General features: G+C 47.9%; 7 protein-coding genes across 9 annotated transcripts in view; 4 read left to right on the forward strand and 3 right to left on the reverse strand.

Moving 5' to 3' along the window:
* MATN4 (matrilin 4) overlaps positions 1 to 7135 on the forward strand; it is a 7478-nt gene extending 343 nt beyond the window's left edge. The window contains exons 2-11 of the mRNA XM_058814830.1: positions 1010 to 1152; positions 2218 to 2644; positions 3286 to 3408; positions 4125 to 4247; positions 4347 to 4469; positions 4605 to 4727; positions 5164 to 5577; positions 5913 to 6065; positions 6824 to 6928; positions 7077 to 7135. Coding sequence (XP_058670813.1) covers positions 1010 to 1152; positions 2218 to 2644; positions 3286 to 3408; positions 4125 to 4247; positions 4347 to 4469; positions 4605 to 4727; positions 5164 to 5577; positions 5913 to 6065; positions 6824 to 6928; positions 7077 to 7135 — 1793 coding nt within the window. The remainder of the gene's footprint in view (positions 1 to 1009; positions 1153 to 2217; positions 2645 to 3285; positions 3409 to 4124; positions 4248 to 4346; positions 4470 to 4604; positions 4728 to 5163; positions 5578 to 5912; positions 6066 to 6823; positions 6929 to 7076) is intronic.
* A 6384-nt stretch (positions 7136 to 13519) lies between these two features.
* On the forward strand, positions 13520 to 14325 carry LOC131564500 (caltrin-like protein 2). The gene is made up of 3 exons (XM_058814956.1): positions 13520 to 13673; positions 13836 to 13997; positions 14159 to 14325. The coding sequence occupies exons 1-3, from the start codon at positions 13610 to 13612 to the stop codon at positions 14161 to 14163; spliced, it is 231 nt and encodes a 76-aa protein (XP_058670939.1). The 5' UTR covers positions 13520 to 13609; the 3' UTR covers positions 14164 to 14325.
* Positions 14326 to 30983: 16658 nt separating this feature from the next.
* Positions 30984 to 37242, forward strand: KCNS1 (potassium voltage-gated channel modifier subfamily S member 1). Its single transcript, XM_058814858.1, has 2 exons — positions 30984 to 31949; positions 36805 to 37242. Exons 1-2 carry the CDS (start codon positions 30984 to 30986, stop codon positions 37240 to 37242), a joined length of 1404 nt encoding a protein of 467 aa, XP_058670841.1.
* A 5493-nt stretch (positions 37243 to 42735) lies between these two features.
* On the reverse strand, positions 42736 to 91271 carry STK4 (serine/threonine kinase 4). Of its 2 annotated transcripts, XM_058814453.1 has the most exons (12): positions 91202 to 91271; positions 88376 to 88456; positions 87414 to 87542; positions 85129 to 85243; positions 84462 to 84626; positions 83892 to 84059; positions 83189 to 83326; positions 82387 to 82515; positions 81909 to 81962; positions 79947 to 80133; positions 67660 to 67817; positions 42736 to 45773 (listed from the first exon to the last, which is right to left on the reverse strand). In XM_058814453.1, exons 1-12 carry the CDS (start codon positions 91231 to 91233, stop codon positions 45615 to 45617), a joined length of 1515 nt encoding a protein of 504 aa, XP_058670436.1. In that variant the 5' UTR covers positions 91234 to 91271; the 3' UTR covers positions 42736 to 45614. The 2 variants fall into 2 exon arrangements, with proteins under 2 accessions (XP_058670436.1, XP_058670437.1); XM_058814454.1 differs by lacking the exon at positions 81909 to 81962.
* A 92-nt stretch (positions 91272 to 91363) lies between these two features.
* On the forward strand, positions 91364 to 96131 carry TOMM34 (translocase of outer mitochondrial membrane 34). Its single transcript, XM_058814833.1, has 7 exons — positions 91364 to 91506; positions 91587 to 91686; positions 91816 to 91968; positions 92518 to 92678; positions 92945 to 93089; positions 93709 to 93835; positions 95079 to 96131. Exons 1-7 carry the CDS (start codon positions 91383 to 91385, stop codon positions 95175 to 95177), a joined length of 909 nt encoding a protein of 302 aa, XP_058670816.1. The 5' UTR covers positions 91364 to 91382; the 3' UTR covers positions 95178 to 96131.
* Positions 96132 to 98888: 2757 nt separating this feature from the next.
* On the reverse strand, positions 98889 to 110094 carry PABPC1L (poly(A) binding protein cytoplasmic 1 like). Of its 2 annotated transcripts, none has more exons than XM_058814704.1 (15): positions 109902 to 110094; positions 109003 to 109196; positions 108352 to 108467; positions 107492 to 107631; positions 106622 to 106716; positions 106257 to 106394; positions 105698 to 105793; positions 104594 to 104860; positions 103664 to 103754; positions 103247 to 103372; positions 102145 to 102284; positions 101771 to 101864; positions 100501 to 100631; positions 99622 to 99711; positions 98889 to 99057 (listed from the first exon to the last, which is right to left on the reverse strand). In XM_058814704.1, exons 1-14 carry the CDS (start codon positions 110092 to 110094, stop codon positions 99628 to 99630), a joined length of 1905 nt encoding a protein of 634 aa, XP_058670687.1. In that variant the 3' UTR covers positions 98889 to 99057; positions 99622 to 99627. The 2 variants fall into 2 exon arrangements, with proteins under 2 accessions (XP_058670687.1, XP_058670686.1); XM_058814703.1 differs by having other exon boundaries at positions 103247 to 103375.
* Positions 110095 to 113262: 3168 nt separating this feature from the next.
* On the reverse strand, positions 113263 to 127100 carry YWHAB (tyrosine 3-monooxygenase/tryptophan 5-monooxygenase activation protein beta). The gene is made up of 6 exons (XM_058814964.1): positions 126993 to 127100; positions 119301 to 119601; positions 118157 to 118280; positions 117044 to 117207; positions 115608 to 115703; positions 113263 to 115146 (listed from the first exon to the last, which is right to left on the reverse strand). The coding sequence occupies exons 2-6, from the start codon at positions 119592 to 119594 to the stop codon at positions 115090 to 115092; spliced, it is 735 nt and encodes a 244-aa protein (XP_058670947.1). The 5' UTR covers positions 119595 to 119601; positions 126993 to 127100; the 3' UTR covers positions 113263 to 115089.
* Positions 127101 to 141109: the final 14009 nt, after the last annotated feature.

Consider the following 141109-nt stretch of genomic DNA (forward strand, 5'->3'; position numbering starts at 1 on the left):
AGGAGACACAGCTGTAAGGGAAAGTCTCCTCCTTGCTTGACTCTCCAGGTGCAGGAGACAAAGCAAACCCAGAGGTTCCAGCCTCTCTCCTCCCAGGACAGAGAGATCTAAATCAATTTTAGCTTAAAAACAGTGAAGGCACCAAATGGAGAAAGGAGCAGGTATGTCTCAGAGACCTCTAGAGCAGCTGAGATTGGCATCATCCCAAAGGCACTGAAAGCATTTCCTTTATGATTAAGGCCCAATTCTACCAGCAGTAATGTCCACTGGCATTTCACTTGCTGAACATTCCCTCGGTTTGCTCTGGGGGTAGCATCCTTTTGCTCAAGAGATGCTTTTTGGCTCAATCTCCGCGAGCTTTGTTTTTCATGTCTCATTCCCTGCCCTTAAGAAACCACAGCCACAAGAACCCACAGCCAGGAGATGTCTCCCCAGCCTGTTGACCCTGCTTCCCTCTCTTCCACCACCTTCTGTGGTGGTGTTTGCAGGGGTCCCAGGATGAGGGAAGAGACGAGAATGTTGACTCCATGTTTCAGAAGGCTTGATTTATTATTTTATGATATATATTATATTAAAACTATACTAAAAGAATAGAAGAAAGAATTTCATCAGAAGGCTAGCTAAGAATAGAAAAAGAAAGAATGATAACAAAGGCTTGTGACTGACCAGACAGTCTGAGCCAGATGGACTGTGATTGGCCATTAATTAGAAACAACTGCATGGGCCAATCACAGATGCACCTGTTGCATTCCACAGCAGCAGATAATCATTGTTTACATTTAATTTCTGAGGCCTCTCAGCTTCTCAGGAGAAAAGGATCCTAACAAAAGGATTTTTCATAAAACATGTCTGTGACAACCTTCTGTGGATTCACTGGGCAGTGGAAGGTGCCGGTCTGTGGGGGCTGCTCTCTCCATCCCCCATGAGCAACCCCCAGCCAGCAGGCAGAGCTCTCTGTGCTCCCTGCAGACAGCCACAGGGTTGAGCCTTCTCCTTGCCTTCTCCTCAGCCCTGAAGTGCAGGACGGGTCCCCTGGACATCGTGTTTGTGATCGACAGCTCGCGCAGCGTGCGCCCCTTCGAGTTTGAGACCATGCGGCGCTTCATGATGGACATCATCAGCAACCTGGACGTGGGCCCCAACGCCACACGGGTGGGTGAGCTGTTCTTCTGGGGGATCCCTGGGGGCCCCCTAAGCTGTGTGTTCGCTGCTAGCAGCAGGCAGGCAAGGAGACTCCACACAGCTTCTGAGGGTGCTCATTGGATGAGGGTTTATTGGGGGTCCCACCCTGGGAGCAGCATGGATTCTGAGTGTGAAAAACGCCAGTCACTTGTTTTTAAAATTTTAAAAGTTTAATAGTGATAAAATGGTTATAAAAATAGTAATACAATTAGAGTAATAATAATTTGGACAATTTGAATTAGGACAATATGAGATAATAGAAACAAAGAGTTATGGGTGTCTGGGTACCTTTTTCTGGGCAGCACAAGCCCGAAAAAGGACCCACATTAACGGAGGATTAACCCTTACAAACAACCGCCTGTTGCATATTCATACACCTCAATACATGATGCATAAATTCCATTCAAATACAGGATTCTGTCTGGTCATCGTCAACTTCTTTCTCATAATCCTGCCCGAGCAAGGTGGGAAGAAGTTCGTTTCTCCTGATAATGCAGAAGTTCGTTTCTCCTGATAATCTTTCTCTGAAAGATTTAGGTGTCCTGTGGCTGCTATCTCAGTGCGAGTCCTTTCTTTAGAAAAAAAATATCCCACATAGCATAGTTTCTATTTCAACATTTTATTATAACCTAAAACTATATTTAACACACTACTTAAGAGAATTAATACAACATCACTTTCTAACACAACACATATAATATTCATTTTAATATTTGCGAAAAGCCAATCATAAAATACACATTTTCACATGAGGGAGAAGGGGGGAAGGGAAAGAGAGGGGGAGAGAGGGAGAACCTAGGGAGCAAAGGAGCCAGGAGAGAGCAGGGCCAAGAGAGAGGAAAGGGCTAAGAGGCTTCTTGTGCCTGTCGCACAGCTTGACAGGGAGATTCAAGGTGGGTGCTGAATAAGACTTGGGCCACTGGGATTATAGATCTGTGATACTTCAGGGGAGGATCACAGGCTTGGAATAAACGCTACATTTTCGAGGGTTGAGACAGAACATGTCATTTAGTTAAATGTAACACCACACAACAGGTGGGGGTGATCCAGTACTCCAGCCAGGTGCAGAACATCTTCTCCCTCAAGACGTTCTTCACGCGGGCGGACATGGAGAGGGCCATCAACAGCATCGTGCCGCTGGCCCAGGGCACCATGACGGGGCTGGCCATCCAGTACGCCATGAACGTGGCCTTCAGCACGCAGGAGGGCGCGCGGCCCCCGCACAAGGGCATCCCCCGCATCGCCATCATCGTCACCGACGGGCGGCCCCAGGACCGCGTCACCGAGGTGGCCACGCAGGCCCGCAACGCCGGCATCGAGATCTACGCCGTGGGCATCCAGCGGGCAGACATGAACTCCCTGAGGGCCATGGCCTCCCCGCCGCTGGAGGAGCACGTCTTCCTGGTGGAGTCCTTCGAGCTCATCCAGCAGTTCGCCAAGCAGTTCCAGGACAAGCTTTGTGGTGGGTGAGGGCTGCTGCTGGTGCTGAGTGGCAAGGGAGGTACTGGTGTCTGCTCCTCACCCAAGTCTTTTGTCCTTGGGCTGTGGCAGCCATCTTGACGTCTTCAGTGTCATGCTTTTTATAAGCTACAAGAACATAAAGTTTGGTGGGTGCTTAGTCGATGATTTATCATCATGGTTTGTATTTTTGTTTGGTTTTTGGGATGGGGCCAATTTTGGGGTTAGTTCTCTGTTTGTGTGGGGATGGTTGTGGAGTGATGATGATGGTTGATTGTTATTTTTGGTAGTAGGAAATATAGAGGAAGGTTAATTGAAAGTGTATTGACGACAAGTGGTTTGGATAATGTAGGGATATATGGTTAAATTATTTGACAAAAAAAAAAAGGCCAGACCTTCAGAGGGGTGTTTGGGGTGGCTGCCCCTGCCAGAAGCAGTGTGGATGGGGAAGCAACCTCCCCAGTGAGGTGCAAGGACAGGGCACTGCACAGTGTCTGTGTGCTGGAAATCAGTGGCTGAGCACTGGGGCTGTGTGGGGCTGTGTCACACTGGTTTCTGCTGCAGGGACAGGGCATATGCCAGAGCCAGGGTGCCCATGTGTCTGGCATGCCTGTGGGCTACTCTGATGCCCGTTCTGTCTTGCAGGGGTGGACATGTGCATGGAGAGGGAGCACGGCTGCCAGCACAGCTGCATCAGCACCCCTGGCTCCTTCTACTGCGAGTGCAACCCAGGCTACAGGCTCAATGGGGATGGAAAGACCTGTTCCCGTAAAAACCCTTTTTGTTTTCTGAACTTTCATGGGGAGCTTGTAGTTATGGGTCCCACGGAGGGAAGCTGGCACACAGCAGAGGATTCAGGGAGGCCAGCAGCAGTCTGGGTGCTCTGTTCACTGGGCCCACTACCTCCCGGGTCTGTAATGCCTGCAGACACTCAGCATTGCTAAATCCTGCCCACCTAAGATGGGACACTCATGACTTATTGGGGGCACAACCTGTCAGCTGAGGGGGTCCAGGCAGTGAGTTCCAGAGGATTCACACCCTGAGTGCACAGTGCTTTTCGCCTGGATTTTAGTGCAAAGCTGTGTTAGTTGGTCTGACCACCACATCAGGACATTTCCTTCTTTCACGGTGCTGGGAGCTGCTTCGAAGCCCTGGAGCAGTCGTGCCCTGCTGCCCCAAGGAGACTGGGAGAGGAGGGTGATGGGTGTCCCATGGAGGCTGGCTCAGAAGGGTGATGGGTGTCCCATAGGAGGGTGATGGGTGTCCCATAGGAGGGTGATGGATGTCCCATAGGAGGGTGATGGGTGTCCTGTTGGAGGCTGGCTCAGGAGGGTGATGGGTGTCCTGTTGGAGGCTGGCTCAGGAGGGTGATGGGTGTCCCAGGAAGGCTGGCTCAGGAGGGTGATGGGTGTCCCATAGGAGGGTGATGGGTGTCCTGTTGGAGGCTGGCTCAGGAGGGTGATGGGTGTCCCATTTTCCCCCAGCCATCGATGCCTGTGCGGATGGGAGGCACGGCTGCCAGCACCACTGTGTCAGCCTGCGGGGCTCCTACTCCTGCCGCTGCCGGCCGGGTTACTACCTCAGCCACAACAAGAGGAGCTGCACGAGTAAGAGGCTGTCTCCCTCCCTGTCCCTTCTTGTTTGCTTCCCATTCTCTTTATCTTCTTGTCTTTTCCCTTCTGCCATCGCTCTCCTTGTGTCCGCAGTGATTGATTACTGCAGCTTTGGGAACCACAGCTGCCAGCACGAGTGTGTGAGCATCCCCAACGGGCACTACTGCCGCTGCCGCAGCGGCTTCACGCTCCAGCCCGACGGCAAGTCCTGCAGGGGTAGGTCCCAGTGTGCTGCACAGCACAGGCTGTGTGTATAGCACGTGCCTTTATGTCCTGCCCAGCCTCCAGGGAAGGGCTGTTCCCAAACCACCCTGAGTGGGGATAACCCCATGCCCTCGGCTTGTCTTCCAGCCACCGACCTCTGCAACGGGGTGGATCACGGCTGTGAGTTCAAGTGTGTGAGCACAGAGGGCTCCTACCACTGCGTGTGCCCTGAGGGCCAGCGGCTCCAGGCTGATGGCAAGACATGCAGCAGTGAGTACTGGAACACAGCCCTTGACATTCCTCTTATCTGGGCTCTGTGCTCCTGGAGAGAGCTCACCTGAAACTGGGCTGGGGGGCTCTGTCTCCACTTGGGACTCTAAGCTAGGCTGGAAGAGGGTGGAGAGTTAGCTGTGGCTTGGGGGAACACCCTGGCTGCTGTGGGGATGGATGCCTGTGTCCTCAGAGACATGGCCCAGAAGGTGCAACAGCTTTAAGGAAAACTTTGGGAAAAGAGAAACCTAGGAAAGACTTTCACAGGATGTTGGGATATCAGTGGAGGTTTTTGGGCTGAGTCCCTAGGGCATAGTCTGCTGTCCTTTGTAGCTGCAGTTCCAGGATGTTCCCATAGCGCCACAAAGCTGTGCCCCAGCCCTTCACTGTGACAGTGGCCAGGCTGCTCCTCTGTCACCTTCCCCTGTCCCTGCAGAGTGTGGAGCTGGGCACGTCGACCTGGTGATGGTGATCGACGGTTCCAAGAGCGTGCGGCCCCAGAACTTTGAGCTGGTGAAGCAGTTTGTGAACCGTGTTGTGGATCTGCTGGAGGTGTCCCCGCAGGGCACGCGCGTGGGGCTGGTGCAGTACTCCAGCCGCGTGCGCACCGAGTTCCCCCTCAACAAGTACCACAGTGCTGATGAGATCAAGAAGGCCGTGATGGATGTGGAGTACATGGAGAAGGGCACCATGACAGGCCTGGCCCTCAAGCACATGGTGGAGCACAGCTTCTCTGAGCAGGAAGGTGCCAGGCCTCTCTCCCACAACATCCCCAGAATCGGGCTGGTCTTTACAGATGGACGCTCCCAGGATGACATCTCCGAATGGGCCAGGAGAGCAAAGGAATCAGGTGCAGGGGGTGTTGGGAACCCCAAATTTCAGTGTTTTGGGCATCCTGGGATGGTTCCTTGGTGTGGCTGTCTCAGTGAAAAGCTGCAGCATCCAGCCTTGGGGAGCAGCATCCCATGGCAGACGTGCTCTGTAGTGGCCACCGGGTGCTCTGAGCAGCATCCTTCATGCAGCAGCCTCCACCACCACAGCGCTGCCACGCTCCTGCCTGTCCTTCCCAAATTCCTGCTGTGTATTTGGGAAGCCCAGAGAAAATCCTGCCTCCTTGCCTTTGCTCCCTCTGGGCCTGCTGCAGGGTGGCCAGGGCAGTGCTCAGGATCTGTCCTTGCCGTGCAGGGATTGTCATGTTTGCCGTGGGTGTTGGGAAAGCTGTGGAAGAAGAGCTGAGAGCGATCGCCTCCGAGCCAGTGGAGCAGCACTTCTCCTATTCTGCAGACTTCACCACCATGACCCACCTTGTGGAGAACTTCTCCCTGAACATCTGCCCAGGTGGGTGCTCCTGGCCACACCAGGGGACTTGACCCCAAGCTAGGGAAACCTTTCTGTCCCCACAGAGCCAGCAGGGTGGTTTGTGTGTCTGTCACCCTGTGTTAAGCACCCCAAGGCTGAGCTGGGCTGGTGTGAGCCTAGGCTGTCACAGGATCTCTCCAGGCTGTTGTGGGTGTAGATGTGGGTCTCTGGAGGGGATTTGGAAGAGAAGATGAAGCTGGGGGGATTAATTAAAAAGCAGGAGGGGTTAATACAAAAGTATTAATGTGATCAACCACCCCAGTGCCATTGCATGGGCAGAATTTGGGAGTGGCACCCTGCCCTGTGGGATGCTCTGAAGGTGCCCTGTGCACCTTGTTCAGACCTGTGCTCCTGCTGCAGCTGGGTTAATGTGAGGGTCTCCCTGCCCTGGGACAGGCTGGGGCTCCCCAGTGCCCTTGAGACCCCCACAGGGCTGCAGAAACAGAGCCAACGTGCCGCTTGCTGCCCCAGCTTGAAGGCAAAGTGTAGCTCAGCACTGGCTGTCCTTGGCACACAGTGCCCACACGTGTGACAGCTCTGTGGGATGCCTGGCAGAGGGATTGCTGGATCAGCAGGGCAGCCTGACAGAGAGCAGAGAGGCTGAAGAAGGGGGCAAAGTGGTGGGGAGAGCCCTGAGCCCCAGAGGGTGGCTGCAGGGACAAGGGACCTGTCTGGGAGCAAGGGAGAGCGGGCTCTGTGGGGCCATGGTGTGACAGCAGCCAAACCCCCTGTGACAGAGGAGGGCAAAGGGGAGATGGAAATCCGCAGCCCGTGCGAGTGCGAGGCGCTGGTGCAGTTCCAGACCAACACCGTGGCCATCCTGCAGAGCCTGACCGAGAAAAATATCCTTTGGGGTGAGGCTGGGCTTGTCAGGGGCCTGGGGACAGATCACACGTGGGGGAGGGAGGGATGGGTAAATGGGAGAGGGGAAATTTTAAGCCCTTTGCCCAGCAGACTGCCTGGCTCACGCTGTTTCCTTAGCACGTTCACTTGCTCAGATGACAGCCAGACTTGAAGACCTGGAAAAGCAGATTGCCAACAAGAAGTGATCCTGGCAGAGGGCTGCAGTGGTCAGCAGGGCACAGGATGGATGTACAGTAGCTACATGACATTGTTATTGGCTAGGTTATTGTAAAGCATCAGTGTTTGTTCTTGTATTGCAAAATCCCCAGGATTTTTTGTATTTAAAAAACCCAAAAATCCTAAAAACACACAAAAAGGAACTTGAACAAAGCCCCTGCCGCAAAGCTGAGGGGTTCAGTTGTCGTTCCTTGGCAGGTCTGGGATGAGGGGGAGCAATGATGTGGGCAGGCCGGTTATTGGACAGACATGACACCTGGTGTCCCCCAGAGTGACTGGGATGGCACAGTCCCCCTGGACCCTGGCAGACTGCTTTGCAAGAGAAAAAACCTGCAGTGGTGTCACCCTGAGAGCTTCTGTTGTCTCTGCTGCCAAGTGGGGGGGCAAGGGCAGCTGGGTGGTGCAGGCAGCACAGGGGATGCCTGATGCCCAGCTGGCACCCAGTGTGGTGCCCAGGAGGGATCCCAGGGGAAGATGGGCGGCAGGAATTCTTAGATCCCCTTGCCCCTGTTTGGCAGAGTAGTTTGGAAGTTGGTATTAATCTTGTTTGGTTTTGTAATCACATAGCAAAATGGTTATTATTCTTTCTATCAGTATCTAAGTGTGTATGTATGTATATATATATATATTTAATTCTGAGAGCAGGGTAGTGCTATTTTTAAACTCATTGTTTTGTAAAGGAATTTCTGTCTTGACAATAAACACCCTGAAGATTTGTATGACGTGTCCCTCTCCTTTCAGCTGGGCTGCAGGATGACAGAGGAACCTCTGTGTCACAAGTGGAGTCTCTGGCTTTTGCAGCAGCTCCTGTCCCCAGGATCCAGAAATCCTTTGGGGAAATCTTTGTTCTGTGACACCCCAGGGTGCTGCAGGCTCAGCCCCAGCTGGAGGGAGCCAGTGTGGCAGGGACACTGCGTCCCCATGGGCAGGGCTTGCTCTGGAGCCTCTGCTTGCAGGAGCACAGGGAGCTGCGAGCTGAGCTGGGCATGGAGCCACAGCCTGACCATTGAGCTGCTCTGGGGTGGGGGCTGAGGCAAAGGGACACCCAGGATCTGCTCCTGATGGATCCCTGCACAAAGAAAGAACCACCCCTGACAGCAGGACTCTGCTTGGGGCGGGTTCCATTCTCTTCATTTTATCCTCATTAGTGCATTTAGTTCCTTTCAGGGGATAACACAAAATTCCCCTCTGCTCCCCATGAAGCTGCAGCACCCCCTCCCCCCCTTCCCAGACCCATCCCTGCCTCCACGTGCTGGTTTAGGGCAAATTTGGGAGAGAATCTCCAAAGGGGCCCTTCCCCTCCAACTGGTTTGGGAAGGATTTCTCAGAGACAGGTGGAAAGAACTTGTTTATTTAACAGACACAGCACCCTCAGCACACAGAATGAACATTACCGGATGACCTCACACTTGCTCTGAAAAAAGATGACAAAATCAAAAAGTCTCTCTTGGATGTGGTTGCTCTGTTCTCAGTCCCTCGAGGGCTGGAGGAGCTGCTGCAAGGTGCAAATTCTCGGTGTTTCCAGGTCCCAGTCCGGAGCAGGTTCGAGTAGGTCCAAAAAAAAAAAGGAAAGGAGAAACAGTCCAGGAAGAAATTTGGACTGTTTAGCTAAACTAACTAATGAGCAGGAGCAAGAGCGAGAGCAAAGCAAAAAGCATAGCAGCACCATGTACTGCCCCATCTGTGTGTCCCACCAGCCGTAGGGGAGGAGGCTGATAAGAAACCCAAACAAAACAGTCACTCTTCAGAGCCAGTCTTGAAGGCAGAGAACATAGTATCCAGCATTAACAGAATACAGGAATGGGGATACAAGCATCATAACATCACCCTAGGACACTCCAGCTCTGGGGTCCTGAGCACAGGAAGGACCTGGAGCTGTTGGAGTGGGTGCAGTGGAGGCCATGGTGGAGCTGCAAGGGCTGGAGCCCCTCTGCTGTGAGGAAAGGCTGAAGGAGTTGGGGATGCTCAGCCTGGAGAAGAGAGGGCCATGGAGGGGCCTCACTGCAACTGTACAGGACTTGAAGGGTCCCATAGGAAAGATGGGGACAGAGTGTTCAACAGGGTCTGTGGTGGGATGAGAGCAGGGAATAACTTTCTACTCCAGGAGATTGATTTGTCTTAAAATGAAGGTTGCATCTTTATATGGTTAGGTGGTGAGTCACAGGATCTGGGCGGCACAGAGGTGGATGCCCATCCAAGTAAGATGAGAAGCTTCTATTAAAATTTCTGTTAAGGACACTTGCACCTGCGTGATTGGTGGCAAAAATGAACCATGGGATACTGTGTCAAGACGTCCACACCCTTCCCTGAGACCGTAGTTTTAATGAGCTCATTACAAAACATTGTCATCAGTCGTGAACAGTGCCTGCAGGATGCCCACTTTTATCACAGTGAAGGTACAATGCCATTCCATAGAGGTGGACACCTCTGAACTGCCTGGGTGGCCTGGAGCTCTGTGGGATTGGTGTGGGACAGGGACCCCACTCTGAGGTTCTGCTCCCTATGCAGGCTGTCACTGACACTGAGGAGGAGATGGAAATCGATATGATGGTTGATAGAGAAGAGAGTATGGCTATAGATGTTGAAGAGAATGAAGAAATGGAGGTGGATGTGGAGGAGGAGATGGAGGTGGAAATGGAGGATTATGTTGAAGACATGGAAGTGGATGAGAAAGGTGAGGAGAAGGAGATGGTCTTGGGATGAAGGTGGAGCCCAGCAGCAGGACAGGCAGGCACTGGCCATGCTCTGTCCATGGGCAGGGTGGGTCCCCTGCTGCCAGGCTGGGCTGGGCTGGGTGGTCTCGCTCGGGGACACGGTGCCCAGGGGGGCTCCCTGGGTTCTGGAGGCACAAGCACAGCCCCAGGCTACCCTGTGCTTGCTTTGGGGCATGATTTGGGTCCCTCTGCTTGGGGCCCTGACTCAGCCCTGACCTCAGCTCCAACCTCAGCCCCAGCCAGGCTCAGTGCAGGCAGCAGTCCTGCTCTGGCAGCAGCAGAGTCTGTGTTCCCAGCCTGGGGCACAGGGAACAGCCCTGTGTGCCTGGCTGGGGTGACCCTGTCCCTTGCTTTTCTTCCAGGGCTGCTGGAGATGCAGGGCAGGGATGCCATCCTTCTGGATATGTACAGAGTGCTCTTTATCAGTCTTCTGTATATATGTTTTAGAGAGTGTTGTTCTCTTTTGTAAATATATTTCCAAACATAATTGTTATATAGGTTCTTATGGAAATATATTTTATAATTTGGTATTTTTATAATTTAAAAATATATGTCACATGTGTAACTTGTGGAGCTTCTAGGACTAAAAAAAATCTAAATTTTTCACATCCCTGTGCTCTCTATTGGTTTGCATTGGTCACTGTCCTAGGCTGACTGTATGATGCTTTTATCCCCAATCATCTTGTTCTGTTTATGCTGAATAATAAGTTTTGCACCTTTAAGGCTTGTTCCAGAGACTGAAGGGGGGAGAGAAGAAGCTGCAGTTTGTCTTAGACACTGCACTCACTCTGCCACATTTTTTCCCCATTAGTCTGCAGATTAAAACAGTGGGAAAGACCTCTCAGCTCTCCTCTCCTTTAAGAATTTTAGCTGGATGAAATTAATTTTTTTTTTTAGCCGGATGAGGAGAGGAAGTTCAGTTCCCTGGACTGTTTTTGTTTTTTTTTTTTTTTTATTTGTAGCGCACTGGGCGCAGCCTGGCGTTTCCAGCAGCGGAGGGACTGACAAGAAACTGAGCGAGCTGAGCTGCAGCCCAGGGATGGACTTTCTGAGTTTGTCATCTCTTTTGGAGCAGCAAGGGTTTTTACTGATTAACATTGTTTAAGTTCCATTGTTTAATAAACATTTTTTTCCCGCTTTTCTCCAAGGAGGTATTTTTCTCCCAGACTGGTTGGGGGAGGCGCTGATTGAATCTGCTTTCCAAGAGGAGCCCTTTGGGGGTTCTCTCCAAAATTTGCCCTGAACCAGGACAGTACCACAGGAAACCACAAAGTTTATGGTTTCCACTTGCTCCATGTTCCCTGCACTGGAGGTGTGTGGTTGATCTGGGTTGGGGGTACCTGGGGTGCACAGAGCAGGTCCCGCTTAGAGGTCTGTGCACACTTTGTATGTGTAGAGGCAGCTCCCACAGGGATCCCATGGGAATCCATCTGAGCTGGGACGAGCCTTTGTGGCACCAGACTGCCATCCTTGCCACGTTTCAGTAGCTGTCACCAAACACCAGCGCTGGGAGGGTGACACTGTGCTGAGGACACCCAGAGCTGGCCCAGGGCTGAGGGGAGCTCCCTGAGCCAGGCAGGGATGGAGGGATGGATGGATGGATGGATAGATGGATGGATGGATGGATGGATGGATGGATGGATGGATGGATGGAGCTCATCATCAGGCTGAAAGCTTTGCATCACCTGGTGGGGCACAAGCTGTTCCTGGGGTGCTTATCCCCAGGGTAGGACAGGGGGATCAGGGGCTCCTGGTCTCCCTCCTTTCCCTCCCCAGGTAATACAGACTGCAGAGCCTTGCTCTGGCTGGAGAAAGCAGCATCTGCCACAACACCCTCAAGCACTGCTCAACTGGGGCCTTGCAGCTTTGGAAGGAGGGAAACAAACTGGTTTTCATGGAGAAGAGCATGAGCCATGTGGGATGGGGACTGCTCTGAGGGTGCTGGGGCAATGGGTGCTGCACAGGTAACAGAGTGCAACATGAACACCGCAGGCAATCCCGTGCCCAGAAATGGGTCCTGGTTATTTCCTGTGAGTTTGTAACAGAAAGAGTTCACACTTCCCCCTGCTGTGAATAAAGCACTACAGAATGTTCTTCAGGTGAATTTGTTTCCCTCCCTTGTCCTTTCCATCTTCTCTGCAGCTTAATCCAAGCCTTGATCCTTGATATTTTCTCCTATCTTGCCGACATAGGTCCGAGAACAACCTCAGCCAGATTCTGGCACCAGCTGTGAGCAGCCATGCCCTCTTCATACCCAACAGCAGCTGAATGGCAATGGATTGTTTAAAAATTATTCCAATGCTTGTATTTCTCATTAAAAGTGCTACATTGCTGGTGCACAGGCCAGAAAATCTTTTTGGTTTGGTGATATCATCTGCACGTTATTTAATAAATGACTTCACAAAGAGCTAAATACAACCACAGAGTCAACAGGGAAATTGCACAGTAATTAACAGATAACAGGTTAGGTGAGGCCAAGTTAACGGGGCCAGTTGTGACTTAGGAATGGAAGTCTGAGCAGGATAGGGCACAGTGAGACACCCACCATGCCCTGGATGGAAAGTGGCAGCTCCAGGGGCTGGATCAGTGCAGTTCTGGGGGGCTCAGGGGCTGCACAGAGCAGCAGAGGTGATACTGGGCTTTAGCTGCTCTTTGTCCCTGCCTGGTTGTGAGATCAGGGCTGCCCTTTGCGGGGCTGGGGGAGCCTTTCCCTACCCAGCCGTTCCCAGAGCATGCTTCCAGGGCACCTTGGTCTCCTGCCAGCCACAGAAGTCCTACAGAAATATTTGAGGAACCCCTTACACAAGCTGAGTGGGACATTGACCAATTGGTGGGAAATGGAGTAACTTCCCATTTTAGTGCCCATTGCCCAAGGGCACATAAAGAAAACAGATTTACCTAGAGGCCAGGGCAGGGTTACAATTTCCTTGGGAGGGAGGAATGGATGGTGGGATCTTTGCCATCCAAACAAGGAATACAGCCCCTAATCCCTACAGCCATAAGGAGTCAGGGCTCAGTCAAGCTCTCCTTGTGCTGCATTGTGGCTGATGACAGGTCTGTGAGGAGTGGGTTATCCTACCCCAGAGGGATCAGCCACCTTCTTCCAGCACCAACCTGCTCCCATATGGCAGAAGCCACCAGAGAAGATACTGGGGTTCAGGTAACCCCCCCAAGAAAGACTCACCTTGGGCTGAGCCAAAGCTGCTTTCCCCACACCAACTCATACTCCCAGTGGAGCAGGAGTAAGGAGGATTTGGGGTTGGGACAAGGTACCTCTGGGAAAAATCTTGAAGGATCATTCCTGGGAAGGCACTGGCAGTCTCATGCTGATTTGGATCATGCTGTAAGGTTTGGTTTGCAAGCAAAGTACAGAGGGAAACCATTTAACAGAACCCCAGAGGAAAACACAGGCACCACAAGGGTTTCTCCTGAAAAAGGATATCTGGAGAAGATACCTGCCAGGAGAAAGCAGCTCCGCTGCCTGTCAGGGTGGACAATGCCCTGGCACATCTCCCTTGGCTTGTCCCTCAGCCCCAGGTGTGAGTTGTGCAATACAAAAGCTGCTTTTTGAGCAATCAAACAATCACATCCGAACCTTGCGCAAGAGGCTTCTCTGGAAACCACAATGCAAGAGGCAGAGGAAAGAGGCACAAACACCGGCCCGTTCCCCACCCTGCCCAAGGGTTTAAATGCGGATGTCCCGCACCGCCCACGCTCGCACCTGGCAGCATGAAGGCGGCAGCCGCCCTTCTCCTGGTGGGGATGCTCATCCTCTGGGCAGAGCTGCCAACAGGTAGGACACGTCCGAGGGCGAGGCAGGGGAGGAAAAGCTGGGAGGCTGGGAAGGAGCCGTGTTTACACGGATCCCATGGGAGGGGAAGGGGTGTTGTTTGCCGGGCAGCATCTCCCCGGTGCCCCTCGCTGCCCCGGAGCCCACCGGTGCCGTGTCCCGCAGGCAGCGCCTGGTCCTGCCCGCCGGTCCGCTTCATCTGCGCCCTGCACAACCCACCCAACCAGTGCTTCGTGGACCGGCACTGCCCCCGCGGCAAGAAGTGCTGCCAGACCTTCTGCGGGAGGAAATGCATCTCCAAGCCGCCTGCCATCCCCGTCACCTACGGTAGGAGCTCCGGAGCCCCGGCTGCTCCCGGTGCAGAGCGGGGTGTGATGCTCGGGGGCTGTGCCCAGCTGCCTGAGCACCCGGCGGGCCCCTGGTGGGCAAAGGTGGGCAAAGGAGGGCTGGGGTGAACACCAACATCTTCCTTTCTCTCCCTTGGCCAGTGTGAGCTCCGGCTTCCAGGACAGACTGAGGGTCACCTCAGCGTTGCCACCCCAGCTCAGCTCCAGGATCACCCTGTGACAGCTGCTCCACTGTGCTTTGTGCCACCCCTTCCCCTCTCCCTGTGCTCCCCACCGCTCTTTTAACAAATAAAAGCAGCTTTTCTCAAGGGTGTTTGTGATGTGCGACTCCTTTCCTCACCTCCTCTCTCCACCCTGGCACACAGTCCCACTGCTGCTTTCACCCCAGAATTTCTTCTGCTGGGGAAAGAGGATGAAAAGAGCCTGGCTTTGCACCTGCAGTGTGGTTAGGGGCTGGCCTGGGGGAGAAAATCCATCCAGAGGCACACAGCCTCCAGGAGGAGAGAGCAATGGGAAGGGACTGGAGCAAAACATGCCAGGCTGCTTTAGGCAGGCTGCAAGGGGCCCTGGAGAGCAGTGTGTCCCCCAGGCCCTCCCAGCTGCACAGGGCTGTGGGAGGGCACTGACCCTGCCTGCCCAGGGGGCACAGAAGGCAAAGGCTCCCTATGGATACCCCACTTGGGAATCACCTGGAGAGCACGGGGGGGTTACACACACCCAAACCCCAAACGGTGCTGAGCCTGAGCTGGTGGGGAAAATTCAGCTGAAGAATCTTGCCTGGGAAAGCCTCAAGCCAGGGCAATACAACCATAGCTCCAAGGGGTTCCTGTAATTTTTGAACAGCTGAGTGCTGGGGGCAAAACTTCAGGAACTGCCAAGAAACATCAGCAGAAAAGAGTGTGCACAGCCTGAGGGAGCTGCTGGCCTCTGTGCATGGCAGAACCAGGCACTGCCACCGCCCACTGCAGGGCAGAGCATCACACAGCCCAAAGGGGGCCTGCCAGCCCTGCCCAGCCCCTGCTGGCTGAGAATGCCCCATTCTGCACCAGCCTGGAGGAGGAGGAGGTTGGTCTGTGTGCACACACCGAGGGAGCAGAGAGGAGCTGCTGCTGTGTGAGAGCTGGGCTAAGGATCCCCATGGCCAGGCTCGAGCAAAGCAATCTGGAGAGCAGCACCAGCTGGCCAGATCTTAAACTATCTACAAACAGAGCAGGGTGAAGGCTCTGGCTGTGGGAATGACACCTTGCATGGTCCATGTGAGATGCTGGGAGCTTCCTGGCCGAGACTGGGCACAGCATCTGCTGGAGTCCTTATATGGTCACATCTGTGTAGGTGACCTCTGTGGAGCAGCTAGAGGAAGGCAAGAGTCAAAGATTAATCAGAGAAGGAAGAAGTGCTATGATGAAAAAACCCAAGTCTTTGCTTCGCCTGGCCACGGGAGGGCAGAGAGAACCGAGAGCTCAGGCGGCGCTGGGGAGGCTGAGAGCGCCCGGGGATCGGCAGGGACAGGCAAAACAAGAACTGGGAGCTCAGCAGCCAAACTCGGTGTAAAATCAGACATTGCTTCTGCCCAGCGTAGGGTCCTTGCAGGGGAAAACTCTCCCTGACAGCAGCCCAGCCCTCTGGAAAGGGAGAGCTGTGCCACACAAACCATGGGCTGGGAGAGGCTGATGAGCCCCAGCGCTCCCAGAGCCGTCCCTGCATCCCGCAGCCATCCTGCATCCCGCATCCCACAGCCATCCCTGCATCCCGCAGCCATCCCTGCATCCCGCATCCCACATCCCAGAGCCATCCCTGCATCCCGCAGCCATCCTGCATCCCGCATCCCACAGCCATCCCTGCATCCCGCAGCCATCCCGCAGCCATCCCACAGCTATCCTACAGCCATCTCCTGCATCCCGCAGCATCCCCTGCATCCCGCATCCATCCCCGCACATCCCGCAGCATCCCCTGTATCCCGCATCCATCCCCGCACATCCCGCATCCATCCCCGCATCTCGCAGCATCCCCTGCTTCCCGCATCCATCCCCTCACATCCCGCAGCCATCCCCGCGTCCCGCACGGGGCTGGGGCAGCCGGGGCAGAGCAGCCAGACTGCACCTCCCGCGGCCATTCGTCACAGATCACAGCCCTCCTCCTCCTCCATCAGCACCAGCTATTATCAGCTATTAAGCAGGCATTTCCATACAGCTGGCTAATTTGATAATGCCGCAATTATCTTGGTTTGTTAACAAGATTAAATTGCTAATTGGTTTGATTAAGCACAGAGCTGCAGGCGTGGGGTGCCTCTCGGCTGGCCCTGCATAACCTCATGGATGCCGTGCCCAGGGCAGCAGCTCCTCTGCAGACACGAGGAGATGGCAGGGAGGGTTCATCCTGCCCAAACCTGCTGCCTGAGGCCTCCAGATCTCCCTGTGACAGGAGCCTCTACCTGCTCTGAGACAGCTCGTGTCACCACTGTCACCCAGCTGCTGGCCCAGAAAGGCAGGAGGAGGTGCTTTGGGCCAGAGGATGCTCTGGGGATGTCAAGTCTGTCTCAGTCCTGCTGCTTTCTGTTTTGGAGCCCTGCAAGTCAGAAATCCCAGGGGCAATACACCAACTGTGCCTCCACCTGTAGCTGTGTCAACAAATCCTCTGCCTTTCTCCTCCCAGGCACAGGTCCCTGCCTCCTGGGCACAGCGTTTCCAGCTTTCACCAGCTCTGCTGGGGAGCCTGGGGAGCTTCCAGCACGGCATCAGGCTCACCTCTCCCCCCTCCATGGAGCAGCACCCACCTGGGAGGGGCTGGGCAGTGCACCAGAACACACACAGGTCAGGATCACTGTTTGTGACAGGCTCCTGGCAGTGTGCATTGGCTGAAATCCTTGGATTCAGCTCTCTGGGGAGGAAGGAAATTTCCCTCTTTGCCCTAGGTAGGTGCCAGCAGGACAACGGGAAAAGCAATGAGTGCTGTGCCAGAGAGATTCCCCCCATATCAGCTGTTTGCCCAGGGCCAGAGCAGCCCGGAGAGGATGAAAGGTGTTCATTTTCTCTGCCTGGGGGCTCAGGACTCACTGTTTCTCCTGGGACAGGGTCGCCAGGTCTGGTGCTGGGAATGGGGCCAAAGGCTGCACTCAAGGGCCCAGCTTTGGGTCAGAAACATCCACCATGGCACATCACAGCAGCCCCACTGCAGGGCAGGCTGCTGGTCTGGCTTACTCCAAACTCCCTCAAAGCAAAGGTTCTCAGGCCAGTCTCTTTTGGCCAATTCCCAAAGGAAACACCCAACATTCCCCAGCACCCCAGGGGATGGAATCCAGAGGGTCTCCCCAGGGATCCATCAGCACCACAGAACATCCTTGCTCCACGCAAAGCCCTTTCCTCCACTCTGAAATGTGCACAGGACAGAGAGTGGAGAAGTCAAGTTTCACCCACAGCCCTGCAGAACATCTTTAATATTTCCTTGGAGCCTCCCCCTGCATGTGTTATGGTCTGGCTCAGAAGACTGGGTGGTTGGGGTCTGAATACAGAACAGTTTGGTGCTCAATGGTGATTTGAGACCGTTTCAAGACATGATTCAAACCAGCCTAATAAGAATTACTACAGCTTTGACAGCCTTTGAAAGGGGAGAGTTATTTAGCCAGCCTGGCCTAGGAGTGGGAATCTGTAGTCCCAGCAGGATCTCAGCAATCACATTAGTTCCAGAGGAGAAAATACCCTGGGCAGAGCAGATCCACTCAGCAGCAGCTCTGCCCATGGTCAGGAGCTGTGCACAGCCCTCATCATTCCTGCTGAGGAGCAGAAATATTCCAGGAGGGAAAAGGAGTCAATAGCACCCTGCTCCCCACCATAAAATAAACAGACACACACCTCCGCAGAAAAACAAACCATCCACACAGTTAAAGGTCAACAAATGCACAAATTCACTCTGTGCTTTTCTGTGGGATGGTTTATACAAACTCAGCTCCTCACCTGGACCTAGGCCCTCTCCAGAGGCAGGGAGAGGGGTCTGGGCCAGAGCTGTCTCACACCAGCTGATGCCCTCCAGCATTCTCTTTCTGAAGGCACAGGGCTGCTTTGTCTGACATGGCCAGCACACACCAGTAACCTTTCCCAGTGCCCTCCCACCCTCTCCAGTGAGCAGCAGCACAGCACAGCAGCTCCCACCGTGCCAGGAGGGCAGAGGGGACCCTGGAATTGCATGGTGGAGGGAGGCAGTGTCTGCCAGCAGGGCAGGTTTGGGAGCAGGGGTGGGAGCTGTCTGTCACAGACATCTTTTCATGAAAATCCTTTCCTTAGGATTTTTCCTCCTGAGAAGCTGAGAGGCCTCAGGAACAAAATGTAAACAATGGTTATCTGCTGCTGTGGAATGCAACAGGTGGGTCTGTGATTGGCCCATGTTGGATGTTTATGATTAATGGCCAATCACAGCCCAGCTGGCTCGGACTCTCTGTCCCAGACACAAACCTTTGTTATTCATTCCTTTCTATTCTTAGCCAGCCTTCTGAGAACCTTTTCTTCTATTCTTTTAGTATAGTTTTAATGTAATACATACCATAAAAATAATAAATCAAGCCTTCTGAAACATGGAGTCAAATCCTCATCCCTCCCCTCATTCTGGGCCCCCTGTGAACACTGTCACAAGCTGTCCCCTCTGCCTGGCTGTGGCACATCAGCCCAGCTGTGCCCTGCCCCAGCCCCTTCAGGGTGGGGAGCCCCCAGGGATGGAGCCAGGGCTGAGCGATGCCAGAGCAGCCCTCTGCTGTGATTTCTCTCCTGCCTAAAGTGCTGCCAAAGCTCTCACAAGCTGCTTGTGACAAAGGCCTCCAGTCTGGCAGGGAACAGCTCTGCCTGCCCCAGCCAAGAGGCAGCAGAGCTGTGCTGAGCTGCTTGGCTCCATCCCCTCCATCCCACCAGGAATCCTCAGCAGGCTGCTCTTTGCTGCAGCTGCACGAGGCTGTGCACACCCAGGAAGCCTTTCAGATGCTGGCAGGACTTCCCTGAGCCAGGCAGCCAAAAGGAAGGCAAGAGAAGGTGAGGCACTGACAGCACCCTGGAGCTGAGGGAGATCCCTACATGCCAGCAATCCTTTTCCCCATGCTGAAAGAGGGGAAAGGAGACTCTGCAGCAAGCCACACTGCATGAAGACACACGTGAGAGCTCAGCAGGAGGCTGGCGGTGGCACAGGCAGGGCAGCTGGGCCTCCTGGTGTCCCGCAGCAGCTGGGCTCCACCATCCCTGCCCTCTCTGCAGCCCCATCTCCCTGCAGGGCTCTCCCTCCACAGCCCCTCAGAGAGGCTGATGGTTGTGTTCAGCCAAGCAGCTGGGATGTTCCACAAATAACAGCTCTGGCAGAGGCTGCTGAGGCACTCTGAGGCTCACATGAAGCAGTTTGCAGGGAAGAAAGCAGTTTGCATCCCACAGATGCCAGCCCTGCACCAGCCCCTGCTCATCACACATCAAACTGCAGCACAGATCCCACCTTGTGGCCCACACACGGCCAGAAACTCACCATCACTCCCAAATCCAGCAGCACAGGAGCAAAGGTACCTGCACACCCCTCCCAGACAGGGGGGAGAGCCCCTCCCAGCTGGAACCAGTCATAAATCACCCTTCCTCCCCACAGCCAAGTGCTCAGGAAGAGGAGGGTGGGTGTTCATGCTCTAGGGCAGCCCAACGAGCTTCTCTCTCTCTCCCCAGCTCCAGCCACAGAGGGGAATCCATTCCCCAGCTCCTTCAGGTCCCACCAGCAGCGTTGCAAGGGGGAATTCCTGTCTCTTCAGGCCTGCCTGTGCCAAGGCACACACAGATGCTCCTTTCCCTGACACTATGTAGGTTAATAACATGCAATGTGATGGCAAGACGCAGGGAACTGCAATGCAATGTCAATATTTAGCTTTTACACATTTGGCTAATTAGGAAGCAACCTGTGATTCCCTGAGAAGGAGGCAGGGCTGCTTCAGCCCCTCCCTCCCTCCCTTTCTGAGCCTTTCCCGTTCGGATGGGATCAACGTCAGCTCCCTATTTCTGGCAAAAAGAAACGGTCGCAAGCGGTCTGTCCCAAAATGCTGTTCCCAGGCAGTGGATGTCAGAAACCATTATACTAAATAAAGCTTCATGAATGATTCATGAGGCTGGATTTCACATTAATCAGGGAGAGATGGGCAGAGCAGCAGAGCCTCGCAGCCCGCCCTGCACAGCCAAGGGAATGGGAGGCTTTGGACCTCCAAGGCACGGATCAGAGATGTGGTGCCAATCAGAGGAGCAGCCTGGTCCCAGCATGATCAGAGCCTGACCCAGCAGAGGCTGGAAGAGGCAGCAGACTGCTGCCCAAGTGCCCAAATACCTTTCTGCTTCAGGGACTGCTGTGACTGGATCGTGTTAATGAGCCCAGGGCTGCTGCTCCGAGCATCCCGAGATGCTCCACTGCTTTCTGCAGGAGCTTGGGAATCCTGCACTGACTCCCTGGCTCTGTGCATGATGGCCTCTAAAAATAGAAAATGCTTCCCTGAAATGTCATCAGGAGGCTCTTTCCAGGGCTCAGGCAAATGGGGCTTCTGCCTGGATGCCATGGTGCATCCCAGCAAACCAACAGGCTTCTTCTTGTTGGGACACAAGTGCTACTTCCACTGCTCCAAGAGTTTGGAAAGAAGGTAGATGTGTTCTCTCTTGGTACCTGAATCTGCCTAGAGAGGCAAGCCCTGAACTCTGTCAGTATCAATGAAAGAATGAGGGGTGCCCTCAACATTGCAGCAGGTGGAAGAAGGTAATGAAATTCCAGGAAAGGAATCCTGTGTGCATATTACAAGAGCAAGTGCCTGTGTCTCCCCTAGCCAGAAAGCTCTCATCCACCCGCATCCTGCATCCTTGGTTTCTCCTCTGCTGCTTGCTCATATATTCCTGGTAAAACCCCCTCAAAACTACAAAAATCCAATGCCAAGCAGGATGGCTGTACAGCAGGGAAAAATCCACAGCCAGCATAGCAAACCTGGGCTCAGACCTGGAGACAGCCGTGATTCTCCATGCAGCATCAGAGGAATATCTATCAGGAGACTCAGGAGCTGTCAGACACCCTGCTCCCCCCTGCCTGGCTCTGCAGCCTTCCAGGGCTGGCAGTGAGTCACCAGCCCTGAGCCACAGAACCACAGAACCACAGAACCATGGCATGGCTGATCCACTGCCAAGGGCACCTGGGGGGCTGGGGGGGTCCCCTGCCAGTCTGGCCCCCCAGAGGCACCCTGCAGCCCTGGGTGTCACAGCACCCCACTCCCCAGTGCTCCAGCATCTCCATCCCCACATCCTCCTCCTTGGACTGAGGGTCCTGCCCATGCTAGGGTGATGTCTGAAGGAGGGAGAGGCAGAGATGGGATGGAGGGAGACAGCAAGTCCTGGCAACCTTCAGAGCCTCAAGACCTGAAGACACTGTGGCAGCAGAGCTCTCTCACCACCCCCAGCTCTGCCTGAACCTTCTGCAGAGAGCCCAGAGACAACATCCCTGCAGACAGGAGAGCACACCCTTCCCTGCACCTTAGCATCTCCAGCTGTGCTTGTCCCTGCGTGCTCATCCCTGTCAGCACAGAGGCAGCTGGAGGCAGAGCTGGAATGGCAGCAGGGCACTCAAACCACCAGGGCACTTCCACCTGCAAAACTACCACAGTGATAATTCACCAGCAATTTATGATTTTGAGTGTCATCTGTGTCACCACAGCTGAGCAGAGACTGAAGAGCCCCAAAGCCAGTGGCCACTCTCTGTCTGCAGCTCTGGTGGACAGGCAGAGCCTCAGCTTTGCTGCCCCTGCTTCCACCAGCGCGAGGCCCTCACCTGAGTTTGCTGTGGGATGAAATTATCCACAGGATCCGATAAATCTCAGGGAAATCACCCTTTAATTGACCCCCTTATTTCATGAAAAGACTGATTTCCAATTTGCCTAAATGCACTTTATAAGGCATTTCCATGTGCAGTGCAGCACAGGGGCAGGTGGGACCTCCCTGTCCCACCCAGCCTGGCCCTGCTGGCAGCAATCAGAGGCCACCTCTGGCTCCCTCCATGGCCATGGCCTTGGCTGTGCTCAGCTATCAAAAGGAAAACACAGGGCAAGTGTCCTCACTGCACAAACCTGCAGAGAGTCAGAGCTTGGCTGCACTCTTGGTTACTTGCACCATTTAACCTGCACTATTTTAAGATTTAATTGCAGTTAAAGTTGTGCTTCCATCTTCACCTGTCTCTCTCCTGGCAGAGAATCCAGGAAGTGAGCTCATGCTGCCTGTGCAAACATGGCTGTGATCACTGGGTTTCGTGGCTTTCTCTGTACTGGTGAATGAAGTGTGACCAGACTGACCCTGACACCAAAGATGGGTGACAGGGAACAAAGCAGGTCCTGCCCTCAACCTCTCCTCTGACACCATGCTGCCCTTCTGCCAGCATCCCTACCTCTGGCAGCTTTAGCCCTGCTGGGAATGGTCTTGGCCCATGGGAAACCTTGGCCTGAGATGTTCCAGGTTAACAATGAGCCTGGGAAGAGCCTTTATTTTTGATGAATACAGTTTTTAATGTGTCCTGGGTGTTGGAGGATGGTGAGACAACCTGGAGCAGAGACAGAGGGGATGCAGCACATGGAGATTGCAGGCTGCTGTAAGATGGAGGCAATCCATACGCTCAAGGCATGTGGGAGCTCACCAGACAGTAAATCAGTGCTTGAAAAATGCCTGACCTTACACTGCAGCATCTCCCTGCTCCCTCACCAGGGGCTCTCCATCTCTATAAAAAATAGCCACTGCATTGGTACAACTCTCCAGATTCTCTCACGTTTCCTGTTAGACTTTCAGAGTCCAAACACAAGTCAAGGTCTCCAGCAAGTTCAGTGAATGTCCATTAATCTTTCCTGGCTCCAGCACCCCGTCAGCTCAGTAAAACCCAAGCCCAGAAGAGTTCCAGGCTGTCAGAGGGATGGGCTGTTGCAGGCCATGTCTGTCCCAAGCCTGCTGCAGATGGATTCCAACAAATCACCTTTCTGCAGGGAGCTGGATATGCTGGTGTATCCAAGGTCTCCAGAGACTGAATGAAGCTGGTTAATTAATTTCCAGCATGGAGCAGGCTGATATCCCCCTGTCAGCAGCATCTACAGACACCCAGTGGCTCTGGGAGGAAGATGGGGGTTGTAGGGATGGAATCCCATGGAGTTTGTGTCCCCTCTTTCCTCCTCCTGCTCAGAGGATGCTGCCATCACAGCTCGCTTTCCCTCCTGCCCCCCCATGAACTGGCTCCAGGGAGAGGCATGGAAACTGGGACAGTTGACAGCACAAGAATGGGAGCAGCCAATGGCATGGGAAGGAAAAGCCCAAGCCCCTCCAGCTGGAGCAACCCCCTCCCATAGCTTGGGGAACAAACGCACCAGCGAGCACAGAAACCACCAGGAAATAACAGCATTAAGGAAAACCCGTGTATTTAGTATTAAATCTTTGCCACTGAGAAACACAAGACCAGGTTTTAGCGTCTGCCCTAATTTAGCTCTTTCCCTCTGGAAAGGACTATTTGTGAAATGCTTTGTGCTCATGTCCCTGGCATTAATCAGCCCCTGTCAGCCTCCGGCTCCACGGATGCCCCTGCACTCGCAGGTGCACTGCTCTATCCCACCCTCCCACGTGGCACGTGGCAGGTACCCAGCGGCTCCAGCCTTTCACAACAGATATCCAAGGGGCTCAAAAGTGCCTGAAGATTTTTCTTTTAATTAGAGGAGCTCTGGAGACATGCTACATTCATATGTATTTCCTGCTATTTTTTTTAAATTTATTGCTACATCAGCTATTAAAGAAAAAAAAAAGGCAAAAAGAAGAAAGGAAGGGAGCTGCCACAAGCTGAGCGCCTTTTGGGATGAGTCACTGCATCACTGAAATGGCTGCTGGCTTCAGACTCACCCTGCCTCTGTGATTTGCTTCCAGACTGCAGAAGAGACCACGGCAAGAGGTTTTGCCCCTGTGCCCACGTGGAGGATTTGCTGTGGGGTTATTGATATAATCCACCCTGGCCTTCAGCGGGTGGAGATTCGCCTTCCTCAAGAGAGGAAGATGGGGGGAGACATGAAAGGAAGAGATGGCGAGGCATTTCCAGCTGACCTGATTTTCTGCTCATTCCCCTCTCCACATCAGTGCTGGTTAGCTCAGGACTGGCAGCAGGGGCACGGGGCTGGCCTGTGCCATGGAGAGCTGTGCTTTACCAGGGCCATCGCAAACACAGCTGTGCCAAGGAACAGCCCTTACACCTCAATTCGCTGGAAAACAGCCTTAAAGTGGGAGTCTCCCTTTCCTGCCACAGCTTGCCAGTGTCAGTGTGAAGGCAGGCCAACAGGCTCTGGCTGGCTCGTGGCAGAGTCAGACCTTTTGCCTCTGAATTTGTGGGGAAAAAAGTCACCTCAGGTGCCATTGATACAGCAGCCAAGTCCCCTCTGAAGGATGCTGTGATGCCAGCACAAACCTGCACGGGGCTTCTGCAGCCTGGGACATGAACTTCCCTTTTCTGCAGTTGTTTCCAGCCAGAGCCTTGAGCTGCAGCAGGAGATGTGGAGGTGTCTCCTCTCCGTGTCTCTCCAGCTCCTTCCCAGGGTGATCCCTCCAGTCTGGGGGCAATAAGGACAGAGCCCTGTCAACTCCTTTCCTACTCATGATTCAGCTCCTCCACATGGCCCAGGGACACTCAGCAGACCTCCTTGAACTGGGAGAGCTGATTTTGGGGGCAAAGGGCTGAGGTCTGCTCTGTAGTAGAGCATAAACAAGACTCTGGTGCAGACACAAAGTGCCAGATGGAGTGGGCGCCCTTGCAGCGCCAGGCACAGCTCCTTCCCTGAAAAATGGCTGGATGAGAACTATTTTCAGAAGGGAAAAGAAAATTCACCCTGATCACCATATGTCAGTGACAGGCAGAGAAAACCCCACGTGGGAGCCAGCCCTCCTCCTACCCTGTGGGCTGCACCCCAGTGGGCTCAGCACCCACTGTCAGCCAGGCTCTCAGCTGCCTGGAGCAGACAAAGATGGGCATGTTTATCTTGCAGCTTCCAGGGATGCTCAGCCATCTCTAATTGCCATAAAAATAAATGCTTTTTGCTTCATATCACAGAACAGAGGAATTTCCCTCCGTCTTTTTTTTTTTCTTTTTTCTTTTTTTCCTCTTTTCTGAGGCCTCCCTCAAAGTCATCCCTTCCCCCTCCCTCCGCTGCCTCCTTGCCATGTAAACAAGCACAGGCACACACAGTCTGACACATCACACACATGGAGACACGCTGATGGCCCTGCAGCGGCCAGCTCTGCCTGGCACAGGGACAGGACTGGCAGCACACGCGGGAGGCGGGCGTACGGGCAGGGGGAAGGATGCTCGCCACCAAAAAGAACTCTCAGTCCGCTTCGTGCAAGCCTGGAGGAGGCTGAGAGCCCTCAGGCTCCAGCCCCTCGGGCTATAATCAGCGAGCCGATGGAAGGGATGTAGAGGGTGCTGCGAAGTCTCGCCCCGTGCGAGCAGCCCGTGTGACACAGCTGCTCTGTGCTGGCTGCCGGAGCAATGAGCCATCGCTGCGGGGACACGCAGCCCCGGCCGTCACCCTGGGAAGGTCCCTTTCCCATGCTGTCCTTCCCATCCCTCTGCTCCAGCGGCTGATTTCGGGGGCGCTTGGTGCGCTGTGTGGGGATGGCCCCGGGCGGCTCGCTGACCTGAAAGCAGCGTGTGCCATGCCCGGGGCTCGCTGCCTTCTCCCACCTCCCAGAGAGCCTTTGGAGAGACACCGAGGAGCTCGGCAAGCCAGGGCAGCGCTTCCCCGCGGGGCTGCCCCGGTGCCCCGCACACTGCCAGCTCCAAGGAGCACGATGGAGATGGATCGCACGGAGGGAGACTGCCAGGGCAGGGGGGCATCGCGTGCCCGGCGCGGGGCGGCGGCGCTGCCCGGGCCCGGCTCGGCCTGAACGGGCACGGCACGGCACAGCCCGGCCCTGCTGGCTGCGGGGGCTCAGCCCCAAGGGCAGCACTCGCAAAGACCTGGGGTAGCCCAGGGCCGGGTGAGACGGGCACCCCCAGCGCGGCTGGCACAGCCATCCTGTGAGCTCTCCAGCTTCCAAGGCACTTCCAGCAGGTAAGACTTCAGGAATGCCAGGGGTACCCTCGCCTGCTCCAGATTCCCGGCTCGGTTCCGCGGCAGGGGACACCGCCAGCCTCGCACGGAGCTGTGCAGACCTGCCAGCCGGTTTCACCAAATTCATCTCGCTGGTCTCGTCCGGTGGGTTCTCCCCGGGCATCCTCACCCTGTCCCCTATACAGAGCTCGGCAGGAGCTGGCGGGAGGCAGAGGCAGCCACGAACCGGGCACCGGCGGTCTGGAACCGGGGACTGGGAACCGGGAATAGGGAACCGCGTTCTCCCCGCCTGCTCCCGCGCCGCGGCGCCGGCGGGCGGGCGGAGGGCGGCACCGGGAAGGGCGGCGGGCGGGACCCCGGCCCCGCGGAGCTGCTGCCGCCGCCGCCGGCCCCGCAGGGCTCGGGCTCCGCGCCGGGCGCGCTCGCTGCGGCGGGGGCGGCGCCGAGGCAGGTGAGCGGCGGCGCGGGGCCGGGCTCGGCAGCGGGATGCTGCGGGCTCCGCCAGCGCGGGGACCGCGGCACCGGCACCCGGGGCGGGCGGGGACGAGGGCAGCGGCATCCCGGGGCGGGGTGGGGACTCGCGGCATCGGCACCCCGGGGAGCGGCAGGCACCGACAGCCCGGGGACCCGCGGCGCTGGCATCCCGGGGCGCGGCGAGGACCTTAAGATCGGTAACACAGGGACCGGGGCACCGGCAAGCCGGGTACCCGGGGTGCCAGAACCCCCGGGCATTGCAGGGGTCAGCAGCCTGGGGTGCGTCGGGGACTCGGGGCATTGGGAACCCGGGGTGAGAGGGCGGCCGGAGCAGCGGCACGCAGGGATGAGCGGGGAAGCGAGGCACCGACATCCCGGGGTAAGCGGGGAGCCGCCGTGCCAGCATCCACGCCCCGGGATGCTGCTGGGTGCCGGGGTGCAGGGACACTCCTCCCCGTGCCTCTGCGGGCGGGTATAGGGGAGTCCCTGGCCCCGGAGCCTGCCTTCCCCGAGGGCTGCATTCCCCCTTCCCGGGGAACGGAGCACGGAGGTGCCTCGGGAGAGCTGTGCACGCTCAGCGTGAGACCCGGGAGTGGAGGCTGGCACAGCGCTGGGCTGTTGGTAATCACCCTCTCCCGCACCCGAGGCGAGCAGGGAGTCCCCCGTCAGCTCCATCTCCAGCCCTGAGCATTCTGGTGGCCTCTCAGCACAGAGCAGCAGCTTGTGCTCTGCCTGCAGGGAGCAGCCAGCAGTGGGAATCCCCCTTCCATTCTCCCCTCTGCCTGCCTGGCAAACCCCCGCACCGCCCAAGGCAGGGCTTGGACCTGAGCATCTTCAAGCCGATGAGCACAGAGACGCTCAGCAATGGGGATGGGGCTCTGCAGGGACAATTTTGGATGACCAGAAGGCAGATGTCTCCCCAGTCCTCTCCCAGCATGTGGGGACAGCACCCTGCAGGAGCTGGGACGCCCCCCAGCCCCATGGGCCCCCTCAGGTACTCAGTAGGAGACTCCCAGTCCTACCCTGGTCTCATGGATATCTTGCACAGGATCTCCTCAGTGGTCTGCAGCCACCAGCCCTGCACACCTGGGACATGCACGGCCACAAGCCCCGGATGACAGGGCATTTAGGGTAGGCTACAGGCAAAGGATAAGAGGTTCCTCCTCCTCCTCTACGCATTTCTAATGGCTCCTTTGAGACAAGCCACACAACTCCCTGCTGGGAAGCCTCGCTGAGCTGTAAGTACAGGGTTTTTTATTTGGGCTGTTAATCTAAATCCATTGTACCTGGCTGGAAAAGACCCTGTGTGCAATGCTCCCTGCACTTGCTGCATCCTCACTTGAATGTCTATTAGCACCTTCCTTCCCACTCCCCTGAGTTCCCTCTGCCAGGTAGAATAAATATACATAACTTCTATTTGAAAGCCTTTGAGAAAAAAAATATGTTGTCAAGAGAAACTCTTCTAGCATTTCTTATAGACATGTTTGATGTGTTTTATATTTTATTTTTACTGTCATAAATGCATATACCAGGGATTTTTTTTCTCCACAAGATAGATATTAATTTGAACGCCCAACACCCAGCTCACACTGGGCTTGTGTAATTCTGACGGTTGTCTCAAAATAGCTTACAATATATTTCAACATCTATCAGAAAGAGACTGGCTTGATCTGTTCCCTTTTTCCAATCATTCATGGAAATTTTGGGTCAACTAAAGGAAAATTTTGCAAATTCACTTTCTCCCAGACAGACACATTTGTATTCTCTGTCCGTTGTGCTTTTAAATAAAAATCACCCGAGCTTCCAAAGTGAGCTTCTGTTTCCCAGCTGAATCCCCTGCAAATGTGAATGGGGTGCACGCTTTGATGGTCCAACAGGGAGATCACACTGGGTCCCAGTTCAAAGCCCAGTTCTTTTCTAAAGCTGAGCTTAGCTGCTTGTGGAACAAATAGGCAAGAGAGTTATAAAACTATTAATTGCTGCTTTAGATTCCTAGATGAAAGCTGTATGTGGGCAGAAATAATTTGGTCTATTCATAAGCGAACATCATAAATGAACATCTCTGGCAGCTCGTGACCCTTCTCCTCAGGCTGCTTCCAGTGCAGGAGGGATGGAGGGATTTCCCTGGGATATAAAGCTTGCAGGGTCCTGACACCCACCTTTTAATTTTGAGCTGGGAGAGAGGTAGGAGCCATCCCCTTCTGGCTGTCAGGGTTTGGCACGTCTCACCCAGAGCCACAGCTGTTCTCTGAGGATGGTCCTGCTGAGCTGGAGCAATGCTTCAGGCTTGTCCTGCCATCCTGGGCTGTCCTGTGCCCCAGCTCATCCCCCAAACCACCTTGCCTTTGATTCTGGTGGCCTGACCTTTCAGAGAGGCTGCTCTATAGGGAGGGTGCAGAGAGAGTCTGAGGCTGGTTTTGGGATCAGCTGGATCCCACAGATGCACCTCCAGGGCCCCCCATCTGTGTGTGTGTGCTTATAGCCTGAATGCATGAGCATCCTTCTGGAAGGAACCTGGATTAGTCATCCCTACCCCACAGATGGGCTGTGTGATGTCTTCTCTGCAAAAGCTAATCTGACACTGAAATTCCAATTTATCCCGGAAAGAAGGGTTTACATCCCTTCTTCTCCCTTGCTTTTGGCTTAAGCATTAAAAATGGATCCTTCTCCTTCTTCCCTCCCGTTTCAAAGGCAAGACATGGAGTCCATTAAGCTCTGAGGTTTATGACCAGCTGGTTGCCTCCTCCAGACGTGGTGTGATGGAAGTGCTGCTTGTGGTGCAAAGCTGTGTCTTTAAGGAGCCCCGGGCTGGGAGATGCAGTGGAGTTCACAGATGCCTTTGCCAGGCTGTTTCACACAAATCTGGCATTTCCTGCACCCACAGCCATGCTCAGCTTAAAAACACCTCCAGGGCTTAACCGTGGCTCCATTACCTGTTCCTCTGCAGCTCTGCCCTGCCCTACAGATTTAGAGGTGACTGTGTCCTCCAGGTCCCTCCCAGTCTGACAGATCTTTTACACCGAGTTTCTCAGACTGGAAAGCAGACAGAGCCCTGGTGTTTGCCCCATAAATCCTGTGAGATGGCACTCACAGGACTCCCCTGGGTGTTGTGACCCACCTCGTGTCCCTGACCTGGCCTTGGCCCTTGGTGTGACACCAGGCTGTTCTGTGTGGGGTCTGCTGGCACCTCAGCATCACTGCAGGGGCCGCAGCCTTTTTATCCTCAGCTCCTCCTGCCTGTTTGTGCCCTCTGTCCCTGCAGCCCCTAAAAGCTTGGAAAAATTCTGTAGGTGACATAAGACAGGAAAAAATGTAAAATCTCCACCAGAAGAGCAAAGCAGTGTCCCTCAAACCCCCCTACTCTGTGCCAGGAGCAGGGAGATCCCATGAGTACAGGGCTGCTCCATGTGTCCTCTGGTTGTTTTGATGAATAAGGCGGGTAGAAAAATCTGATTTCAAGGTGGTGCATAAAGATCAAAATGCTTTTTATTTGCCTTTTTGCTCTAAATTTCTGATCAAGACAGGTAAATGCATCTGCTTCTGGGAATGCTTCTCTTTCTTTGATGCTTTAACTGTTTCTCATTAGAAAATAGAATTTCTGCTGCGCAAAAAAGCCCAGCTCCCTGAAACTTATAACCCTAAAATGCAATAGAAATCAAAACTCTGGGTTTTTATTTCCCCATTGACATAAAGATTTTATTCAGTCATCAATGATTCTGAATCATGTTTTTGTTATGTTTCAACATAATCAAAATAATCTTAATATTTTACATGGTAGAACACAGAAGAGGAAACAAAACAGGCAGATGAATTGTTTTGACACTTCTTCCTCTCAAATTCTCCTTAAAATAGACACCTTCTGTGGCAATACTTTGATTTTGGCAAAACTGCCTGTGCTGCTGGAAGGATTGCACCATCTAAGGAGTTTTTGACCAGGTCTAATTAGTAGTGAGGGTAGTGGGGCTACAAAGCACTTTGGCAGAATCACAGCAGTGGTGATTTGACAAGATCTAATTCTTCCTCTGGGAGACTCTTTGGGGAATAAATCTTCTCTTCAGTGACTAATTACCTGTTTGAAGAAGGAGAGCCCCATGGGTGATGTGCTGGAGGTAAATTAAACTGCCTTCCTTAGGCCATTAACAACCTGCAGAGGGAGAAACTTTAGCAGGTAAAAAAGCAAGGAAAAGTTTCACATGGAAAATCATTGGCTTTTCTTTTTTTTAGCTTCCATACCACAGGAGAACAGCAGTCCAAAGCTGTTTTTTTCCCCTTCTCTCTCCTTGGTCCTCACTTCTCAAAATGCAAACATCCCTCCTCATTCCCCAGGGTGCTTCTGCCAGGAGCACCCCTCCAGCCCTGCTGTCTCATCCACAGGTGGAACCCACTCCTGCTTTGCTGATCATGGTCAACAAGACCTTAAACTACTGGGGTCCCAGTTTTGAGGAGGACGTTATCAACATCAACGTGGGCGGCCTGCGGCGGCGGCTGAGCTCCAGCGCACTCTCCAAGTTCCCCGACACGCGCCTGGGCCGGCTGCTCTCCTGCGACTCGGAGGAGTCCATCCTGCAGCTCTGCGATGACTACGACGTGAGTGCCAGGGAGTTCTACTTCGACAGAAACCCCGGCTTCTTCCTCTACGTCCTCCACTTCTACCAGACGGGCAAGCTGCACGTCATGGAGGAGCTGTGCGTCTTCTCCTTCTGCCAGGAGATCGAGTACTGGGGCATCAACGAGTTCTTCCTGGACTCCTGCTGCAGCTACCGCTACCACGAGCGCAAGCTGGAGAGCCGGCACCACAACTGGGATGAGGAGAGCGAGGTGAGCAGCGTGGACACGTCCCCTGATGAGATCTCTGACATCAACCATGACCTGCTGCACTACAGCACGCTGCGCTGCGGCAACCTGCGCAAGCGCCTCTGGCTCACCATGGAGAACCCCGGCTACTCCATCCCCAGCAAGCTCTTCAGCTTTGTGTCCATCAGCGTGGTGCTGGTGTCCATAGCCACCATGTGCATCCACAGCATGCCCGAGTACCAGGAGGTGGATGAGAATGGCAACGTGCTCGATGAACCCATCCTGCACAAGCTGGAGTATTTCTGCATCTCCTGGTTCACCTTCGAAGTGTCCTCCCGCCTCCTGCTCTCACCCAACCCCAGGAAGTTCTTCAAGCACCCACTGAACCTGATTGACATTGTGTCAGTGTTGCCCTTCTACTTCACCCTCCTGGTGGACGTGACCATGGGCAGTGACTCGGAGCTGGGCAACCTGGGCAAGGTGGTGCAGGTGTTCCGGCTCATGAGGATATTCCGGGTGCTGAAGCTGGCTCGGCACTCTACCGGACTCAGGTCACTGGGGGCCACCTTGAAGGTAAACTGGCTCTCTATCTCCTTGCCTACTCCTTTAGTCTAGTGCCTGGTAGGGCTGAGAGTGACCTGCTGAGCAGGTAGCAGGCCAGCCAGATGCTGCTGGGTCTGCCAGCACCAGTGTGTGTGGCTCGGGGCTGCTCCTGACCCCATTCTGGGAAAAGGGGAAAACCCTCCTAAGAGCATGCTGCCAGCTGACCAGAGGCCAGTGTCCAACCCCTGGTGTCTGCTCATTTAGGGAAACAGAAATCCTGGTCCAGCTGAGTTGATACTTGAATGCTTCAGGGTACAGTGAGGTTAGGACTGGCACAAAGCAATGATAGAAAAGCAATGGGTGAGTCTCATGGTGTGGGAGCCAGCCTCTGGCAGGGTCTGTGTCCTCAGCAGAGCCTAGGTTTCCAGCAGCTGCCCCTCAGTGTGATGGAAAACTTGGCATGCAGGGCTGGGGGAAGCTGGTCGCAGGACCATGTGGTCCTCAGGAGGAAGGTCTGGAGGAAATGCTGAGCAAGTGGAGGACCAGGATTCAGGTATACCTAGAAGTGGCATCCCTGCAGGTCTGGTGAGAGGGTCCACATCCCCCATAACATGCCCCAAGACTGTGTTTCTCCAGACCCCCACCCACAGCACCCCTGGCCTCTTCAGACAGACCAAGGACAACTTGAAATCTGTCCTGCAATCCTCACTATCCTGGTGCTGCAGCCAGACCTCCATCACTGCAGGTCAGTGGTGAAGCAGGAGAGCTTCCACACCCAGTGTGGTTCTGCTCACCCCCAACACCTCTCCCCTTCATCCTCCTCCTGCTAGTGGCCATGCTCCTGAATCTGGGGAGAAGGAAACTCACTTCCTGTGCTTACACAGAAAATCCAGCCTGGTGCAGAGGCCAGTTAAACTCAGCCTTTAATTGTCCCTGGTTCTTGGTGATTGCATCAACAGGAATCCTAAAGCTGATCCTTGAGCCTGCTCAGAGTGACACATGCTCCCAATGCCCCACCACACATGGAGCTGATGCTGGGCATGGGGGGATGATCACCAGGGCAAACATTGCCTCTTCTTGGGCAAATTGCACAAATATCCCTGTGCTTTACCCCCTTCAAACAGCTGGTGTACCACATGAATAGCCAATCTTTGTAACAGAGCCTGAAATTCAACCAAAGGGCCACTCTCCTCCCACTCAGTGCCTGGCATGGGAGGGAGCTGCAGCTCCTGATGCTGCTCCCTCTGAAGGGCCATGTCAGGGATGAGTAGCTGGGGACACCCTGTTTTTGCTGCTGCAGCAGTGGCAGGGCTGGCATGGGGTGTGCTGGCCTTGGCTGCTGGGGTTGGACCTGTTCCTATGGCTGAGTCACGGAGGAAAGCAACCACTGAGTGTGAATGGGGGTGAGGATGGGCAGCAGGAAAGGTCTGCCAGCTTCTGCTCTGACGCAGGATCAGCCCTGCCCAGAACTAATCTTGCAGAGCCCACAGAGCATCAAAATATTCCTGGCATCCTCAAAACCTGCTGAAAACAGGGTCCAGGGTGGGTTGCTTGAAATGAAGATGCCTGAAGTCCTACCTGCATCACACTTGCTTCTGAACGCTCACCTTGAAAGGGCACTGACAAGTGACAGACTCAGGTAAAACCCCTGGTGAAATTTAAGTAAACTTGGACAGGTGGAAAGGATTCCCTAAGTCCTGCTGATGCTCCATGCAAGCATGAACACCACCTTTCAGCAGGGCAGGCACTGATGGACTCATGTGCACATTACTAAGCAGCAAAGGAGGTCTGGGGAGCCGGCAGCATCGCGGCTCTGGCTTCTGACGAGCGGCTGATTCACCCAGTGACGTGCTGGAAAGTGCCCCTTCCCGGGGACTCCACAGCCAGCTCTAAATGGGGATGAGCAAAGACACAAATCTGATGCAGCAGCTTGGCATTGTGATTTAGTGGGCACATAAATTACAACGTCTTGTTAATCATAATTTACTTCCTATTGCAAGAGCAGAGAGCGGGAGCAGAGCAGTGGAGGCTGTTCGCAGCCAGGAAGGGGGAGCGATGGCTCTGGCAAGCTGAGTGATTGCTCCCCTGCCACCAGAGTGCTAGCAGAGGGAATTCTGCCATTTGTGCATTGTAAACCCTGAACAACCCTCAGACTGCTTGGGGCTTGATCCACAGCGGGTTTAATTTGAGGAGAGGCTTCCTACATGTCTCTGCTCTTCCTCCCCACCATGCCTGACATCCTTTAATGCTATTGCAGCTCTGTGGTGTGGGTTTGGATCCCCTTTCCCACTGGTTGTTGATAGATGTTGGTCCCTGGGTAATTACAGCACATACAGGGATCTTCAGGAGTTGCTTCTGTCCCCTCAGGGACCTAAATACATAAAGAGGTCAGAACTCTGCACATTCCCTGTCACCCTGCTCTCACTACCATGGGCCATCTTTGCTCGGTCTCCACACTGCTGTTTCTAGCATGACTCAAAGTGGGCTCTTCCATTCCAGCTCTTCTGCTGTGCTGGAGGAAAGATGTGCATTTGGCAGGAAGCTGCTTGGAGGGCTTTGTGCTGGAGTCTTTTATTATCTAGCACTGCCTCCCCCAAGGCTGGCTGCTTGCTAAGCCTGCAGCCCACCCAAACCTTGGTTAAAACTGCAACCCACCCAAACCCTATCCAAGCCTGCATCCCACCCAGTCCTTGGCTAAACCTGCATTCCATCTGAACCCTGGCTGAGCCTGCATCCCACTCAAACCATGGCTAAAACTGCATCCCAGCCAAACTCCACCTGCCTTCCCCCTCAATCAATGAGCAAAACAGAAGTTTTGCAGATAAAGGGCTGCAAATAGATGGCAGCCAGTGCCTGAGGATCAGCTGGGAGGTTTCTGGAGCCTTCCCTGTGCTGCAAACTCTGACCCTGCATGTAAATTGAAGCAGCAGGAGCTATGGAGCTGCCTGACTTCCCCTTTACCTTCCCTCTCCAACACATCCCAGGGCCAGAAGTGATACTCTTTAAAAATGCATGAGGTTATTTGGTGCTGCTGGTCCCCAGCTGGGATGTACAGACCTGCTGTTAACTTCCAACCAGGTCATTCTTAGCCAAGTGATATACCTTTGCCTCTGAGCTGTTTGTCCTTATCAAGGAGCTCCCCTGGCACTGCTATAGGTGAGGGAGGAGAAGGAGGAGGAAGGGGAGGAAGAGGAGGTTATTTGGTATTACTGGCATTATCTGAGCAGATTTTGCCAGCTGTCTAAGCAAAGTCTCCTCATTCCCTGCCATGAATCCACCTCCTTTTAAGTCTCATCCTGACCACAGAAGCCTTTTCCCACATCTGCTGCTGTTTGCTTTGCTCAAATGTTGTTTCCTTTAGCTGTTATGTGGTCTCCAATAAAGCATTCTCTGCTTGTTAGGAGACTGGGAAAAAAAGCCCCACAAACAGAGCTCTGCTTTCCTTTCCCCAAAAGATGAAGAGCAAGCTGGCAGGTCAGTGGGCAGAAATATCCAAAAAATTCACCTATGGCAGTCAAGAAGTGATTGTACAAAGCCATGCTGGGAGGATGGTGGTGTCCCCTGGCAGTCCCTTCCTGGCATCACTTGCTCAACTGCTCACTGCCTGCTCCCCCTGGGCTTCTGGCACAGGTTTATACTTTGTTCAAATATTAGGAATATAAAAAGAAAGATCACAGCACGAAGGTTTTAGGTTGAAACCAGAGAAATTATGTCTTCTTCAAGGAGTGTTGCATACCACTGCCATCAGAGCTGGTGTCCCATGGCTCTATTCCCACCAAGGCTCCCAGATCCCTTGGGCTGTATCTCATCAAGGTGGGGCTTGCAGCACCCTGTAGGATGGCTGCTAAGTCCAGCCCATGCTGACACTGGATGGGTCCCTGATGACCAGGGATGTTTGGTTTTGTGTCAGCTCTGATGTGATGTTTGTAACAAAGGGTTTCACAAATGCTGAGGCTCAGTGGTGTGGGGTACAGGAGGGACCCTGAGGCTCAGGGGTCCCCAGGGAGCCTGGGCTGAGAGCTGGGTAAGAGCTGAGCTGAGCCTGCAGCAGAGACCTCGTCCTCCCTGTGAGCAGTGCCAGCGACTCAGGAAGGTACAAATTGCTTCTTTTAGTGGCTGCTATTAGGTGGTTTCTGGGGACCTGCCAAGATAAAAGGAAAATGTGCTAAATATTGTTAGCTGAGATCAGGCCAGAGTGAGTGCTGGAGGCAGGGGAGCAGCTTCTGACGGGGATCCCTGGCTGGGGAGCCCAGATCTGTCTTCTCACAGCCTGGTGGAGTGCAGAGAGGCAGCTGTGGGTGCCAGGAATGATTCCTGGCTGCACCACTTGCTCCAGGTGAGAGCCACTCCTGCCCATCCCAGCCCACCCCCGGAGCAAGACATCCCACAGCAGGGGTGGATGGAGGCACTGGGATCCCTGTGGAGGAGTGCAGGGAGTCTGTGCAGGGCTGTGCTTGCACTGTGGGATCCCTGTGTCCTGATCACTGTGGGATCCCTGCATCCTGATCACTGTGGGATCCCTGTGTCCTGATAACTGTGGGATCTCTGTGTCCTGATCACTGTGGGATCCCTGTATCCTGATCACTGTGGGATCCCCGTGTCCTGATCACTTTGGGATCTCTGTATCCTGATCACTGCAGGATCCCTGTGTCCTGATCACTGTGGGATCCCTGCATCCTGATCACTGTGGGATCCCTGTGTCCTGATAACTGTGGGATCTCTGTGTCCTGATCACTGTGGGATCCCTGTATCCTGATCACTGTGGGATCCCCGTGTCCTGATCACTTTGGGATCTCTGTATCCTGATCACTGCAGGATCCCTGTGTCCTGATCCCTGTGGGATCCCTGCGTCCCTCACTGACCAAGGCTCTGCTTTGCCTTGCAGCACAGCTACAGGGAGGTGGGGATCCTGCTGCTCTACCTGGCTGTGGGGGTCTCTGTGTTCTCTGGCGTGGCCTACACTGCTGAGAAGGAGGAGGACGTCGGCTTCGACACCATCCCGGCGTGCTGGTGGTGGGGCACGGTCAGCATGACCACCGTGGGCTACGGGGACGTGGTGCCCGTCACTGTGGCGGGCAAGCTGGCGGCCTCGGGCTGCATCCTGGGGGGCATCCTGGTCGTGGCGCTGCCCATCACCATCATCTTCAACAAGTTCTCCCACTTCTACCGCAAGCAGAAGGCGCTGGAGGCGGCCGTGAGGAACAGCGGCAAGAAGGAGCCAGAGGAGGGCGGCAGCGACTCCGAGGCCCTGAGCGAGACCTCCCTGGACAGGCCCAGCCCCGAGCGCCGGGGCCTCACCCCCGGGGCCCAGCCCAGCCCCTGAGCCCCTGCTCTGCCCCCTGTGTCCCGGGGGCACACGGGACATGTGGGACCCACCTGGGGCCTATGGGACCTGCTGGGACCCACCTGGGGCAGGAGGGACCTGCTGGGAGCCACCTGGGGCACATAGAACCTGCTGGGAGCCACCTGGGGCACTTGGGACATGTGGGACCCACCTGGGACATGTGGGACCTGCTGGGGACCCACCTGGGGCCATGGGACATGTGGTACCCACCTGGGGCACTCAGGACCTGCTGGGACCCACCTGGGGCATGAGGGACCTTCTGGGACCCACCTGGGGCACATAGAACCTGCTGGGAGCCACCTGGGGTACTTGGGACCTTCTGGGACCCACCTGGGACCTGCTGGGACCCACCTGGGGCACTGGGACCCACCTGGGGGCTGTGGGACATGTGGGACCCACCTGGGGCCCATAGGACCTGCTCATGGTGAGCACACCACAGTGGAGGAGCCATGGCTGGCATCACCCTGTGAAGGACAGGAGGGGTTGGAGGAGATGCCCAGTGGGTGCTGGCTGCTTCCAGACCTTCCTGGATGTGTCTCAGCCTTCACCTTGCTCACCCATGGCTGCAAAGGGAGGTTGTGGTGCTGGATATACCCCTGCCAGAAAGGGAGGCAGAAAATAAGAAATGCAAGTGACCCCTGATCAGGCACTGCCCCAGGTGTATGGAGAGAGATTTTCCTCTGCCCTAGCGTTTTGTGTTGTCCAGGGTGAGGTTAAATAGCTCAAGGATGAGGCAGCCCTCAACAGGCTGGCAGCCCTTACAGATCTGTGCTGTGTTGACAATTCCAGCCCCAGCCTTGTCCTACCCCCAGCAGGAAACAGGCTCAAAAGGCTCAAAAGGCTCAAAAGACCATAAAGGAAAGGGGCTGGGAATGAGCCTGTATGGGAGGAGAGGCAGCTCAGGGTGAGCCCCCCATGGGAGTGGGATGGACTGAACCCCACCTTTCCATTGTTGGGATTTATCTGCTCTCCTACACTGCCACTGCTGGGACCTGCAGGGATGTGGGGCTGTGCTGGGAGCGGGGCACAGCTGGGAGCACTGCCCACATGGGGCAGGGACACTGCCCACACACCTGGGGGTGGCCAGGAGGGCAGAAGGAACACTCAACTCTGAGGCAGCAGCAGTCAAAGGGGTCGGGCTGGGGGAGCTGAGGAGCCAATCCCAGCGGGGCTGTCCCCCAAACCCTGCTCTCCCTCACCACAGCCCCTTGCCTGGCTGTGTCCTGCCTCTTCCCTCCCTGCCTCAGGGCCAGGAGGGCTGTAAGGAGGGGGTCACACTGCCCAGGTGTCCTCACAGGGAGCTGAGCCCCCCGAGTGCTGCTGCACTCGCCTTCCCCCTGCAGGGAGAGAGCTGGGGCAGAGGGGACCTTGCACTGCTTTTGTCACCACGGCCTCTGAGCCCCTCACAGCCAGGCAGGGAGGCCAGCCTGGAACACAAACCCTTCCTGCCTGGACCCCAACCCACCTGAGCACCTTCAGGGCACAGCATTAACTCCCTACAGAGCTTTTCCTCTCCCTCCCACCCCTGGTCTCTGTTTGGAAAATGTGCAGCTCCGTTGCACACAGAGGAGTGCACCCAACAGAGAAACGTGCATCCCACAATCCCAAAGCGCCTCACACACACATAAAAGGCTGCAGGATGACCCCAGGTACCTGGATCATGGCTTTGCTGCTGCTTTCCTGGCTGGGTTTCAGCACAGCTCTATTTGCCGGTGCTGGCTCTGCCTGTAGCCATCTGCTGGTCACGGGCAAGGAAAGCCAACACTGGTGCAGGTCCAGCCTTTCTAAGCCCAGTGGGACCCAGGGAGGGTCCCCAAGGAATGGTGGGGTGGGATGGGAGGGTGCTCACGCTTCTGGCATCATCAAGTCTTCCAGTACCAACTCCATGGTCCTCTCTGTGCTTATTCCTGCTGGGAGCTGGGACTGGGGAGCAGCACCCTCTGCTCCAACCAGCTCCTGCTGCACTGTTACTTGAATACAGGAAGGAGTTTCCCCTCCTCAACATAAATATTCCAGTAGCAAAATGTATTCAAATGTGAAGAGTAAATTATATCTATTAATGAAAAAGCATTATGCAAATAATTAGGAGCATGTAAATTAATTTTCTATCTATGCATGGGATGCATACTGTATATTTTATTAAAGACCTCAATGACCTGCTGTGGATGCTGGTTTCTGTTTTGTGGCAGCTGGATGTGCTCATGCATGGTGGGATGCTGCTCTGGATGATGGGATGCTGTGGGATGCTGTGGGATGCTGTGGGATGCTGTGGGATGCTGGATGCTCTCTAGCTGACAGCTGTCCTCATGCCTGGACATCCTGGTGCTGTCTGTGGCTCTCTGGTGCTCTGAAATGAGGAGGGGGTTCTCTAGGCTGTTGCTCTGCAGGGGCTGGCTGGGGAGGACATCACTGCTCTCCCTGTCTGCTGGGCATGATGGGGTAAAACCAGTTCAATCTTTATTCCTTTGAGAGCTTTTGTCTCTCAAAAAAGACAAAAATATTTAAAAAATTAACAAAAAATTAAAAATCCACGTTCTGCTAATCATTCCAAGGCAAAAGCTGCCCTACCTTGGGGGCTACAAGCAAGGCAGGATCTGTGAGCCCCTCTGGCACATCAGAGGGGGCTGGAGCACGAGAGCTCCGAGCTCGGGTTTGGGAAAGCCACGCAAGATGTTTTCTTTTTTTAGCCTCCTGCTCCCTGTGAAGACATTAGGATTTGTATGGCTCTGAGTAAGTGCACCAGGAAAATCCTCCCACTGCTGTGCAGGCAGATCTGGCAGAGCTGGAGCTGTGCAGAGCAGGAAGGTGCCCAGCAGCAGAGTGGGTGAGCACAGCCCACGCTCCCAGCCAGGCTGTGCAGCACTGGGCTGCAAGGACAGGCTTCTCTTCCTGGTGCTAAGGCAAGTAGGAAACTCTTGTTCTTTTGCTAATCCCTAATCAGTTTTCCTGAGTGGCTGCATTTTCATTTGATACAGTGGGTAAATCAATTACACACTTTATCAGGTTATTCCTACAAAGCTGCTTTCCACATTCACCAAATGATTGACTAAAGCATGACTCTCTTGCCTCCAGGGAATGGTGATTAAGGAGTGACCTTATTAAGCTGTTTAATGCAGCTGAGAATTAGACAACTCTGCTCAAAGAGACAAAGTAAACTTCATTACCTTTGTTTAAAACTTCTTTTCCTTTGCCAACTTTCAGATCCATGACTACCCTGAGCATGGAGTGTGCGCTTGGCTGGTAATTAGAAAACCAGGAGATTTTAAAGGGCTTCATCTATAGGAAGGAAAGACTCCTCACTGGTAGTGTTTCTGGGACCTCTCCTGCTCACAGATTCCTACAATCCTGTTGACTTCAGCAAAATTCAGTTCTCACTGCTTGAGCACAGTGCTTGACACGTTGAATCAGTGTTACTTCTGTTTGCTGAACTATGGAAGGAGATCAGTAAAAACAAACAGTGCAGTAATTCCTTTTTTTTTTTTTTCTACAAAATAATGCTAAACCACTTTTGCCTTTTAGTGAGACAGCCCGAAGGTCTGCATATAGTTTTGGGTTCACTTTAGCCTTTATCTGAACCCAAGCTGCTAACTTAGTTGCAGGAAAAGCATAAAATCAAAACTTCTATTCTGACCATCTGAGAGAGCCAAATGAGCAGCCTTGAAGGCATGGAATTAAATTAGCCAAATGTGCCTAGACAGGCCACACCATTTCAGGGAATAAAACCCAGAGGTCAGGCCTGCAGGGAGGCACAGCACCAGCAATGTTCACAGCATCTTCACATCCAGACCTCGAGTCTGCTGACAGAAAAAACTGCCCCACATTTCTTCCGAGATCCTGCTCTCTGTAGTGAAGGAATATTGGTCCAGAGCTTGTGAGCCCCTTGGGCTGAGGAAAATGCACCTTACAGCTCAGTTGTGTGCTGGCTGTGCACGGACAGGACTGCAAGAAGCTGCTGTCACCACTCAGGATGGGACTCAGGGACTCTGGGCTCTCTCCACGTCCAGCACTGTATTGGTTTGGACAGCAACACCCTAGAGGGGAGCAGGGAAGTCCTTCATAGATGGAATTGAATTGTTTTAAAGTTTTTTAAACACATTGGCTTTCTTCCTGGGCTCTTAAATTAAAGAGCAATTAACTTTCAGTCTAGAAAGAGCTGATGGGTATTTCCTGGTTTGACTCGTCAAAATTTTGCCAAAATAATTAGTGAAATGAAAAATTATCAACTCTCAAGGCAGGGCTGTCAGCCAACACTCAGCATTTATCCAGGCTCAGACTCTTTTGGCCTGTGGACAGCAGGAAATGGTACAAAATGAAGGTGTAGGAAATGAGTAGCTGGGCAAAAAGGACACTGGCACAGCAGCTCCTGTACCTTAATGCTTATAATTATTAAAAAGTGCTGGTGCTATGGGCTTTGTGGAGAGCTGACTTTCTACCTTATGGGGGAGAAAACCAAGGCTAACCATCAGGGTAGCTGGTGTTGCTGGGTTTGTTAGCCACAGCAGTTAGGCAGAAGTTTGTGCAGCAGGTGCAGTGCTGCCAGCACAGAGGGAGTGCACACAAACCCTCCCCTGGTGTGGCTGCACAACCCTCCCTCCCTCCCTTTGCTCTGGGGCTCCACAATAGCCTGGTAATGCTGCTGAGAGGATGTGAGAGCTCCAGGCTTCCCCAGTTACTAGAAAAGCCCGCAGCCTCCCTCCCTTTGATTCCCAAGCTCCTTCCCAACACTTAAAAGCTCAGATCTATTTTGTTTCTTCCGGAATTGCTAACCAAAGCTGACTCCTGAATGAATTCTGTCTCTGCTCCAGTTAGTCATCCCTCCAGGACAGATTTAGTAACTGCTCAGGGAAACCACATTGAAGCCAACAGTTCACCATGGGAAGGCAGCACCCACTCACTGTCAGCTTCATCTTTCCCTGAGCTAGAAAGCTCAAAGTGCAGCAAGTGAGCCAGAATTAGGAGCGAGCCTCCAGCCTCACCTGTTGTGTAGGAAGGTGGATAGATTGGTATGTACCTAGCCCCAAATGTGCCTGCAGGCTCAGGGAAGCTGCTGCAGACAGCAAGGACCTACAGCAGGGCTCAGCATCCCCATCTGCCAAAGCACCCCGTGGGGAAATCATCCCTCCTGCATGGCTGGAGCTCCAGGCAGGGCTGCCTGTGCTCCTCCCTGCTGGAACTGCCTGAGCATCGCCTCCTGAACCCCACAGAGCTGCCAGCACATGGAGCTGCCCCTCTGCTCAAGCTGCAAGAATCGGCAATGTTTTAAAACATGTGTCTGACATGTTCACTGCCCATGTTCCTGAAAGCTTGTGCCCTCCTCCAGCACGTTGCATAACACTGGCTGAGTAGAAGTGCATCATGTTAAAACTTGTCCTGGTAAACAGCAACACCCCCAAGCACTGCAGGGCATAAATATGAGACACAACACTGATGCTTTCAGGTAGGGACAGTTTATTTGCCCCTTTGAACAAATAAGGCAAGATATTTGAGAAAGATCAAACAAAATCTCCTGTATCAAACTGAGAGGAATGCAATAAAAGTTACTGTTCCATACATATACAAACTAAAGACCCAACACTATTATATACAAACAGCCAGATCTTACAAAACAGCATTTCAAGTCAGCAGTTTATGCCAGTGTTGCTAATTTCTTTGTTACAAAAAAAGTTAAAGCTACAAACTTCACATTTGTAAGTCTCACATGACTGACACCATCAGTATCTCTGGGTTTTAGAAGCAAAGAGAATGGTTTGTCCAGAACCCTTTCCAAATGCAGATGGGCCCAAGGAGCACATGAATGCAGCTTCTCAATTATGCAAGTTTTTTGCTTAAAACTTTGTCAAAACATCCTTCCCTTATGGTACCAGCCTTGATCACAGCTTGGAGGACTCTGAGGAATGAACAGGTACTGTGCTCCCAGACATTCTACAAAGGGACCAAAAAGGGAAATATTTTCTCCAACAAATTGAAAATCAGTGAAGGAGAAAATAATTCCTCTGCACTACAGCTCCAAATGCAAGAAACATCATTAAGTCTCACCCACTGCAAGCATTTTAGAAAGGTTCAAAGACAGTTAAGCCATTGGACCAGTTTTAGTTATTTTGGTTCATTTGCTATATTTTAAGACAATCACGTCAGCAAAGCAGAGTATTTCAAGAGTGCTTACATTCAGTTACAGCAGTCACAGGTTGCATATTCTGTAAATAGACACCACCTCGTGGTGTTTCACCCTAAAGTTGGGGTTTCTAATGCCCTCTGATCTCCACAGAGTTATCTATACAGTGCAGAGGAAAAAATCCTTCCAGCAGAACAGGACTGAGCCACACCACACAGGCAGTGCCAAATTTACCATGTTACAGACCTCTGTGTCTGTCACACCAGAGGTGCTGGGCCTGATCCACCCAAATGACTTATACAGGATCCAACACTGACCAGAGAACTCCCTGCTAAGCTGGAGGAGTTTCTTTGAGGCAAAAGATGCCCATGAAAATTGCTCATCATGAAGACATGGTTAGGGCAAAGCCCATTGCACAGATTCCAGATGAGCACGGCAGGAGCCCTGATGTTCCCCAGCACCTGGGGCTGCCAGACTGCTGGCTATCCCAGGATGTGCTCCTCCTGCAGCACCCTACATACACTGCTGACTGTCTCCCTTTTCCTTGGGGACAGCTGTGATCCCACTGCATCAGCAAACTGAGACAAACCCATGCAAGGAGGGTAAGGATGGCTTGGTTCCTTTCACAGCTGTGAACAGCAGCCAAGAGCCTGCTCCAGTGGGGAAACAAGACCCTACAGAAACATGAAACAAACACATCACCTCTGTAGCAGCATTAGATTCAGGAGACACTGCTGTTTAATCATCTGGGTGATGTACCAAGGCCTAGTTCAGAAGCACGATGTGGAAACCTTTCCCTCTATCAGAACAAAATAAAAATAACATTGGTAGAAACACTTGCTTTGCCCAAACATTCCATCATATGCTAGGCACACCTAGAGCTGCACAGCTGGGCTGTCAGAGCCCAGGGGGCAGAGGCATTGCTCAGTCTCTGCCCTCAAACAGGCTTTGTTTTATTCTCCACTCTGACGTGAGCTGATTGCACCGTCCTCACAGCGATTGTACGTGCTTGGGGCATCGTGGCTGATTGAGCTATGCTGGGCAGGGATATTAAAAAAAAACAAAAAACAAAAACACAAGAGCATCCAGAGGAGCTGGAAGAGACTGAACCTCTTCCAGCAGGACATTGGTAATTGTCTTCTCATCCAGATCAGCTCCGCCTTTTCTCCACCACCATAAATGCACATCTTTGTTAATTTAACAGTCTTCACTTTCAGTTTGACTCTCCTGATGTGCTAAACCTTGCAGAAATGTGAAGGATTGTGAAATCAAGTTTTTGTTCAAGCATCCAAAGATGTAAATTTGAAATGAAGCCTATAAAATATTTCACAAGCTGTGGAGATTTTTAAGTCCTCTTAGACACAGCTGAAGTACCTAATTCCTGAGAGAGGTTCACACAACTTCCACCCATTCAAAGGCTGTTTCTTTTTCCCAGCACTCCATTCTCAGCAGGGTCTCCCTGAAGGACATTTCCAAACAGACAGACAAAGGGGTATCAGATCACTGACTAGCTTTTGGTTTTAAGTGGGTGTGGATTTTAAATTACAGAATGTAATTTCTTATGGAGGCACAACATGCTATATCTACTCGTGTAAATTCATGAAGTACACAGAACAAGGACAAAACTGAGGTCTTGAAGAAATAACACTTGCTTAAAGCACACAGTGTAAGGCATGGGGCTTATTACAGGCTTTTTAAAAACTGAGATTTCTTTCAAAAGGCTGGAACAGTTTGTACATGTTCTCACCTGCTCTCTTCAGTGACCTAAAACTTATCAGTACCTTAACAGTAGAAACAGTTAACAGCTTGAAATTGAGTCTGTGCATTCACAAAGGAAAACAAAAACAAAAAACCCACAAAAGAATCAGCTGTTACAGACAACCATCTGTATTAACTTAAACCAAAATAGACTCCTGAAAGTTCAGTCGAAAAGAGAGTGAGCCAACTTTCATTAGCCAATTTCTATCTGGTTCCTCTGGTTTAAAAACAACCCTCCTAAAAACAGTAACAGAACTCTTTTGGAATTACGTTTTAAATACAAGTTCTAACACTAAAACATACAATCAGGATTTTCCACGTGACGGCATTCCTGAGTTCACAAAAGGTGCTATGGAAAAATAAACGAGCAGAAGTATTGCCCTCTATTTTGCTAGCATATTTCAATAGAAATCAATCTGTTCAGTAGTCATAAAAGCAAGGGGCTGATTGTTGGAGGGTGGGGGAAGGTTCCCCCCGTGGCTCAGAAGTTCTGCTGCCGCCGCTTCTTGGCCTCGATGGCGTCGAGGATGGGCTGGCGCTTGGACTGGTACTTCTGGCGAATCTCCTCGATCTCCTGCTCCATCATGGGGTCCAGGGCAGAGAGCCTCTTCTGCAGCTCATCCACGCTCCAAGTCTTCAGCTAGCAGGGAGACACAAGAGGAACAGACACATAAATCAGTGCAACCATCACCTGCATGCCTGCAGGGATCCTGCTGCTCCTCTGACGGCCACAGAGCATCTTCCAGCAGGGAAAGGCACCCAGAGCTCTGCTCCAGGCTGCTGCCCTCAGTGAGAGAGGTGTGAGCCCCAGGATACTGCTGCTGCTCATTCCACAGGTACATTACATGCTCTGGTTGCTGGCAGTGTGAGCACACAACCAACCAGTGAAATGTTTCCCCCATGGAGTTGCTTTTTTAATGCTTTGTTTTGCAGGCTTAGGACAGAAATGCTGCACTGAGAAGGAAGGAAAGCAAAGTTCTCTTCTCCTCCCCTTTCTTTGCAACTAGACCTCCTTATGCTAAATGACTAATGGAGACATAGGGAACAGGAAGAAAATAATATCATTCACAAAAGATACATGTGAAAAAAAAGGCAATTATGTACAATGAGGCTGAATCTCAGTCAGTTATGGTGAAAAATTCAGACTCTGCTACACCAGAAATCCCAGAGCACAAACACACACCAGGTCACTTTGGGTCAGCCTTGTACTGATAAAATATGCAAGTACAATTTGTATTTTCCTGTACATGTGAAGAAGAAGTCAGGCTCATCTGGACAAACTCCCTCTCCCTGAATTTTCTCTCTCTGCCTGACCCTTGTTGAATTGGCTGTCTTTTGCTTTGTGGCAATTTGCCAAGTAGAAGTTTTGCTCTGTGATTACAGATGCCAAGCGTGGCTTGGGACAGTCTAAACTGTCCACAGCTACAGCCTTTATGTAATGTTATAATATTATAACTGGTGCAACAGACAGGTTTTTAGTATAATGTTAAAAATATGGACACTGGAAATGTTTCAGATGTTTACCTGAGCACCAGTCCTTTCCCCATCCAAGACCAAATGATCACAGGAGAAATAGTTTTACAGGCACTCCAGCAGGACAGAAATGACTGTGCAGCACCTGCTATCACTAAGCACCTGCTGTGGATGCTAAGAAATGCAAAATAATGTGGGTTCTTTCTTGTGCACAAAAAACTGTCAATTTTTTTTGTTGTTTTCAACAAATGTCATAATTAAGTGACTTATCTTTATTTTCCTGCAAGTGGGACTGTCCTAGTTTAGCTGTTAATTAATCAGCTGTCATGATTTTTCTTCAAGCCATTTCTGAACCAACACATGAAGTGAAATGTTTGCTGCCTACTATAAGGCAACAAATTAATGTTTAATGGCAGTTTGCATCACTCCTTAAAACTGAGATATGGAACTCCTGATGCCTTTTCCTGAGGTGAAAGAGATACCAGTCCCTAAATCACAGTCACCTGCTACTTAATTTCTCACAATGTCTTTTGAAGTTCTTTAGCATATTCTGCTAAAGAACTTCATATTCTGCTGTTTCAAGATCACAAATCCATTTTAATAATCCAGGCACACATGAAACAACCTTTCTGCCCAGGGTATACAGTATTTCAGCCTTTCCAATCAGGCAACTGTTCATTAGAAAGACAAAGCACTTCCTCCACAAAGATATATATTATTTATACACATTAATGCAACTTTAACAGGCAGCAGTTTAAGTTGATGCATGGCACCAGTTGCCTTTTCACACTATTCAACATTCCACTTCCTCACAGTCCAGGGAATTGAAAAGTCAAATAAAAATGCAAACCAGAAGAAAATATTAATACAAGTACTGAATACATACACTAAGCAGCTACACCTCTCCCAGTGCTGGACTGCTTAAAGAGAGTATTGGAACAAATCTAAACCACCTTGCTCAAGGTGTAAGCCAACTGTTAGATGTGAGAAATTGCCCTAGGGCTGCAATCTTCCAGAGGTGCCCTCTGAGCCTTCTCTGCCATCCTCCTCAAGTGCCTGGGTGCTGCTCAGAGCCAGAAACAAAGCACCTGAGCTGGCAGAGCAGATGTACAGCGATGGGCTCTCCAGAACACGTGGCTGTAAGAAAACACTGCCCTACAGCTGTCCTTGAGCAGGAGGAGCATCAGGGACATCCTCCAGTGACACACCAAGCCTTCCTGCAAAGTGTAAGAGCTGCTTGCCAAGGGACACCACAGCTTTGACAATTCAGGGACTGTGCTTGCCAGGACAGATGGCTGAACAGTGTGGAAGATGCTGGAGCACAGCTAAGTCTGGAGTGGGCAATTTATGTGAGTATGAGCCAACTGGAAGTGGGTTACCTGCATGATGCAGAGCACAGTGGAGCTCACAGAGCTGATCATGGGTTAAACACAACAGGGAGGCTGGGGAAGGAAGGGAGGTGTAGGAGTGTCGGGGGGGTTGGACAGTGGGGATGGATGGAGAGCAGAGATCTCTGCAGCCAGGGCTGGAACTTGGGGTTCATTGCAAAGGGCCTGGGGGCAGGGCCCTGCTGGGAGCTGCCAGACACAGCTCAGAGCAGGCTGAGAGAAGAGAGGGGGAGAGAGGATGAGAGGGTGAGAGAGTAAGAGGGTAAGAGAGCAAAAGGAGCGAGGTTCCTGTTGCAATACAATAAATCTTCTTCTGTGTTGAATATTCTAATTCTCACTAACCAGTCTAATACAAGATACAAATCCTACAGCATTTACATACAGCCTGTAAGAATCATTACATTACCATACTGTGTTACATTTTAAACCCTAAAAACTCCTCTTTGGGCCTCTTCTGCCAAGCTGCAGGGTCTGCTCTGAGCCTTGGGCCTGTCTGCAAGCAGAGGGTGTTGTTCCATCAAAAGGGGATCACCTTCAGCTGGCCATGCCATTGTTTTCCCGTTGTTCAGTAACTCAGGTATCTCAAAGCTTGCTTTCATTTCAATCTCATAGTTTCCATATTCTCAAAACCTTTTGCCAGACAATCATATTTATAAGGCTTTCCTGTTTCATCTTCCCCAACAGGGAGGCAAGTCCATGGGCTCAGGAACCTGGGAGCACAGGGACACCCTGTCAGTGAACATGAACAACTCACAGTTTTCATCTGGAACAACACACTGCTCCTGGAAGGGGTGGAGAAGCCAAAGGGCAGCAATGGTGCAAGGTGCAGGAGGTGACTGCTCAGCCCAGATGAGCTGATGGGAGACTGGCAGGTCCCCAGTGAGAGCCACCAGAGCCACCCAGAGCAGGGGACACCCAGCCCTCTGCTCCTGCTGTGACAGCAACAGCCCGGGGACCTGGCCTGGGCAATCACTCAGCCTGTCCTTCCACTCACACACACGGGAAGGGAAAAAACCCCAACAAACTGTTCAAAATGTGATGGCCTCCATTTCACTTTGCTGCCTGGCATTGCACTGTAAGGCAATGGCACAGAAATGAAGTTTTAGACTCCAGTGTATCTGTTTCTGCACTCCTGGGACAATGACATTATTCTCTTAGAGAAACGCCAGGAGCAAAATAAGACAAGAAGGACAAGGACAGCATCTCATGACAGACAGTTACTCAGGGTAAAGTCTCAGCACTGAGCAGCTGCAATTAGAGCTGGTTTTAGCCACGGGCTCAGTCCCATTCCTCTCACTTCTCAGCATTTCCTCTGCTCTAAGAAGCCTAACTGTCTCTGTAAAAGCTATCTATTTTTGTCCATGCTGATCAAATACCTAAGCGAAACTTCTAAAGGAAGGAATCTCATTTCAAATGCAAAGCTGGATAAAAAATACTTGTTCTAAGGTTGGCCAAACAAATCTATCAAAATGGTGAGGAGGCAGCACATGAAACTCTTCCAGCAAGCCTGTATGTTGAGAAAGCTAATTTTTAACTGTTTGATTAACAGTTGAATTTTTACTTGAGATTTTGAGAATGATCTTAACTCTGTAAAAATGCCCAACTGAAGACAAATGCCAGAGGTGGAAGTGCTCATCTGAAAGCCTCTCACCCACAGCTGTTGGATGCTGTTTGTTTTCTTCAGACACCACTGACAGCAACATCTTGTTTTAACATGCTGATGATTTCTACTGTATAATTCAGAAGGACATACATAATTATATCCTTTGGAAGGACATAACCTCCAGCCTTTCCATGCCTACGCAGTGGTAATGGACAAATCAGGAACAGATAATTTGAAATACAATTTCTTCCTCAAGGAGAAGGTTTGTAAGCTATTCATGACATTCCTTTGTCAGCATTTCTGACAGATTTGCAGACAACTACCCCACTGAATAATGTTCAACTCAGCAAACTGCTTCTGAGTTGCAGTTCTTTCAAATCAGCATTTTAAAAACAGGGGGGGGGAAAAACCCCACTTGCATTTCCCACAGTCAGGTAAAGTGTCACAGCAACATGATATTGCACTGAATGTAAATGAGCCTAAGCAGCAAAAGGAGAATAATCTAAGCTCTCTGCAGACACAGCCACAGGTTTGGCATTCAAGGGCACCATGGTCTGAACTTTTTATACCTCTGCTGTTCTGTCCCAAGCAGGACACAGCCCAAAACCCTACCACCATGCCAGATTTTTGTTCACATAAAACAAAACAAAAAAATCTGTTGTAAAACACAAAGCTTAGAGAATTAACTCAGTCTCTGCCCTGTCCCCATGAAAACTAAACAAAAACCCCAAAAATGGTGAAAACTTTTTGAATTAGAAGCTGATGCAAATAATTTATCCCAGTCCTTTTAGCACCCCCAGCCCTCAGAGCAAGGAGCAGCCGTGCTGGTTTGCTACAGCTGGTTTGTCTGCAGCTTGCCCAGTTTGGGGCTTGGCACATCCTCAAGGAGCCCTTGAGCAGCACAAGGTCAGCACTGCCTGGACCAGCCTGCACCACTGACATAAATACAGCTGTCCAGCGACCCCTGAGCCACCCCAGCCATCATTCTTATCTGCTCCTCTGGCAAAACCACTGCCAGCCAAATCTCCTTGCTGCATGAATTACGAATACCAAGCAGAAATGAGCTGCTTCCCAGCAGCTTTCACACATTTCTCTCCCAACAAAGAGTTTTGGCCAAGCTCTAACTCACTGACTGCACAGGAATCAAACAATATTATCCTGGGGCAAGTGGAAAACATGTTCCTCCTGAAACTGTCTTTTTACTCACTGACACTGAATTTGACCCCTGCATTTAGCACAAAGCCTTTTCTTTGCATGTCTGCAAGGTTTCAGGCTATCTGGGCTTTGCTTTTAAACACTGTCTTTGAAATCCTGAGGCTTGTGCCAAACAGGAACCCTCCATCCCCTGGGTGGATGCAGCTTTTCTACCATTTTCAAATGTGCAGATGGACCCTGACTTCTGGAGCTAAAATTGGAGTAAGTATGACACTGGTGAGATGAAGTTACTTTCCTCCTGCTGAAAGCATTTGAACAGTTCTTCAAAAAGAGAATATTTTCAATTTTTCCTTGGTACTACAACCAATCCTACAAATAAAACTGGGAAGTTGTTCTTCCTTAGCCCTCTAGACATATTCCTCTACCATCATTCCTGTGAGTTTGAACACTTGTCTTCCACATGCCCAGGGTGTTTTCCAAGTTTCCTCCCACTGTTACCCAGAGGCTTTTTAGAAAGAAAACACCCAGCTGTAGCAATTGCTCTGCCTGCCTTTCACCCAGAGATTCCAGGTGGCATTTACTGCTCAACATAACTTGATGTCAAACTTTTAAGTTTTATATAGCCTTTAGAAAAACTGGCTTTGGCAATTATCACTTCATAAGGGGCAGTGGGAGTTTGAAGACTAAAATACAGAAGTAATAAAATTGCAGCTTCCCACGCTACACAGGGAAATAAATTCTTAGTAGAAAAGATACAAGCTAGATGGGAGCCAAGGAAAAACAAATTAATTGTCTATTTAGCACAGCTTTTATTGTTATAGTTTCCTTTTAAGCCTGGTTTTATGCTGCAATCTAACAGCTCTTGACTGCACATCCAGTGATCAAAGCCCCCCATAAAACTCATCAATCCCATCAGCAGGGAGCACAACCCATCAATTTTTTGTGTGTATTTAGACAGGCAAATTCTAAGTGTGGCTTGAGAAGGGGTTTTACCCAAATCAAGTTACCTAAGCTATGCTAAACATTAAATGCCAAACAGGAATTTGCTGTTAGAGATAATGCAAAGCATTTCCACAGTAATACAGCAGCAACAGTCTGCTTTGGAAAAACAAAACCAGAACAACCAACTGGGACTGCAATGGTGTGGAAACCCCTCAGGGGAGGCTGTTGATGATCACACTCGACAGCAGAAGTGGCTACATGTGAGACAAGCATAAAACAATTCTTACAAGTTCAATTATACGCTCAGGTGTCCTTTAGGAAGGGAGGCTCTTCACAGAAGAGAACAATTAAACTCTTGCTCCACTCGACCTTGGCCATCACCAAGGCTATCAAGATGCTTCCCTGCTGATAACACCAAGGGCACACTGACATTCCTTCTCCAAACCCGGCAGATCAGTCTGATGTGAATTCACCTCAACTCCTGAACTTTTCTGCTATCACCTCCTTGAGCAGAGTTTTATTTTTGGGAGGAGGTTTGCAGCAGCCACCTTGGGGCAGAGCTCATCCTGCAGCTGCAGGACTGCAGTGGTGCTACAGAGAGAACCCAGGGATTCAGTGGGAGCTCTGACAAGTGCAAGAGCTGAGATTATCCAGGAATTAGCTTCCTGTAACTTGAAAGACTGGTTAAACAAGGTATCCATTAAATGCTCGCATCAAATATACTCTGAGGACACAGATTACTCAAAAGTACTATGCACTTTTTTTAAACCAGAAAAAAAAAAAAGTCCTCAATTTCTCCAGCCAAAATTAAATTGTAGTAAGGTAATTTCTCAGGCTCAGCAGTGCTCCAGACTTTAGATCTTGAAGATGGTGATATAAATTGGTGTTGGAATAGCATGCCATTTTTCTCCCATAGCATTTTTCCTGAAATGCTGCCTCAATATCACTTGGCATACTTTCAATCACTGCTCTAAAAATTAAGTGCCTTGTTCTCATTTACGTTTCCAGCACAAGAAAGCTTTGATGTAATGTATGAGCAGGCATTAACTATTTATTCACTTTAAGCTGTCAAAAGCAAAGGACACAAGGACCTAGTGGCACTTTCTGACCATTTTTCCTCATCCATCAGGTCCTTACAACTTCACAGATCTGTCAAGCAGCCATGCTACAGAGGGGCTGCAGTAAATCAGAACGAGCCCTTGTGCCTACACAAGCACTAATTATCTTGCTTTTCCTCCCTTTTAGCATCAGCATGTCAGTGAAGTTTCTCACTGTTATGAAAGCAGTGGATGAAATGCACTCATTGCGGGATTTCATGCAAGATTAAAAATACAGATATTAATCTTTCAAAAGATTTGAAAAATAAGTCTCAGCAGCACAAGCTTCTGCTTTTAAAGCACCTTAATTATTTAGGCAATATACTGGCAAAACACATCATGGGCTGCAGCATCCAGCACCAGCCAAAAGAGCACTGCAGCTACAATGCCCAAAGATGGAGAGATCACAGCAGGAGCTGTGGTCAGTGCACACCTGCAGACTCTTCTCAGGCCCCCTCACCTGAGCAGCAGGTGGCTCTCCACAAAGAAACACCACTTCCAATGAGATCAGAGGTGACCCAGAGGTCAAGGAAGCTTCAGCCAGTTAAATATTTAAATGCAATCACAGCATCACTTTTGTGGAAGAAAAGATGGACACTACCACACACTCAGCTTTTGATCCCCAGCTGAACCGGGAAAGTGCATCTCAACAGAGAGTTATACCAGAGGGGACCCAGGGGCTCTCAAGAGAAGTGTTTGGGATGGCTCTGCCTCACTGGCACAGATGTGGAGCTACTGAAAGTGAAGCATTTTATTCTTATGAATGCCAGTAAGGATCCCAGGTAATTTTCCATGTAGCTCTGCTTACTTGATTAACATAACGGCTCATGACACCAGACCATGGTATCTGTACTACCCCTGCAGAATTCCTGGAGGGCAATGTGTGCCATCCTTCTTGCTCTTCTCTAGCAAGAACTGCCACAGCTTTGCTACTGCACTTATACCTTATTTCAGGCTACATTTACACCCATAATGTTTGATCCTGCTGGTTCAGCAAGGACCTTTCTCAATCCCACCTTGAGCAGCCCATTCCTGGGGCTGCTCTGGAAGGGACTCACACACCCTGGACACACAACTGCTCCTCACCAGCTCAGAGACACCTCTGCCTTCCCACCCTCCCCACACTTTGGACATTTTCCCCTATTCCTCAAAAGCCTTTAGGAACCAGAGAGCAGCTTTGCTATTGGCAAGTGTCCCCTATTGCAGGGCAACGTGTATTTTATTTGCCATCTGTTAGAGGTGTGGCAATTCTGTTCATTGGCCAGTTTTCCTTATCTCTTCCATAAACCAATCCTCCCTCTAGGAGATCTCTTCTGTTCATGGGTCATGTCACTGCATGGCTGATAAAATTCCATCATCCCATTGGGAGATGCTGTGCCCAGGGGAGGAGCCAAGCATTCCTACTTGGATACAATCTGAGGTTTTGGGATGCCAGCACAGCTTCTCCCCAGGATTCCCCAGAGGAACAGCAGCTGCCTCTTCCCCTGGATCTTCAGAGGAAGAGACTGCACCTTTCTACAGGATCCCTGCTGCAGCAGAACCAGCCCTGACACTGCAGGAGGGCTGAGCCACAATTCCAATGGGACTGCTGCCAACACCCTGACCCACAGGGTGTGTCAGGCTGGGTTCTGACTCTGGCAGGGTTGTTTCGGATTACTGCATTGTTTATTTTATTTTTTTATTTTCTTCCCTAATAAAGAACTGTTATTCCTGCTCCCATGTTTTTGCCTGAGAGCCCCTTAATTTCAAATTTTTAATAATTCAGAGGGAGGGGTTTTACATTCTCCATTTCAGGGGACGCTCCTGCCTTCCTCAGCACACACCTGTCTTTCCAAACCAAGACAGCAAGGTATGAGGGAATTCCCAATTTCAGAGGATCACAGCACAAACATCCCGTTCCCCCTGGCTACCCTGACAGAATTGTGGGAACACCACAGCCTGGATCAGCAGCACGGGCATCCCTGGGCTGCTCCCAGCCAAGAACTGCACTTCACTCATCCCTGCTGTCATCCTTACAAGGCTCAGGGAAGTTTTGGAAGCCCAACCATAGAATTCTGCAAGCTGTTACTACCCTCAGCATTGTCCTCAAGTATTAAGAAAACCCATCCAAAGGTCTACTTGCAGATATGAGTGCTGAGTGATCATTAAAAAAATAAAGCTTTTTTTAAAAAGAGCAATTAATTTTAATCTTCTAAACTGCAACATTAAATTTCCTTTTTTAGCCTTAGTGTCAATTATGAGTGTGAATAGCCCCATTCACTTCCAAAATCATCCCAAGTCCTGTGCACACGTAGTGAAAACAAAGGGAATGACAAATGGTCATGGCAGTGTTGTTCTGCAGTATTGAACTTCAAGGAGTCCAAATCTTGAAACTCTTTAGCAGTTTAGAAAGTGGCTGACTAATCCTATAACCACAAAGACAAGTTATCTCACTGCTATTCTTTTTTCAGTAACTGAATTACAAACCAAGCTAAAAGGTCAGCCTGTCTGGACAAGCAAGCAAGGGAAAAAAAGAAAAAAAAAAGAAGTAAAAAACGAGCACCATTTGCTTTTAAAAAGCACTTGCTTGCCAGAGGTTTGATTAAATAGAAACAGCAGGTTTTTTTTCCTTCTCTAAGTGATTATGATTTAATTTTCTTAAGTAAGAGTACAAAAATACCTCTGAACATGCTAAAATAAATCATGTCATTAGGCCATGAGGATCTGGCTAGCTGCACAACTCAGCTATAAATTACAGGGCTGACCAACGTTAGCTTTTTCTCCTTTTTTTTTTTTCTTTGAAGAAGAGCAATCAGTCAGAAAATGCTGATTCCTTTAAATCAAAAATTTTTTACAAATCAAAATTTTTTTATAAATTCAGAAAAACCAGAATCCTTATTGGCATTCATAACAATAAGGTGCTTCACTTTAACAAAGTTCTTCTAGGAAGGGTACATATGTCCATAAAGGAGCTCCCTTCCAATTCCAGGTACCCTTCATCCCACTCTCCCTTGTCCTGAAGGATTAACAATTAAATTCTTCATTCAGGATCACCCATCCTGAATAAAGCAGAAGAACTGAAGAAGTAAGAATACCTGAACTCAGAGTGATTAATTCATACAATATTTCTCAGTATGAAATACAAATGTAACTGAAGTGGTAACCAATTAATTAAGACCAAATCAGTACTTGAATACAGCCTTTATTAATGATGTGGAGTAAGAAGCATCATTAACATATCTGAAGACTTCACACACTCAAATCTGCAAGGCAGATTTTTAAACCTTTTCACTTTTAAGTGAAGGCTTAAAACACACAGTTCCAATTTCAAAGGCTTCAGACTACATCATCCATGGCAAGCAGCCATTACAGCTTTAAATAACTTGGGCCTACTTATCTTAAGAGTATTAAACTTTATTCAACAAACATTTCTAAGTCTTAGTCTCCCATTTTAGTTGCAGCTCCAGGAGAGCTGCTGAAAGGGGTTTGCTTTCAGGAAGACTCCACATTGTCTACCCAAAAGTGAGGCTTATTTACAAAACCCTGGTCCAATGCTGCTCTGCCTCCCCCGTTTCACTCAGGGAAAGGAGGAAACAGCTGCAACTCGAAGGCAAAGAAGACAGGAAGGAGAATTAAAAGCTTTCTGAGAAAAAACTGAATTACAGAGATTCCCAGGGCATTCTGGAAAAATAAATGGCTACATGTCCATGCAGGTGTCTTTAAAACCAGGGGCATGTGTTTAAGAGGCAAATATTTTTTGGGACAGTCCCCAAGTGAACCATCTCCACAAAACCTGTCTTGAATTAACCTGCACAATTCACTGTGAAAGGTTTCCCCAGTTGTTCACTTTTACTCGTGTGTCCATTTATAACAATCCTGCATGATGGCAGGACACAAAACAAGAAGGAATTAAACATTCCTGAATAATATTCCTTTCAGACTGTATCAGTCTGTGTGTATTAAGCTGCTCTTTCTCCCTCTTCCTGAAGGTGAAAGCTTTGATTATGAATCATAAAATGGTTTGGGTAGGAAGGGACCTGAAAGCCCATCCAGTGCCACCCCTGCCATGGCAGGGACACCTCCCACTGTGCCAGGTGGCTCCAAGCCCTGTCCAGCCTGGCCTTGGGCACTGCCAGGGATCCAGGGGCAGCCACAGCTGCTCTGGGCACCCTGTGCCAGGGCCTTACACCCTCCCAGGGAAGAATTTCACCCCAATATCTGATCTAAGACACCCCAAGGTTACACACACACACATTGCAATAAGCAATGCCTCGATGCTCCTGCAGGTTTTAAACTGACACAAGAGAGGCTGCACAAGGTCAAATGCACCAGGTTCAGCAGCCAGAACTGAGGGAAATTTGCTCCTCTCACAGTTCATCACTTCAGGCACTTTTCCAGATGAGACCCTGCCCACTGGAAGTGCTCACAGAGGCCTGATGGAAGCTTCATCCCCTGACTTTTGCAGATGGTCCAGACTCCATCCCCCAAAGGCAACCCAGAGCAGCTATAATAAACTCTCCATGCAAAGAGTCTCCAAAAGGAGCCCCTTTTTGGTACAGATGAGAAAAACCTGGACAAGCCTGTCTTTTTAAGCTACATTACCCTTTGCAAACATTTGCACTGACAGATGAGCTGGAAGAAGATTTCAGAAGCATTTCAAATAGATCTTGTTTCAGCAGCAATGTTCTTTCTCTGAGGGAGATGCTGTGCCAAGAACACATCCAGCCCTGAAAACAGAGCTCAAGGCACAACAAGGCTCAAACAGGTTTTCTAAAGAATTCAGTGTGGTCAGAGAGCATTTTTCCAGCATCACACCTCCAGCCACCTCCTCTCCCCTTTCTCCCAAAGCAGAAATGTATTTTGCAGCCTGACCTTAACCATGCAGCAGCAGTGGAACAAACCCAATAATCACAGGCCCAGGATGAAATTCTTTTAGTTACTTAGCTCATCTGCAAAACTTTCAGTCAATGTCTTAGCAGATTAAATCTACAGTAGGCAAGGGGCCTCCAAGATAGTCCAGGACATTGAATTTACAAGTCTGAGTACTCTGATACGAAGTCGATTTCAGGTTACATTATTTCAGTCTCCATTAAGGGCTATGACCTAAGCAACAAACTACAGCAACTCATTTTACTTCCCACTCACTGCAGGTTTCATCTAAAAGCCTCATGTCACAGAAGGCCTGCTATATACAAAAATATAGCAAAAAATGAAAATTTGACAGCAAGTTGTGGCAGTAAGTGCTTTGCAATCAATGTCAGTTTGCACCAAAGTGAAAGCAGGTGGTGAGCAATGACCCTGTTACCAAATGGGAGAGAGCAGGAATCTATTCTCTTCCCCAGCAGAGACAAGAGTCATGTCTCTGAAGCGCCTTTTTCAATTTTAAATATTGCTAACAGATTTTTAAAACAAATGTGGTATATTCTTCTTTTGTTGTTGGTGTTGATATAAAGGGAATTTGGAAAGGTTTATCAAACCTACGTACACAGAACTCGCTGTGAATCACACTGGCCACAAATCCAATGAGGTTTGCAGTGAGGTTCAGAGTGTCTTCCTCATGCAAATGTTACAGAACATTCAAGACTACTTAAACAATAAAAAGGAGAAGCAAGCTGCTCCTGGGCTTATTTTTAAAAAGATTGTTTGACTACAAGGTGACAGAATGAACCATTTGTCCTTAATAAAGATGTCACAAGTTAAAAGTATTTGCTGGGAAGAACATACTAAATATGCTGGAAAGGTAATGCTTAAAAGAGAAATAAACAATTAACAGAGCTTTAAAAATTCTTGGCAGATGGCTGAAGAGCAAAAAAAAAAGGAAATCCATTCAAGGAATGTCAGTGTTATGAATCAAGACAGGTGACATTTAAAACCAATGAATAAAACATCAGGAAAACCTGTCTCTTTTTATAAATCATACTTCACAGTGGAAGTACATCTAAGCAATACACTTCAGGATCCTCCTCAATAAGCAGGAGATACCATGGGGGTACAATTCAGGTTTGAAAGTTAATAATTGTCTATCCTGGACTGCCTCCTCTTGTCAGAAAAACAGTCCTTTTATTCCAGTTTGTTTCCCTCCCTCCCACAAAAAGGAAAAAAATAGTAGCCTTAATACTCTCCCACAGAAAGAAATCTTTATTTTAGATCCAGCACAGCAGAAACAAGCAGCTCAAGTTCTCTTGCTTCCCAAGCAGGAACCTGCCCTAGTTCCATAGAGCCTGGACAGAGATATCCATCAGCCATCCCAGATCTGGCTTTATCTCTCAAACTGATGAATGCCCCAGCAAATAAGTTCACTTTATGTTCAAAGTAAGACTATTGGAAGAAGTCAGTGTCTGAGAAGTAATTTTTATTCCAGTCACCACTGGGAAAAAGGAGAGTTTATGATAGATGAAGGGAAGAAACACTTGGACAGAGAAATCCCTGAAGATTCACTCAAAGTGTTTGGTTCAGTCTTCAAAAAATATTATTGAAAAATGCTCTACTTTAACCAAACTTTTTTATTCTTCTACACAAAACTATATGTATTCAGACGAATTTTTTGAACAATCAATCTTCATTCATCACACAAGGGTCAGAGAAACTTGCTGTCTTAGACAATAAAGAATATAATCTAAATTTCATAATAATTCAATAGAAGTCAGAAGATTATTTGATTTTCAGCGATGCTGTTTAAATGACCTACAAATGTGCACACTCTAACACAGCTTTTTTTGCTGCTGTCCAAGCAGACAGACTTTCTGGTGTCTCAGTAACCAACTCAAATTACTCACTTGAGTAATTTGTCTGGGAGAAAGGAGAAACAGAAAGATTAGTGCAGAGGCCTGCATCTGACACCTTTACCAAGCTGCTTAAAAGGCAGGAGTAAAAAGAAGATAAACCTAAGAGGATCACAGCAAAGTCAGGAAACACTGTAAAAAGACAAATTATGAAAAGTCACACACCACCAGCTTTCCTATATAATGCAAGTATTCCTAGCATCTGCCTTGACCCTGCCTCCTCAGCATGCCTTCTTCCTACTGCTAGCAAAGACCCAAAGGCCAATTCCAACAAAATAAGAGCCAGTTATTCAGTCTGCCATCATTTTCAAAGCTGGCAACTGCACAGAAAATACTCTCAAGTTTTTAATCGATTGAACTTTTAAAAGGACAAAAGGTAGTAAAGCTATAAAGCATCAATATTAGATTGCTAACAAATGCTATCCAAATGGATGTTCAGAGAAACCAAAGCCGTTGGATGTTCCAGGTACTGGCAGACAACGAGCTGTTCACAAGACAAATGACACCTTCACAGACAGAATGCAATAAATTAGAGACTCTGGTCATTGTAAAGCAGCGTGTGTTTACTGTTATTGATAAGCAATAAATCACCTGCCCTCCAACAGTTCCTCCCCATAAATCACTTGCAGTGAAAGAAACAGATGGTTCCAGTGTGCAGCCATTCCTGAGCAGGGCTGGGAGAAGGGCTGGGCTGTGCTGAGCCATGGCCACGCTCACTGCAGGTATTGCACAGGGGCTGCAGTTCCTGCACCTGGGGTCGCACTGGGACGGTGCCTGGGTGGTGCCAGGCTGAGCAGCACCTGCTGCTCCAGAGGGCATCCTCACTGCACCTCCCTTGCTGGAAGTCAGCACATCCCTCTGGCTGTCCTGGATTTCTCAAACCCCTGCCAGGGGGCTCAGAGACCCTGGCACAGAGCCTAAGATGCCTGTGGTTATGATTATGACCCATGGAGCAAGCTACCAACCTTATATGAAGATCTGCAAGCCATGACACTTGAAGCAGAATGATGTTGAATTTATCACAGGGTGAAAAATAGATTTTTGGGGTTTTTAGAATGGGAGTTCAAGGGACAAGATGGAGAAATCTGGGCGTGTCCAGCCTTTCTCCTCCTCCTTCTTGGCCTCCATCTTCTGCTGTGATGGTGGCACTTTTGGATTGGTTTAGAGTAGAAGCTCACTGTCTAACATAGGTGATAGGTATTGGGAAGTTATGGTAAATAACGTACACAAAGTTTTTGGTATAAAAAGATAACATCACCCCGGGGGCAGGCAGAGTGCCTCAGTCTGTCCTGCTGGATGGACCTCAGCTAGACAGGAGAAAGAATTTTATAGATAAGGAACAATAAACGATCTTGAGAATGAGAACTGAAGAGGCTCTTCAGCTCTCCTTTTTCAACAGGCAGGCTGGGAAAAGAGACTTTCTAACACATCTTGGGGTCACTGTAAGCAGCAGAAGCCCCAGGACTCCCTGGCCTGGGTTCCAGCCCACTGCCATCCCCCGTGGCTGGGTCTTGCCTGCCTGGACCACACCTGACACACAGAGACTCTGACCTGCAGGCTGCTGTCTACCCCAAAATACAGAATAAAATACATATAAAAAATATACCATGGTCCTAGTGCTCTGGCAGCCTTGCTCTGAAAGAATTCAGTTTTCTATACACTTCAATTTCTTGCTGTCACACCAATACCTAACTTGTCTAACCAGATTCACATTCCCATTTTCACTGCAAACAAACACCTCTTGTTCAGGCTAAACAAGCTGAAGACACCATTGCCAACACACTTCCCTTTTCTACTGGTAAAGATATCAGAATTGGGTTTCCTTATTTATTTATTTTAAAAATCTGGTTCCAATGTAACATTTTGAACTACTTAGTAAAATCACAGAAATGAGTATGTGAATAACAACAGAGTATCCCAGGTGAGATCACCACAATCAATCACTGTCTCCAGTAAACAGAAAATTTTATTTTTCTTTACTACTTCAAGAAAAATAATGATATTTTCACTCAGGGAAGAGGAAGGTTTGCTTTTATCTACATTATACTTGTAAAAAAAGAAAAATCTAAGCAGTAGCTGTTAAAAGCCCTGGCCAGAAGCTGCTTATAGACAGAGAAAATATCAGTTTCCTATCAAATAATTATAAAGGGACATACAGTTATTCAGCTATTTGAAGGAGACTGCAGTTGTAATACCAACTCCTGCAATTTAAGATCTCCAAAGGAGGCAAATATACTTTTAGAAATTGGACTTAATTAAATTTTAAGAGTTTCCTTGACGTTTTGCTTCAAGCACTTGTCAGACCACTGGCTTGGTGAGGCAGCATCCAGCTCCTACAGCCTCCAGCTCCAAGGAGCCCTGGGCAGCGCTCAGGGTGAACAAACAGAACCAGAGGCCCGTGTGTCAGTGCTCACAGGGGTCTGAGGATGAGGGAACAGATGAGGATCTGACTCCATGTTTCAGAAGGCTTGATTTATTATTTTATTATATATATTATATTAAAACTATACTAAAAGAATAGAAGAAAGGATTTCATCAGAAGGCTAGAAAGGAAAGAAAGGAATAGAAAAGAATGATAATGAAATCTTGTGACTGACCAGACAGTCCGAGCCAGCTGACTGTGATTGGCCATTAATTAGAAACAACCACATGAGACCAATCCAGATGCACCTGTTGCATTCCACAGCAGCAGATAATCATTGTTTACATTTTGTTCTTGGGGCCCCTCAGCTTCTCAGGAGAAAAAATCCTAAGGAAAGGGTTTTTCATAAAATTTGTCTGTGACAGGCCAGAGTAAGTGGTGCACAGACACTTCTGAAATGAAGATGTCTCATTTCAACACCGGTCTGTTTTAAGGAGCACGTTCCGCACAGAAGTCACACGTGGACAGCAAATTGTGGCCTGAGACTTTGGAAGCAGCAGCTGAAACAACTGGGAAGGGATCAACAGGTGGGGAAGAGCTGAGTGTGACCCCACAGCTCCTGCAATCCCTGAAGCTCCTTCTCTGACAGGCAGGAACAGGACAGACAGACCAGACTGTTGATTGTACTTGGGGGCTCTGCCTGTGCAGCCCTGGCAGAAGTGGCAGCTGATGAGCTCTTGAATTCTTCCTCCCAATTAGAGCTAATTAACACCTCCTGCTCATCCTTTATTTCCCCCTGGAAAAATTTCCTAAGCCACAGCTCTGCTGCGTGCAGGACAGCCCTCCCCAGCAGCAGCAGCAGAGAAACAGCTGACACTGTGCACTGAGAAGTGATGCAGGCTGCTTTGGAGTGCAGGGAAATCACAGCAATCTTTCCTGCCCAAAGGAATTCCCATCAGCAGCCAGGGAGACACAGCTCAGAGGGAGCTAGAGGGATGAGCCAGCCCAGAGAATGGCACTCCCAGCATGGACACAGGGCTGGAACAAACACAGGTTCACTCCCAGCAGGGTGGTGGCACTGTGACCAAAGGCCACGGCAATTGTCACCTTCCACAGAAATGTGACAAACTGGCCACGTCTACTGCTTCCACTTCTGCAAAGCCTGACATCCTCCAGGGTATATTCTGGGTCCCCTGGATGAAGGAGGAATTGAGAATCTGACTCCATGTTCTTAGAAGGCATTATATTATATGATATTATATGATATGATATTATATGATATTATATTAATCATATCATATAATATCATATCATACTATATCTATCCTATATTATATCTATCCTATATTATAACCATACTATATTATAACTATAGTATATTATAACTATACTATACTATAACTACACTATACTATACTATATTATAACTATACTAAAGAATAAAGAAAGGATACAGACAGAAGGCTTAACAAGAATGATAATGAAAGCTCCTGACTCCTTCCAGAGTCCTGACAAAGCTGGACCATGATTGGTCATTAAGTAAAAACAATTCACATGTTGGATAAACAATTTCCACATTCCAAAGCAGCAAAACACAGGAGAAGCAGATCAGATAATTATTGTTCTCATTTTTCTTTGAGGATTCTCAGCTTCCCAGGAGAAGAAATCCTGGCAAAGGGAATTTTCAGACAATATGACAGTGACAGTATGTGTTAGTTTTATTTTCCTAAGGACAGAAGCTCTGCTCCAGAGTGTCTCTGCTTCAATGAGAGGACCTGTGAATGCAGATCCTCTCCATTAAGCCAAGGAGAGAAGGATGGGCCCACATCAGGGCTGTTGATAATTGCAGGAATGGGAACACGTCTGACTCACCAAGACCTTGCAGATGCAAGCAAATCAAGGTTTTCCCAAAAGAAGCAGCACACTTCTTAGGAAAAAGACATAAACCTTGATTCTGGTTGTTATCTTCCTTCCCAGCAGGATGGAGACTGCCAGTGCAGAAAAGCAGGAGTTCCTGCAGGGGAATGGCATTGCCTCCTTCCACAGCCCAGCTCCCTCCTGCAGCTCTGCAGGGCAGCACAGGGAGAGCTGCAGAGCAGGACAGTGCCTGCACCAATCCAGCTCTCAACAGGCACCTCACAAGGCAAGGAATGCTTGGCAGATCCACAGGTGCTGGAATCAAAGAAAGCCTTGGAGCAAAGAGCTCCAATTCCATCAGGACTTGATGTCCTGCAGCACTCCTGCCCTAATCTCTGTTAGAAGTTCCTGTTCAACTTCACTTGACATCCAAAACAAGCCCCCAGGATGGCAAAAATTCACTGATAAATGAAAAAAAAAATGACTTAGAATACAGCAAAACCTAAGCTCAACACTACAGGTATTTTAAAAAACCCACAGCCACATCATGATGGCAAAATTGGAGACACACTGGGGCCCAAGTGCCACTGATTTTTGCCTGTGGAACCACACTCGTGGAATAAAATTGAAAAGGTTTCAGTGTTGTCAAAGCTGCCACAGGCCAGGAGAGGCTGGCACCTGCTAATTTGCTAACAAAACAGGCTTTCAATAAAAGGATTACTGATGTAATACCTAACATTCATGAGTGGCTGATCCACAAATATGTGCTACAATGGGTTTGGCAACACTGAGGGCCTTTCAAGCAGGGCCAGAATAAAAACAAGTGATTGTGCTTTAACCACAAGTGATATTAGAATACTGACGTGCTCAGAGCAGTTAAAAGGCTTTTAAAATAGGAATAAGTAAAGGATTTGTTGTGTCTAAGGGCAGGAAACACTACACAGCTAATTTCCCTATATGTTACAGTACTACTGAAAGATTAAAGGGAAAAAATGTAGGGCATTGTCTAAACAAATCTTCTAGCATTATTAAGTCTGTGCAACAGCATGTGACTAATGTTCACTGGCAAAATCAAATGCAACAACAAAAATTCTGAGATCTGATTATGGCAATTAGGAATTATCCATACAATGCAGCCTGCCTATTATCAGCCTACCCCTGCAGCAATCTCTGCTAGAGTTTGTTATGTTCTTCCTAAAAGCAAGAATTTTTGCCCATAATTAGTATTTTTCTCCCCATGTTAAATAAATCATAACGTTGTTGAAAATATTGTTCACAGTCAAACAGGGCTTAAAGATCCTTGCTCAAACATGAGAGGGGATAAACATGAACAGCATCAGGCACTGACTAATCATTTAATAACAACTTCCACCTCAGAAATCCAAGGCTGCAAATACTTTTCTGGAAATACTTTGGATTAATGCCATCTCTGACCACAACCAGAACACTGCCAAGCATCACAGTTAGGAGGAATTTAGGAGTTCATCACCTTTCAGAAGAGGATCTCTGGGTTTTCAGCTCTGCAGAGGATGGGGTTGACTCAATCTAACCCTCATCTAATGTGACATTGCCATTGTGATATAAATAGTGTCTTATTTGCCTGCTTCAGAACAACAATGTTAGTCAAGAAAAGGTCAAATGGTTTTGCCACAGGCAAAAAAAGAGTAAAAATCTTTTGTAATTTAATATTGCTTTTTTTTGGTTTGTTTTGGAAGACAGGAGACTCCAGGTGCTAGTCACACAGGAGGGAGAGGAATACAGAAAAGGAGAGAAGGCAAATTTATGTAGTCTGCAGTAGCAGAAAGCAATAATATTTCAATCATTTCTTAATGCCCAGAGGAACAAAGATTTACCTGGCATCTCACTGATCTCATCTCTACTTGGAATGCTGCAAACTGTAGAAAAAGGCTGCTCAAACCTGCCTACTTTGGCAATGCAGAAATTATAGCTGCAGGCAGGTCTAGGACAGAGGAACTGGATACAACTGATTAATGCCTTTTTTTCTTATTCCACAGTGCTTATTACACTGATGCTTTCAATTAATAAATCATTAATAAGCATGACTTTTAACCATAGATAGTCATCAAATCAATCAATTTTTATCCAAATGGGAATAATCCATGATTTTAAGTCTTTGACTACATTATACAACGTGAGCTTGTACAAACCCTCAGATAAGGGCAATAAAAACACCCACGTTATTTATTAAAGCTGCTTTCAAGCAATTTTCTCATCCTACAGGAAGAAAAGCATCTTTGTTCCAAAATTTATATGCAAGGCAGGCTGGTACATTCATGCACAACTGAACTAGAGAAACACAGAGCTGGGAAGTGAAATTTCTACAAATTCCTTCACAAAGGTGACCCAAAGGCCAATTTATTGCTCACTTTTATTGCTTCCAGCACAGTGGGAATCTGTGCACGTGGCAATACTGCAGTCCTAATGGAAACCAGTAAACAGGGTCACACACGTCACAAGAGTTGCTTTTCATGTTCTGAAAATATTTGTGGGTCCTGCTTGCTGGAAAGGCAGAGAGCTTTGCTTGTGCTGCCTGTGCTGGCTGGGTGTTCCCTGCACCCACAGCTCCCACTCAGAGGAAATACACTGCTAAACTTGTTATCAACCCAATGAGAAAGGAAAATAATTACAGCAAATTTCCCCCTGGGCCATCCCCTGCAGACTAGAGAAGGCTCTGAAGATCCTCTGAAGCAGCCCTTGTCTCCTGGGAAATGCCACTCATTAAAAACCAATTGTTTATCATTCAATTAAGGTACAGCACGAGGTGAATGAGATAAATGAAGTATCTGACTCGACTGGAATGGTGTGTTGGGCCCAGGCCCTGTGAGACACAGGCAGCTTGAGGGTTATTTTTGCACAAAACTCATTTATGCAGTGACCAAAGATAACAAAGATAAGAGTGCAGAGGGCTACGAGGGAGGGAATGCAGGAGGTCCCCTCAGCTATTCTTTGCAGCCTGAGCAAGAAAATAAGAAAAGCAGGAGCAAAGACAACAAAATAACAGCAGTAAATCTATATTATCTACAGGAAGAGAAAGAAAAGCTCCAGCTGTTATTCCAGCCTTGAAGGGAGGCATCTCCCTGAGTTGTGAACAGCAGAGGGAATTTGCTTTGCACAATTTGGGGGGTGAATATCACCAGCTACTGCCAGAGTGACAGCCTGAACCACAGGCAGGCACTGAAAGGGCAAAAAGTGCCCACAGTGAAAGATCACTGCAGAAAAATGAGGAGGGAACAATGCCCAGTATCTTCTGGCTTTCCGAAATCAAACATGAAATTTTACATCCTCACACACACACACAAACTGAAATCAAATTTATGAATAACAGGTCTTTCTTTGAACTTCTGAGAAGTTCCTGAAACTTCTGAGCACGTCAGCCTTAGGAAGGAAGAATGAAAATAAGGATTTGAAACGAGAAATGAAGACAAGTTTGATGTTTGTATAATAAAACAAAATCCAGTGCCAAAGCTTGAGAAAAACCAAGGAAATTTAATAGTTCTAACACTGTTCTTTGTCAAACACGAGACACTGAGGATTTGCATTTTCCAACTGCCATCTGGAATTATTTTTTTTTTAATTGTAAATGCATAATGGGGAAGTAAAGCAAGACAGCTTATACCTTCATGTCCTCAGGCTTTTTTGTTCCTTTGTTTGCTTTTAAACAAGGAACGTTTACAGATAATGACTGGCTGTGATTACTGAGAAATACATAAAGAAAACCAGTTTTTCAAAATGCCCCATCCAAATGCATTAGCAATTAGAACCTCCTCAAGTTTCCATTAGTCTGTCAAAACAAGAAATAATCTCATGGCAGCTGACTAAAATTCTTAAAGATTGTCACACTGATTGAATTTCAAAGTATAAACTTACAAATTCATAGTCTCCATCCTGTGGTACTTTCCAATCAGATGAATTTTTTGTCTGGCCAGAAACATTCTTCCCAAAGCTATTGATTTGATTCTCCTTCTCCTTCTGTTCAAAGTATTCAAGGAATGATGGTCTGGCTGGCTGCATTGTTTCATCCCTCCCTGGAAGTATTAAAAATAAGAAAAAAATTTGTTGCTTTGAAAAATACGATTTTGGTTATACAGCCCTATATCATACCCAGAAGTGATTTTATTTTTTTTAGCACACACTAAATCACACAGTACTGCTAAACCACTTGCTAAAATACTATTTTTCAGCAGCTTTTCCATCATAAAACTGACGGCAGGGAGAGAAAAGTGCAGAAGGAGAGCTGAAAGCCCAGCACAGAAGTGATTACAGTGCTGGAGGCCTTGGCCTCTAGACCTGCAATCCATCCCTGCCAGAGCACTCCAGGTAACCAAGCCCATGCCCTGAATGCCAGAACAGAGCAGCTGCTGGCCAGACAGGCTGGGCTCCTCCATCCCAGCCAGGATGCCCTGCTAAAGAAGCAAACTTCAAAATTAACACTGCTGCTTTACAAAAAACTCACCTTCACATTTGTGAACAGGACAAAAATGAGGCTTTCAAAGACCACAAACACTTTATAAATACCACAAAATTTGCCTTGGGTAGAAGCAGTCAACTTTACTATATTGTTTGGGTGGAAAGGCTTATTTAGCTTTCAAAATTTGGGGTTTTTTTCTTTTTATAGTCAGTAGGTGATCAAGTTTACTGCCCTGGTTTTATTTTTGTAAATTAGCTCTTGTGAACCAACTTTCTTAGTGGAAGAAATGCTTAGACTTAGACTCAATAAGCCAGCTATACAGATGAACCATTCATTTCTAGGCTCTAATTAAGAAACTTGGGGTAATAAGAAATGGGAGGGTGGCTTCATTTGTAGGGTGATGACAGCACAGTAAGGAAGGAAGTGATGAAATGTGTGGGGATGGAAATGCTAATTCCCAACACAGACAGCAACAAAAAAAAAAGCCAAAACAGGAAGAAAACATGAAATTTAACCTCAAAGCAAGTCAAGGTTACAAGGCTTCCAGCATCTCCAAGGGAAGATTTCTTCATCAGTGCAACCAGTCCAGCACCAGATGCTGCCCAGCTGTGCACACCTAAACTGGGCTGTCCTGAGCTTCAGCACAGCTAATTCCTGAAGAGTCTCAGTCCAAAGTAAGAGGCAGCAAATGTGCTTTAACAGGGCTGCAGCACAGGACCATGAGAGCTGCAGGCACAGCTGCAGGCTGCTCACAGCTCAGTGCCACTGCCCTGCTCCTGAAATCCCCAAAAGCTGTGAGCAGCACGGAAGCAAGCACTGTAACCCACTGAATGCTTCTGTTCTGTAACACAAGGTTCTCCAGAATAAGCTACTCATACTTGAAACATATATTTTAGGTGATGCAGAAACCACAATTTTCAGAAAGCAGGATCAGGGCTGGAGTTAGCAGAAAATGGCATCAGAACAGCCTAAAGTCTGGAGTGCAGAAATAAGTTCAGTGCTGAATGCCATACGTTTGAAATAAATATAATCTGTCAGGCAGGCAACCAACCAAGAGTTTAGAGCTTCCAACAGGCACACAGGGGATGTCCTGTGATGGGTTGGCAAGGTCTGTGTAATGCAGAGACTCTCCCACAAGAGTCTGTACAGAAGGCAGGCTGTCACAAACTAGTCCTCTCTGAGGACATCCAGCAGCGCTTTCCTCTTGAAAAAATATTAGCTGCTCTGGAAACTCATTAAGATTTAATCACAGAATATTATTCTTGCATACAAAATTGCCACCCAGTGATCCAGAACTTCCCTGGCAGACTCTGTCTGAACCTCAGAGAAGTGGATGAAGTCCTTGGTCAGCTACAAGATACACTAGGAAATTATTTGTCTATAGAACAAATTTCTACAAAGTATGAGAAATCTTGGCAGGATATTTGGGTTGTGATACTGAGAGAAGTGTGGTTCTGCACAGCCCTAAATGTCAGGATGCATTTTGAAAAAGCCATGCATCGTTCTGCCTCTCCAGGGCCAGCTAAAAGCTCAAGCATGAACTGAAGTGCTGATACTTTTGCACCATGACAACTGGAGCAAAGACAAATTATTATACCCCTGGCAGTAGATCCCCTTTTTTTAAAAAACAAAACTAAAGAACTCATCATACATAATTAGATCAAGAAAGACACCTTCAGACCAGCAGCATGAAGGTCAGGCAGAGAACACGTCTGCAAATTGGAGAACAGCTTTGCTGTTGGGAATAATTACTGAAATAAAATCACAATCCAATTACTGCTGAGTGATAAAACATTTATTTAGAATGAAGTAAACACACCCCTTGTACCCTGCTGCAGCTCAGCCTGCTTGAAGCAGGAGGTAAGTTATTATGGACAGTCATGGCAATGTTTAACACCAACTAATTTTGTAGAAAGAGAGGAATTCATAACTAGTCAGGCTAATCTATACACAGCTCACTGACAGCCAGCCTGGGTCTCAACAATTAAGACTTCCTAGGGGGAGAAAAAGAGAAAATCTAAATCATGTTTGTATTCTGTTTCGAAGATCACTGTTTGCAGCAGAAGAGACTGTGAAAGCAAATGTTTCACTCCAGTGACACTGGCTTATTCAGTTCTTGTCTATTTACTTCCTAAAAAACTGTTCACTCAGAACAGAACTTAATTCAGGGTCAGTTAAAATAACCATGCTCATTTCCTCACATCTAGTGTTTTACCAGAACTGCAGCACTTGCACTGGGCAGAAGAGATTTGCAGAGTCCCACCTCTCCCGTGTGCCCAGGTCCCACTAGGGCATCCCTTAATCCAGCATGCCACCTGCACCACACAGCTCAGGGCTGTCAGTGACAAAAGGAAGAACAGGGAAAATTATGGACCTGTAGAAGATTTTCTTGCTGCCCTTGAGGTCCCTGCCATACTTAATTCTATCAGGGTTTCAGCTCTCCTAACCTGATCCCTGGCTGCTCGGACAATCCCTGTGAATTTCTCCCATGCTACCTGTCCTTGCTTTTACCCTACAGGCTTCCTTTTTATGGCTGAGTTTGTCCAGGAGATCCTTGTTCATCCCTGCAGTCCTCATGGCATTTTTGCCTGACTTTCCCACTGTCAGGATGCATTGCTACTGAGCTTGGAGGAAGTTAGCCTTGGATTTTTGAACCAGCTTTTTGGGCCCCCTTTCCCTCCATGACTCTATTCCATGATACTCTACCAAACTTATTCCTGAAGGGGCCAAAATCTGCTCTCCTGAAGTGCAGGGCAATGAACTTTCTGTGAGATCTCCCAGTGAGAGGACAAGGGGAAATGAAGTGCTGCAAAGGGTAACTCAGCTGAACAAAAGGAAGGAAGTTTCACAGCAAGGATGGTTGTGCAACAGAATGGGACTGGAGTGACTTTGCAAGGCCTGGAGCAACCAGATCTGACTTTGCACTTGTCCCATTCCAGGGACAATTGCACACAGGGAATCAGCATGATGAACACCAGAGCTCCCTGCCCACCCAAGTGCTTCTGTGGCACATGCTCTTCACACCCACCATCAGACACCTCTCACCCTGCAGCACCTAAGGCCTTGCAAACACAAGCAACATTTAGTCACCAATTTAAATACATTTAGTCACCAATTTAAGTACATTTAGTCATCAATTGTAGTACATTTCCACACATCAACGCATTACACTGCATCTTAGTGCTGCTTTGTTTTTTAACTGATATGAAGCAGAGATTGCTAACTGACAAAAAATGGGGGAAAAAAAGAGATGGCAATATAAAAGGAGAAATAGCTGTGATGCAGATCTAAGATATCTGAAATTTTAGTTGCTGCTATGATCTCTGTAGGGGTGTGGATGCAGCAAGATGGACAGAAACGCTCCTGGAGACAGAAAGACATTACACCAAATCAATTATCATCCCAGCACAACTGAACTTCTTTTCGTCAATCTTAGCACTTAGCAGCAGTGTCATCTTTCCAAAGATGACCTGCTATTAATTCAACACAAGAGTCACACCACCATATCTTTAAAATTTTGATAACAGGCAGCCAAAGACCAAAATCGATCCCTGCTATTTGCAGAAGCAGATGCTGCTGAAAGATGACACCGCACCAAATGCAGCCGTGCCAAAAAGCATTTAACTTCCTAATTTTATAGGGTTAGGCTAAAATATGAACATTTGACAGCAAGTGAGATCACAACTGTGGTGGAGAAGAGCCTTTTATGAGAAGGTCACCCCGTGGTGACAAGAAAGGCTTCACTGTTGCATCTATTTTGGAATCTAAAGAGTTGCTTCTAAGGATGAGCCATGAGAGCTCCCTGGAGCCATTAAAGGTCTATCATTTAGATATGCAGTCATCTTTTAGGAGCTATATTAATTACACAAATGGAACACCACAGCTCTGCTGGGGCTGGTCCAACTGACTGCAGAGTTGCAGGTTCAGAGTGGCTGTGCAGAGCAGGGAGGGCTGCTCAGAGCTCAGCCTGCATTCTGTGAAGAGCAGAAGCCCTCCATGGAAAACTCACATGGTTTTAAAGTCATGCTTAAAAAGTATAAAAACACCAGTACTATTGTGTCTGAGAACAGAAAAAAGTGTGAAACTAGTGGGTCCAAAGGTAGAGAATGCTCTGAGTTGAGCACAACAAATATCCCTGTAAATTTCCATTTCTGTGCTGTCCTTCAGCACTGGAAAGCAACGTCCAACTGCACGTGGCAAGGTCCCTCTCCAAGCACAAACAGCCCAAAGGCAACTGACAGGTACAGGCAGGGCTCTGCAAGAAACCAGCACTTGGATCCCCTCCTCTGCCAGGCTACAGCAAGGGCAGCTTGTAAGGAAAAAACTGAACAACAGTCCACTCCTTTCCAAAAATGTCTGAATAATTGAGGGGATGGAATAGGTCAGTCTTAGGGGCTGGCTGCAGCATACAAACCACCTCACATGAAGCAAAAGATGACAAAGAAGGTGTAGAGAGCCTCCAAGCCATTTGCATTTCCATATGATGCTGCAGAGAAAGCAGAATGATAAAGAAGAAACAGCCCAGTCAATCAAACCAGCAAGAGATTTACTTTTTATACTCAGCAGTAAAGAATATCCATGGAACCAGATCACTTGTTATCATCTAGCCCCAGAAATCAAAAGACTCATTTCGTTGATTTTGCCAAATTAGCTCTCACAATTGAAAATTTTCAGAAGCTTACAAGCTTCAAAGAATGCTTTCAAAAAGAAAGTGAGATTTACAAAGGCCTTCTATCTATCTGAACAAGCTTGCTGAGCAATGAAACTAAAATTTCTGCTTTTCTCCAAAATTATTCTTCTCTACTCAAACTTGACATCAGAAAAATCCTTGTTTTATTATTCTTTCCTCTTGAAAGGGATTGCTAAGGTCTACCTGGGGTGAATATTCTGGAGTTACAAAGCCTGTCATGAGAGGGAGAGTAAGATAACCTCAGGAACACATTTTGTGTGCACTCTACTCAAGGCAGTTTACACAGTTAACACTCAAATACTGTTCTTGAAGTCACAATGATTGGATTTCCTCCCTATACCACAAAAATTGGAGCTGGAGTTATGGCTGGGCACAGTCGAGATAATGCTACAAACTGATTTACAATGAAGCTGACATAAATCAGAAACAATGAAGTGATCAGCTAAGTGATTAGTGATTTCCAACTAAGACATGATCCTGGGTATATGTATGTGCATTTGTCAAAAATTCAGAGGCTGCAACCTCTACTAAGCCTTAGTCCTCACTAGTCTCAGTAAGCTGCTGCTTTATATTGAATTATGTAACTTTGAGACTGGAAATACATACTTAGGATGCACAAAAAGAGTGCCTGATGGTCATGTGTAAGCAACTCTTCATTAATATTAAATTCCAAATGGAACTGCAGTTTTCTTTGCTTTGGGCTATTTTTTAGAGATCACAGATGAACTTTAGCAGCTGGACAGCATAATTTGTACAGTCTGAAGAGGACTGAGTCATTTTAAGCAGCAGAGCAGAGAGATGTCAAATTATTCAACCAGAGCAAAAATTGCTCCATTGTTAATAAGTTCATCCCATGGCAAGAGCACCTGAAATTTCCTCACATTAAAAGCAGAACACGTAACATTTTTTATCTCTTTATGAGGACAAGTCTCCTCATAATTATGGCCTATCTCAAATTAAATCAAACCAAAACACTCCCAACAGCTTCTGCTATTAATAAGAAACTCCTAAATGAACATAAAAATCAACCTATGAATGAATAAGGTGTGAAAGACATCTAAGGAGAAGAGCACCAACACTTACCCAAAGCTGCAACATCTATAGTGAGAACCCTTCCAAAAATAGGGGAGGAAATCCTCACAGTAATTGAAGGTGCTTAAGGTCAGGTTACCTCCTTTTATATCTCCTCTGCTTCAAATCTCAGACATGATTATAAATACAGAGCAGCTTCCTTCCTCCACCACAGATTTTCAGTGGCCACCTCATGTCTTTCACCTCATTATTCTGAACTACTAATTGAGTCCAGCAGCCACTGCATGTGACAGGCAGTGAGATGTGAAGGTGCATCCACAAAATGTGAACATTTCCCACTCTGCATCCTCTGGCTCAGCTCCTCATCAATGTTAATGAGAAACACCCTCACCAGCAGGGATGTAGGCTTCACATCCAGCACCTGTGGGTAAGAGCTCAGGCTCCCCAGATGGCACAGAACCAAGTAAGCGCTTCCTGACTCCCTTCTATTCATAAGCCAGAAACTCATTTGCTTATCTAGAGAGAACAGAAAACAACATTGCAATGAACATTTTTTTCTGCCGAAGCTTGAAAAATCTGCTGGTAGAAACAAATTTGGTTTTGAACTTCTGCAATGAAGGAATTTAAGAGTTTACAGTTTTTCTTCTTCCTGCTTAGGAGTAAGGCTTTCTCCAGGATTTATTTTGATCCAGTAGGGAATAAGTTTATTCTTAGAAGAGACAGGTAGGCTGCAGTTTGCGTGTATGTGCAAATGCATGAATGTGCATGGGACAGAGATGTACTTACTGAGTGATTTACTACTATTCTGTCTCTTGGTTGAGTCTCCTGAAGCACTCTGCCTCCTGCACAGTGCTCAGGACCCTGTTAATCACATCCCCCATTTTCTCCAAGAAAAATGCTTCTGTCCAGAAAAAAATTAAAAATCTCCTACTTTCTGACTAAATACAGGAGTGCTCAATAATAAACTGTTAAAACCAGCAAAAATAGCTCTGTTAAACACATACATCCTTTCTCCAATTTCAGTATCTCTGACAAGATAAACAGGTAATTAACTTTGTCTTAGCAATGAAGCTTTGTCAGATGTGCAGGACAACCAAAGGGAGATAAGCATCCCCCTCAGATCCTGGATTAACTTCCCCTCATTCTCCAGCCTGCACAGAGCCAATATTTCAATTACTAGGGCCAGTGTTCCAAAAGAAAAACAAAACACACAACAAAAACCCCACAACAAAATGACAGCACACACAACACCTCCCATCCCTCAGAAATGCTGTCTGCATGTTCACAAAGCTTAATACTCTTTAAGCAAATTTTGCTGGCCACTGCTTATGTCAAACTTGCCAGCAAGGCTGCTATTAAAAGTCAGAAAGCAACAGGAACATTTCTCTGTGCAGATTTGTATTCTCCACACCCCAAGAGTGGCAGTAGGATGATTCTTACAGCTCAAGAACAATTTAATCAATGTAGGAGTTGGTATAAGCAGCACGTTATTTAAATGCATTATAATGCTGGGAGTGCTTTATGGTTCAGTTATGACTAAAGGGACCAATTTGCTTTAAACACAGAACTGCACCACTGGACATCAATAACACTAAGTAGTGGGAAGCTGCTGCAAAGAGCTGTTGTTGTCCATGGAGAAAAGCAGAGGCAAAACAAGAACCTTTGGTCAGTATCTTTGACACAGACACGATGGAAATCCTGACAAGATGTAGAGTTATTCTCCACAGAAGCTGCATGAGCAATTTGGATGAAGTGCCAGTGCACTTTTCTGGACAACTAATGATATTATAGCTACCTCAGCTATACATCAGTAATACTTTAGTCAATTACAATATTAATGCAATCACATAATCCTTCGGCCACCCATTCTCATTCTGCTGCTCACACTGCAGGTTTTACAGTCAATGCTTTATGTGAAAAATCTCAGGTTAATTCACGGGGAAAAAATGTTTTCTGAGTCTTGGCAGAAACATTTCTCTGGCTCAGGTTTAAGTGTCACCCACTGGATGTCTCACACAGCCACCAAGATGACAAGCTAGCTTACTCTGAATCATTTTTCAAATAGGAAATTGCCAAGTTTGCATCAGCTCATTTAATTTGCTAATGAAGCCCAATTCCCCCTCAAAAGGGGAAATACTTTTTTAAAATGACACAACCATGCTTAGCAGTGTGGGCATGGTAAAAGCACAACAAAACCCAAGCCACCTCAAACTGTGTAAGAATGAAGCCTAGATTTTTTTTTATTTTAACATTTACAGACTCTAAATAATTTTTACCAGCACATTGCATTATCAAGGTACAGACAACAGTGATATTAAAGCTTCTGGTGTATTTCTGCACCAGACCCTGTACTGAATGTGTGCCACATGAACAAAAAACCCAAATCCACAATCCTTCCCCTGTCTCCAGATCCCTCATTCATCTCAACCCAAACACCAGACAGCCCAACTCACACTGCTGCTGGCAGTTCTGCTTTCTCCAGTGTAATTCACCAATTATTTGATGCTTAAACAAGCAAGATGTACTTTAACAGAGAAAATAGGGCAGACTACAGTACTAGACAAACTAGATCCAATTTCACTTGGATCTGATTGTATTGCAGTGTTCAAGGAAGGCAACATTATTATAAAATTATGTTCCACTCTTTGATTTAAAGAGACAAATCCATGCCAAGATTCCACTGTCTAAACAAGTACAGCAAGTAAAGCAGAAAAAGGAAGAGTAAAAGCATAAAGAATAAAAAATGCTTCACTGTTTACTAGCACTATATATTCTCCCATAGAAAAAATTAAAAAATGACATTTGCAGACATATTAACAGCCCCAAAGTTATTCCAGCTCTCAAGCACAATGGAAATGCCTGTTATTACAAATCATTGCTCATCTATAGTTCTCCAGCTACATTTAAAGTTTTCCTGGAATAGTTTAACTGCAATCCATAAGTAATCTTTCAGCAATCGATTTCGAAGTAAAATGTGTCGCAGCACAATTTAGTACCTGCAGTCTCAGGCAATCACTTGAGTGCTTTCACAATGTGTAACAGAATGTCACAGTGACATTTTTAATGATGCCTGACTATTTATATTGAGTGCCCAGAATAAAGCCAAGCAAATGAAAGAATTTAGGCAAACACAATTACAGCTCAATTGACTGCAAAACAAAACTTCCCCTCTATTGTAAAATACTGGAATTTAAGATTCCTCTGAGCTAAGAAGTCACAAACTGATTTATGCAAGAATCACTTTCAAGCCTACTGGAAGTTGTTTGCACTTTCAAGGCAATTGGAAGTTGTTTGCTAGAGATTTCTAAGACAATCCTATCTATAAAACACTGAAATACAACACTTTATACACTTTTTACATTAAAAAGAAATACAACCAAACAAAAATCTCGTTAAGATACAGATTTATACTTTTTAATTAGAAGGAAGGGCTAGAACACAACTTCAGAAACCTACAGTTAAAAAGCCCAGGACACCTAGGGAAGCTATAATACCGTGTAAAAAAACAAACCAGAAGTTTTTTATTGACTTAAAAATAGGTTCTATTGTGAGTCATAAGACAAACTGCCAAAAAAAATTATAGGTGCCTTTAAAAATATGATTCAATGAAGCTCCTTAAAACTCAGTTGTTCTCAAACAGCATTATTATATTTATATTCAAGATTTCAAAAAAACACTTTCTCCAGAGGGTTCTGCAGCAGGCTGATGAGCTTTAGGGCCAAATGCATTTAACTGAATGTTATGAATATGTAAGTGGCAAGCTGAAAAATGGAGCTGCAGGGAATCCTCACATAGGGCAAGCTGCTCAGAGACACTGCCTTGCATCCCCAAAACAAACTGAGAAGTGCTCTCAGTATTTCAGAGTTACACCAAAAAGGAGGAGAAAAGGGTGTTAAGATAAGGTTATCATTTTCATTAACATCAGATTTGCTGGAATGAAGGTACAAGCAGGCAAAATGCAGAATAAATGGGCTGAGTGGGCATTGCTGTGTGAAGCCCATGGCGTGGAAGTGTCCCAGTGCCAGGCACCACCTCCAGGGCTGCTGCAGCATCTCTGCCACACCTGGCTGTGAGCACCCTGCACAGCAGCAGCTGAGGAGCAGGGAGCTCTTAAGGAACCTGAAGTCTAAGGAGGGTTTAAAATAAATCTGCACTTTGCAGTCCCGGAGCTCTGGAGGTGCCAGAGCTTGTTGTGGAGCTCCCTCTTGAGGGGAGAGGCTGCCCTGTGCCGAAGGCATCGCTGCAGCCCTGAAACTCACTCTGCTCAAAACCTGGGTGACCTTGATAAAGAGAGACTATCAAAGGCTATCTATCTATCTATCTATCTATCTATCTATCTATCTATCTATCTATCTATCTATCTATCCATCCATCCATCCATCCATCCATCCATCCATCCATCCATCATATAAAACTATCTCCTCGAGCCTCTGAACACCACTGCACACACAGCACCAGCAGCTTTTGAGACACAAGCACTGCAGCTTTTCACAGATAGAGAGAAGATAAGCACATGTCAAACATGGAACATAAATCCAAGAGGTGCTTCACTTTTCACAGTGCTGGCAGTGCAGGAGCACCAGACAGCAAAACCTCTGATATTGTGAGCCATGAAATGGAACAATACACACTGAGGATGAGAGACTATCAGTGCTGGCTGTTACTAAAGAAACTGCAGCTTCACCAGGTTTATTTAATGCCACTGAAATGTCCCTTTCTTTGGAGAACATTTTTGCTGCATCCATCTCCTTGCTAGACCAACCTTGTCCCACCACACCAATGTCTTTGCTGCCCCAAGCTGCAACATGGACTGACACCTCTGGGTTTTAATGAGCTGAATGATGTTTATCAAAGTTTGGAAAAATCTTCAAAGGGATTCTGCTGAAATCTCCCTCTCAAACCCAGCATTGTTTCACAAGCTTCAAAGGGCCCTGACAGGGAAGAAGCTTTCAGCACAGATATTCCTGAGGAAAGGCTTCTTCCAAACTCCTGTGAAGAACAGCTAAAGGCTCAATACCAGCTGGCCAAGGAAGCCTTTGGAAGCAGTGCCAGAGCCAAAAGAACAAGCCTTGCATGTGGTGATCATACTTGAGCACTGCTGAGCCCTCAGTCAGCACTTTCTCCAGTCCTTGAGCAAACAAACATCCAGGCTGGCCATTGAGTCATCCCTGACTGCCTCTGCCTCAGGACTGGGAGCTTAACAAACCAGTGGAAAAGGATTTCTATGAGAATCTATAATTCAGAAAAGATTCCTTTTCTTGTAGTCATACTTTTCTAGGAAGGCTCTCCCTGCCATTTCTTTAATCAAAGAAACATTTTCAACCCTTTTCCAGCTCAAGCTGTAAGACTGTCAGTCACATAATTTTAAATCTCACATCCTCTGACAAGGCTTGTGGCTTTAGTAAGCTTTCCTGGTTTTTTAGGGCAGTATGGATTTCACCTTGATTGTCTAAAACACAGCTCACTGGGCTGTCCTCAGTGACTGCAGTGACACAAAGGAAGAGCACCACTCCAGAGAGGCCAACCCCTCCCACTGCACGTCCTGATGTGATGAAGCCTTCAATTTATCTGTCATTTCATAAATCTGTCTCTTCATTGAATGCACCACTCCTAAAACAGACTTTCACCTTTCAGAGGCCAGGTTACAGCCAGATCATCATCTAAAGCAACACACATCTTGTGATTAACCTCTTGTTAGAGTCTCCCTCTACATTCTGTGAAAAATACAAGACCAGCAAAATAGAAGTGACAAAAGAACCACCCCAAATTACTAGCAAGCATCAGATCTTATTTGATTAACACAAAAGCTTGTGGAAATTGTACTTCAGCTATACCGTGGCTTGAAAGCCTAGGAAGGCTTGGGCCTAGGAAGGTTTCTCAGAGAGCACTGACCTAAAAGTTTGGCTCCCTACATCCAAAAGACATAATAATCAACCAAAACTATGAAAGCAGGTTGGGAATACATATCATAGCCCACATGAAGCTTTAAGAAATACTCTCTAGAAGTCAGAGATGTTTCCTTACTTTTCATGGTGCCCTCCTCCTCCTCCTCCTCGGTGTTGATGACCATTGTGCCCAGCTGGGACTCCAGGGTGCCATCGTGCTCTATCATGGTGTTGGCTCCATCACTCATGGTGTTCACAGCTCTGATTGTGCCAGTTTCATCTCCACTCGCCCTCACCATGGTGCCTGAATCTGTCTCATCCTCCTCCTGTTCAAACATACCACAAACACAGATTTTACTGATGAAGTGCCATGAGGAATGGCTGTGTTTAAGTCACACTAATTCAAGGGGTTTTTTTACAGACACACACAGAAGCAACGTTTGGTTTATGCACTTTGTTCTCTCCCTGTCATCTCCAAACAGGTAATAAAAACTAATGAATACTTTTCTGCCAGCATGGTAAGTAAGAGAACAGATAAATAAACTTCTCAGTGCAAGTTGTATCTCATTTCTAAGCTGCTGAAGTGTTTGAAAGGGTAGATTAGAGCACTCAATCAGTCATTAGTGTTTCTATTCATGCAGGCAGTTCTGAGAGCTGACCCTAACCCTCTGTCTCCAGTGGTACAGCTCACTGAGAGTCACCAGGTCTAGGTCTAGAGAGTATGTAGCACATGGAAATAAAAGCCGCTCATCCTGTTTTTTTTTTCTATTTCTAACATTTAGGTAGTTTTACTCATTATAAACTTCAAGGGCACTGAAAAAAAAATTAACTACATTTACAAATCTTTAAAAAGGATTCAAACAAATGATCAAAGTTGGGTAACTTTTTTTCAGTGAAAATTACTTTTTATCTTTCCATTTGCTTAAAGGGACTAATAAAAAAAGTTGGAATTACTGCTGCCAAGGCTTAGGAGACTGATTCTGTAGGAAAAACACAACCTCTTCAAACCAATTCTGGCAGAACAACTTCTTGGCAGGGTTATGTTAGCCAAAGGTGGCAGTTCCATCAGGTGTGTGCTTCACTAAGTGTGGATTGTGACTAGGACTTCATGAAGAACTGGGTCAAGATTTCCACAATCCATTTGGTTTCTTGAAATTGTGGACCAGCTATCCAACGGCAGGAACAGAAGTCCCTTTCCAGGTTTACAGTAGAGTTTCTAGGCATCTCACCTTAGCTGAGATGCTCCTGTTTTGTTCTCAGGATGAAGTTCACATTCTTTATGTGACCATGGCCTTACTGATCTGTGTTAATGTTAGAAAGAAAGCACACAGGTGTTGCACATCAAGCTCTAATATTCCATCTCAGTGTCATGGAAAGAGAGAAGTCACCTCTCCATGTTCTGGTGTTCCCAGCATTTTACCTGTTGTGTCAAGAGTGTCTACAAAATTTACTTTCCAACCTCAAAACCAACAGCAAGAGAGGAGAAAACTACACAAGATGCTAATAGAGGAGAATTAATTTTGTGTGGAGTTGAGTGGGTGAGAGGAAGTAATAAATTTGTTAGCTACACATCATTTAGCAAAGGACTGCATCAGAAGTTTTCACATCACTTGGGAAGTGTTTGAGAAGCTTTTCTGCTGGCAGACACGGAGTAGAGAAGCTTCAGGAGAACACAGACACCAACAGAGAGGACTCAACTCCACCACACAGACACCACCTCTGTGACCCCAGATCAGTCAGAAAGGAAGAAGGGATGGCAAAGACAAAACTCAGGGTGGGGACAGTACTCATAGAATTGACATCATGGCAATGTGACCAATAAAGTTACTTCCACACTGAATAAATACCCAGTCCTGGAGTGCAAAACCAGATGCACATTGTGTTCAGCACAGACACCAGGGACCATGCTGCTCAAGCGTCACCCCTGAGCAGGGCTGGCACACAGTGCTTTGTGCTGCCCATTTCATTTACTCAGGCTGAAGCAGGCAGAGGCTCAAAAACCAGTTTTCAACATGCTTCCCAAATCCACATGCTGTAACCACTGAAACAGAGAGCCAAACTGAAATCCACAGCAAGCCCTGAACACTTCCCATGCCCTCACCTCAGGCTTCTGTCGGTTGCTCTTGTGCAGAAGAAAGTTTCTATAAGGGATGTTCTAAAGCACAACAGTAAAACAACACAACAGACTTATATCACAGTGCATCAGAGATGATGTTATTACTCTGTACAAGGAGAGCAGTCTAAGACCTGAACCTACAATGAAAACATTCTCACTACTGCATAAATAATAGAATCCAACTGGGAAAATTAATCAAGTCTTCTGCATACAGCACTTTGTAGCCCAGCCTCAAGCTACCCTGTAAGGTGAACAGGACCCCACTCATACTGCCTGTCCCACTCAAATACAGCTTGAGCAGGGACCAACCATCACGTTACACTCATGAAGTAGAAAACTCCAGAACTAAGTCAAATCCACTGGCAATTGGACAAAATACTGCAAAAACAAAACCTGAAGCAGTTAAGTCTTATGAAAGGAGTGAGAGTTTGGACTTTGCACACTGCTGCTATTAAATACTCACTGAATTTTCTTCATCCTCCTGATCCAGCTCACGCTGCTGTGCCTCTTGGCGTTTCAGCTTGATGTCCATTGCTTCATTAATCAGGTCCCTCAGAACTGATACTCCTTTGGCACTTTTAACAAATGGATGCTGAGAAACATTTTAAAAACAAATAAGCATTGCATCCAAAGCAGGACAGAACAGTAAAACACTGTTACTATGGCCTACTTCAAATCAAATTAAGGTTTAACTTGAAACATTACTAAAATAATTACCCAGTCCTTCTGTTTGGCACAGGAGGGAGAACTTCCACCCCCCAAACAAGATCAAGCTCCAAGGGCACAACTGATGAGAGACCTTAGGCTCATTCACCACCCACAGCTCCACTTACTTCTTTCCTTAGCTTAGCTGTCAAGAATCAATTACACAGACCATTACCATGCCTGGAACATTCTGAGCAACCACTTACACTCAGCCTGCCCTGTTTTGTGTTTTAAGAGACACTTTCTTGGCAGTGCTGGTGGGAATTTGAAAGTAAAACAACAAATCCAAACCAAACAAAACCAGCAAACCAACAACAAACTCTGAAAGCCAAAACAACAAAAACACCCCAGAGAAGACAGAGGAAGTTGAAGTCAGACTGGTTCTTAAAGAACTGAGAAGTTGAAGTTGAGTGTGAAATTTTTATAACAAGTTACTAAAAAGTACAATCTGCAGTGAGCAGGAGCAGCAAGAAACGAAACCAACATCTCAAGAGCCGCACAGCACAGCCCACCCTGGGCAAGCCTCCCCCAGAGTTTATGCTCTCCTAGGAAAAGCAGACCTGCAGCAGCTGTGTTGCAGTGGCTCTCTGCTCCGGGCTCTTCACAAGACACTGCTTCACAAAGTCTGTGAAATTGTCCGACCACAGCTCCGGCTTCCGGAACGTTGGAGGAGGATTGGTAGGAATCATGAAAATGGCCTGAAAGCAGGAGAGTATTTCAGATTTCCACAACAAAGCTTAGAGCCAACGATTCAACAGAAATACACCCAAACACACGCTGGTACTAAAGAACAGTGACTTTTCCAGGTGCAGCCTCTGAGGAGTTTGTGCCAATATTTCACACAAATCTGCTCACAGGGATCAAGCAGCAGGAAAACAGACTTTTCTCACTAGGTGCTCATATCTGGCAGAGCCATTATGGGCCCCAAAAGTGTGAATCTGACATTTTTCAGTCCCGAAAATTTGTGCTTGCATTAAAAAAAAAAATTTAAAAATCCACTTTGCATAACCCAGCTGGAAATACCCTTTACATCCAACACAAAGCACCAGCTATGTCTTAACAGAAGGGGACTGTGATTTTTTTATTCCCATGCAGATTCTTCTTGACAAAGACCTGTTTTAATTTAATCAACAGTACAAAGAGCTGACAGAAAACAAATTGTTCTACATATTAAAAACAAGATTGCATGCTGATATATGATTCAGCCAACTATGATATCAAACCTTTTCCATACAGCAACACATTTAAGGCCACGGTCCTTACCCTCATGGGATGAATATCTGCATATGGTGGCTTTCCTTCAGCCATTTCTATTGCAGTGATTCCCAGGGACCAGATGTCTGCCACACAATTATACCCAATTTCCTGAATCACTTCTGGAGCCATCCAAAATGGGGTCCCTATGACTGTGTTCCGCTTTGCCATGGTGTCCTGAGGAGAAAAGGATAAAGATCCAGACAACAGCAACTGTATTAGCCATAAACAGTCATTAATGATTAATCATCATTAATTATCACCCTAATTATCTTGCACGCATGCAGATTATTAGGCTCAGCAAGACTAGAATACAGAAGTCTGCAAAGATCAATTAAAATGTGCTCACAGAACTTAAAAGTATACTAAAAAAAAGCAGCAAATGCTATTGCAAACCATTACTTAGTTGTATAAGCTTCCACAGAGGAAGATCTGCTCTAATCTGCTGCTGGTTTAGCATCCCATGGTGCAAAGTGCTAAAAACCATCTATGAACAATTTGTCCAGCTCCACATTCCCATCACACACACAGGTTAAAAATATAAACTGAAATGTACACAGCCACCCTGGTTTTACTTACTGTAAGTTGTCCTGCCACTCCAAAATCAGCAAGTTTAGCATGTCCCTCTGTATTTAGCAATATATTTCCAGCTTTGATGTCCCTGTGTATTTTCCTCATAAAATGCAGGTACTCGAGTCCTTTCAGTGTTGATTGCACTATTGTGGCAATTTCCTCCTCTGTGAGCTGAAGAAGGGAAGAGTTACTGCCAGCATACCAGTGGACGAGACACAGCACTATTGTGCTTTGGTCTGTATTTTACTGAGATTCACTAATTGCCACTTAATTGCCTTCACTAAAGGTTGCCATACCAATGGGGAATTAGTTAGTGACTTATGTAGCAGAATTAGATCACAACCATCATACATAAACACACTACTACATTTCATATGCCACAACCTTTTCTCAGCTTGTAATTCTTATCCTGAAATAACCAAAGTAAGGCAAAGTAGGGTCTTACTTGGAATCAATCTGGGTTTTCAAGAAAACCAACACACCAATTAAATTGTCCAGAGAACCAAAACTCAGTGTAATCAATTTTGTCATTTTCAGAGTAACAAAGGACCTGCATCTCTCAAGTTATGGCCAGTGGTTGTGACAGGCACTGAACTCTGAGAATTCAGCCCTAACTACTCACACTACACCCACAGTCCCACCCCTGCCCTCAAAGGAGAAAGGACACACGTACAGTTTTATTTCGTAACCGAATAATGTCAGACACAGATCCAGCACCACAGTACTCCATGACTATCCACAGGTCTGTATTCTTGAAATAGCTGCCATAGTATTTCACCACATGAGGACTAGGAAAAAAGAAGGATAAAACAAAGGGTCAGACACCAGGTACCAGCATCACTGAATAAGCACAATACACTGCAGAGACCCTGAGTACATTTTAGAAACTCAGTGCTGAAATGCCAACCCAGGGCAGAAGCATTCCAGAACACCCTGAATTCTGCACAGGGCTCCCCAGTCCTGCCAAGCCTGCTCCCACAGCAGGGCTCACATGACCTGCCAGTAAGTCACTCCAGGGAGCTAAACTGTCCCACAAATCCCACGGAAACAAGGGGTGATTAGCCTTCAGTCTGAACCAGGCTACAGCAGGGTCAGTGCTGGGGCAGGACAGGGAATGGGAAACAGGCCACAGCAGCCCCTGGAAAAGGGGGTTTTTCTGCAGAACATTTGCAGACAAACAGAAACAATAAATAAAGCCCACAATTTGCTGGAAAATAACTATCATGCTCATAAAGACAAATGTTCCCCCACTACCACGTGAACCTACTTGTCTCTTTGATTTAGTCCAGGATACATTTTAGGATCTCAGCACAACCTAAGACTGCCTCAGTCAGCTTTCTGGCTGCCCAAGAAGCAAAAAACCTAGTAAAGTACACTGCTCAGAAAAACCCTGTGTCCTCTGGAAAAGGTAAAGCAGAAACTAACAGAAAGACTGTCCCTGATTTGATGGGAAGGGAGCTAAGGAACAAAAGCGTGTTTAATTTATTTTCTGCTGAACATTTTCTAATGAAAAAGCTTTAAAACTAGCAGGTCAGTCACACTGCAGTGTCCCTTAATGCTTGCACAGAAAATGTGATGCTCCAGTGATTCACTCCCTCTGCTGTTCACAACTCTGAGGTCTCACTTTAGGCCTTACAATACTAATATTTAATTTAAGAGAAAGTAGTAATGCATTTCAAGTTACACAGTAAGATTTTTCAGGAACAATTTCTTTTCAAGATACACTCTGCTGCCTGCCCCTAAGTCATCTTCATTTAACTACAGTGAGAGTGGAATGCAGTAGAGTAAGTGACTGGGACCACAGTTTTATACTGCTCATGTAATTTATTTTAAATGGCTTTCCACACAGGAAGTCCTTCAAAGTAGTGTTTCCTAAGGCCAGATTCACAATACCAGAAGAAATGAGTGTATTTAAAACCTTCAGCTTTGCACTTTGAGAGGGTCTTCCCTACCCACAAGCTCTTCACTGGCTAAATCACTGCAGCACTTCTTCCTATAAAAACATGCACAAAGGGGAACAACAACCATCACAGAGCTGCCAGCAGGTTATTCAGGGGATGCTCAGATCAGCTTGCACTGCAGCAGAGCCTGTAGAGGCAGGACAGGAGCGGGAAGGACAGTCCTGCCACAAGAGCAGGTGACAGCACGGAGCTGTGCACACGCAAGAGCAGCCATGCATTAGTGGCTCTCATCCACGTGCCCTTTAAAACAGAAACAAAAAGCCTCCTTCTGACAGTTTTCTATGCCTTGCTGGGAAGGCAGCACCAAGGCAAGGTTGTTGGGGAAGATGAAACGGGAAAACCTTATAAATATGACTGTCTGGCAAAAGATTTTGAGAATATTGAAACTATAAGCGAGATTGAAATGAAAGCAAGCTTTGAGATACCTCAGTTACTGAACAATGGGAAAACAATGGTGTGGCTGGCTGAAGGTAATCCCCTTTTGATGGAACAACACCCTCTGCTTGCAGACAGGCCCAAGGCTCAGAGCAGACCCTGCAGCTTGGCAGAAGGGGCCCAAAGAGGAGTTTTTAGGGTTTAAAATGTAACACAGTATGGTAATGTAATGATTCTTACAGGCTGTATGTAAATGCTGTAGGATTTGTATATTGTACTAGACTGGTTAGTGAGAATCAGAATATTCAGCACAGAAGATTTATTGCATTGGAATGGGAACTTCGCTCTCTTATGCTTTTGCTCTCTCACCCTCTCATCCTCTCTGCCCCTCTCCTCTCTCAGCCTGCTCTGAGCTGTGTCTGGCAGCTCCCAGCCCCCAGGCCCTTTGCAATGAACCCCAAGTTCCAGCCCTGGCTGCACAGATCTCTCGTCTCTGTCCATCCCCACTGTCCTACCCCGCAATGCTCCTACATAAGACCATGGCTCTAATTTGATTAAATGCCAGGTCACAGGTGATACTTTTCCTTGAGTCCCAATAAAAGGTTTTGGAACACACACTTACCTGTCACATTGTTGCATTATGGAGATTTCCTTGATGATTTCTTGCAGGTCAGATTCCACAGGAACTTGTTTAATTGCAACAACTTGACCCGTTTCTTTATGGATGGCTTTGAATACACTGCCATAAGAACTGGAAAACAGAACGTGAAAACAAATACTGAATATAGTAATGTTTTAAAAATATCAATGTTATTGTTTTGCTTTTTGTGAGTGTAACCATCAGGTAAAACATTAACTATCCTTTTGTTAAAAATATTTTGTATTTTAATGTAAATAATCAGCCCACTAGCTTTTAAACACTGTAATAGAAATAAATCAGCAAACAGACAGTGAGGAAAGAGCACACCATCATTAAACTGAGCATAGCTTTGGAATGGCCTTTCACACAAATTCAACACCTAAAAAGTCTCTTTTTCCAGCACACAGTACAAGCTGAGCATCAGCAAGAACTACAGCTCTGGTCAGAGAGGCTTGCTTGTTCCTGTCAGATATTATCACTCTTATTTCCAGCTTCTTTACTTACAGCAGCCAGGCAGATTTACAACTCAGTCTTTTCAAACTGCTCCAGGCAGTGAACATGTCACTCCTGGAGTGTTCCCATGCTGCTCAGCCTCACCAAAGGGCACAGCATCAAAAGTTCACTTCCACCAGGCAGATTTTCCTCAAGATGTACCAGGGATGAGCTACAAAATCTTTGAGTTCCCATAGTGCTCCACCAACTCCAGGCTGGGATTTTTCACAAACTTTTAAACTCCCTACTGCTGACCCATAACCTGCTATTTAGATTAAGCTCCTGGGAATCAAATTCTTTATTCTGTTATTAACCAAACAATGTCACTATGTCAGTAGCTACCTTTCAGAAACAAGACTATGACAAAAGCGAAACATCAGAACACTCCTCTGTTACACAGATGTGTTTTCCTAGGGAAATATACATTGGGCCCACTGGAACACAACACATACCCTTCTCCAAGCTTCTCCAGGACATCAAATACTTCTTCAGGCTGTTTGGTTAAACTGTCTTCATCTAACTTCTTCAGCTGCCTGTATGGGTAAGGAGAGAGAAATTATTACATTTAATTTTAAGACAGTTTGGGCTCTGCTGAAACAGAAGAACAAATACCACCACTTAAACATACAAAAGGTTTGGCATGAAGTAAATTGACTATGAAGTAAGTTTATTTCACCTGATGAGAAGACCCAATATTATTAGTATCCAATTGCAAAAAAGGACTGGGAATTACAAAGAATAGAATGTGAGCAGGCACACAAATCCACAACTCCTCTTGGCAGAAATCAGTTTCAGGATCTATATGCTGGTGGTCACATCTCAGCATGGCACAGTCTTGAAGCCATTGAACATACCTGCTGAATTTCAATATCTGGAATCGAAGGATACCCACCAAAAAAAGGAAACATCATCTCTCCTGATGTTTAGAGTATGTGTGGAATACATTTGCTGGCAGGCAGGAGGCAATACTGCTCTCACCTGCACATTTTTAACATCAGAACTTCAGATCTTAACTTCATGGGCCTGGACATTTACTAGGAAGATTCTATCAGGAAAAAAGAAACTGCATCTGACTCTCAGGATCTTGATGCCATCCCTCTTAAAGTAATGCTAATAAGAGTCAGCTGAAATAATTTCTAGGAATAAAAACCTGCCATGTGCTGTGGTTCTTCACGTGGCCCCCCTTTCCCCCAGAACAGCTTTTAGGGAGATGCCGTACACAAAGCAACACAAAGCTCAATCATATTTGTTTGAGTCTGCACTGGAGAGCTGTTCACCAAACCTCCTGAAACAGCTAAGGACTACATAACAAAAAGGTCTGAAAACAGTATTTTATTGTCAGTGGTAAGAGTATCCAACAGCCCACAAACAAGTGCTCTTTCATTTTCACATGAACTAAAAAAATCTGAAACAACAACAAACAAAAACCAGCCAACAAAACCCCCTACAAACTCCCTAAATCAGCTCATTTGAGTTTTTCAAACACAGAAACTTAAAAGAGTCAGAGTTTTTAGCACTGACTGGTGTTTAAAGTAAAACACGTGTGGTTGCCTGCAACCTCGAATTGCTCCTGGAAGCTCTTACAGCTGCTGCTAAAGATCAGAACTCCAGTCGCAGAAATACTAATTTTTATACTAAATATGTAACTTTTTAACCCAATTTCTTCAGAAATAGAATGAAAAACCATTCATTGACCCCTGGCTATTATGTTTATGTACAAAAGCCACAAGGGAGGAGCAGCTCACGCATGGAGCACATACAATGGCTTCCTGAAGCAGAGGAAACATTATATAGAAGCAGACTCAGGAAGTGGTGAAATACTGAAAGTAGCTGCTGGCTTCCCTGCTCAGATAAGCATTAAACAGAATTTACTTGTCCCTGTGAAAATGGAGAGGGAAGAAGCTGTGGGAAAAGGGGAAAAGCAAGTAACACATGCACCAGAAAACACATAAGACACCATTTCCAAGGAGCCCAAAATGTGGTGACGCAAGAGGCAGACCCTTCTTGTTTAAGTTGAGGCCTAAATTCTACTAGCATAAAAGGAAAAAAAAAAGACTTCATATACCCAAACACAATAATCAGACAACTACTGTGCTTGCAGGAAACAGCGTAATTTCTACTACAATCCAGGAGCCCAATTACTTTGCATTGTCCTGCTCCACCGAGTGCACTCACTGCTGTCTGACACACGCTGCCTTTCTCCTGGATGTTTATACCACACAGACGGAACAGCAACACAAACCCAATCTCACCTCTGTTGTTATTCAGATCTAATCTTAATCACCTGCCCCATAAGCAATTATAGAATAAAACCAAGCTTGTTTTGTTTTTTAACAGAACATACATCACTGTTTAACCAAAGGGGGCAATGCCACTGGGGAGCAGCGCCAGCCGCTTCCTTTGTTCGCTGCCGGAGCGTCCCCGGGTCCCAGCTGCGAGGCACTGATAGGATTCGGACACTGACGCTTCATCCCAGCTCTGCCCCGCAGCCCAGCCCGGTCTGGCAGCCCGAGATACGGCCTCACGGCTTCGTGTGGGGGTCGCCCCGAAACCCCCGAGGGTCCGGACTCGGTGTGCTCGGTGTGCCCGCTGTGCCCGGTGTGCCTGGCGTGATTGCTGTGCCCGGTGCGCCCGGTGGGCTCAGTGTGCCAGCCAGGCACCGGTGTACCCGGTGTGCTTGGTATGCCCGGTGTGCTGGGTGTCCCCGGTGTCCCCGGTGTGATCGCTGGGCCTGGTTTGCCCAGCTTGCCCGGCACGCCGGGTGTGCTCGGTGTGCCCGGTGTCCTCTGTGTACCCGGTGAGCCCAATGTGCTCGCTGTGCCCGGTGTACTCGCTGTGCCCGGGCACGGCGGGAAGGCGGTAGTGCCAGGGCTGGGCACCGCTCCCGGACACGGCACCGGGGGCACAGACCCGCACAAAACTCACCCAAGGAGAGACGCGACAGGAGAACAAGTGACCGGGGCAGCGTCACCCCACGGGTACGGGCCAGCACAGCTCGTACAGCCGCGGCAGCCGGCGGGAGCTCCCGCAGCAGCGCGGGCAGCGCCTTGTCCCCAGCGTTCCGGTTTCAGCCGTTTTCCCGCACCTGAGTGCGGGGCTGTCCCAGCAGGGACCTGCCCGGTGCCAGGGGCTGCTGCCCACGGCCCCGCGGCTCCGGAGAACCGAGGGGGCCGGAGCTCGGCGCGCCCGCAGCCCCGCTCCCGGCCCCGCGCCGCCAGCAAGGGGGTGACACGGGCCGGAGCATCCCCGCTCCCGGCAGGGACACACCCCGCGCTTACCGGCGCGGGTTCCGCAGCTGCACCGTCTCCATGGCGGTCTGTCGGCGAGCCGCTCCGTCCCTCACTGCTCCATGGCACCGCTCGGCCGCCGCTTCCGCCCGCCGCCGGATGCCAGCGGGGAGCGCCCGCCCCGGCTCCGGCGGCAAGGGCGCGGCTTCCCGGGCGCGGCGGCGGCGGCGCGATGGCCGCGTCCCCCGGCTCCCCCGGTGCGCTGCGCCGGGCCGGCAACGAGGAGTTCCGCCGCGGGCAGTACGGCCCGGCCGCCGAGCTCTACTCGCGGGCGCTGGCGCAGCTGGAAGCCGCAGGTAGGGTAGGGCACGGCCCGGGGCGGGCGAGCGGGCGGGCGAGCGGGGCCACCCTTCTGAATCGCGTGTGCCCCGCGCAGGGGATGCCAGCGCCGAGGAGCGCAGCGTGCTGCTGGCCAACCGCGCCGCCTGCCACCTCAAGGACGGTGCCTGCAGCCTCTGCGTGGCCGACTGTACCAGGTGAGTGAGCGGCGGGGCCGGGGACACCCGGCGGGGCCGCGGGGAGCGCTGAGCCGGTGCTCCCGGGGCGGGCGGAGAGCGGCGCGGCCCCGGGCGCGCTGGCTCACGGCGCTCTCCGCTCCGCCGCAGCGCCCTGGAGCTGGTCCCGTTCGGGATCAAGCCCCTCCTGCGGCGGGCAGCGGCGTACGAGGCGCTGGAGAGGTACTCGCTGGCCTATGTGGACTACAAGACGGCGCTGCAGGTGGACTGCTCCGTGCAGGCGGCGCACGATGGAGTCAACAGGTGAGGAACGGTGCCCGGTGCCCGCAGCTGGTGCTGCTGCTCCAGCCGTGCTCATTCCTGCTGCCCTGGCAGGACCAAGCTGGGTCCCAGGCACACGGGTCCCTGGCTGTGCTCCCTCTGCCTGCTGGTGCCTTTCGTGGTGCTGGTCGAGGTCTGGGAGTCATTGCTGTGGGACGGTTTTTGCTCTGCTCGGTGCCTGGTTTAAAGGAAATAATGAACTAAAGTTCAGTGCCCTATCCTTTAAGCCTCTCTGTGTTTACAGGCTGCTATAGTCCTGCTCTCTTTCTGGTGCTCTCTGCTTGCCAGACCGAGTGAAATGCATGGCTCTTGCTCACCTGAGCAGTCACAGCCCCAGCCCATGTCCTGTTGTGTTTTTAGCCCTGCTGGTGTGAAGAGAATCTTTTTGCAAATGTCCTGTCTATAGAACAAACCTAGAGATGCATGTAAAGAAATCAGAGAGATGCTGTTCTTAATGCACAAGCCAGGTTAAAAGTGACCTGGCTGGTACTGCATGGCCCAGCCAGGGTGACTGGGAGCTGTCTCTTCCAGGATGACTAAAGCCCTGCTGGAGAAGGATGGTGTGAACTGGCGTCAGAAGCTGCCACCGATCCCCACAGTGCCTGTTTCTGCCCAGACGAGGTGGAGCGCTCCTTCTGCCCAGGCCCCTGGGGCAAACACTCCTCCTGCAGCTGCACCACGGGGAGAAGGAGGTGGGAACGTGCCCTTGGGCTGGGCAGAGAGCCCTGGAGTCCCAAGGGTGATGAACAAGACAGCTGCCACACCTGCTTGGTGTGTCTGCAGCCAGGGCTGAGGCCTGGAGAAACCCAGGCCTGGTTCTGCCACAGCCTTTTCAGTTGATTCTGGTTTCTTTGATGTCTGTGTGTCTTGCTTCTGGTATAGGGATATTTGTTTTCTGTGAGGCTGTGGTATTCCTGTTGGTTTTATAGAGTTCTGTATCCTTTCACACCATTTCCAGACAAGACTGCTGCTGGCATGGAAAGAGCTAGAGTGCTTAAGGAAGAAGGAAATGAATTAGTGAAGAAAGGAAACCATAAAAAGGCAGTAGAGAAGTACACTGAGAGTTTAAAGCTCAACAAGGAATGTGCAACTTACACCAACAGGTACTGTTCAGCTCTTTGCCCAACTATTTCTTGGACCTGTATGAAAACCACCATGACACTTCCTGGCAGATCTATTTAATATTTGCTCCCAAACTAATGAATAAAACTAAAACCACCCCCTCAGGTTCACCCCAAGTGCAGCCTCCCCTGTAGTGTAACATTCTTTGATCAGGTAGTACAGAACCCCCTGGAGACACTCCCCTCTGGGCTGCCAGGGCATTTCTGCCTTGACTGCTTTGTCTGACAGGACTAGGGTATGTTGAGTGGTCTCTCCTCTCCTAAAAACCTCAAACTGCTGTTCTTAAACACTCAAAGTACTTGTAAGGCAGTTGCAGCAGGCAGAGCAGGTGCTGCACTGGCAGAGGCAGGAACCTGCATCCTCCAAGTGCAAGCACACTTTGTCTTTATGGCAGGTTGCTCTAAACATCTTCCTTTTTGTTTCTTTGAAAACCAATTCCTTTTTTCCCTCCCTGTAAATGAAACAAACTTGAGCTCCAGAATAAGATGGCACAACACACGAGGATGGTTTTGGAGGCCAGCTCTGTGGTGCCCTGGCAGCTGCTCTGTTGTGGCTCTGGATGCTGCCAAAGGTCTCTGAGCAGGTGTGTGTGTGTTGCAGAGCTCTCTGTTACCTGAGCCTGAAGCAATACAAGGAAGCAGCACAGGACTGCACTGAAGCTCTCAAGTTGGATCCTAAGAATGTCAAGGCACTCTACAGGCGTGCTCAAGCACTTAAAGAGCTGAAGGTAAGTCAGTTGTTTCTGCAGGGCTTTAGGCTAGGACTTGATGGCTGTTGGTGCATGATCAGAGCCAGAGATACCCTTTAGGGCTTGTTCCTGTGCTAGAGAACCTCTGCCGTCAGACCTTTAAGGACTAAGAGTCAGACATCACACTTTGCTGTTTGAATCTCATGAGTTTGTCAGCATTAGGTCCTATTTCTTAAGATACTGAAGGCAACTGTTTTTCACAGAATCAGACTGTGCTGAGTTAGAAAGGGCCCACTGGGACTCTTGAGTCCAGCTCCTCACCCTGCACAACACCACCCCCAGCAATGATACCCTGAGTGTTGTGCAAACTCTTATTGGGGTCTGTCAGGCTTGGTGCTGTGACCACATCCCTGGGGAGCCTGGTCCATTGCCCACCCACCCTCTGGCTGAAACCTTTTCCTAATACACAACCCAGAGCTCCCCTGACACAACTTCAGGCCATTCCCACAGATCCTGTCCCTGGTCCCCACAGACACCAGGGTTGTGTTGAGGTTTATCTTTTTGTCTCACGAGGAATGCAGGAGTCTGTACTGGAGTACACATTGCATTGGTGTTGGACTCAGAATGCACTTGAGTGATGAAATTATCATTTTAGCCCTCGTTTGAACATGTTTTAGAATAGCTACATCAATGCCAGTGCTTGAGCAGTCACAGAGAGGGAGTCACAGGCTTGACTGTGCTGTCTTTGCCTCTGTTGCTGGGCAGTAGTTCTGCCTTAGACTTTTTTAATGCACTACCCCTTCTGTCACGGATGTATTTTATGAAAAATCCTTTCAATAGGATTTTTCTCCTGAGAGAAGCTGAGAGGCCTCAGAAATGAAATATCAACAAGAATTATCTGCTGTGAAATGCAACAGGTGCATCTTTGATTGGTCTCATGTGGTTGTCTCTAATTAATGGTCAGTCACAGTCCAGCTATCTTGGACTCTGTGGTCAGTCACAAGATTTTATTATCATTCCTTTCTATTTCTTGCTAGCCTTCTGATGAAATCCTTCTTCTATTCTTTTAGTATAGTTTTAATATATAATTTTCTTTTAATACATATAATAAAATAATAAATCAGCCTTCTGAAACATGGAGTCAAGATTCTCATCTCTTCCCATGTCAGAGTTGCCTGCAAATTCAACACCCCTTCACTTTCTAGGATTTCATATTAATGAAATAAAATATATATGAAATAAATTATTAATGAAATAAAAATATAAAATATTCTCTTTCTAGGATTACAAATCAAGTATTGCTGACCTCAAGAGCTTGTTGAAAACTGAACCAAAGAACACAGCTGCACTGAGATTACTGCAAGAACTGAACAGAGCCTAGGGTAACCAAGCAACCAGGAAAGCTTGCTTTTCCACTGCAGAGAAAAGCTTTCTCCCTTCTGCTGTTGATACAGGGACCAGTCAATGCAGGATTGGTGTTAAATCTATCTTCCAGTGCTGCTGAGATCTGAGAGGTTCTGTACCAGCACAATGATTGCTAAGACATAATCTGTATCAAACTCTATTCAGCTGGCTCTGTGATCATGCATAGCTTTAGTGCCCCTCCCCAAGAGGCATTTAGGTTCATTTTCCTGGTTGAAGTCAACTCGCCTCTAACTATATTGGCCTCAGGGACTCTTTACATGCTGGCTAAGATGCACAGGAGTGGCTGTTCCTGTCTGAAGAGCTACAAGCAGAGGGGTTTTAGTCCTTATTCAGGTGACAGTTTTGCTGCATTTGTGCTGCTATTACTGAAAGAAAGTGGCTGCAAGAACTGCTGTAGTTGCCAGAGCACCACATACCCTTCTTGTGGCAGGGGCACAGTTACTGCACAGGGCCAAGCTTGTTGCCTCTCCCCCCTTGATGCCTGCTGGCCCTCAGCTGGGTTCTGCTGCTTTGTGTGGCTGGGCAGATGTTTACAGTAGCAGCTTTCTTGAATTATTCTGCACATTTAAGAGAACAGCAGCAAGTTCAGCCTGCCTTGTTACACTGTGCACTATTCTTTCAGATTCTGGGTGCTTGGGAATTTTGCAATGGTTTTTTTTGTCTTGTGTTTTTTGTAAAGAAAAAACAAACAAAAAAAAAACACTTTAGCTCCTCTGTGCCTTTTGGAGCAGTTGCTATGGGGTGTTACAGGGAGGAAAATACACAGTAACACCCCAGTTGAGGTCTGGCTTACTACTTCAATGCATGTTTAAATTTCTCCTCATCTGATATTGATGGCACTGATTTTAAATGGTAGATAAAGAGATACTTGGAGTTACTTTGTGAACTGTTAAAACCTGTTCTCATTAAAGCCATGTTTATTTTCACTCTAGGACTGTGTTTTTTGTGATGGATGGAATAGGGGAAGGGAAACACTTGTTTAACCATTTCATCCTGTCCCCTCTGTTTGGCAGAGGACTTCAGGCACTGTACGGGGCTTTGCTCTTTCAGACAGTGACCTCAGCTCATAGTTGCTATTAAAGTTAAGAGTTCAGAGAGCCAGAAAGCTCCAGGGACACTGGGGCTGGGAAAGGCATGCCAAGGAGAGCACAGCACTGCATCAGGGTTTCCAACCCTTGCTCAGCCTTGCACTCTGCCTCAGCTAGTAAGATGCTGGCCAATGCTGACCTGATCCAACTCATAATACAGAATAATAAGATTAGATAATAAGCTAGCCCTTGGTCAGGGTTCAAAAATATTTGTTTCCCACCTTGCCTCTGCCAGCAGTGTTTCAGGCAGGTACCCCACTGAATTGAATTTTGAGAGCAATCCCTCTAATGCCATTGAAGACAAAGACCTCTTACCTTAGCCTGACATTAAACAGCTTTTTGCTGTTCCCAGGGCTGTACTCCATCAGCTGTGATGTGCCAGGGCTTGGAACAAGTCCTCCCTGAGGGGCACAGATTGCTCCATTCACTCCATTCCTGCTTCTAAGCATGGCAGCTCCATTGATCCCACAGCCAGCCCTCGCCCAGGCTGTTGGGGCAGCTGTGATGGATTCCAGGGTGGGAAAGCACACAGCAGAGAAGCACTAGGAGTGGGAGTCCAGGAGTAGGACTGGCTTCACCAGTTGAGAGCTCTCCTTTTGGCAGCCCTGCTGGTCCCTGACTGGCAGACACCTGCACTGCTCAACAGCAGCTCATTGCAGCACCCTTAAGCAGCAGCAGTCACCATCCCTTTCCCCTCAAAACTGCAGGTTTTCTATACTTGATACCAAAGATTTCCCCAGCAACAGCAGCAGTGAGACACCACTGCAAGCTCAGGATCACTTCTGCTCCTGCTGAAGCACTTCTGTCGGCTGCTGTCTGTGCCGACACTGCCCAGGTAGGCAAAGGTAATGCTGGCCACAGGGACACGGAGAGGGTTTGTGACAGGGACTCACCTTCACCTGCCCCTCTCAGACACAGCAGCTGCTCCAGACTCATTTGCATTGCTGCCTCAACTCCCTAAAGCCTCAGACTGCAGCCAAGGAGCTACTCTGAATCATTTCTGTATCATCTAGAAGCTAAGTGCCAGCTTCATCTTTTCTGATCATCATTTTAAAACCTCTTGTCCTTGTTCACATCCTTTCAGAGGCTATTCTGATATCCTCATGTTCCTGGGCCCCACCTCTCATTTTAAGGAAGGCTCACCCAGCACAGCCATCTGGCACTGTGAGTGGTGTCACAGGCACACCTGGAGTGCCCTGGTACACCTGAAAAGGGCTGCAGCCAAGCTAAACAGCAGCAGAATGAAGTTTACCTGTACAGCTCCATTCCAGCTCTCCTTTTGTGCATTACACTCCTGCAAATACATGCTTTTCCTCTAGACACCAAGCAGAAAAGCTTCCAGCCCCTGACACTTAGAGAAATAACAAATCAGGGTCCTGTATATTAAATGAATTAAAGTCCTTTATAAATATCTCACTGAGGAGATGATATCTAAACAGTGAATAGTTCAGGCTGAGGCATCCACTAAGAGGAAAATAAATATTTAAGGACATCAGAGGAAGAACTGGTGAAATGAAGGTGAAAAAAAGGAATGATGAAAAGCCCCAGTGAAGAATCCCAGTGGAGCAGAGCAGACACCATGCAGGAGCAAATGTGTAAGTGGTTCTATTAAAATGCTGGAAGGAAAACAAGAGGTAGGAGGGGTGACTCAGCAGGGAGCTGAAGGGAGAGTATGATACAGCACAGAAGGGAGATTGAGACAGCAAAAGCAGCAGAAGATGCACAGAAAGCAGGTGGGTGGTGCTGGTGGAGGTGTGCTCCTGCAGTCAAGTGAGGTCAGTGCATCAGCAGCCTCAAGCACTGAGCAGTCTCCAGGGACTGAGATTCCTTTCCTGACTAGGGAGAGCAGAGCATTAAGGCCAGGGTAAAGACAGCAGTAACAGGTCCCAGCTCCCCCTGCAAGCAGGAGGTGTCCTTGTTGGACACAATGCAGTCATGAATACTTGCAGGCTCTTCAGCGACTCCTGGAAACTTCTGCTCAGAGACACACATTGGAAATGCAGCTTTTGATTTACAGCTGCTACAACACCTCAAAAAGTTGATCTTGTGCAGCACAGACACACAGACCCTGGGGTGAGCAGCAGGAAACACTGGAGGCCATTGCTGCAGGTCTACAAGGTTCATTACTGGAGGAGAACAGCAGCAATCCATCCTGTTTTGCTTAAATCCATCCTTCTAGGGAATCAGAAAGGATTAGAGGAGCCTGTTGGTTGGCAATTTGATAATGTAATGCTCTATGTCCCTTCTGTCAGCTCTCCAGACTGACACCACACCAGCACCACCAACTTCAATCCCTCATTGCTGCAGCCTGAGTCCATCCTTCCACCTGGGAGAAGCAAAGCCTTGGCTGTCCCCCTGCCCAGGGAACTAACCCATTTGTGGATGGGGGTGGAACTATCAGCTTTTTATTGGTGTCAGCTACATGGACAAATAAAACTACAGAACCCAATAAATTCACTAAAATGATGATTCATCAGCACTCATCATTTTCTGGGCAGCTGCCCCAGGCTGGGTTCCACACCACATTTCACAAGGTGTTTTCAGTGGTGAGAAGACATTTAATGTGAGGATTTTTACAGGTGCAGGAGGAGGCAATTCTACAGGGGTTACAATACACACAAACAATAGGATGGGGCATGTGAGGACAAGCCAGGGTCACTGTATGGGCATGATTCCATCAGCATGGTGGGGTTCCTGCTCCTGTTCTTCAACAGCAACATTCTCAGGGCTTGCTCTCAGTCCCACAGCCTGCAAGAAACAGAGAACCCACACATGTAATTTTCAACTGCTAAAGGAAGAGTTTCATTCAGAAAACATGAAATTCACCTGAACTTGGATTAACACTGTTACTTTGATATCATAAATCAAGAAGATATTCCAGATATCTTCAAAGGGGTACATACAGTCTGAATTGCTTTGTTAGTGTGTCTATCCCAGCCTCAGCAGCAGGGCCTGTTCCCTGATGAAGTACACAAAGAATGTTTTATAGGGTATCTACAAAAAAAGCAAACACTGGGAACCCCCAGGAAAGATTGTGCTAGCCTCCACTAGACCTACAGAAAAGCAAGGACCTTCCCTATATTCCTTTCTGGTAGCAGAGTCATTGTCCCCATCAACATAGAAACAACCCGCACAGGTCTCTGTGGTACAGCTAAATGCAGAAAATAGAGGACGCAATTTAAGAAATGGAATATTACAGTCAAACACACTGACACTGCTCATTAAACCTTGCTTGGGCTGGATGAGAAGCCCAATCCCCAATCCCAGAGTGATAAACCAGAGGCTCCGAGCACAGCAGGGCCCAGCACCCACCTGGAGTCAGGGCAGGAAGGCCCCAGCAGGGCCCTTGTGGGCTGTCTCGGTGCTCTGGTGTGCCTGGAGAACGGTCACGGCTTCCTCGATCTGCCAACAGAGCACAAGGGGGAGGAGTGGAGCTGCTCCAGTGCAAAACTGCGCCAGGAACTCAACACTGCAGGTCCCCACAGACCCGCTCTCAAAAGGTAAAGCACTCAAATAATTACAAAATCCAAGCCTGCTCCTTCTGCAGGAGACTGATCAGCACAAAGAACTTTTCTGTCTCTTACCAAAGGAAATTCTGAGGCATCTCTCCTTTATTATCAAGTCAGAACTTGCTAGACACAAGTCAGATTTCACAGGTAAAGCTACACCTGACACCACCCAGCAGAGCCCAGGCTCCTCAAAAATACAGCAGTGGAGGAGTGAAAGCAGCTCCTGTCTCCAAGGAGCAACAAAAAGATGCAGTCAACTCGCTCCAACTACTTTGATGGGAACCAAACCTAAATATTGACCAGAATTAAGAGGGACACTCAAGAAATACTGCAGAGAGGCAGCAGTCTGCCTGGTTTCTGTTCTGAGGAAAGAGCTGCTTCCATGTAGAGATACCACCCTGCTTCTCCCCTCTTGCTTCCTAGCCACTTCCAAACCACCCTCAAGCTTGGTCTGTGTTTCAGGGAGCTGCTTCCAGCTTGTCCTTTTGCTGAGGGCAGGCAGACATCCAGGCACTGGGTGTGGTGACATCAACCTGGGGCTCCTTTTTCATTTGAAAACAAAACCAGCAGCTGCTTGCTCTTCCCACAGGGATCAATGTGCTGGGCTGTGCTCCCCTCCCTTGCAGCAGCAGGAAATCGGCCCTTTGGAGAGGGATTTGCCTGGGCACGGGGTCTGGCCTACCTTGGAGCGCAGGGAGTCTGGGGACTCCAGGAGCAGCAGCAGCTCGGAGTTGTCAATCTCCAGCAGCATCCCAGTGATCTTGCCAGCCAGAGAGGGGTGCATCACATGGATCAGAGGGTAGAGGCGCTCACCTGCTCCAAACAGCAGCCAGGGCATGAGAAACATGCAGGTCACCAGCATTTTAACCCACTGCAAGCCCTCCTCAGCCTAACTGGGACACAAGGGTGGTGATGGCGGTGGGAAAACCACTGCTCACAGGCAGAGCTGCTCCACCACGTCTCAGCCACAGGAAGCTGCTGGGTGAAGTCAGCAGCAGGCACCTACAGTGGGCACAGGGCAGTGGAGCTGGGCACTCCTGCCCACCCCTGCACAGTTTCTGCAGGAGCAGTTTCCTCCTGGGAACAAAGAGCTAGTCTGTTGTAGTCATGATATTTTCTGAAAAAATCTTTTCTTTAGGATTTTTCCTCCTGAGAAGCTGAGAGACCTCAGGAACAAAATGTAAACAATGGTTATCTGCTGCTGTGGAATGCAATAGGTGCATCTGTGATTAGTCTCATGTTGTTGTTTCTAATTAATGGCCAATCACAGTCCAGCTGGCTCAGACTGTCTGGTCAGTCACAAGCCTTTGTTACCACTCCTTTTCCATTCTTAGCCAGCCTTCTGATGAAATCCTTTCTTTTAGTATATTTTTAATATAATATATATAATAAAATAAAAAAATCTGCCTTCTGAAACATGGAGTCAGATCCTCATCTCTTCTCTCATCCTAAGACCTCTGAGAACACCACAGCCTGTGACCTGCTGTGCTTTGGCCAGGCCAAGTGATGCTGTCCCACACCAGGGCACTGCCTGTGGGCACCACAGAACACCTGAAACCCAAGGCCTGTGTGGCACAGCTGATCTTAAACCCCATGGCCACCAGGCTGTTCATCAGTGCAGGACGGCTCAGAGCTCAGGGTAACTGGAAATGCCCTGGCATGGCCTGGCAGCACAGGCAGGCTGGATGGAGCTCTGCCTCTCTGCAAAGCTTCACCAGACACTTCTCACTGTCAGGCAGCTCACGCAGACAGGGAGTGGCTTTATTGTTCCCATCCACTTCCAACACAGACTGAATTTATTATTATTTTTCTTTAAGCAGCATAATATCAGAGCAATCCCACAAAGCCTTACAGCTTCTCCCAGCAGTTAATTCTGCCCTGGTGCATGCAAGCCCATGTGCCCCCAGGGCCCTGCAGCTGGACCTGCTCCAGCAGAGCAGCCTGGCACCCACCTATCATTTGCTTCTGCTCCTGAGGGGGGGCTGCTGCAAGCAAGGATGCTGTCAGTGGCTCCTGCCCCTGGACATGCACAGCAGGTTCTCCCAGCTGGGGGGAAAAACAGGGAAGAACAGCAATCAAAGGCTGGAAGGGATATGAGTTACTTGAATTGCAGGAATGGTGCTCAATACCAGCCACAACGGGCGTTTCAGCCTTCCAAGATGCATTGTCAGTTTGCATTCAAACAGCAGCTTGCAGAAAAGCTGGAATCAAGCATTGGAGCTGTGTGGCTGCTGGATCCACAGCCCCACTCACAGAGCATGGAGATCCCTGGGCTCAGCAGTCACATTATCCCAGAACAGTAATGTCACATTTTGGTGACACTTACCTGTGGGGCCACCATGGGTGGCATGTGCCCCATGGGCTGCATGTTCCTGGCAGAGGAGGAGTACTTGTACTGCTGGGCTCCTCGTGGCAGGGCAGATGAGGAGGGCACCCGGGTGTTCGCTGTCTGTGTCCCGATGTTGACTGCAGTGGGGACAAGAACATTTGTGAGGAGGGGTCCTTAAGTGCATGCCTGTGCCAAGGAGGCTGAAGCCACAAGGACAGTGTGCTTGTTTGGAGGGCCTGAAAAGTCCTACATGGGCTCAAAGCAGCCCCCCGGTGAAAGGCAGCTTCCCCAGGACAGGCAGGCACTGCTGCCCTTGGGGTGGGGTGCTCTGGTGTTGTGCAGGGGACAGGAGAGCTGGCAAAGGCACCCACAGCTCGTCAGCCCTCCAGCAGAAACCCATCAGCAGCCAGAGAAGGGGAACAGCACTGGGCAGGGTGGGCTGTGAGACCCTTGTCTGCCTGCCCATCTTGAAGGGAGGTGAAGGCAGAGAAATGAGAGGACAATGACAAAAGGAGAAGGGACAAGACACAGACAGTCCTCCTAGTCCCAGTGCTCACTTCAGCAATTAGACACTCAGTGTCCAAAATCCCATGAAGATGGGAAGGCTGTAGGCAGTCACTGCCCCAGATGGCATGTGTGGAGGGGACACTCCAAGACCCAGGGCCAGCCTCAGCACAGCCAGGCACTGGGGGTGCCAGCAAGGTCTGGTTCTCAGCTCCAAACCCCTCTAACATCAGGCTTGGCATTGACAGCAGTTCAGCCTGTAAGATCCCTTCCTGCAACCCAAAGATCCTTTCCCACCCTCTGCTTTTGTCCAGGCACTACGCCCAGGGGCTGTGACTGCATCACCATCTAGTTTAAGGATCGTATTCAAGGTATAGCCACCAACAAGACCAATCGGCACATCAGAAACCTGTCCCATTACCTCAAAGATCCCAACCTTCCCCAAAAAGTTACATACTTAGCTCCTACAGACACTGCTCCAACTCCATCCCACCATGAGCAACCCCACAAACCAATCCATCCTATTGGGGACCTGAGCTCACAGTAAGCACCCCTGCCACCCTGGTGATACCACGGGGGTCCTTCCCCCACTCACCCACTCTCTGGGCCTGGGGGGGCACTCGGGGCACCTGGGTGGAGGCCTGTCTGGTGGTGCTGATGTTGGACAGCAGGCGCCGGGGCGGCACCGCAGCCCTCAGGATGGGGGTGGCTTCAGGGTACACTGCTACAGAGACAGAGAAACACACAGTGAAGCTGCTGGGTAGCAGAGGCATGGAAGGAGACGTGGGGAGAGTGGCTGTGGCTGGGGACAGTTCAGGAGCACCTCACCGCTGGTGTCCCTGCCAACATCTCACCTCCCGGTGCCCATCACCGTGACCCTGCACCGAATCCTGCACGCTTTCCCAAGATAAACCCTCATGGTTACACACTCCCTGCTGCTTTTAAGGCCCCTCAGTCCCTGTCTGAGCCCAGCTGGTGCCAAGAGCCCCCAGGGAGAGGCAGGCAGACTCACAGGGAGGCCGGGAGGGCTGTGCACTCCAGCGAGTGGCAGGGCGGACTGGGACAACAGGGCTGGGGCCATAGAAGGCAGCTCTGGTTTGTGGCTGGGGAAGAAGAGCACATCCAATGTGACTGGGGAGCTGAGATGAGCCAGAACTAACCCAAAGCCTCTTGGTGGCTGCTGCACACAGACAGACAAGCCAAAACCATGCTCTGCAGGCTGCCAGAGCACTTTAAAGACCGACCTCCAGCCCTGATGTCAGCATGCCCTCCAGCAGCTCTGTTTTATGCCTCCTCAGAAGCTTCTGCCCCTCTGTAACCCTTCTCCCTTGCTCTCCATGCTTCCCTCCCACCAAACTCCTCCTGCCTTCCTTCCCTAGCAGTAACTGTGAAATCCCCAGCCCATTTCTGCAGCACCAGCACCCCCACCCAGGCAGATCCCACTGGCTCCACAGGGTGTGCCTGTCACAGACATCTTTTATGGAAAATCCTTTCCTCAGGATTTTTCCTCCTGAGAAGCTGAGAGACCTCAGGAACAAAATGTAATCAATGGTTATCTGCTGCTGTGGAACGCAACAGGTGCATCTGTGATTGGTCTCATGTGGTTGTTTCTAATTAATGGCCAATCACAGTGAGCTAGCTCAGATTCTCTGTCTGAGCCACAAGCTTTTGTTATCATTCTTTCTTCTATTCTTAGCCAGCCTTCTGATGAAATCTTTTCTTCTATTATCTTAGTATCATTTTAATATAATATATATAATAAAATAATAAATCAAGCCTTCTGAAACATGGAGTCAGAAACTCATCTGTTCCCTCATCCTCAGACCCCTGTGAACACTGTCACAGTGTGCCCAGATCAGCACAACCCAAGCTCTGCTCCCCAGCCCCCTCCAGGACAAATTTGGGTCCCCATGCAAAGCTGCCACTGGGGAGCATGACTCACCTGAGGCATGGGGGGTAGGAAGTACCCCTGGGGGCTCTGGAAAGAGCCCAGGAGAGGGCCAGGCAGGGCCCTCATGGTGGCCAGCCTCTGCATGTACTGGTTGGTGAGGATGGCTTTGCGCTCCTCCTTCCGCTGCGCCAGCGCCACGTAGAGAGGCTTGGTGCTGACAATGCGCCCGTTCATCTCTGTCACCGCCTTGGTGGCCTCCTCTGGGGAGGAAAAACATACAAACCCAAAGCCTTTGCTGCGGCCACCCTCTGTCATCACCTAAAACAGGAGTAGAACAAGACAGCTCAGTCCACAGATCGCTGCAGCATCCACAGAACAGCGTGGGGTGTTTGTGTGTGTGTGAGATTCAGCCACAGGCACCCCATTTCAGCCCCCACACCCAGGGTGGGATGGATGGGACTGCACCTCTCCCACAAACGGGTTTCTCTGGGGAAGGGCAGGATTTGCTCAGGCAGTAGGTTTGGGAAATGAAGGTGGCAGAGTCTGGACCAGCCTGGGATCGGGAGCCTGTGGTCATCTGGGGGTAATCTGTGCCTCAGCCTCACAGGGCTCATGGGCCAGAAATGCTCTGGTACTGAATGCTGCAGCCAGCAAGGGATGGGGATCAGTGGGACTCAGTGCTCTGGCAAGGGCCAGGCAGCATCTGTCCCTGGCAGGTTAAAGGTAGCTGACTTTAAAGTCAGACCATCCCTTACATGTTGCCTTCCAGAGAATCCTGACACCAGTGCCAGTGAAAAGAGTGACACGTCCATGGTGTTCCAAAATGCCAGACATCAGCATGTCACCCCCTGTCCTGAGAGAGGTGGCCTGTGGGTCATTTTCATTGTACCAGTGTCACAGAGCAGTTGGGCAATATTCAGAATGCTGCAGCTGTAAGGTCCCATAGCTGGCACCTCACCAGGGCTGGGGTAATTCAATAAAGCTACCAAATATTTGCTCCTCAGGACAGTGTGAAGTGAAGCAGTATGTCCCTTACACCTGGCTTGAGATCCAAGCCATCAGCAGGGAAGTATAATTCAACAGGATAATAACCCCTACCCATCCCCAGGGGCTGAGTGCACTGGTTTACTGACCCCAGGAGCTCCAGTCCCTCACCTTGGCACTGGTGATGGTGCCATAGGGGGAGAACTCCTTCCTCAGCCTCTCATCGTCTATTCCATCATCCAAGTTCTTCACATACAGGTTGACCCCCTGCACAGAGGTGAAAAAAAAAGCAGCTCGGCATCCCAAAGTTTACAGCAGTTTGTCACACTGGATGCTCATTTCAGCAGCAGCTCAGCTGGAGGGTGCGACATCTCACAGAGACATGGAGAGGGGCCAGAATTGTGGATAAACTCTACTCAAAATACAAACATCCCAAGTGAAGAGGGCACCCACACCATCACTGGGAACCTGCTGAACCTCATGAAGCTGTCTCATTTCCAGACTAATATTTCTGGAAATTGGCAGACCCATATGTTCACCTCTCAACACCATCCTGGGTTAAATCTCTCCTCTTTCCTGATGTTGCTTCCCAGGCCATTCCCAGGCAGTGACTGACCCCTCATTGCAGGAGGTGCCCACCATGCTGATGCGCTCTGGAGAGCTCTGCGCAGTCCCAAGCTGAGTGCCCCTGTTGCAGGCCTGCAGGATGGAGCCCCCTGCTCTCCCTTACCTGGTACCTGTTCACCCTCTCTTGCTTCATCTGCTCGAATTTCCTCTTGAGCTCGCTCTGGCGCTCCAGCCGCTTCTGGGCACGGCCCACGTACAGCACGCGCCCGTTGAGCTCCTTCCCGTTCATGTCAGCCACGGCCTGCCGGGGAGAGAAGGGTCTCAGACAGCGGGGAGCCCCCGGCCACAGCTCTGCTCTCACCCACCACCCCAGGGCAGCCCCAGCACGAGCACAGAGCTGCTCCCCTTGCCAGATCCTGCCCATCCAGGTACCCAGTGCCAGCTCCCAGACAGGCACAAAGCTGGTGAGGTGAGGACATCACCAGGTGACAGTCCCAGGAGAGAGATGGGCAGTGAGAAGCCTCTTGCCTTCTGGGCTTCCTCGTGCTTCTCAAAGTTGACGAACCCGAAGCCCTTTGAGCGGCCGCTGCTGTCCATCATGACCTTGACACTCAAGGTTTTTCCTGCAGCCGAGAAGGAAAGCACAGTCTGAGTGGTGCCCAGTGAGGGGGTGCTCCCAGTGTGCAGAACTGTGCTGGGAACCACCATGGGAGACCAGCCCAGCAAGGACACTGGGCAGCCAGGGCAGCTGGAGGAGCCCAGCAGGACAGACCGCTGGATCCCCATGACACAGGGACAGCAGGCTGTGTGGTTTGGTGAGGGTTATACCTCCAACCCAGGCTGCTGCTCTCATTGCCCTGGGCTCTTCAGCCAATGCAGGGAGTTCCTTTGGCTAAAAAATCTCATCTCCTTTACATATGAGCACAGATTGGGTTCATATGAAGGATAACCACAAGTTACTTGGGATGACACTGACCAAGTATGGCCCATGGATTGGCACAACACTAAAACCCATCACAAGAGGCATCCTCTAGCAGTGGACTAAACTGAAAAATTGATTTATTTTAAATTCAGACTCCACAATTCTTATTCCCAGGGTTCCTGTAACCCCACAGTATGCAATAACAAGACAACTTAAAAAAAACCGTCCAAGAAAGAAAAAACATACTTTTTCCAAGACAGTACCAAGGACAAGTTGTCCTCTGTCACAGCAGGGAAGCACATGTAACATCCTGACAAGTGAAGTGACTGCAGTTTTTTTGTGTGGGGGATGTTTAAACAAGTCACATCTCACAAGAAAAGGGGCTGCTATTTCAGCCAAACACTCCCCCACCCTTCCTTTTAGGCTGCCCCAACTCCAGTTTATCAGACATGAGGATATTTCAACAACACACTCACCAAACTTGGAGAATATTTCCCTCAGTCTGTCATCATCCATGTCATCCCCAAAGTTTTTGATGTAGACATTGGTGAATTCTATAGCCCTAGCCCCAACCTCTGCCTCGCGCTCTTTGCGGGATTTGAAATGTCCAACAAACCTGTGGGAAGGAAGGAAGGGCCTCAAACCCTGCATGCCCCCTGCAGAGGGAAGATGGACTCAGGCACATCTGTCACAGCAGAGCACAAGAGAGATCCCATCACCTCAGGCCATGCTTTGCTCACCCACAGACTCACCGGGAGTTTCACATACAGCTCCTTCAGCATGTCCCACTCTGGTGCGCATGTACCCAAACTCCCCATTGTCACTGCCAAAAGTAGGGATGTGTCACCCCAGGAGACATCAAGAGACTTCAAAGGATGCCACCACCACAAAAGACCCCAAAGGGCACCACCAAGTGCCAGCTCTGTTCCTCCAAAGTGATCTCCAACACTCTGGGCAGCCCTTGCCTCTGTGGGATGTAGAGTGAGGTGATGCAATGCAAACAGAGAGAGGAACGACAAAACCTCTTCCTGCCCAGATTATCTGATGGCAACAGCCAAGATCAGGGACCAGCTCCACTTTGTGGGCATCTCCTCAGCAATAAAACCCAGCCTGAGGCTGGACTCCTTCCCCACCATCTGGGAGCAGCTCCAAACCACTATCACACTTCCCCCAGCACCCACCACAAGTGACTCACTGTCCCAGAGAGCTGCCATGCCCAGCAGGGATGGAAAAGGGAAGAACACAGAGCAGCAGGAAGGGGATGCCTGATAGTGCCAGAGAAAGGAGTCTGGGCTCTGCACTTGGCTCTGCTCCTCCCTTGCCTTGGTCCACTTACACCTTCCTGTCATTGAGCAACATCCCATTCATGGTCTCAATGGCCCGAGTTGCTGCCTCATGAGTCTCAAAGTGGACAAAGCCATAGCCACGGGATCCATTTTCATCACAAACCACCTGCAAACACAGCAGAGGGGCAAAGGAAAGAGACAGACACTGTGTTTCTCCATGTTTGTACATGAATACATCATAGGAAAATCCAGCTCCATTTTCCAGGGGCATTTTCCCTCCCTGACATCCTGCTCCCACTGCAGCTGAGCTCTTTTGGGATGTTGGCAGCAGGTCAGGGAGGTGGGCAATCCCAGGACCAGATCCATGCTGCCTTATATGGTATCCAGGAACTTAGGGAGGTGGGCAATCCCAGGACCAGATCCATGCTGCCTTATATGGTATCCAGGAACTTATGGCTCCCCAAGACCCACTGGTGCACTGAGCTGGAGCAGAATGGCACATAACATCCCTGTGCAGGGACTGGGGGAAAAGCCCCCATTCTGAGGGGGAACATAGCAAAGCCTTTCGGCTTCAAAGCAGCTGGGAATTTAATAGAGATGTTGTGGGAAGTGAAATGAGAAAGGGAATTCCAGCTGGCTGGAGCATGCTTCCAGGGCTGGGGCAGCTCTGCAGCAAGTCCTCTCCTGCAGGGCACACCTACCTTGCATGACAGGATGTTTCCAAAGGTAGAGAATGTGTCATACAGGGCTTTGTTATCAATGGAGTCATCCAGGTTCTTGATGAAGATGTTTCCAACCCCTGATTTCCTGAGCCCGGGGTCCCGTTGGGACCACATGATGCGGATGGGCCGGCCTTTGATCACCTCGAAGTTCATGGTGTCCAGGGCTCGCTCAGCTGGCAAAGGAGGGGGAGGAGAGGGGAGTAACACACACAGATCTGCCTCACACTCTGCAGCAGCTGAGCCGGGCACAGGAACGGGGACAGGGGCTTGTTAACCTAAATGGGACAGGCAGCTCTGCTCCCCACCCCTCCAGCCACACCACTCCTTGACTAATTACTTCTTTTCTCTCCAAAGGCACGCCTGACTACCAAGGATCAGCCATTTCACAACAAGCTCCAGTCTGGCAGATGCCCAGCTAATTCACCCAGTAAGGATTTTGGTCTCTAGGGCAACTAAATCAACACCTTCCCATCATTACAGCCTCACTTCAGCCTGGAACACCTTCCAATTACAGCACTGTGTCATGGCAATGCCTGCCAGGGGAGCGGCCTCACTTTACACTGTGAGCCAGTGGGCAGCTGGGCACCCCAGGGGAGGGGCAGAAGGGGTTTTGGTGCCCTTCTCTGATGGAGAAGAAGGAGGGAGGCCACTCCTGCAAGTCACCTTCAACCCCTCACCAGAGCCCAACAGCTGCATCTTTTCCCAGATACTGAGAAGAGATGGAAGCAGGATGGGTCACCATCAGAGAGAAGGCTGGGGTTAGTTAGAACCAAGCCCCAAGAGCAATGCAGCCATTCAGACAGCAGCTCCCCCCTCTCCCAAGGCCCACCCAAGTCCCTGCTGTGAGGCAGCTCCTCAGAGCTGCACGAGGAACCTACCATCCACAGGCTGCTGGAAGTTGATGTAGGCGTAGCCCAGCGAGCGGCGCGTGGCCACGTCCCGGCACACCCGGATGGACATGATGGGCCCAGCAGGAGAGAACTTCTCATACAGCATGGCTTCAGTCACATCTGGGTGCAGGTCTCCCACGTAGAGAGAGGCTAAGGGATAGCCAGGGCCACTGGCATTCATGGTCACCCACAGAGCTCAGCTGCAGGAGGAGACAGACCCGAGGCTGCAGGGCACAGGTTTCAGATTGCCTGTGCAATCACAGACCCACACTGGGGCTGGCCCGATTGCAGCAACATAAGTCAAAGCAATGCCCTTCCCTTCCCACCAGCAGCACTAGGATCAGGAACGCCCCAAGGAAGCTGCAATATCAAAGCTTTCCAGGACATAACAATTTTGGTGCAAAAGTTGAGCTGGAGTGGTGTGCACCTCACAGCCCTTGCACACCCCGGAAGGAAGCAGAGGGACACACTACACACACAGAGATTTGCTCCTTAAAACACTCAAACCCCAAGAGGAACAAAATGGAGTTTAATTTCTCAGAAGATAAACAGCCCTTCTCCACTAGAGACTTTCATTTTAACTCCTTAATGGCTCCCTCCAGCTGGGGCAGACCCGAGGACCGGGGGTTTGTATTGATGGCCAGGGAGCAGAAATGCAGCCCACTGCTCCCTGCAGACACCTCCATCTCTAACAAGGCAGACACAGGGTTTTAGCCACCCCTTCCTTGTTTCTCAGCCTGTTGACTACTGTTTCCATAGCAGGCAAATTGATGCTCAGTCTCTGCCTGGTTTCAGTTGAGTATAAAGTTTTGTGTGAAGACAACAGTCAGTGCTTGAGACCCCCCAGGCTAGGAACACAAAAATGGAAGTCTTGCCCCACAAGCGTATACATCCACCCTTGGGGCTCTTACCTTAAAGCTCAAAACTCCTGAGACACTTGTTTAGACACCTATAGATACCCAAAATTAATACACATATATAGGAGAGGTGCATCGAGCAATCCCCCAGCCAAAGGCAGATCCCCACGATGGAGCCGCGCACCGGCTCCGTGACACAGCCCCGCTCCTCGCACCGCCCTGAGACTCCCCCCCACAAAACCAAACCCAGGGTAACAGAGCACCCCCAGCGCCCCTCTGGAACCAGCGGGGCACGGAGGGAAGGGAGCTCAAACGGGGAGGAGGCGGCCGAAGCGGCGATGCGGGGAGCGGCCGGGCGGAGGCGGCACAGCCCCGCCGGGAGCCCCGCGCAGCGCACAGCGCCGGGAGGAGCGGGGCTCACCCTGCCCGAGCCCCCCGCCCCGGAGAAATGGCCCCGGCGGCGGAGCTGGGCACTGGGAGCCGGCCCCGCACTCACAGCAAGCGCTCGGCGGTACCAGCCCCGCACTCACACCGAGCGCCCGCCGGTACCAGCCCCGCACTCACACCGAGCGCCCGCTGAGGCAGCACCGCTCCACCGCGGCTGCCGGCACCGGGCGCTTCTTCCGCGGCGGCCCCGGGGGCGGGACGGAACCCCCGCCCACCGCCCCACCCCGGCCAGGTGCGGAGCGGACACCCCGCGGGCAGGGCAGGGCAGGGGCGGCTCCCGCGGGGCTGACGGCTCAGGGGTTCGGCAGGTGCAATGCAGCTCCTCATCTTTGCGAATCGCAGCTCCTGCGCATCGCCTGCCTTCCCAAAGGGGAATTGAGCTGCGTGTCACCCCGGAACGCTGACAGCGCGTCCCACCCACGCGCTTTTAGGAAATTGCATTCACCTTCTGACATATAATTCTCTGAGGTGAAGGAGTTCAGGCAGGAGCCGTACACAGCTGGGTTACAAACCCCTCATCACCGGGAGCTCATGCATTTCTGAATTCCACAGCAGGACCCAACAAAGAGCCAGGGAATATGGCCTCTGCCGCCATCACCTCTTGTCTGTACGGCCCAGGAGTTCTGTGAGCTCCCTTTCACCCACTGAGATCACACCCCAGCTGTTCTGTGATTGTGCTGCTGAAACGCCGGATGAAAGCACACAGGAACCTCCAGCCGCAGGCAGTGCAATTCCAAAGCAGCTCCCATGGCATCCGGCTCCACCCATCCTGCACCCTCGGAAGGGTCAGCTGTGAGGCAATCAGAACCACCACCTTCAAAAACCTTCTAGTGGTTTCCCACACCACGAGGCCTCACCTGAAGGTCAGATCAGCATCAGCACCAAGAATGAGAAGCTGAAGTAGCAACAGTTGGATGAGTCAAACATGTTGAGAGCACCTGCACTCTTACTGTGGCTGGGCCACCTGCAGTGTCCTTTCCCAGAAAGACAGAATTAAATAAAAAATGGAAACACCCCCTCAACTCATCAGTGCTGCAGACCAGCCTCCTCAGCTCATGATTTCCCCAAAAGAGACAGCCAGGATGAGAGATGTTATGTGAAAAGACTAAGACAGGAGGTGGTCTCTGAACAGGAGCAGCCAGCAGATGCAGGGATTTTTCTTCTCAGAGCTGACAATGCCATCAGCATGAATCAGACTGGGAGCTGGTGGACACTATAAAATCATTTGTGTTTTATATGTGGTATGTGCATACATTTAGATATGTCCATAAAGGCTGGAGAAAATGACAAAGTAGCAACAATTACAGACATGGAGCGACCACCATGTACAGCCATGGCACAGGGCAGAACAGCAGTCAAGCAACAGCTGGTTAGATTTTGTCCTAATTCCTTTATTGGTCAATCCAGAACGGCCAAGTGACATTTTCCACTGTGCACACTTCTGAGCAGGAACTGTCACACTCTGGGAGCAGGACCAAGCTTCCTTGAAGCTTTCAGACTGCCTGGCATCTGCTGCCTGGCTACTGCCATCCATCCCTTCACGTGCTCTTATGTCCAGTGCACCTCTGCTATTTTGCACTCTTGGTGCTCCTTTAGCACAGCCCAGTGTGAGACAAGCAGAGCTGGGTGTGCAGAGGTGAGGTCAGCCTTTTGTACAGAGAGGGTATTTAAAAGAATCCCAAGAAAAATCTCTGAATGTAACCAACAGGCTTTTGTCACTTACAGTGTGTTTGACCCTACAATATGCAATGACTCGGGGCAAGTTAAATGGTTATTCAGAGTTGCATTTAAGCCCTGCAATGGCAATGTATTCCAAGTATGCCCTTGATGAAAAAGAAGAGAAACAGAGTTTTCTCCTCCAAATCTGGGAGGGTGTGGGGGAAAGTCTCTCGTTAAAGGAATGAGTAACTCAGTATTTGTAAACCATGAATCAACTCACGCCATCCACAAACTGAAAACTGAGTATAAGTGGTGATTTTACTACCACAGGTTTCGGCACTACTATAGCAAAGACAACAGACAACCAAATGATAAAATTTTTTTTTATTATTCACTTTTGAATTCTTTTACACTTTCCTGATTATTTTGTGTAAGGTGAAACTAGAACTGTTTAAAAGACATACACAAATCTAGTACATCAATAACCAGGTATTTCTTTTTGCTATACTATTCTCACAACCACGCGTGTGCTAGGCAATATAACCGTCACAGAAGCAAACTTTAGGCAGAATACTGGTCAGTAAAAACAAAGCGAAAAGAGCTACCAGATATACAGACAGGCTCGGTTCCACATTCACTACTGCATTTATCAAGCGCCAAGTATTAACTGCACAATTTGTTCAGCTAGTAGAGGGGAGTTTTAAAATCAGTGCATGAAATTCTCTTCAGCAGACAGATGGACAAACAGATGGATCCTATACCTAAGTGGAATGTGAAGGCAGGGGATGATACCACGGGACTGATAGGTGACTATTCCTAATCTTTTCCACTGCATTGTTCACGCAACTCTTACTAGGTTTTGTTTAATGGGACATGTTTGAAACATGACAAGGTGAGGACATTTGGAGCTCAAATATTACAAGCATTACAGATGTGTGGGTCTGCATTCCAGTACGAGATGGGAAATCCTGAATATTTGAGCCAGTACTTGAGCCAGTTTCCTGGTACTACCAAAGAATGGCAGACAAGAGCTGAAGAACACAGCAGCACTGGCAGCTCTTGAACACCCAAGGAAGAAACCTGTCCTTGGTGAGGTGCAGGCCTCATCCACCATTCTGACATACCAGGAACCAAAGATGTATACGGGAGGATGATGCATATGGGAGTCCAAAACTGCTTTAATGGAGTTTAAACAGGTGAAAGGGTCAAGGATGAACAGAGTCCAGTGGGATAATAAAGTGAACTAAAAGATGGCTCAGTGGATTATTTTAAAAGTTTTCAGGATAAATTGAGAATGGGAATACCATGGGGATTTTGATTTACCTAAGAGTAAAGTAATGCAAAAGTGGCAGATCACTTCATGGTATCATTCAAACTAATAAGGCCATTCAAAAAATTGAATCTTCTCCTATTGCAAGTCCATGGCAGCGAACCAAGAATATTTACTACTGAAGAATATCTAAGTTGTAACTAGGTAAAAGTTATTGCTGTGGGAAGGGGCTTAGTCATGCATGTGGTATGAGCATGAAAGCACTTTGAGAAGTCAAACCCCAGTTATCTGCCAGTGTAAAGAGTTTGGAAATCAAGCTGCTAACTCCCCTGTTTCCCTCCTCCCCAAAACAAAGCCCATCCCCAGAAAGACAGGATTGACAAAGTGAGCTTTTGACTGAAAGTGGTGCCTCAGACTCGGTTACAAATGTCTACAGAGTGTGCCTGTTCAACTACCTCATAGCAGTGTCCCTAACTGGAATGCCATACATTGGATTGTTTTCCTTCCATGCCCCAGTGTCGCAATAGAATCTCTATAACTTTCTGTACAACTTTACAACAGAATTGTACTTCAACTATTTTGGTGCCAAATTAAGCTCACCAGTTACATAATTGATGTCTACTTTTCTACCAAGAAGAGTTTTGTAAAGTCAATTGCAATCACAAAACCCTTTATTATTATTATCATCACAGTGTTCAGTTAAAAATATAAACACGGTAATCGGAACTGTAAATGTTCAGAATAGGAAAGTTCGGAATGCCATTGGAATACCCGACCTCCGCTCTAGGTACACAAAACACCAACCAACCGGTTTTACCCCACAGACAGTTTTTGCTACGTTGAGGTTGTGAAAGTCAATGTACTATTCTTTTTGCTTGTCGCACAAAGGGATTATGTGTAGGATACAGGGTGACATTGAACATATAGTGAAGCGTGACAGCCATTAGTTCTCTCCCTCCCCAGCATCCCCTTCATCTCCCTGGTTTTCCGACGTCCATAGCTGTAAGGAAATACAAACACGAGTTTATGCTGGAAGCACGGTTAATTACAATTGTCAGGAAGGGGAATACAGCGTAATTAGTAGTAGCTGTGCAATTTTCTCAGCTAAGAGCAATGCAGAACTGAACTTAATAGTAAAGCTGAAGAATAATAAACTAGAACATGAATAAAAGATAAGCAAGAAGCTAGCACAAGCCAGAAGTTTCACATAAAACTGTTGAGAACAAACTCTACTCTGTGTTACAAAAGGAATCTGAGTTTGTTACAGCAGTTAACAAGTGATTCCTAGTTTGAACAAGCAAGTCTAACTGGTCTGGTTACAAAAAGCATCGCAGTTAACACATGCAGTTAACGCCTCAGAAAAAGCTTTTAACGGCACAGAACCGCATCAGCTTTCAGATGCTGAGTCCCACTTCAGAGTGCAGCAGCCTAGAGTGCAGTGGTTTGCCCCATGGTACTCACAGTGAGGTTGTCCCTAAGCAGCTGCATGATCAGGGTGCTGTCTTTGTAGGACTCTTCATTCAGCGTGTCCAGCTCTGCTATCGCTTCATCAAACGCCTAAAAACATAAACACAGCCCTTTCACACTCAGCTTCCTGAAGTCACTTCTGCTTATACAGAGCTTAAAATCTGCCACATTACTCTATCCACATTCTATAAAAAAGCTTCCAGTATTTTTCTTTCCCACCACAAGAAGAAACGTAAAACAAAGTGAGCACCAGATCCTAGACAGCCCGGGGAAAACAGAAGTCTTCAGGGGTGTCCAGATAAAAGCCCAGAAAAATGTTACTAAATGCCAATACCAAATACTGAAGAGGCAAGAGCACTCTATGTGTCATGCTGAAAAATGGTTCACATAGCTTCAAGTCAGGTTTAAGACAACATTTACAAAAAAGGGACTTTCATTAAAAAGGAAGGTCTCCCTGGTCTAAATAAGCAGTGAAAGACAAAGGTACCATTACTTGAATGAGTACATATTTAAACATATTGCACACGAGTCAGTAGACAAGAAAATGGAACACAAGACTTTTCGACAGTGGGGAGGAAGGTTTCCAATTTCTTTTCAAAACAGCAGAGGAAATCAGGTATGTTCCACTAGAGATTAACAAAGCCATTCTTCCCATCCATCTGTTGCACATGAAAATCAATACTGTGAGTCTGAGAGCCGTAACTGCTATTTCTTCATTCAGGTTTCAAACAGATGTAAGCATTTTAACTAAAAAAGGCAAGAACAGGAGCAGCATTTTACAGCACAGCATCACTTCTTGCTACAAAGTCTTACTGAAGTGCATATTAAGAACACAAATATTCACCTAATGCCATGTTATTCAAGGTATTACCAGACAATTTTCACAGACACAAAAAGCTCTATTTAGAAGACTAATCCCATTTTAGGAAGAAGGCCAAGGAAAAAATGACTGGCTATTTGTTTGCCACAACCCATCACAAAAGCTCTTTCTGGTCTCTGGAGAGAGAGGCACACATGCATATGGATAACAGGGACATTTAGGGCTACAAAGACTGGCACACAGACAACACCTCATGTACCGGCTAAGTACTTCAATTTAAATAAATATTTCACTTTAGAATTGCTAAATTAATTCAAGTGTTTTCAATTTTGACACAAACACATTTTAAGAGAATTAGGTGGACATTAAAGAGAGGCAATTTGTCTTCCCTGTCACTGGAACAGCTGCAGTAGCAAATTAACCTTATCCAAAGCTAAGTTAGTCTAGCAAACCAACTTACCTGAAAATATACTACAATGACAACCATTTTATGACAGCATTTTTAAGGAATTTGATATGAGAAAGCATAACCATCTACAAAGTGCTACTGTAACCATGTAATTACCTCCTCAGCCTCCACAAAAATTGGTGATATGAAGAGTCTGCTTACCGTCTTTGCCAGATTACAGGCTTTTTCAGGAGAATTTAGGATCTCATAGTAGAAGACAGAGAAATTTAGAGCCAAACCGAGTCGAATGGGGTGTGTTGGTTGCATCTCTTTCTTGCTAATTTCAAATGCCTCCTGATAAGCTTGCTGGGAGTTTGCTACCGTTGCTGCAAAGAAGCAATTACAACCACATAAATACACAGTACACCTCTCTACTTCACTGGGGAAGCAATTATATTCTTAGCCTAGACTACCATGCCACCAGAAATTCATGCAATTTCCTATGCACAGACACTTCTTTCAATGTTTTTACATGCAAAAGCCTTCCACTTGCTGAACAATTAATGCTGAAATAGTTTTTTTAGTAGAAACTTGAAATTCCAACCAATCTGAATGGACACAAATTCTACTTAAGTGTTCTGGTTTAAAACATTCATTTTCAGCCCAGCTGAAAAAGTGATAGTTACCAATAATAAATCCAGACAAAACCACATGGGGAAGAAGAGGTAACTAAATGCTGCAGTTAGGTCATGAACTTTGTATTTCAGGTTGGGGTTTCAGAGCAAAGCCAACATTCCCTTCCTGGCTAATGAGTAACAATAAGCTCCATACTGACATCAAGCTAAGTTTGCAATTCATGGACTACATCAGACACTCACAGGAATTCAGACAGTTGAGCACTGCTTTCCCATTTCAGAATTTATGACTTCAGAACCCAGAAGCCCAATATCCCATATTTGTATGGGGAAAGCTTGCAAACAGTGCAGACTTGAGCTGAATTCATAGTTTAAACATGAGATCAAACAAACTCAGCATTTTCTATGAGAAAGTAACCTACATTCTGCAGGAAAATGATTTTACACTGCCACATATGCTTGAAAACTTGCTACTGTGGTCAGGGGCTACAAGCAGAGTTTGACTGTATTGATGAACATATGCCAATTAATTTCAGTGAAATTTTTCTCCAGAAGTGACTCACACTGCACCTATCTTCATAACTACAGTGCAGCAGTAAAAACAAATAAATACAGGATGTTGGGGAAAAGAATACAAGTGGGTTTTATAATTGATTCTGCTTGGTCCACAGAGAGAGAGAGAGATTTCATTTCTACTTACTTTGCTTATTGTCCCCAGATGCCACCTCTGAGAGGTATCTGTAGTAATCACCTTTCATTTTCAAATAGAAGACCTTGCTTTCTGGCTGTGTAGCATTGACAATAAGGTATTTATCCAGGAGTTCCTGAGAAAGATTAAAAAAAAGTAGTGTTTCCTGAGTCATAAAAATAATGTCTGAAACAGAGCCTTTGTTACAATGGTGAGCATGAACTGTTCAAACAGTAACAATGACTTCTGTCATGGCTTACGCAGACTCCTGTGATAATCTCTTTGCCTACTGCTGTCTAAAGTCTGGGAAATAAAAGATAAACTCCTTGTAGCCTAATCTATGGAGAGCTGAAAATGTGCTATGTTGATCCTACCCACAATTCTCTCCTGCAGGATCTGAAGGCTATCAGGGCTTAAGCCTGCTGATGCAAACCCACATCCATGACCAAACTAATGAAAAGCACCAGCTGGAAATTTGGAAATTAGCACATCTGGTCACTTTTGCTGCCACACATTTGAATTCTATGCAGAGCTGTGAAATTGTCCACAATAAACTGATTCTATCTCCAGCTTCAGCTGAAAAGTTTGACAGTGGCACAGGGAGCACATGTACACTCAGAAAGAGATGAAAAGATTTGACTGCACTGACAGCATCTGCTCCTGATTGATCTTAAGCAAATGGAACAGCAATAAAAGGAATCCCTCCTGTATGAGTGAAAGAAAGAGCAAAATCAGTCCTGAAGAAGAACTAGACACCTTCTTAATGAAAAAAGGTACTAAACAAGACTCAGGACATCAACACTCATTAATTAAGGAATTTAAACAGCAGGCCTTTTAGCAGGACTCATGTCAGCACCCCAGATCTAAATTTGTTTTCATGGTGAACCCCCTCCAGCCAGAGCCAGGGGTCTTCAACATGGCCTGGTTTGCTTTTTGCTGCTAAAAAAAATATACTCTTTTATAACAAATTCCCTAAGAAGCAAGCTAAATGACTTAGCTCCATCATAGGAGCTAGAATTGGACCCAAGTATGTAGCTATGCAAAATTATTCCCCTGCTAAGGTGCTGCAGTGTCTACAGCACTACTAAAATTCCTTAAGCCTCTCTGAAGAATGCTGCAGTACTAACTACTGTTATTTTTGCTGTTGGATTATTACCAGAACATCGTTGCAGATATCCTGCAATTCAGCCTCAATTTTCTCACGATATTCTTTTCCCATCTGCTGTTTCTTCTCGTTCCTCTCTGTTTTCTGTTCGATGCTGGAAATCACACGCCAGGACGAGCGGCGGGCACCGACCACGTTCTTGTAGGCCACGGAGAGGAGATTCCTTTCTTCATTGGACAGCTCATGTCCCTGCTCAGTGACAGCCTTCATAGCAGCAGCCATGTCATCGTAACGCTCGGCCTGCTCAGCCAGCTTGGCTTTCTGTACCAACTCGCTTTTATCCATGGCTGTCCTGCAATGAGTGAGGAGTAAAAAGAGAGAAAAATGTCTCCATGGTCTGCACTGGGGAAGTTCATGCTGAAGCAGATCTTACAGTCAGTAATAAAAGGGAAATCTATCAACTGTAATATAGTAATACAAAGGGTTTCTTTTAAAAAATGTATTTGACCTTTTGCCAAATGTGTATCATTTCCATGTGTAAATGACTAATGACAACCCTGAAGATATGAAAGCATCATTCTTCAAAATGCAGCAAAAGTCATTTTGGTATTAAGCACAGCCCTATGTGAATCTCTCCTCTTTCTACCAGCCACAGCTTACTCAGCTGGGGAGATATTAACCAAGAAACCACCAGGTTTCTGGGGCTTTTTCAGGTTTGTTTGTTTATTGTTACTGTTGTTGTTTGTTTCCCTCTACTGCAGTACAAGAGCAACTACTTAGGAGCACTGAAGCACTGGACAGCTCCTTCTGACACTGAAGATTTTTGGCAAGTTAGAGATGTTTCTGTGGGTTTACATAAACCATACTCAGGAAAGCTGTAGTGTTGGCAACTATGGAAAGTGCATTTATAATGTTCTGCCAGAAAATAAAGTGGGTTATTTTGCATATGCATCAACATTCACACAATGGATGACTCTACCCAGTTAGGGTGGCTGCAGTCTCAGGTTTTCAAGACCTTTTAAATAACATTGATATTCATAAAAACTGAATGGGATGTGGCCCACACAATGGTCACTGCTACAAAACAAAATGCTTATATGGAACCAGTTTGTTTATCATTTTTGATAAAGCAGTTTAGCAACCAAAGCTGTGAATGCACTTCACATGGCCACAGGGTCACTGAAGAGCTTATGCCAGAGAGAATGAAAAAACTACCCAGGGCCAGGCTCACAGGAGAAAATAAAGAAGCTTCTTTGCATTTATCAAAATGGACCTCAATACTTCACAAACTTACAGACAACTCAAATTAATCTGTAAAAACTCTCCAGGTGAGCAGGTTCACTTTTGGACACATCCAGAACTGTTACTCTCATCAGTACCAAGCATAATTATTCTCTCTCACTCCTAAATCCTAATCAGGGCTCACACTGTCTAGGTAAGTTGTCAGGCTGAGGCTTACAGCCTAAAAAGCACTTTAAAACAAAATAAAAATCAAACAAGAATAGTAAGTTTACATTTGTATTTCACAGACTTCTGTTCATTACAGAAGCACCTATAGCCCTATTAGAAAGAACCAACATGCTAAAAGAGATTGCTGCAGCCTTTTTGTTGGCTCTCATTTTTGAAGATTCCAGTCTGACAGGCTTCTGATGGAGAACATCTTGCACACACTACTCAGCGTGTATTTTACTCCAAGGATCACCTACCACACTATTATAGAGGAAAACCAGTCCCCTGTACCAAATCCTCAAACAGGACAATGAGACACAGACCCAAATTCCAATTGTGATACCTTCCCAAATTCACACACTGCTCACACTGCTGAGGATGAGTCCCAACTACAAAATTATTTTGAGCACATTCTGTACCTCCAGCTGAAGATATTCCACTTTGGCAAAAAAACCAAATCACCCAGGATATCAAGTAAAAAAATTGTTATTTCACATTAAGAGTTCCTGAAGTAAACCCAGCAACCAAATGTACCTGCTCTGTATCTGCAAGTCACACTCACTCCTGCTTGTGTTTGATCCTTTGTAGATTCTAATACATCCATCCTCAAAAGGCACTCAAAGTAAGGACAAGGAATATTACAACCAGCCTCCTGGAAAGGGATCTTTTACTGGTAAGTAAAGATGGGCTCTGGTTCAGCTGCATTTCAAGTGCTGTGTTTAAACCAGTGGATTCTGGGACCTATTTAAAGGTGCCACACAGACCGCAGATCAAAGCCCTCAAATTTGTTTTCATGACAGGGTGACTGTGGGCAGCAATGTGACAACTTGTGGCAAGGCACGATTCATTTGGTTCTCTCTTTCCCAGTAAGCTTTTACCCTGGGGATATTACCATTGGTTTGCACAGGCTTATCAAACAGCCAGCTCCTGATGATGGAAAAGGTTAAGTGGGATTTGTGATGTGCTTTGTTTCTTCCTACTTGAAAGGCTATCACAGCACCAATGCAGAACAAGCCCAAGGAAATCATCAGACCATTTCCCCTTGAGACAACCTATCCCACTTTTCCCTGTCGAGTCTTTCAAACCTTGTAAACCATTCCCTTAACTCAGCACTATTTGCAGACTGTGTGCTCAAGGCAGGAAGTAATTTGTGAGTGTTATTTCTCCAGTCACTCACTAAAATCCCAACATGAGCAAAGTACACCTGAAGAATGCTTTTTACATTGCAAGAGACAACTTTAAACAACAGGACACTGAAACTAAACCACTTCAGAGCACTTTTAGTTTCTTCATTGTCTGCACAGCTTCTAGAAGTATTTCTACTGCAAACAGCTTATCTTTTCCTCTTCTTCTCATGGAATGTGATTGTTATGTGGAAGCAGACTGCTTGTTGAAATGCAGAGGCAAGTAGCTCCAAATGAATTTACATTTTGTCATTGAAAAGTCACTTAGTTTTATCTTTGATCTGCACTTTGCCAATAGTGGTCTAATCTGTAGACAAGTCATCTGTGCAGAATTCTGTTTACAAACAATATAGTTTAGTTTTGAAAGGGTGCAGACTTTGTTTTATCAAGCTCACTGACATATTTATATTTAGATGCAAGACAGTTCACAGGAGTCAATCGGTTCATGTAAGGACACATGAAGGAAATCACACAGGGAATTGCACATGAAGGAAAACACAAAGACCTAATGGATAAAAGAGATCCAGAAATCAGTTTAACATATCAATTATACAAGTAAAATACCAGCACAAAGATTAGAATGTTGCTTCTCATCAAGCAACTTTCCTCAGCAAAGTAACTAATTTATGCACATGAAAGTCATTTATGCATATATGAAACTCAAACTCATCATTAAAGATGGAACTTCTGAGTACTTCACTGGCTTAGTTTTGACACAAGAATTCAGTGTACAGAGGCTTGAGTTTAGTTAATTTGTGTTAATATCTGTACTGTTAGCAGGCTTGCTATGAAACACAAGTATTATTCAGTAACATGGATTTAACAGAACTCAAATGCAGTAAGAAAATCATTGCCCACACCAAAATATCTGCCAATGACAGTAAGCCTACCATTCCTTCCTTCCCAGGATGCTGCATAAAGGAACACTTAAAATCCTCATTTGATTCTCCATTGCTTACCTTGTTAGAAGCTTGGAGAGAGCTTTGCAGAGCTATGCTGGCTTGAGCTCCAAAAGAGGGAAGTGTTTGCCAGAAGGAAAAAAGATACAAGGAAAGGAGTGATGTTTGAAAAGGCAAAGAAGCAACTATCAGTTATAACTGGTCCCTCCCAGGGAGGAGATGAAAGCCACACTCTAACAATGGACCAGTGTGCCACGGTCTGAAACAAGCAAAGCCTAGAGCTAAAAATACACCTAGGCCACACACAGAAGCCATCTACCAAAGGTTACCTGCAGCTAGGAGCAAAACACACAGAGGTGATGAACAGGAGGCTGACAGGAATGGTCTATTCTAGCACTGATAAAGCCATGCCATGGTGGCAAAGGGAGAAGAGGGAAGATGGAAAAAGGAGCAGAGACGTGCAGATCACAGCCATGGAGGAGTCCTGAAAGTTGCCTGTTCTAAGCAGAAGATTCTCATATTAGATGCATTAACACAGTTCAAATTCTTAAGACACTGTCTGCTTAAGAATCTGCACAACACAACTGAGCAGCCCTCAAAATAGAAGTGGCTGGACATTGTTCACAGTAAGGAATGCCAACCACTGCCCAGCAGTCAGAAATTTCAATCACCTGAAGTCCCACACTCGAAATGTAATTATTTTACTGTTTTTTCCATCTATCTCCCATACAGCCTAGAGCTCTTTCAATGTCTCTTACAAATGCAGAAGAGCATGTAAGCAGGCACTGTAAGTGCTTACTCACACTCCAGAAAAGCTTTACACCCGTGTGGAAAAGACTGAAACATATCACAAAGCACCAAAGGTGAAGGTCAGGACCTGCAAAACTCACTAGTTTGTAGCTGCATCTTTCAGTGAGTGGAAGATGCAGTGACAAGGGGATGGTGTGGCCAGCCTGGAGTCAGGACACCCATGGAGCTTTCAAGAGTGGATGGACACACAGAACTGGAAGTTCACATCCCATTAACAGCTGAGGGCTAAAACATGCAGCTACTGCTCTTCAGAAGACTGCAGGATTTTGAGAACTACAGCTTGCTCCTTAGCACTTATTCCATCTGCTCTGTAGCCTTTATTGGTTCCCATTCCTATGGGCTCTTTAGGACAAAGCCAAAATGAATCAGAACTAACTGTACCTAAAGTCTGTAAAAATCAAATAAAAACTGACACTGAAAATAATCTGGCTTATATAACATATTGAACTGACAGGACAATGCTAATAAGCTTACATTGGTCTGAAGTCTGCTGCTCTTGATGACCTGTTCTTCTGATGCTAATTAATTCATTGATTTTTGTGCACTGTTTTTCTCTCTACAGCAAGCATGAGAATCTATCAGACCAACACTTCCACTTTGTAGAAAAGAACTGGTGAGAAAGCAGTGTAGTTACTGGTTTGACATGCTGGTCCCTAATGAGTTGAGCAGAGCTGCAGGTTACCAGACCTGCAAATTTCACTGTGAGGAAGGAATACAAAGCGAGGTTTGGTGGAATGGGAGGCAATCATACCTCCCAGTCATAAGTCCACTCAAATTCTAACAGAAGAAGCAGCAGACTGGTACAGAATTTGCAGTTCAGTATTCCAACAATATGTGAACACACCTTATTTGATTTCTGGACAGGCAATTCATTCTGAAAATAAACATTCACGTGAGGTGAGTGGTATCTCAAATTACAGTTCTATAACTACAGAGAGTAAGAGCTCTGGGGACATTAATTCTAAAATAAACAGAAAATCATTCTCCACCATTCAGGTACACACATGCTGACACAAGTAGCTGCATGATGGGGATGGCATTCCCTGTCAACTGGACAATGCTCACAACATTTATTTTTTACAGGAAATGGAGTGAAACTCTTACAGTTGAATGCAAGCACCTTCCTTGCTTTCCTACAGTATGAGGCATTTGATTTTATTGGTTGTGTTTCTCTGGATGGTTCCCTCAAAGGCTACCACAGGTTGTTAAATAACTGATTGGAAAATGAATGGCTCTGGTAAGATCTGAACAGCAAAATCTTCCTGCCAGAAGCCTGGGTATAACAAGTTCAGTAAAATATCCTGCAAACATAATGAGGGAAAAAGGAACATGACTTCACAGCTGTGATATTCTTGCTGACCTTGTGCAGCACATAACTTCAGCCTCCTCTGCATCTACCCTGGCCTTCGGCTCAAATCTCTATGCAAATGTTGAGATAAAATTAACATTCTATAAAGCCATGCCTCACCCTGCTCTGGCCATCTGCTGCCATCATTACTTGTTGCTTCGTAAAATTGAATAAAATGACACTCAATGGTTTTCAGTCTCCACAGAGAATTACAAAATGCCTATGACCACTACCAACAGCATGTGGGGACACTGATATTGTATGGACATCTCAAATTTAGTGACAGCAGCCTTGTTCTTCCTAATGCCAGGCTGAAAAGCAGAGCTCTGCTCCTGCCTATGGCCCTTAGCTCAGAACAGCTGCATGGAGACATGCTGGCACTTCCACAGCACAACATCCCCACATGGCAACACCTTTTTGTTCCAACCAGAAGAATTGTTTTTGGCTAGAATCCAGGTGGAAATTGTGAGTAACCCCAAAAAATCTTCCCCCAGGCATAAAGTTCATGCCAAACTAATGTATCCATATCACAGGTAAATCAATTTTGTTAATGATAAACTGACAGTATTTATATTACAGGGTGGGGCAAGAAATGTGGCCACGTAACAGACACACTAGCGTAATGCCTGGTATTAGGATACTACACGGATCAGAGCAGGAGCTTGTACCTCATTAACCAAATAATTATTTACTGAGCTCCTCCTCATCCAAGTTTATTCACATGCATCACAAAAAGCTGCATACTGGCACAGGCCTGCTCAGGAAAAAATAAAACGACTCAACATCAAAATAGCAGAGATCAGAACATGCGGTACTGACATAATGAGGTTGAGAAAACTGCACCAGGCCCATCTGTGCAACGAGTCTATCACTTTATTGGTACCCATTTAATAAACAAAATATGATACAGGGGATATTTTTGCAGTCCTTTAATATGAAGGGAGAAAAAGGCACTTGAGTTCTTGTTTTCTTTTCTAGACCAGATTATATCTCATTATTGCTTTAAAACAAAAGTAAGCTCATTTTTTTAATATAAAAGTATTACAATTTCTGACTGAGGTATCCTGCGTTAGTGAACATGTGAAAACACAAATATTCCTACAGCCACTGAAGATGTAAAACATTACAAACATTGCCAGAGTCTCTGATATTTTTCCATGGGAATTTAGCTTTTATGGTGCCGCATGATGTGTTATTTTATCACTGAAAATGTATTTTAACTATTAATAAGGAATCTATCTGAAAGCAATCAATTTATACGGTGATCTTTACGCGAGATGCATTTATGCCACTACAGTGGTTGTGTGCCACTGTTATTTCAACATCCCTGGTTATGCCTACCTCAAACAAAACCCACAGCCATTAGGTCTGAGCTACTGCCCAAGCTTTTTGTAGGCTGGGACTGGCTTGAACCAACCTTCTTTCCCTGTGGAGCCCTCCCTAAACGCATCCCTATTCCCAAATGGGCACGAATGATCAAAATCGGAACATACTAAACGCATTTTGTTCCCGTCTAGTGCGCTCATACACGGCCATGACCACCGACGTGGGCCGGCTCAGGGGCACGGCCGCGGCAGCTGCGCTCTCGGGGCTGGGCACGGAGCTCCGGGCGTTGGGCAGCCCGAGGCCGGCCCAGCCGTGCGGCGGTGCGGGCTCGCTCCGGGCAGCGCCGCTCGGGCCCCGGGCGCGCAGCCCTTCCTGCCGGGCGGGCCCAGGTGAGCGCGGCCGCGCCCCGGGCACCGAGTGACTCACCGGGGCGGGGCGGGGCAGCGCCGGCAGCTCCCGAGGGGCGGCGCCGCCCGCCGGGGCCCGCCGGCCGAGGGTCGCACCGTTACCCGGCCCGGGGGACGCAGGAGCGGGGAGGCAGCACCGGGGACCCTCCCGCGGGGACCCCCGCACGGCGCGCCCGCCGCGGCCTGCGGCTCCCCGCGCGGGGTGGAGCGGAGCGGAGCGGGCAGGGCGGGGGCAGGCCGGGGCGGTCCGGCCCCGCGGGTCGCGATGGCGATGCCCCGCGATGGCGACGCCCGCCGCGATGGCGGCCGCGGGCCCTCACCTGGCGGCGCGCGCGGATCCCACGGGCGGAGGCGACGGCAGCGGCGGCCGCTCGCACGGACACGCGCACACACCCTGCGGCGCTCGGCCCCGCTTCCGCCGCGCGACACGCCCCTTCCGGCGCCAGGGGGCGCCACCGCCCCGCGCGCCGCCCCGGCGGGACGGTCACCATGGCAACGGGGCTCATCCCGCCCGGCCCGGCCCGGCCCGGCCCGGCCCCGGGGCTCAGCGGGGCCTGCCCGCCGTGTGAGCGCACCCCGAGCGGGGAGAACCCCAGACACGGCCCGTGGGGCGCTCACACCCCCGCTCCCGCCGCTCTTTGTCTCCGCGGAGCTCTCCGGTACCGCAGGAAGTGCTGGGGTGGCAGTCCGGGCAGGGGGTGCTGCGGCCTGGAAGGGCGGCAGTTTCTCCGCCAACAAAAGAAACAATTTGTGGTTTTCTTGCTTTTTCGCGCTGCTGGACCTCTTGCCTTTTCTTTGGCTGGAGCTCGCGGTAGTCACAGAATCACAGGATTGATTAGGTTGGAAAAGACCTCTAAAATCATCGAGTCCGACCTGTTACTGACCTCCTCCCATGCCAGTTAGAGCGTGGCACGGAGTGCTGCACCCGGCCTGAAACACCAGCAGGGACAGCGACCCTGCCACCTCCCCGAGCACACCGTTCCAAAGGGACATATCCTCAGAAAACAGGCACTGCAGTTATTCTGTGCACCCTCAAAATAAAATTTCACAAATGCTTTGAATTGCAAAATCACCTCTAAGTGCTGGTTTAGTTGCAGCTCTTCCCTGCAACTTCAGTTGCATATTTTCCCTGAAAAATGTCTTCCCTTCAGTTGCATGTTTTCACTGAAAAATCAAGATCCTTACTGGCTAGATAACTTTTATGCAACTAATAAACTACATTTTCCAGGGAAATGGCAAAAGAGAACATTTTTGGGGCATGAGGAGAAGTCTAGCTTGGTCTCCAAAAAGGAATCCAAGTAAAAGAGTTCAGTTTTGTAATCCTTATAATCCTTTTGGATAAGAAGTGACAGGACACACAACTCAATTGCTCTGCACCCAGATCTCAAATTTATGGCAGCAGCACTCGTCAGTGTTATTATTTGGGCTCAGTTCAATTACAGCATCCCAGAGTCCAATTTTCTCTTCTACTTTCAGATACAGTCCTGGGCCCATCAAAGTCACTGTGAGATTCCTTTTTGGTGATGGAAGGGACTTCATTAATTTCCTGCTTAGTCTCAGTCCAAAGGTTAATTACTTTGGAAAGTCAGAAGGAAAATTACTTGGCACCCACAAGTTATCTTAAGCTGCAAACACTGATTCAGCTCCATTAGTTGCTGTCATCACTCTCTTTTTTCTTTTCTAGGCAAAACTTGTTTTTCCCCCTGATCTTCCCCATAGTCCTTATCTTCTCAGTTTCTATTTGGGCCATTCCCAATGTTCTTGCTGAGGCCTTGGGGGTGCTGATTCATGGCAGAATCACTTGGTTTTGACACTCCTTGCACTCCTTGCCTGCATATCTGTGTGCCATACTCAGTTTGCAGAGGTGTGCTGTCGACACCTGTTCATTTAGACTCTCACTGTGCCTCCCTCACCCTTCTCCCCTTCCTGCCTGTGTTATCACAGCTCATGCCTCTTACTTGCAGTGAGGTGCACTGAGCTTCTCTCACACAGCTCCTCCAAGTTGTCCACACAGAACTCTCCTCATCACCTCTGAGGTGCTCGCAGTCCTTCTCAACTGGTGCTTTTGGAACAATGCAGTCTCCACCACGGTATCCAGGTGGGACAGTTCCATGCTGTGTAGTCACAGAGGTGAAGCATCACCCTCTGCTTTCACTGAGCTCCTGCTGCTGGGTTCCTGCTGGGCCAGAGGCCACTGAGACATAACTGTGTTAATGATAAAGATCATTTCTCCACGAGCTCTTCCCAGCCCTGTGCCTGCTCTGGTGCAAGAGATAAGCAGGGCACCCTATTGTAAATAGGGTCTGCTGATGAGGAAGAGAATGATACATCTGACTCTATGTTCTTAAAAAAATAATTTATTACTTTATTATACTATAGTAATAAAAATACTATATTAAACAATATAATATTATTTAATATAATATATTAAAATACTATACTAAAATACATTTTAAAACTTACTAAATATTTAAAAATAATAATGACAACTCGTGATATTACACTATATTATATTAAAAATACTATACTATACTAAATATACAAAAAAAGCCTTACTAAACACTAGAAAAATAATAATGATATATATTATTTTTAATATAATATACTATGTTATATTAAAAATATACTATACTAAAAATACAAAAAAACTTACTAAATATAAAACAATAATAATGAAAACTCGTGATATTGTACTGTATTATATTAAAAATACTATACTATGCTAAAAATACAAAAAAAACGTACTAAATACTAAAAAGAAATGAAAACTTGTGATATTATACTATACTGTATTAAAAATACTATACTATACTAAAAAATACAAAAAAACCCCCCTTACTTAATACTAAAAAATAATAATGAAAAGTCGTGATATTATACCATATTATATTAAAAATACTATACTAAAAAATACAAAACCACCTTACTAAATACTAAAAAAGTAATGATAAAAGCTCTTGACTCTTTTCAGAGTCCCACACAGCTTAGCGCTAATTAGTCAATGAGTTAGAACAACTCACACCAAAATCCAATTAAGCAATCACCTGTAAGTAAACAATCTCCAAACACATTCTACAACACAAGAAAACAAACACAATAATAAATAAATAAATCAACACAAGAAAAACAAATGAAATAAAAATTATTTTTCTTTTCTCTAAAACCTCTAGCTGCTTTTCAGCTTCCCAGAAAAAAAAAATCCTAACAAAAAAATCATGTTCAAAAAATATGAATACTGCATCACCCTGCAGTTCCTCCAGGGATGGTGAAGGTTGGAACCAACACCAAACTTCAACTCTGGAAAAGCTTGCACCAGCAGCACGTGGTTCAATGTGTCACCCTTAGAGGAGGAAGTGCACATCAGCTCAAAGGAGCTGAGACAGGAGACACCAAAGTCTGTGCAGGAGCAGCCTTTTCCTCAGGGGCAGGCTGGATCCATGGGTAAACAACACAACAGAGAGACCAGCCTGCCTGGCTCTCCAGCAGAAAACATCCTGCTGTGTGTTTTTCCCAAAGAGTCACATTTCAGGTAGAGAAGGGTGAGATATAAATGGAATTTGGCTTTAGCAGCTGGTCAGTGTTAACGCTGTCACTGCCGTGGGGAGCACAGAGCAGCTGCCCTGAGCTACAGCCTCACAGAGAGTAAATCCAGAAGGGAGGAAATCACGGGATTTGCCCTGAAAGAGGAGACAGCTCATGGCCGAGGTGGCGTCCCTTTGCTTCAGGAGCGGTTCTTTACAAGGCCTGTGAGACCTGAGCCCTTCCCTGGGTACACCCCAGGCTTCACCTTTCAAAGGAGGCTCTGCAGGCAGCTGGGGCTGCAGGGACACTGTTCCTGTCTTTTGCAACTGATTCACCAGAGAGAGAGAACTTCCATCTCCAAACCACTTCTCTTGCATTGAGTTAGTGCTTACCATCAAGAGCAGGTAAAAGAAGTGGAACGAGCTCTTTGACAAAGATGCCAAACAGGGAGGGCTGGCTCCACTCCCCGTGCGAGCAGCAGTGTCAGAAGAACATTGTGATATCTGTTCCCAGCAGATGGCACAAGAGCTCGGGCTGCTCCAGTCTCTGCTCTTGCAGCCCGTACCTGCCCTCAGGTGTGCGGCTGCTGGTACAGGAAAGATGAACCTGAGATTTGTACTAAAATAAGTGCATAAAGCTTTGTTCAGAAATGCCATGCTGACCCGTCGCTCAATTTTTGTGATTTTTTTGTTTTTGGTCATTTGTGTTGAAAGTAGTAGGTCTCAGCTGCTGTAGGTACCAGAAGCAAACGGTTGATGGCACTGCACGATCGCTGTCCCTGCAGCCGATCTGCCCCTGCGGCCTGAGTGAAAAACGAGGGTGTTTCATTTTCATGCCGTAGGAAAGACATTCACAAAATGCAATCGCCACCGACTGAGTATATTTTATCTCTTGACTGTTCTGGTACTCATCTTCCCAATCTTCTGCTCTGTGTATAAGAGTGTACAGCCTGGATGTTTCAATTATTCTAAGCTGGATCTCCCAGATCTCTAAATAGTGGATTAGGTGATGGATCCCACATGGAACTGGTGTAGTGATTTATGGCAGCTGACACAACTGACCTGCTGGAGCTGACAGCTGGGATGTCCACCAGAAGTCTCATCAGAATATCGAGAATTCCATAATTTGCCAGTGGGGGTTGTGCTGTACTTTGAATTGCACATTTCTCCCTAAGAAAGGAGACTTGTAAGGAAGCAACAAGGAACGTGAAAGAGCAAAACAGTATTTTTAAAATTAATATTTCTGCAATAGGAAATTTAAAAAAGCTCCAAGGGAAAAACTTCTGCAAAAAGTCTTGTATTTTCTCTGTGCATAAGGTGCTTGTGACATTACAGACTACTGTGATGAAGTTAAAACTAGAATTAGGTTAGTTAGAACTAAAATTACAACTAAACTGGGCACAGGCATAAGCATCTTGCATAGGATAGAACTATTAATAAGTTTAATTAAAGCAACCTTTAAAGCAAAGAGCATCAGGTTTTCCTCATGGTCCCTGCCAACTAAATGCTAGACTAAATAATACTTTGTTTGGGCATCTTTCAGTCCTTCCTTCTGTCCAAGGAATGCAAGTGATTTAGTGCAGCTTCTCTATTAAATGTGATTTGGACAAAAGTCAAATGGCTGTTTTAATTTGAAGGTGTTTAAAGGTCTGAAGGTGACTTTAGAGAACTCAGTTAAGAGCATAATTGCAAAGCAACTTACAAGAAGTAACTGTGGGAGCATGAAAATATAAATGACCTAAATAGTATAAAACAGTATGATGGGAAATGTGGTTGGAACAAATGTCTTGGATGGGATAGGAATTCAGCTCCAGGAATGCAATTTTGGCAGTAGTGCCCCAAACAGAGAATGCTATTTTTGGGGAAATGCACTGAACTCTGGGTCATGAATTAAACTCAGGTAATTTATGTTCTGCTCATAAAAAGTGGCAGTGTAAAAAAACAAGAAGAAATGGAATGGAATATATTGCTGTAAATTTTGTAGCTGCTGGGACCTGGAGAGTCAGTGTGTACTTCTGATGCCAGGTAATGCCTAAGAAAAATTCAAGCCAAGGAACACATAGTAAACCCTTCAAAGCTGCCAACTCAGTGACCCTAAGGAAATCCAGTTTCAAAGCAGCATATGAAGAGAGGTTTGAAGAGGTGACTTCCCAAACCCTGAACTTTATTTATTAGCTGTTTCTGACAAGCTCTAAAGAAAGGCAAATATCTTGATATTTTGAAATTGCATGGCATGTGTTCATTTTCATAGGAAACTCTGATCTTTAGGAAATACCAATATTATTCCATTTCCTGATTTCTCATTCTTTTCTCTCTTGGTATTTAATACCAGTCTGCTGTGTAGAACTTCCAAGGCACTGTCTTTTCTAAGCCTTGGCTGCCTGGGTCCCACAGAGCTCCAGCTTCCTCACAGCCAGCTATCTTCCAGGTGCCTTTGAAGTGGGATTTCTGCTAGAAAAGCAGCTATGGGAGGAATAACCCTCCCTGTGGTAATGACAGGTAGGTCTGCTAAGGTTTGGATGCTTCACTCCTCAGCATGTGCAGGTCAGCTGGAATTCTTTATGGGAAGATGCAGCCAGATGAGAAATCTCCACTTGGCAGAGGGATGGGTCCCTTTGGGATTTGGTGAGATCAGCTTGGACAAGTCCAGGCCCCTTATGGAAAACTGGGAGAAAAATCTACTTAATACACAGAGTGGTGGAGCTCCTTCTTTGGTATAATGCATAGGGGAGCCTGGCATGACGTTTTCTCTGGGTGTCTCTGGGGAAAGGCAGCTTCTCTCCCAGCAATATGGATCTGTTTCAGGCCATACTTCAAAGTCCAGCCTGGGTTTTTGGTGTTTGCTTTTCTCCTTTTAAACAGGAACTATCCAAAGGGCTAAAAATCTGAAGTTTAAAGAACTATACAAGCTGCCTGGAGCTCCAAAGTGTTTCTTTATAATTAGCATAAATGCATTAAATATTTAACCTTCATCCTGTGAAAACCCTGACTTTTAAAAAAGAATTTACAGCACAGGGTGGAGTTTTATCTGCTCCTAAATAGGACAGCAATTTCCTTCTTTCCATTTCTGCCCCAAATCTCAAATTCCAGAGTGCAATGAATCAATTGCAGAGGAGGAGATGACTGTTCATCCCCCTCCCTATGCAATTGACTCTCAAAAACTTGATTTTTCTCAGACGAGTCAGGGTGAGAGTTCTGAAGTAGCACAACTCCAGCTGGATATCTGTTCTTTATTCTGGCTTGTGGTTCAAGGTGTCTTTTTCTTAATAAGCACCTACCACTAGACTGTTAATAGTTTAACAGTCCACAGCTTCCAAGGAAATGCTTGCCAGCAGTCAGAGCTGGAAAATAACTCAGAGAATGGCATAGGCCTGATAAAAGGATTAATAAATCATAGCCCTGAGAGCTGTAAGTTCAGTTTTGTCTGACACTGGCTCCACGGATTATTTTGTGCATTCAGTGCTCTTAATTGCTTTTTCTCCCCGGAAGTTTGTGTGCAGCTCTGGGATAGATTTGGAGAGTTTTCCCAAACAAACTGAACTAGATTTCTTCCTAAATTATATATAAACTCTGGTCCTTACAGCAGACACTTGTATTTGAGCTGTACTGAGGGGGCTGAAAAACAGAGAGGGGAAGGAGTGACACGTCTTCTCATGGCAAAAGTAGAATATTTTTGCAGAATAAAGCTGCCAACCATTTCAACCTAGCTCTGCTATTCCACTTTTACTGGAATTGTTCCGTCTGTTTCTCTGAAAATGAAAGTCTGTTTCTACTCCTGCCACCTGCTATTTCCATATGAAAAAGCTGTTTGGTTATAATGAAGGTACCATTTCTCCCAAGGGCGAAGTAAGGACATTTCATCACACTGCTCTTCCTGAAATTTCACTAACCAGATTCAATATGTTACTAGATTTGATCTACTTTTCCACAAAGCTTAAAGCCTTTAAGGGAAACCTCAAGTTCTGCGTGAGTATTTACAAAACAAAATGTCATTTCCCTGCTGAACTGTAAGACAGTCTGATCTGGCAAAACAAAAAAGAGAATCCAAAACCAAGATTCACTTTAGCTTTGAGACTTACCCAGTGACAAGCTTTTGGAAATCACAATGATTTCCAAGCACAGAACATATTTTTATCCCAGGCAGAAGTCAACAACAGCGTAAACAAAAAGTTCCTTCCTGCTGACCTCAATGTGAGCAGTGGGGGGCAGTTGAGATGGCCAGAATTTGGGTTCCTGAGCAAGTCAGCATTTTGCAGGTTCATTTGTGTTTTTAAGGAACTGTTTAAACAGTCCTTGACTCCAGGAGAAACTCTCCAAATGAATCACTTTTGACATCCACCTTTTAATGAACCCTTTGACATCATGAGCATTGTTCTCCTGCTTTCCAGGAACAGAGCAAGAAAACAGTCTGAAGACTGATGCTGGGCCACCTGAGTTTCCTGAACAGGATTCCTGGAAGAGAATCATGGAAAATTGATCCTGCTCTTAACATTTGTACAGCTGACTCAGTATCTAACCCATGACAGAATGTACTCTGCGGTACGTGACACCCAGGAGTTTATAACAAAATTAATTTGATCTTGCAGACCTGGATTCACTGCAGGAGATTCCCAAATGGCTGATAAAGGATTTGGCAAGGGAAAGAGCAGGGGGTCTGCCCTGGGCCATTTGCTGCACTTTCAGCTGTGCCTCAAGTCACCTTTTCAGGGCAGTGCAGACACAAACATGAATCAGAAAAGATTGCACAGTTACAAAGCTCTTTTCAGCACTGTATCCCTTTTCCTGGTAGCCTGGCAATCTCCTGGGCTGAGATACACTCTCTGCTTTGTCCAGGGCTAATAGTTATCATCAGGGATGGAAAAGTACAAGCTGCATTGAAGACTGAAGAGAAGACAGAGCTGAATTTTTTTCTCAAATCCCCAGAAAGCCATCAGCTGTGACTAGAGCTCTGGTTAGGATACTGCAGCTCCTTGTAGACTATCCAGGCTCATAAAACACACCAGGCTCTTGCTGCTTCTTTGAGTCCTTTGGGTTCCAGCCTAAGTTCAGTCCTGAAGGAATAAGGATTGGGGCCCATAGCAGACAGAGGCTTTTTTGAAAATCTCAATTGACACTTCCCTATTAATATTAAAGATCTGTCTGGTTTTTGCAAGCCATCTTTATTTCAGGCCTGATTCATTTATCAAATGCTCACAGATCAGCCAAAGGCCAGGGCAGTACATGGGAGTGTGTTAACACATCCACTCTTGGATTGCCAAAACATTATCCAATTATTTATGCTGATGCCAGCTGCTTGGAACATGGAAAGCCTTTCATACAGAAAAAACTCTGGTAAAGAAACAATGAAATGAGGATAGCTGAAGATGTCTTCCCAGGCTGGGTGAGACAGAGACACAAAGGAATCATCACAAATGCACACCTAAACACTTTACAAACATGAATATATCAAGGGATGAAGTCTTTGTAGTCCCAGGAATAGAGGCAGAGGGTGTCTTTTTGTTTTAAATCGGTTTTCTGACAGATTTCTTGAAGGAAGCACCACAAAACTGCTGTAAGCCCTTAACTACAAGTGCTACCAGCCACTAGATGTCCCAGAGCTGCACTCAAACTGCACCCATCAGCTGCAGACAGAGGGAGGGCAAACTTGGCAGTGCAGGAGACAAGGTATAATTTAACAGACTCGCTGATTTGTCTGGAATCAGCACACATATGTCCTCTTTAGGGCTTGTGTTGTACCTCTGATGGTGCAAAGAAATAAGGGATCTGAACAGATAGATGTGAGGAAGAGTTTCCACATCCCAAAGCTGGTCTTGCTTCATTTATTGTTTCTTTTAAACAAGGGTACAGCAACACTGCTGCCACATCAGGAAAGCAAAGAGGGGTGGGAAAACTGACACTTCAGTGTTAATGAACTCCTCAGAACTGCAATATGGAAGAGCAGAAGGCAAATATTTCTGATCTTGTCAAGCTGGTGTAACTGTGGATCTGCACATGCACATGAAGGTGCAATGTCAAGTTGCTTTTCTTTTGCTGTTCCTCATTTGTGGTTTAGCATCTCTGCTCAGCAAGCTGCAATGATGCAAGTTTCTATACACACGTGCACTGTTTTGTGCCCACTGTTTCTCCTTAATTTTATTGCTTTGCTATAATATTCAGAAGTGTTGTGATTTGGCATTTGACCCAGGAGAAAGTTGTGAACAGCTCACTCAGAGAAAAAGTCCAGAAAATGGCTCAAGCATGGCTTGTGTTCCTTCCACACAGAAGTGGTTTAGAAACATTCACTTTTCTGACATCCTGATGCCCACAGGGCCTCCCTCAGCCTATGTTTAACCTCCCTCCACCTCCAGTTCTTGGCTAATTCTTCTCTCTGAACAATCTTTGTGATGATCAGCCATATCTCTGCTTGTATGAAGCCTTCTGCAGCACTGGAGTGTTGTGTTAGAGCTCCCCTATTTCTCTTCTCCCTGTTGCCCTGCTGCATGATCCACCTGATCCATCCCAAGCAAAATAACTTTGCCTGATATGCACAGCATATCCTGGCACTGCTCTGAACACACCCTCACACATAGCTGGGATTTTGGGGTGCTCAGAAACCCTGGGGAAAAGTCCTCAAAGCCCACTGCTCTGCCTCCTGCTTGAAGTCATCTCCTACACGTGATTTTTTCCTGTTTATCAGGGAAAACAGACTGTGATCCTGCAATGCTCCCAAATCTGCCTCTTTCCTATGGCACTCACTTGCCACACAATTGTTATTTCTTCTCTGTCAGAGCAGTAATTTAATAACACATGCCAGGATCCAGCCAGCATGTCCAATAAAGGAACAGAAGCAATTTAATGCGATTCATGGTCAGGACTAATCATGACAGGACTAATTCTTTGGCATTCATTCCTCAGAGTAAAAAGTCAAGGAAAAAATATATTCTTGATTAGATTCTAAGAAAGTAGAAGAGTCCATAACCTCTTCACAGGCAGAAAGGAAGGGAAATGAATCCAGGACATATTTTTTTTATAAGTGACCCCCTGCACTGCTGGATGAGGAGGGAGAAAGGACTGTGTCAGAGAGAACTGTGGTGCTGCACTTGCCTCCTCTAAACCATTCCTTCCAGAGTGTAAAAAATTTCAGGAGACAAGGCTGGATGTGACAGTAAAAGGTTCTTGAGGTACCGTGGTATCTTGCTTGCTTCCCCTTGATACATCAACTACTAAGCAGGGTGAGATAGAAATGGGGTTTTGGATGCAGAAAGGTTGCATGGGGACATCTGCTCTCCATTCTGGTGCAGAATGGTGGTGCCATTTGTGCTTGGCAGGTCCTGAGGATGAATGAGAGAGAACTAATGAGAACATCAGAAAGAAACCATTTATTAATGCTTCCCTTGCTAGGAAAATCCATCGTGTCAGTCTCCTGTTCCTTCTACCTTACACCTCCATGACACTGGGTGACATTTTTAGCTTAGTCATTTTATCAAGGCTGTGAGATAAATCACTGCCCAGTGTGGGAAATGAGCTCAGCAACATTTATAGCAGTGTGGGGTCTCATGAAATCTTAATTCAATGACCTTTGAGTAAGAATAGAGGCAAATATACACCCCTGTCAGGCAACCACATCCTGGACTCCATCAAATCCTGCCATCTACTGCTCTGGCTGTTCTGATCCTGTGCTGCACACCAGCCCAGGTCTCTGCTTCAGTCAGTGCTCAGGAGTGCTCAGAGAGTTCATTTCTGCAGCCAAAGCTGCAGGCAGGAGGGATGAAACCCTTTCCCAGGGTGCAGCAGTGCTGGTGACAGAGCTGATGGTTAATGCCATCTAAAGGCAGGAGAGGCTGCAGCCCTGCTCTTCTGAAGCCTGCCTGTGACCATAGGAGCCACAATCAAGACCTGTTGCAGCATTATCACATCACATTCATCTGACAAAGCTGTCATTTTGCACTTTGGGCCTGGGGAAGCCCCATGGTGGGCAGGATGGCAGCCAAGCCTCGATGTATGCATGATGTGACAACCCTGTCACAGTGCCTAGGGACCTCCTGTGGCATGTCTGGCCCTGTGGTTAATGGCATTAACCCAGGCAATAACTGTGAGGGATCAGGACAATGTTGTGGGAACTGCACCTCAAAATCTCAGCAATGACAAGTCCACAGTGCAGCTGCACAGAGCTTGTGACCAGCAGGCAGCAAAACAAAGCACAGAGGCTGTTACACTCTGGTTGTCAGAGGACTGATGTTATGGTCCTTTATAACACATCCCTTCCCTTCAGTGCCTCTTTATCTGCCCACTTCTCTTTCTCTGACCAAGCCTCTGTGCTCTTCTCTTCACATATATCTAAATAAAGAAAGAAATCAGAAGAAACAGTGGAGCAGCAGTGATGCCACTATTCCCGTGATCATCATTATTTGTCATATCTACCCTCAGTTATGGTTTGTTTGTGCTGGGTTTTATCCAAAAGCATGGGAATAAGATATTCCTCACCAGAGGGAACACAGAGTGCAGTTTAGGATGTGATGCAACAGGTGGGGGTGTTTCAGGCTGGCAGGGACCATCTCTCCCTGCTTGGCTGGGTGGCAAATCTCTCTGGCCCTGGGCAGGAGGCAGCCAGGGAGCCTCTCACCTGCAAGGAAGCAAAGGCAAAGCGTTTGGTGTCAGCTCAGCCCGGTGACAAGGAGAGGAGCACTCCTCAGAAGTGCAGGAGTGGCTTTGCCAGGAAGCTGAACTCCTGGGTGGTGGGACATGGCTGTCAGGAAGCCCGGCCAAATGTCTCAGAGAGCCTGTGACGTGGCTCTGCCTCTCCACCACACACACACCATCTGCCACCAGCCGTCCCCAGGCACAGCCTCAACGTGTGCCTGCTCGCAAAGCAAGGCTACAATTAGCTCTGGGAGAAGGAGGCTGGTACCAAATGCCACCCCACACGAGCTCTGAACTGAGGTGGGGGCACTGCACGGTGCTCTGGCCACCAGTCTGCCCAGTTCACACAACCACCATGTCCACGGGGCAAAATACTTCCTCATCAGTGGCTTTCTCACTAAAGTCTGAAGAAACTTCCCTAAAGAGAGAGAGAGGAGAGAGCTCACTGTGACAGGTTGACTCTGGGCTGTGTTGGGGTGGTGGAACACGTGCACGTGCAGCCCATTGCACCTTGGTTTGTTTGAGTAGATTTGGAGCTCAACTCCCCACCCAGCACAGGGTGCATCAAACTGCTGATTCCTCTGCCAGCCTCATTCCTCTTCTGCAGCTCAGGCACTCCTGATTTCCCCATGAGATGCTGCAGGGATGGGTCTGCCTTCCATCCACACTGTGGCTTTGGAATGCACAGCCCAGCATTCCCTCTGGTCCCTGCCATGGGTGCACAAGGTAGGCTGGAACTGGTGTTTGCTTTCTATAGGGCCTGTCTCCCACATGCCCTTTGCTTTCTTGATGGTAGAACTCCCCCTGAACTAGAAGAATTTGCCATTTTAATTGAAAACTATTATTGATGAGGGTGTCATAGATTTTACTGTTCTCTACCCTCTCCCTTTCCTCTCTTAATTTTCTTGCTGTTGGAGACAGCCATCTGCTCTTCCTGCCCCAGGGCTCAGCCCTTGGGATTATAATATCTCCAAGCAGTCCTGAGTACAGGAAAGCTATGAGCCAGTAGACTTTGTGAGCACCAGAGTGAGGAAGCCTCATGGGAACAGAGTGAGAAATAGCAGGCCCAGCTTAATCATCATCTTGGTGCTCTCCCCTCACTTGGGAAGCTGAGACCGGCGGCAGAGAGAAGCTGCTCTGTGTAATCACTGCTGCACATGGAAAACCTGTGCCAGGCATCTTTCTTGGTTCCCAGGCTGCTTGGCACCTGTCTGCCACCCAGCTCAAATCCAGAAACTTTGCAAAGCAAAAGAATGCCAATCTTCTGAACTGCTTAGTAGTGAGTTCCTTCCCAAGATGGGAAATGTGGCTTTCAATGCAGCTCCTGTTCTCCAGGGGTTTATGGTGATCAGCTGCAGCCTGACAGTGCTGTGAGGACTCCAGCAAAGCCCAGATCTCTGGCACAGTCAGCAGAGGCTGGACAGAAAGAGCTGGAAGCTTAGGATTGCCCCTTGTCTGTCCTTCTGCAGACTGGGGCTCTGGTGCAGCTTCATGGGGCTGATAACTGGTGATAAGGACAGGCTCCAAATCTGCTCAGTCAACATGGACCTGCTGCACTGCTTCATGGGCACCTCACAGAGCTGAGGGATGGGGCTGATAACCTGCTGCACAGTGAGGGATGGGGCTGATAACTGCTGCACTGCTTCATGGGCACCTCACAGAGCTGGAAGGACTCAGCCCCAGGACTCTTCATCAAAAGGGTGGAATGTCAAGTCCAGCTTGGCCAGGAAAATCAATTCCTTCCTGCCCAAAGGTGGGGTGAGTTCAGCAGGCTGTGCAGTGGACAGTCAGCTGTTTCGGACAGTCAGCTGTTTGTTGGAGAGTAGGGTTGAGCTCCACCATCCAGGGCATTTTCCCTCCTCCCTCAGGAAACAGAACTGTGCTCCACTTTTTCCTCTAAGAACTTTCTTTTCTCCCTGCAGTCTTTAGTTAACGAGACTTCCCCGCTCCAGAAACTCTGAAAAAAATGGTAAATTGTTGCCAACTTTCTTCAAGATTCCATTACAAGGAGTCCAATAAAGCACAAGAATAGACCTGATTTGCTAGAAAGTAGGACTTTTTTTCCCCCTAGAGCTTGTTCCTATTGCCACAGAGAAAGCTCCAACACAGTCATCCACCTGCACCTGGGAGTGTGGTAGGAACAAGCCCAGAGGAGGTGGTGGATCCCTGGCTCAGCAGAGCTCCTGGAGTGCTGGCAAAGGGCTCCATGCTGCTGCTCTGTTCACAATCACCTGGTGGGATTTCCAAGTAGGGCAGATGTACATGAACTCCATTTCTCTGACCCTCCTGTCAGGTAT

Source organism: Ammospiza caudacuta, chromosome 15 (assembly GCF_027887145.1).
Source record: "Ammospiza caudacuta isolate bAmmCau1 chromosome 15, bAmmCau1.pri, whole genome shotgun sequence".
In the NCBI taxonomy this organism is placed as follows: domain Eukaryota; kingdom Metazoa; phylum Chordata; class Aves; order Passeriformes; family Passerellidae; genus Ammospiza; species Ammospiza caudacuta.

Coding starts and splice junctions, on each gene's coding strand:
- STK4 (XM_058814453.1), bottom strand. CDS start 91,233: ATGGAGACGGTGCAGCTGCGGAACCCGCGCCG. Junction 82,516..83,188: donor CTGCAACACAGCTGCTGCAG/GTCTGCTTTTCC, acceptor AATGTTTCTCAG/CATCCATTTGTTAAAAGTGC. Junction 67,818..79,946: donor GGAGGAGGGCACCATGAAAA/GTAAGGAAACAT, acceptor TAATACTTCCAG/GGAGGGATGAAACAATGCAG.
- TOMM34 (XM_058814833.1), top strand. CDS start 91,383: ATGGCCGCGTCCCCCGGCTCCCCCGGTGCGCTGCGCCGGGCCGGCAAC. Junction 91,687..91,815: donor TGCGTGGCCGACTGTACCAG/GTGAGTGAGCGG, acceptor GCTCCGCCGCAG/CGCCCTGGAGCTGGTCCCGT. Junction 93,090..93,708: donor TGTGCAACTTACACCAACAG/GTACTGTTCAGC, acceptor TGTGTGTTGCAG/AGCTCTCTGTTACCTGAGCC.
- KCNS1 (XM_058814858.1), top strand. CDS start 30,984: ATGGTCAACAAGACCTTAAACTACTGGGGTCCCAGTTTTGAGGAGGAC. Junction 31,950..36,804: donor CACTGGGGGCCACCTTGAAG/GTAAACTGGCTC, acceptor TTTGCCTTGCAG/CACAGCTACAGGGAGGTGGG.
- YWHAB (XM_058814964.1), bottom strand. CDS start 119,594: ATGGATAAAAGCGAGTTGGTACAGAAAGCCAAGCTGGCTGAGCAGGCC. Junction 117,208..118,156: donor ATCTGGGGACAATAAGCAAA/GTAAGTAGAAAT, acceptor GCTTCTTTGCAG/CAACGGTAGCAAACTCCCAG. Junction 115,704..117,043: donor CCTGTAATCTGGCAAAGACG/GTAAGCAGACTC, acceptor TTATGTTTTTAG/GCGTTTGATGAAGCGATAGC.
- PABPC1L (XM_058814703.1), bottom strand. CDS start 110,094: ATGAATGCCAGTGGCCCTGGCTATCCCTTAGCCTCTCTCTACGTGGGA. Junction 108,468..109,002: donor GAAACATCCTGTCATGCAAG/GTAGGTGTGCCC, acceptor CTGTGTTTGCAG/GTGGTTTGTGATGAAAATGG. Junction 106,717..107,491: donor GGAAATATTCTCCAAGTTTG/GTGAGTGTGTTG, acceptor TCTCGGCTGCAG/GAAAAACCTTGAGTGTCAAG.
- LOC131564500 (XM_058814956.1), top strand. CDS start 13,610: ATGAAGGCGGCAGCCGCCCTTCTCCTGGTGGGGATGCTCATCCTCTGG. Junction 13,674..13,835: donor CTGGGCAGAGCTGCCAACAG/GTAGGACACGTC, acceptor CGTGTCCCGCAG/GCAGCGCCTGGTCCTGCCCG.